At 39.9% G+C, this 144179-nt stretch overlaps 1 protein-coding gene and 1 long non-coding RNA gene across 8 annotated transcripts; both read right to left on the bottom strand.

The window, feature by feature from the left end:
• Positions 1-7969: 7969 nt before the first annotated feature.
• Positions 7970-24616, bottom strand: LOC113993566. Its single transcript, XR_005563181.1, has 4 exons — positions 24363-24616; positions 23901-24001; positions 23132-23273; positions 7970-9321 (listed from the first exon to the last, which is right to left on the bottom strand). It is a non-coding gene; the product is annotated as an uncharacterized LOC113993566 (long non-coding RNA).
• Positions 24617-75125: 50509 nt separating this feature from the next.
• On the bottom strand, positions 75126-134893 carry AGTPBP1 (ATP/GTP binding carboxypeptidase 1). Of its 7 annotated transcripts, none has more exons than XM_027731823.2 (27): positions 134808-134893; positions 127435-127558; positions 126355-126424; positions 120048-120178; positions 119465-119532; positions 119032-119095; positions 118507-118653; positions 118113-118244; positions 116180-116273; positions 114751-114788; positions 113024-113232; positions 112397-112574; positions 110849-110946; positions 109826-109942; positions 108501-109213; positions 104951-105034; positions 104268-104354; positions 104029-104177; positions 102521-102608; positions 101682-101826; positions 99528-99681; positions 98589-98769; positions 97042-97171; positions 96543-96674; positions 94791-94967; positions 89398-89558; positions 78399-78576 (listed from the first exon to the last, which is right to left on the bottom strand). In XM_027731823.2, exons 3-27 carry the CDS (start codon positions 126384-126386, stop codon positions 78399-78401), a joined length of 3687 nt encoding a protein of 1228 aa, XP_027587624.1. In that variant the 5' UTR covers positions 126387-126424; positions 127435-127558; positions 134808-134893. The 7 variants fall into 7 exon arrangements, 6 of the variants coding, with proteins under 6 accessions (XP_039236215.1, XP_039236218.1, XP_027587624.1 ...); XM_027731825.2 differs by lacking the exon at positions 134808-134893 and adding an exon at positions 134570-134651; XM_039380281.1 differs by lacking the exon at positions 134808-134893 and having other exon boundaries at positions 75126-78576; positions 127435-131056.
• Positions 134894-144179: the final 9286 nt, after the last annotated feature.

Below are 144179 nucleotides of genomic sequence, written 5' to 3'. Positions count from 1 at the left end.
TTATTTTATCTTTTTTTTTTATTCCTTATTTTCCTCTTTTTCTTTCCTCTACATGCATACCAACTTTCCAGTTGGATTTTTCAGTTGACTATGTTCAATATTATCTCATGCCTCTACACTAGAATGAAAATATATTTTCTGGCATCTGAAAAGTGCAGTGATCTAAAGATAGTTGAGTATATTTTTCCCATCTCAGAGTTATCATGAATGAGATGCATGTAGTTCAATACTGGTGTTCCAGTTCAGCTCACTCCTCAGGTTATACTCAGAGATACCAGTCAAACTTTCCTGATTCCCACTTGTGCTACAGACACTCTGGCTGTCCCAAGTAGACTTTGGACTCTTCTCTCCCCTCTGGCTCCTTGGTGGCTGTGGACAAACATTTGCTTCCCAATCATCATGTGTCCCCTCAAGGCTACAGCTAGGAGACAGGTGCCTCTCCAGTGCCTGGAAAAGAGGACACATTAGTCTTTTGGTTTGCCTCAACCAAGGGAACAACAGACATAAATATATCGGCAGCCTTTATCTTGTTTCCCTCTAGGCATGGAAAACACTACCACATAGCTAACCTGTTGTGGTACTAGTTTAAGTCCTCTGACACTGTAGGTACAGAAGCGTGTGCAGCCTGACTGTCAATGAAACACACTACTGAGTATTGGGCACCTAACCTGAAAGTGTGCCCAAAGAGGCCTTAGGAGGTTTTTCCAAAACTAAGCTTACTAATTCAATGTTTCTAATATCATATACATAGAAAAAATACATTGTGAGGGGTTTTTGTATTCTGGGGACTTAATATTAAAAATCTGCTTTAATTGTTTGGATAACTGACCAATGAAGAAATTATGCAACAGTCATACAATGGAATCAAAATTTGAAGGATTTTCAGCCATGAGTGTATTACAAAGTAAATACGCAATGGTTCAAGATTTTATTTGCCACAGTTGACAAAAAAAAAAAGTGAGCTACAGGTTCAAAGAGCACAATATTTTTTTCCTGCCAACAAAGACTGGGAGAGAGATGTTCTGTTCTTACCACATGATCTGCATTAGCAATGCATCAGAGGTGCTTACTAGAGACACAGAAAATAGCATGTGTGAGATATTTCACTAGGTGGATTTTCTTCCTCAAATAGCTGTTCACATTTCCTTTGAAATCCTATTTGTTTGAAAACCACAAGCTAAACAGCTGCCACATTTCCCATCAAACACAAAGTTGGTTCTTTGTGGTTTTCTCCTTTCTGTCTGACTACACATCAACTGATGAAGGTTCATCTTGTAACCAAAATAAATACAACCAACACAAACACATTTTCCATGATATACTAAGATCATCTGTTATTACCAAGCCCTGTGCTAACAAACCTTTTTATGACGCATTTATTCAAGGTTTATCTTTCAGAAACTGTGAGGAATACTTAATTTGTTTTCTCTGCCATACTTTGTGTAACTGAATAATTAATCGCATTGATATTCTATCAATACATCTTTCTTTAATGGTTAAACCTCTGTTAATAATTCAAATATCTATGGGTGACCTTCTTGCACTCCTGTGATTTTCAAAAACCCCAGTGCTCTGTGAAGACACTATCATTATCATGTGCAGAGCAAGTTAAAAGCCTTTTGTTACTTTCTTTTTTTTTCCTCTTCCACTGGTATGTACCTTGCCAGGAGAGGTCCTGTGGATCATCAACAACCTGGGGTTAATTTTAAGTGGAACAGAAGAGTTTAAGTGTTTTGAACTGCTGATTCAGGTGCAATACTTTAACACAGAGTAACTATACTGAGCAGGCAGAAGTGTTACACTGCACAATCCTTTTTATACTCATCTGGCAAAGATTTTGAATTGTGATTAAATTCATTGGCAGAGTATGAAAACCTCAAGTGTGGATGTTTTCCCAATTCACAGGTTAAGCAATTATGTGTTATTAGAGTCCAGCAGTCTAATGATACTGGCAAATCCCAAAGGAACCTGACTGCTCTAAAATACAGCCTCTTCTATAAGACTTTTGCACACGATGCCTACAGCACCTGACAGCAGTGATATTTCCAGGCAAATTGGAAACCTCTGTAATGGAGCTCAAAAACAGCAAACACAGAAGTCTTCTCTTACATCCTGCGAGGCGTTAATGGGCAAAACTTTCCCTGTATTCACTGAGGAGCTGGTGTTTTACTCTCAAGTTTTCCACATTTTACAGGTGAAGAATAGGGTTAACATTCCAAAACTTAGCAGTGGAAGCTTATAGCAGAGACCATAAAATGCAAGGAATAGTCTTTAATTTCTGCCTACTGTTTAAACATGAAAATGCACCGTCCTTGTTAAAGCTAAAATACAATGAGAATTGTTTATCACCCAGTGAATCCTCACATGTACTTTTACAGTGGTTTTTGAAAATAAAGCAGGTTTCTTAGGTATACAAAGTTTGGAGGCTAATTCAGGGAATTCTGGGAGTGTGTTCTTGGCCAGCAAAGGTTGTGAGCAGCATTCCCACCGTTTTCTCCCTTGTTAACTTCCGTGTAAAACAAAAGCAGAGTGCTTATGGATACAGCATGTGGAATGGCAGCTGGAACTGACTTAGTTCTGCTGTGCGTAAGAAATTATAGTAAAGAAATAAAGGTATACAGAGGTGAGTGGAAAGTATATTTTTAAACAACACCCTTGCATTATCTCCAAATTGGTTCTATTGGACATACCACAAGCACACAGATTTTTTTTCCTCTGGAGTCACCTCTTACTAAAAAGTAAGAGAGGTGGAATCAATGAGGTGGCATAAGAACCTTTCATTAATTCCTTATGTCTTTAGATCTCTTTGGAAAAAGAATATAACTTTTGTTTACACAGGGCTTATACCAACTTATATCATCTACTGTATTGCACAGCATCTCTATATTGGTACACACTGCCATACCTTCTATTTCATAAAAGCACTCAGAAATGTAGGTAGTTATTCCGAGTCCAAATCAGAAAAACATGCATGTTCAGGAAAGCTAAAAAGCCAACATTTTACCCTTGTGCTAAAGTGACCTGGTCTAACAACCAAGTACTTTGCCCCAGAGTGGCTGGGCCTTAAGCCATGACTGAACACCAAGGGTCCTGTGTCACCCCAAAGCAAAAAAGGATATCCCATAGGTGTTCCCTCTGAAGGGTCTCCAGCGAGTAGCAGCACGTTTTACTTGTTGGAACTTCCTCTGTGCAAACTCAGAAAAGGCTTCAAAACAGCAGCTCAGTGTCAGGATGAGAAGGCTTGCTTGACAGAGAGCCAGACCCATCACAACAGAAATTCAGGATGAACAAATGCATACACATAATTCCCATGTGCTTTCCTGCCTTTTCCTCAAAGTGGGACACACCTACAAGTGTATCAAGACCATGACCACGCACTTGGTTGTCAGTCAGATCGTCACTTCTTTGCAACAGAAACCATCCCAGGAATTACAGGGTTTTGTTTTCCTAAAAGAACCAGAGTCTGTGCTAGAGAGAGGAGACCTTTTCCAACAGCTTAGTGTGGGCAAGGTTTGAATAACATACACCCTGCCGTGTGGTCAGATGACTTGTAGAAACCCTCCTGGTTTTCAGTACCAAGGGAAAGTCATATATCTCTGAATCTGCACACAATGGAAGAGTGTATTCCAGAATGAATCATAATTCAAAGTTCAGGTTTGAATGTTTATTATTTTATCTGTGCCTCCTTTAAATATTTATGCCTATCTCCATGGCAAAACAAAATCATTTTCCTTTTTTAAACAAGTTTTAACATTGTGGGAAATGTTCTGCAAGGCAACAAATCCATATACAACATTGTCATGGTTTGAGATAGCCCCAAAATCTAATTCCCTAGCTCCATTCCCCCTCCCACATCTCAACCTAATGTGAGATGGGTTTTTTCCAGACAAAACACACCAGACTCCAAATGGGGGAAAGGGAATATATTACAATGACTGTACAAATAAATACTATAACACATTATACACACGATCACAACTATCTCTACCATGACATATAGTATTTACAATGGATCAGATCTCTTCTCCCCTCCAAATAAAAGTCCAGGAGGGAAAGAAGGACAGATCCCTTCCAGTCTCAAAGCAGGAGTCTCTTCTAAGGCAGCAGGTTCTCCTCATCTCATGCATGCAGCAGTAACTGGATTGTTGTAGCTGGACCTCTGTTCAATACACACAAGGGGGTCTCCAAGCCCCTTGGCCCGTCGTGTCCAAAACGAGGGTCTTTCTCTTCCGTGGACTGCGTAGCAGGGACAAGCTTGCATCACCACGTCATACCACGAAGCTCAGGGGTCTTCGTGGCAGTCCCTTTCCTCAGGGGATTCAAATTCCCCTTTGCAGAGCTCCGTGGTCTATCTCAACTGCCAATGTGGCAGCAGCAAGGGGGAGGCGGAAGCAAGGTCACCCCCCTCTGCATTCCACCTGTCCGTCCCGGTCCAGCTCTGGGACATCTTTGAGCTTCTTAGCTCCTCTCTCTCTCTCTGGTGCTGCATGTCTAAAACTCTTCTCCAAAATAGGAGTCCATGTCCCTCTTTTTCTCAGAGGGGTCTCAATGGAGTTTGGGGGGGGTCTGGTTCAGTTCCAGTTCTTACCCCAAAAACTCTGTAGCTCTGCTGCCAGCTCTCTCTCTCCGGTGCATGCCATTTGCTGTTTGGTTCAGTTCTTATCTGTCCTGGCTCTTTGCCACAGTCTCTGGACGCTGCTTCTGCCGCTGCTGTCTCTGCTCACTCACAGTGGCTCAGCTCTCACCTACATGCACTTAGCTCAGCTTTATGCTGTTCCAGGTCCCCGCAGGCCCCCACTGGGGGCTGAGGGCCAAAGCCCCCCAGGGGCTCCAAGCCCCTTCCTCGTGGTTCTACAACATGGCCACCTCTCCTATCACAACCCAAACTACAACTCATCTCTTCCGGTGAGCTTGTGGAATGTTTACATTTTGCAGGAGCGCCCATTGGGCAAAACTTCAAAACTTCCAGGGGTTTCCACCCCTTGGGGTCTACCACTTTTCTTAGCCTCTGGGGGAAAACAAGATTCAAACCACTACAAACATCCTTGGAGGTCAATGCAAAAACAACAACAGACCACTTCCATACAAAAGTCTGGCCCAATGGTACAAGCTGTCCCAAAGTGTAGTTCACGTTAAAGAAGATTTATGTCTAGGAGGACAGCAGGGACCTTTCTTAAGGGGTAAGGAATAGTGCTCACAACCCTGCGCTGAACTTCACATAGCACTGATCAAGAGTGACATCTCTTCAACTGCATTTTTCATTTCTTTTTGGCTTTGCAAAGCCCCTCAGAATAGCTGGCCACAGATTTGGAGTTATATCCCTGTATTAGGGAGGGGTTTGGACATACTGAAACCTGAAATCATGACATCACTGAAAGCTCAACAAAACTGATATTTATTACCAAGAGGTGGCTCACCAAATGAACAAACCGAAAAAAGAGGAAGGAGAAAAGAAACAAGCCCCCAGCACGACCTACCCAGTCACCGAGCTGTTGCCCATAAAGTTATCTTACCGACCTAGAATTCCTATAATTACCCATAGCAGAAGCTGCATCCTTGGAAAATCAGTAAGTTCACAAACCAGCAGGCATTCCCACCAAAAGGCAACATTGTCCTTGATGTGAAGCTAGCTCTCCTCCAAAAAAGCGCTATCTGCTTTTATACAATTAACTGAGTGACCTCAACTTAGGCAGGTGTGGTCATCACCGCCCAGCCCGAGGCCCTCAGTCCCACCTCCCGGTTATGTACGTGCATCTCTTCTGCACATGTGTGGCTTTCCCTGCACCTGCGTAGTGCACTCAGGGGGGGTCTTTTCCAAATGAGTCTGGGGGTGTTACTTCAGCATCTCTTCTTCAGTCTCTCCTTCAAATGTCCTTGGAGAATGATTAGCCAATCACAGAACACCAATTAAATATAGTTTATACAAAAACTCCCTTCAAGGACAAAGTTCCCGTTTTATCAGTGCTTGTTTTCTCATAACTTGGCAGGGAAAGAACAAAACTTTTACAGGTGGCTGGGCCAAACACAGACCAAAAGTATCAGCGTAATTAACCCCCGATACAATCCCCATGGACAGAACAACTCTATCCCTTTGTGTTCCACGTTACAGTCAACCCACCCCTTAAGTAGCCTTCAAACACAGGCATCAAACCCAAGTAATTTACCATAATCTTCAAATATACAAATACATATGCAGATGACTATCACCTACAGCTGCCATCTTGCAACTAATTTAAAACCTTACCTCAAAAAGTCATTAAGAGCTGTATTTCTTAGCTAGCAGAGAACCTAGCCCTTTACATAGCCACTACACCATAAAAATAAGCATATTTTTCTCCTTTGTATTTACTCTTTTCAGTTGTTAATATTCTACATATTTAGGAACATGTTTCTATTCACCTGATTACTATTTCTACATGGGCACTGCTGTTGCTCTGCCTCACTGATGAACCATCTGAGGCACTGCAACATGAATCAGCCAGCAGGAAAATGCACAGGGTGGTGAAAGAGCCAAAGTTTTAACTAACCATTTCCAGGCCCCAACCCCTTATTTCTTTAGATGCCCGAAGCTCTTTGTGCAGCAAAAATCTTGTTGGAAGGACCTGCTGGATCAATCAACCACGTTAAAATACGAACAAACTGAACCTTATTTTAATGTGGTTTGGTTTGGTTTAGCTTGTGGAGTTTTTATTGGGGTTTTTCTGTTTATTTTCTGTGTGACCTCTGACTTGTCCTGGATCAAAAGTACCATCACACCATGACAATCACAGAAAACACTCTTTTCTTCCCAGCCCTCAGCCAGAGCTGCTGTTAGCATCCTTTTTCCAGAGACTGTGGTGGCTTTCTATCTTAGCTCAAAACATTTTGGGTCCTAACACTGTTCCTTCCCCTTCTGTTGTGGCTTCAGAGGACGACTCTGAAGGTCAGTCACTGGCCAGTGAGGGTGGCTCTCCTGCATGGTGTGCCTCTCTTTCCAGTCTGTAGGCAAGTATCTTCTCATGGCATGACAACCTTGTGTAGATGAATGGGGCTTTTGATAAATAAGAAGACACTGGGGTGAGAAGCTCCATTCCTTGAAGTGTTGAGGAAACTCTCTCACTGTTTATCAAAGAGCCTACACTGTTGGGCTCTGCTAGAGAAAATATCAATTAGCCCTTGCTTTGTCTTCTGACAACAGGATAAATATTTGATAGTCATAAGCTGCCTAATGCCAAGCAAGTTTCTAGGGAGAAGGCATGATGAAATTGGCAGTGTGTACACCTCACATCCTTGCAGTTGCATGGAGTCAGGGACAGTCACTTGGGCCTGTTTGGGAAATGAATTTGGTAGGTTTAGTGTAGCTTATGGCCAATCAGCAGCTGAACCGAAAAAAATCAGTGCTGAAGTTGGTGCCGATCTGAAATTTCTGTGTGATACATGCATCCCACATGCAAAAGGTCAGCTTTCCCCAGTAAACTCCAGAACCTCAGCAGACTTTTGATGTTTTTACATTTAAAATTTTCTCTGCACATAACTGGAGCAAGAACTGTGATACAAGATTTTGTGATAAAAAAAAAAAAAAAAAAAGTAAAATTTCCTCTCCTGGCAAGTAATAAAGAGTTAAAGTCAATGGGAAAAATTTTTTAAGAACTCTGACTATGACTAATACTTTTCACTAGAACATTTTCCCAGTGATAATGGGATCACACAGACATTTTGTATTTTGGGGGACAGTGCTGGTATTTTCTGATGTTACTGATGTTCTGATTTTTGTGATGGTAGAAGAAATGTTTGAGAAGCAAATTGTGTTGAATCAACATATGGAAGTGAAACCTTGTGTTTCAATTCATTACTTCAGTACGATAAAATATAAGAATGCCATTACTTCAAAGCAAGTCCTTTTAGTGCAATTTCCACATAGGCTTTTCAAAAACCATATATTCTCAAACTTCCTGCTCCATAAAAGAGGAGAGAAAACTGGCGAAACAGATACATTTGGATGTGCTTTTATTAAAATAGCTGTTTAAATAGTACAATCTCTGTGGCATGAAAATCCTTCCTCCAAAGAACTACAAAGAATTATATTTCATAACAATGTCCTTAATAATACTCATCAGGGATTTTAGCTCTTGCCCTGCCCATGTTCTAGGAAATTCTGTCTCCACACTGCAAAGAAAAAGTAATTTCTTCCACAAAGACTCAGTTTCATGGCCAAAATTCAAATAATTCAAGTGATTTATCAAAGAAAGATCTGCTTATTTTAGAGTTGTGCGTGATACAACTGGTGCTGTGGTGTCTATTTACTTCTTTGCTCTGTCTGAAAAGTATTAAGCTGAAACAGTTGTGAGACACTGGATCCAAATCTCACTGAATTACTGATATGGGTCAGAACCAACTTACTGTGAGTGTGGAGGCGAGTGGGGGGGGAGGACAGGGCCTAGTCCTGCAGGTCCATGGTAACGCCTGCCTTATCACATAAGGCATATATCTCCCTTAGTAAGGTCTGATCCATGCTCATTGTACAGAGATCCTTCTGAAGAACAACTAAGGGGCACATAAAATTTCTACCAGTAGTTTGGGATTTTTTCATTTATGTTGCACTTCTGCTCAAAAGGCCTTTGAGTACGAAATCCATAGTCAAAAGTCAGCATGTGAGGAAAGAACAGTTTTCCCCGCTTATGCTTCCCATCTTTATGCCCTGGCAAGGGCTCTTCCTCACAGCCCTCCTTACCTACTCAGTAAATTTCAGGCTTGCTGAGGCTTTTCTGATAGAATGCTTGTCATCCAGGACTTGCTGAATGTCACCAAATGGATTTTGAGGACTGTTTTGAAAAAGAAACAGGTGAGAATGAGAAATCTCTGTCTGGGAGTCCTTGCGCAGGAATGCTGAGCTCTTCCTTTGTCCTTGCTGAAATTCATATGTGTTTCATGCCAGCTAATGCCTATATAAACCATTTAAATCATGGAGATACACTGACTTCCACCAGCTCAAGATCCAAGTCTATATCCTGTTGATACATTTTGGCATGGCTATAGCCTCAGTCCATTTTTTGTGCAAATGGAGGCACTTCAAAGAGAATCTCTGAAACATCAATAAAAGAGAAAGACTGAGTTATATAGAGATAAAATCTAACGTGTATCATGTAAGGATCTGACCCAAAGACATTAACAAGGAATTCTTGTGCCATTTGTGAGAAGTTCTTGCAAACAAATGCTTTTGTCACTAGAGATGGATCTTTTTCCGGTTTGTGTTTCATCTTTCAGCAAATTCTTTGGAAAATGCAGGTATTGAGTGGCCAGACTTCTCAGCAGATTCAGATGGGATGTGCAGAGGACTTTCAACTGAAACAAAAATGACACAATAGTTCATGAGTACTTAAAGTACCTCTTTGAGAAAAAAAAATTGATAGATGCAAATGTGTTTTTAGGGTCACGTAACAGAACACAAAGGAACTCTTCCACTTTCACCTGTCAGTATAGTCACCAGAGCCCTGAAACAGCCAAAACTACCAGGTAAGCTTAGGCTTGCACTCATCGCCCACCTGCGCTCTCTTGTGTCCAATACAACTCTGCTCACTCTTGACTCCTGATGCTTTTCCATTCTGTATAGACAAAATCTTTCAACCAAGGAGGAAGCAAACATACTTAGGATTTATACAAAGACTCTCTACACCCTGTAAGCTGGGCACTGACAATCACAGCACCATTCTAACTTAGATGTTACATTAATTCAGACAAGTACTGCTAGGGCAATCCCACAACTTGACTACTTTCGTGAACTCTCAAGCAGTAGGGTCATTTCATTAGCTCACTGAACCAGTGGTCTGAAAGGGAACTGCAAGCACCCTCCTTCATCTTCTGCCCACATGCCTGTTAATGTCATGATCCTGAAGAACTGTTTGTGCCAAAGTCATGTTGGACAGAAATTGCCCTCTGACTTCTTCTACCATCTCAGTGATGGACACTTGATAATCAGGACATCTACTCTCTTGTTATCTTTACCCTTAGCAAGTTTTGTCTCTGACTTTCTTCTTGTTATGGAGCTTTTTTTTCTTTCTCTCTTTATTATAACCTTTCACCTACCCAGAGAATTTCACTTCCTTTGGAACCAACCATTTTCAGTACAGCCTTTCCATGATCCATAACTATAACATCTTGATGGATAAGACAGTCTTTGGAGATGCGATTTTGATAGATAGGTCACATACATGCAGGGGTGCTCTAGCCCCGTGGCTTTAGGCAATTGTTGAAGAGAAAGTACAAGAGTCTTGTTACAATATGTAGAAGTCCTGTTCTGAAATTTATGCTTCCATTTCACTTTGCTGGAAAAATTAATTTAGAAAAATCCACTTTTTCAATTCAAGTACATAATCCCATTCCACTTCAAGCACTGCTGAAAAGTGTGTTGTTTCCTGGGATGAAAATCATATGTGCTACTTCGGGCAATCGCATTCTATGGCCAAGCTCAGACAAAAATATTGGCACTATTGTTCTAGGAAAAAAAACATCCTCTAATCAGTCTGATTGATTGCAGGCTTGGGACATTATTGTTCAGCAGCTCAATTGAAAAAAAAATGTACAGTTTTACAGCCCTACTCATCATATTCAGACACATAAACACTTCTGTAGATCTTGTAAATTTTAAAAAGTCCAGGAAGAAGTAATTTCAGCTATGAAAGCTAAAATCATTTTAGTCCTTACTTTACAAATTTCTAAAATGTTTTTCAGGAAAAAAATTCACTAAACTTAACCTACTTTTCCAGAGAAAGATTCAAGATGATGAACCCATCATTATTTTAATCCGATTCATGGCATATTATTCTTATATTTAGAAGAAAGCCACCTTGAATGAGTCCTGAAAGAGGGATTCAGATATTTTAAACAAGGACTTTCTGTACACAAGCAGCACTGAAACACTATCTTTCCCCCCATGAAGATTTGACTTCATTATACCAAATGCTAAAGACTGTCTCACTAGGCAATCTTACACTTTGAGCTCATTTCCTAAAAAGTATTTTGATTTCCTAGTAGTGTAGCTGGCAGCAGAGAAAGACATGCCCTGTATTTTTCCAGTGTTTGTTATTTTCTCTTCCTACAGGAGCTTTCTTTTTACCTCATTACATTTTTCCCATTGCAAGTTTTGGTTGGGATCCAGGAGATTGTGGTTGAGTTCTGCGGGGATTTTTTTTCCCGGTTCTCTCTCTCTCTCCATGCATATTTCATGTGCCCATTACTTTAGGTGCCATAAACACAAATTAAAACCAGCATCATTTCTGTCAGAAAGGACCATATTTCTCTGCTCATTCATTATTTATATTGCTTCCTTAAGTGGTGGTGTTCTTGCTTGTTTGTCTCTAATAGAGGACACGAGTTATTTCACAGCCTTTGCTCGTTACTGAGATTGGGCTGATCAGGAGCTCCACTGAACTGTAAAAGCAATGAAGCTCATTTCTGTCGATAGATATATCCCTGAACAATGTTTGCTGCTGCATGAACTGTACCAGGCAGCCACAGAAACCACATCAGCCTCATCTTTCACTGTGTGTCATGGTAAGGAGATGATTTGTGTGCTTTTGGACCATTTGAGCATTGAATATTTAACCTCTGCACCTAGAATGGAGTATGAACTTGCATGGTGCATAATCAATCTCCAATTATGAGTAGATATAGATCTGCCTCGTATCGCTGTGTCTGGTCTGGTGAACCTCACCTTCTTCTGGGGAACAAGTGCATTTAAAAACCATTTAACTTCCCTCTCTTGCTGCTTTTACAAGGAACTTCCAGATTCTCTCCACTCTCATTTTTACCAAGCTTCCTATTTCCATCTTGTACTTACACATGGTCAGATTTGACCCACCTTTTCTTTTTTAGTGCCAATATTATTATTCTCTGATTACACAGTTCTTTCCACCAGAGCACATTACAACCAATGCACCTTGAGGGAGCAGCTCCAGAGTCTCGCACATCTTACTCCATTATGCTAAAAATGTGTCTGTGCAGCTGAAACAGAGACAACTCCACTAATCTTGACCAGTGGTCTCTGAGGCCTGCAAAAATCACAAGACTAAAGTGCCTTGCATTTTCCTAGACAAACAGAAGAAGTTTGTTTCCTGCAATCAAAACCTCTGTTTTTCACATTTTCAATCTGTTCCACACAAAGTGGAAAAGCCACACATTCCCTTTGAAAGAACAGAGATGAGCTTCTCTACATGTCATGTGAATGAAGACTGAAGCACTGAGAAAAACATATGATGCTATGAAATTCATAATATAATTGCGAGACTTGACCACACCACATTCATTCTCATTTATTCCAGTAGATAAGAAGGACGAGTAGGTCTGTGTCACCATATGCTGCAAGGCCATCAGTGAGTTCATCCTGGAGAGGTGCTAGAGGACTCTCAGCTGTTACTAGCACAGTCAGTAAGGACACTATCTAAATGCAAGATTCCCATTGCACAGGTCATTTGAAGGACACTTTATTTCCCCTTCAACGCCTACAGTGCTATGCATGTTTTGTTGAAGGAGAGGCAACAGCTCAGGTCTGGTATACTCACCTTTATAATTTTGGTGAGTCTTATAAGGACCAGAGCTTCATTTTGAGAGCAACCTGTGGTTTCTGATGCTGTCATTGACAGCTAACCTTGCAATGAACCTGACCTTCAGCAGCAGTTGTCCTGTTCTTTTGGAGAGCTGAAGGGAGAATCAATAAATGTCTTGGCAATGGGTGTTTGCTGTTAGGCTGAGGTGTTTCCTTGCTTTCAATATATCAAAGATAAGAGTGGGAACGTCACGGCATTTCCCCTGCAGGAGTACAGCCTACTTGGGAAGAAGGGAAGGGGAAAGAAAGGGGAGGACAAAGAAAAGGAAGGAGAAAGGAAGGAGAAGAAGGGCGGGAAAAAATAGGGTCATGAGGGGCAGTGTTGTGCCAGGTAGAAATTAAATACCAAGTATGGACCTAAGATATCCCATCCATTTCCCTTCTACCATCTATCCTTACTCTCAAGGGACTCTGAATAACAGAGATGACTTACTATAATAACTACAAACATTTTCACCCATTTCCACTAGCTCCTTTCATCTTTTTCTTTTTAAAGAGTCCTTTAGACAGAAATCAAAGCTCTAAAACATCAGAGCTCTATCAGAACAGAGGAACAATATTTAAAATTAATTAGTAAAACAATATTAGGCAGGTTATTAGCCCCTGGTGGGGGCAGAGCCATCAATCTCTCTCCATGTCTCTCCATGTCTTCTGCAGGCAGCAGTGTAGCCCAGGCCACCGGGGCTGCTGGCAGGGCAGGACAGCACTGCCACCAAGTGCAAACCCACATCCTCCACACCCTGTGCCAAGAAAACAATTTTTAAAAGCCCATATTCACACCCTCTTTTCAGTCCCTCACCTTAAGGAAATTGCCACAAGTCCCACAGGTTGGTTTTTTGGGTTTTGCAGGCTATAATTACTCCACAATTTCATAATTGTTACTCTGTGAATTATTATCTCTGCCTGTTCCTTCACACATTGTTTTTAATCACCATGTTTTTAAGTAACTCTGTATAGGCAAAAGCTCCTAATATCATAGACCTTTTTAACAGCTGGTTATATTAACTGTGTGATGGCAGGGCATGTAGCAATCTGCAAAGCACAGAAATCTCCCACTGGCGCTGAGAAGAGAGGGTAGAATACGGCTTCGAGACTTAAAAGACAAAATAAGGACCTGCCTATGTGGGGAATACAGATTCAAGACTTAGAAGACAAAATTAGGTCCTGCCTACGAGGGGATGCTGAGGAAAGGTAAACTGAGCTAATTCAAGGTGTGGATTTAAATTGGATCAGGTAAACCATATTACATTGCAAAGTGGATTAAAAGAAACAGAATTAAAGCCTATTTTAAATGAAATAAAAAAAAAAGTCACCTGAGTGAGGTAATGCAATTTAACCAACACATTTAAAGGAGAAATTTATTAACTTTCCTGCAGGTCCTGTCCCTGCATAGACTAGGTCCAGATCACAATGCAAGTGTAACCAGAAGTGGCTGGAAAATGGTGATATTCCCACCTGTGGTGCTCTTTGGCACTGGCTTGCTGAAATTAATTTTGTTCTGCTCTACACCTGTGTCAGAGAAAGCAGCCTGGCTCCTGCTTCAGTTATCTGAATGCTAGACAAATAGGCACTGCCTCTGTTTTTGGTTTACGCACATGCAGAATGGGGAGGCTACTGTGCTCTAAAAAAGTAAATAATGAAGCAAATGCTTATGAATTACTCTTGTCTGCTCAGCACTAAAAGATGTAAGATAACAAACGGAAAAAAACATGCTCAGTTGTCTAAGTAAGGACAGATAGATCAGTTCTTTTATTCTCCTTTTGTCATTATATTATTATTAGCAATGTAAGTGTTTGTGTTTAGCATTTAAATATTTGTACTATCAGTAAAATCAAGATATCCAAGCAAAATTCTCTATAAATATGAAATAATTGAGAATCTGAGCTTCAGATACTTGTTTTCAGACTCAAGCGATATTAAAGAACTGCAGCTTGATTCTGCTTCATCACAGTCTCCAAAATCAGCCTCTGCCTGGTTCAGTCCTCTGGATGACAGCAAAGCTGTTCAGAATTGCCATGAACAATACCCTTAGCAAGGCTAATAAGCAGTTCCTTCCCAGCTCAGTTTCACATCACAGTTAAAGGTTAGGGAAATAAAATAATGTTAAAGGCTGTTCCTAAATATTACATTTTATTCCCAGCTTCATAACAACAGAGTGGACTCTACAGTGGTATGCCATCATCTGTTTCTTGATGGTTGGCTGTACCAAGTCATACTGCTACCTACTTTTAATAAATATATTTCCACTAGTGTTCTTCATAATTTACATATTAGACATCAATGAAAATAAAAGTTCTGAAAATACCTTCACTGCTTCTTCCTTCTATTCTCCCACCCCAACTTAGGAAAAATTAAATTCAGGAGGGAAAAATCACTGAGAACACAGAGAGCAAGGTGAAAATTCGCTTGCTTAATTGAGAAAGAAGTGGCCTGGACACGTGGTTACATGCCAAAACGGGCAAGGCAGGAAATTTCTCTTAGGCTTGGTCTGACATGGCCGCATGTGATTCTGCCATACACGATCTTTTCTGAGCATCTGTGCCTCTCTCAGAACCTGTAAACCATTGCAGCAGCCAGTTGTGAAGACGCTACCAGCACCAATCACAACCAAGTTATGTCATGTGTGCTTCCCAGGGAAGAACCCGGGTCAGGAAGGGACAAGGCTGCTGGGGCTGGTGAGGCAAAAGTTGTTTGGGGTCTTCAGATGCCCTGCTGTGGGAAAAGATTCCAAATGCAAAATAGCCTGAATGTTTTTTCAGAGAAAAAATGTACCCTAGGCACGTGCCTTCAGTTCAAGTCATCACAAGGGTTTTCAAATTCAGTCAGGATCTTTAAGGTAGCAGCTGTAAACAAAGGCAGAAAGAGATGGACAGTATCGGACCTCAAACCACTTTCAGAATAAACCTTGGCTGGATTTTAACACTAAGCCTGTTGGCGCTGGGAACTGAAGGAGCCCAGCCAGGTAGATAAACTAAGGACATCATACTCACAAGCAAGTGGCAAAACACAACAGCCCTGCAAGGGGAAAGTGGAGGTAAAGGACTCATCCCAAAACTGAGGTCAAAGGCTGGGCAGTACTTCTTGCCCTGCTCCAGAGAGTCAGAGAAGAGATGTTTCCAGATGCTAGCTTTTGGGACAGAAAGGTAAATACAGCAAAGGACATCATGCAGCTGCAGGGAAATACCAAACACCCTTTTTAGTATAAAATTAATGAAATCGGGGGAAAGATCCTGATCAAATCTATCTTTTTAACATATTCCTAGGGAGAAAAATAATGCAATAATAAAGCAAAGATAAAGAGAAAGCCAGCTTACAGAGGGCATTTACACAGGTGGGATAAGCCCTTGCAAATGTCCAGTAGGGATTAATTGCACTTTGGCAGAGATGGACTAGATGACTTATCGTAACAGTTCTGGAGGCAGCTAACAGCCAGAATAAGTCATATTGAAAATGCAGCTGGGAAGCTTAGTGTCACAAAGATTCACAGCAAAAATGGCTGTGTTCTTCTGCATGATATCAAGGAAAAGCACAAAGGGGTGAATTAAGGATACAGAGTTGATTTTGCATTTTATTTCATTATTTTTGTCAGGTTATATTATAACAAACACTCTTAAGAGGTATGATTGTTTTGTTGACTGTAAAGTTTGTTTCTTTTCTTTTTTTCTTAAGTAGGTGGGGAAAATACCTTATGATAGATTATTAAAGCTTAAATGGCTGATGCAGCTTGGCAATAAGCATCTTTACTGAACTGAAGAATGTTGGAAATAAGTATGTTTAGTGTGTTCACCACGTGGTTATATCACAATTATTTATTCAGGTGTTTATACCTTTTAAACAAAATAGCAATCTTCATATAAGAATGATTTATTTACTTGTCCTAGTTAGAGCAGCCGGAACCAGTTCATCACTGTGTGGATGTAACCCAAACTGTGTATTCTACACCCTCTGTGTCATTTCCCAGGAACTGTTAACAATAGACCATTTGCAGCAGCTGCTCAGAGCACACCTGACCCCTCAGGCTATAAGCTGGATGTTAGGAAGCCTATGAGATAGGAGGATGTTCCTATTCTCACACCAGTGACTCAGGTGCGATGACTCCCCTCCAGGGAGTCATTAGCACCTCCACGCCCAGCCTAGGGGTCATGTCTGCTAATGGGCCACCAAGGATTCCAAAAATATCTCACGACTCATAATTGCCCATTGTGGAACTCCCCGCCCTGGGGGAGGTACTGGGCATTTCCACTCGAACTTGAGTGTATATAACCTTGGGGTCTTGGGACTTCTGGGCCTACTCGTCAGATCCAGAGGAGGACCAGAACCTCGACCGGACTGCAACCACCACTCTTGATCAGACTGCGATCACCGCCCTTGACCAGACTGCAACCAGCACTCTCACCAACGTCCTCCTTTTCTCTTACCTTGGACTCATGGGGACCATGTGGGGCTCAGCACGGGGGCCAACGAACACCACTGTTCACGCCCCAGGGTGCTGGGTTATACATCTGGGTTTTGTGGGTTAAAACCAATTGTTTGTCTGTATAATTGTATTTATTGTATTATTTTTACTAAATTGTAACTCCGATTTATAATCTCTTTTGAGTTATTCATTTCTCCTGCTGGTTTACCTCTAAACCAGCACATTACCCTCTCAGGGAAATGTATATTTAGACATCTCCAAAAAGTTACTTATTTACCCAGTTCAATACATTAAATCTGGAGATTAGATGATTCACCTGACAGACATCAAGGCCTCCCCTGGAACTGTTCCATTCTGATAAGCAAATGTGCATTTCATGCCTGCTTACCAGGGAAAAATAACTGTATTTGCACAATATCTTGTAATGACTCTAAAGAGGTGTTTAAACCTCACTAGCATTTTCAACCCCCTACGCAAAAACCAAACAAACACAAAGACAGTCAATATTGTCTCTATACAGCAGGGTATTCAACTATGATGGGACTTTGATTCAGGGTTGGCGAGCATTTATATCTCTGAGACATCTGCTGTCTTCAGTCATTTTGTCTTCAGTTTGGAGCAGACAGTCTACAAAGAAAATGTGCTTCTTAAGAATGTAATTGAGTCCTTTCTCATTTAGGGTATTCTGACTGAGAGCACATGGCTGCTACTCACGTAAAGGAAAGCCATATTTCTACTAAAGATAGAGTTGTTTGTATAGGAAGAATGCTATTCCAGGCTGTTTTTTCAAGGTGGCTTGAAAAAATTATGTTAAGTGCAATAACTAGGAGAAAGAGAAAATCAGTGTCTTTGTTTAGCATGGGAAGCTAGATCACCCCTACAGCCAGAGCTTATACTTTTCCCAGATGGCTATATTTCCCCAATGACAAACTCAGTACTGATTTTTTTCCCAGCTCTCTAGAATTTAGACAGGAAAAGAAAGGACACCAAAAATAGAAGACAGAAAAGAAAAAAAAATGTGACAAGAATTCAGACAAACTATACTGGTTCTCTTTTTTTCTCTTAATGTGCAAAGGGGAGGACAGCAAGAGCAGTTCCCCAGTGGATGACTGTTCATACCACTCATATAAACTTATATGATTAAGATCCACTCTGGACAGCACCAAGGTGAATGCCAATGGTTTGCACACCTTCAGTAGGAAGGTCAGGAGTTCCAGAGCATCTGAGTGGAAGAATGTGGAGCCTGATTTCAGAGAAATATGAGATGATTTTGTAAGTAGCAACAGGGTGGCAATTTGCATAAGAGACTGAACATAATATTGATACTGTCACTTTCTGGAAATGGCAAGCCATTTTTAGAATTCTAAGTGGAAACTATTCAATTTTATTGAGCACATTATAGGATATTCAATGTAGAGGCTGGAAACTGAAAGCAGCAGGAGAATCAAAGAAGTACAAAGAGACAGGACCAAAACCAAAAAGCTAAGTTGCAAAGGATATATTGCTATCAAATTTTCCACTCACCAAGGTTTCTCCTTCGGGACCCCTAAAGAGACAATTTCACACATTGGGGAAACAGAGGCACGGGTATGGGAAAAGCCAGATTTTCAGAATGAGTTGAAACACAATGAAAATGGGACAAAGTAAAATGCTATAGGTTCCCTTGGCTTTATGACTACATTAGATGCAAGCTTTACTCCACAAGAGGCACTCTGAATTACTCTCCTCACACAGACTTACATGTCCTTCTGTTCCAGTGCACCACCTCTCCAAACAAGCTCTTCCTTTTCTTCTTCTGCCTCCATCTCAGTACACACTACCAATTTGCAACACTGGATGTCCTCTTTCAAACTTCTCACTGTTGGGGGTTTCAGTTTTGCCACTATGGTTATCTAGTTATCATAGTCATCATGGATGTCCAAACATCCATGGAGGAGAAAAAAAGTCCCTGTACTAAATTATGGTTTTCAGACATGTAATCATAGTATTTTGCTCCTATAAGACATAACACTTTTCATTCAAAGACCTCTAAGCTTCTAACTGACTAATTAAGTCACAAAATGTTCCTGTGATCTAGGAAAGTATTGAAATGGGTGAGTAAACTAGTACAGATGAGTAAAGTCATTAGTCAAGATGACTAACAGATGAGAAATGTACTAATAGCAAGTAATTGCAGTAAAAGAAAATGAACTTCAAATAGGTTAGCATAGTGATTTTTAGAGAATATTTCTGAACACCTGCACTCTTTCATATCCAGTGGAAGCTGTGATAGCTCAGGAGTGTCTAAAAACGAGACTAGGTCTGACTTACCTAGGTACATTAAGAGGGACAGAAAAGACACTTTTGAAACAAAAGTGTGTATGTCGCATAGGTACACAGGGCTGAATGGACCACCTGAACAACAGGGTGAACTGAGTACACACACCCACCTACATGGACAACCACAGAAATTAGGTTAGCCTAGGAGTCCCTACAGACCATACACTACTCACCACCTGTCTCCAATGTCAGCTGTCATTTTAGATGCTACTGGCACAGAAGCCTCTACTGAGTGGATTTCAGTGGCGTTTGGCTCCAATGAACGATTGCCTTCCCGTATAGACATCTTTACTGAAACCACACAGGGAGGGTGCGTTGTTCTGACCAAGACAACCATGGTTCTATTCAGTCACCCCATGCTAAGTTTTCCTGCACTCTATGGCTCACCAGCACCTTCTCAAGAAGTAAAAGGAGAGAGGAGCACCAAGAGATAGTACCATTTACTTCCCCCGTTGAGTAGTGAGGGTACCAAAGGGCTGATGGACGGAGAGTAATGCTTAGGTAAGACTGACAACTATTTCCTCTTGCTTCATACACAAAACCAGCACCCACCTGTTTTCCTCCCACCCAGAGATATTTTTGAAAGCTTCTTCTAGCAAATTTCTGCACCAAAATTAAACCCATATAGCAGTCAGCCTTACTGCCGTGTTCCCACGTCAGCTGTGTGTCATGACAACAGATGACAGAAATGCTGCTTATTCAGGCTTAGGGTGCATGTTTTTTTTTCTTCTTTTTTTCTGTTTTTTTTTTCTTTTTTTTTTTTTTAATTTTAATAGCTTTAAAAAGAACTCTGAACAAAAGTGCTTGCTCCATGATGCAGTGCTGAGCTAAGGCACACAGGTATACCTGCCCACATGCCAACAGGCAAAAATAAGTAGAGTGGGTGAGGTTTCCTGTGACTCTGCGGGGGCTGAGGGAGAAACACTTTGAGGAGGAGATGACAAGGCAAGGGAAAATGGAGAGGCAGAAGCAGAAGTGCTCCCACTTCACTGCACTCCTTGGCCCTGCATCCCTCCCCTGCAGGCCTTCAGCAATGGGGCAGCTTCATGCCCCACATCTGGGTGTCCCTGTATTTCCCCATGTTCTAAAGCAGGCCAAACCCCCCTTCCTTGGGGTGCTCCTACGCAGACTGCAGCCTGAACCACCAGGGAGACCCTCCCTGCCTCACCCTGGCCTGCGGTGAAAAAAGGGAATTTTGGATTTCCAGGATGGTAAATCTTGCTCTGCAGACATCACCTGAGTTATTCCATGGGAGTAAAGCGCTGCTGAATGAAAGTCTCCTCACATGAAACAGTGTTATTCCCACAAGATATAATTTCTCCCAAGACAGACCTGGAGATACTCCTTTCTACTCAACAGCTGAACTCAAAATTTGTGTGTCTGCCCTTAGTTTTGGTATGAGTTATTTGTTTGGTTTTGGTTGGATTTGGGGTTTTTATGCACTGTTAGGTTCTCAAGGAAGAAAAAGAAACAAACCTAGTAAAAGCAGGGTCACAGATACTTAAGTATTATTATAATATTAAGTATTATTAAGTCAGAAGCTCAGAGAGCAGGGCTTCTCCAACTGGAACTGCTACAGTTCACAGCTCATACCTCAGTAATCATCACTTTTGTTTCTGTTTCACAGCATCACAAAAGACAGCAAGCAACCCCTGAGCCAAGCAAGAATTTAAATATGTCTTTGAGGCCTTTCCCATTTAGAAAATCACTTGTGTCTGTGTAAGGGCTGCTTCTGAATATAAATGCTTCCCTGAATCAGGGCTACACAAGTATCAGAAGCTTAGATTAAGGAGCTGATCTGTCCAAATCAGACATTAGAGGCATGATGAAATGCTGCAGATCTTCTCTTTAATGAAACTTAGTTTATGAAAACCCTTTAATAAAGCTGCAGCAAGTATATTTACATTCCCAAAAGAGAAGAGCTCTCTTGAAACAGGGAAAAAATTACCACAATTAATAATATTCTGATATTCTTCATAATGCCAGTAGATTGTAAGTTTTTGTTGAGCTGTTCATCATTTTGAATTTCCATGGCTCTCTTTATTCCACAATCACATCTTCACCCGCTGAGGCACTTTAGGGACTAAAATTCATTGCTGCATATTAAAAATAGCAAATGAATCTCATTATTTCTTTTGTACCTCCCCAGTTTATTCAGCACACAAAAGACAAAATCAATACCATCTTGCCTGAGGAATAGGGTTATTTTGGGTTGTTTTTTTTTAATCCTGCAGATTTTTGGCTTTACTCCTGAAACTGTGATACGCTGCACCAATATATTTTCACTCTATTCGTTTTCAGATCATCTGCATTTTGCTGTGCTAATCCCGGATGTTTAATATCAAGCAAAATAGTATTTATATCCCATTCATCTCTTTCTCTAGCATCTCCTGTGTATCTGCATTTTCATTTTCCATTGCCAAAAATCTGAGAATTCAGAAATATTCAGAAATTATTGTCTTTTCAGGGGTGTAGATCCAAATAAGCATTTATACTTAATCTTATGGATAATTTAAGGTAAACTTGGTCTTGAGGAGCTGAGGTGCTTCCTTGAGCTGGGACAGACAGAGGATAAAGAAGGGAAGGGGATGCTCCTACAGGCTCTACCTTTTGGGGAGAGCTGGGTCCCATATACCCAGATAGAATTGCTAGAATTTGTTTGACTTCTGTTTTAGAAATGGAGTGTGGTATTTCCTTTCCTTCCATCTTTCAGCACTTCCACAGTTGCCCACTGTTTTCTAATAGTTGTAAGTGACAGAAAATTATTCAGGAAACAGCATCTTTAACACCTCAGGATGTGTGTCATCCAGGTGACCCATATGCGTCTAGATTTTCAATATTTTTGCTGCCATTCCTTTTTTTTTCCTAGGTTATTTCTTTTGCATTTACAGCTTCTTTTTGTCCCCATCCACTTTGTGTATTATTTTTGTTCAGATGAACGCAAAGCAAGTTCAGTGTTTCAACCATACTAAGTCTCTGTTAAAATTCCATCCCAATTTATTAAGAGATGGACTTTCTACCAAGCACTAAGTACTACCATTTCCTCAGCTTACTGTTACAATCCTTTCTATTTGTCCTGATGGAGGCAATCCACTTTGCTTTTCTCTTTTCTTTGAAATCATCAGTTGCCTAATTACTCTATATACATGGATTCCTGTATTACTCAACTACTATTCACTGGTTTGGGTTATTTGATTTTATTATTCTTGATCCTGAACCATCAGACTTTCCATTTTATGACAGAATTCTTTCTAGTGAAACTTTTTTCATATGTTTTACTCTTTGCTTTAATTTTAAGGCAGAACAGAAAATACAAAAAATACAGTTTTTCCTTCTTTCACCATTTCTTCTGGGACTTTTCCCTGAAATGTGAACAGACTTTTCCAGTAAAGCAAAGCAGATGTTTTGCAACACCTTTCACAGTTATAAGTCCCCGAAAAGCTATATATTGTACATGTGTCCTGTACTGCAAGCATACTATGAGTGTGTTTACTTAACCGGTCTCAATTAAGTTAATAGGAATATGTATCGCAGTAAACTAATATTCTTCCTGCTTGGGAGAATACAAGCTTCTCTTTGTACTTCCATATATATTTATCCTTTTAGTAAACTGATTACAAGGAAACCATATGCATACTTTCACTTGTGATGGAATTTGCAAGGACGTGGGATTTATTTCTTTGATTTCTACTAACTTATGACTCAGGTAGCTAAGTGATGTGTCTAAACTCTAAATGTTTACGAATCTGAAAAGAAGTGGAAGCCTAATATGAACTGATATTAAATTTATCTTGAGTGCACTTCAGACACAGTACCTGATTGCATCCCAACCAATGTACCCGAAGAACAGTCATCCTTGAAAGACAACATCTTGACTTTTTCTTCCTTTAGAAAGTACAAACATTTTCAGTTTGCTTCTGTTCCCTTTTTCTTCCACTGAGGCAATGTTTGTTCTTTCTATAAAATGGAACCAAACAAGGCTATTATATGAGTCATCAGAAAAGAGCAGCAGCAGTAGATGGCCGCTGATGGTGATCAGTCTGAATTGGTTACTGCCCCCCTGCTGATCCCTTGGAGACTTTCGCATCTAGAGGACAACTGGGACTTGTCTGGGCAACAGCTTTGGTGGCCATGAGAAAATAGGCAAAACCAGTTTTACCTGACAACTGTTTGCATTCCCAAAATACTGCAAGTCTAACATTCTAGACTATTTCCTTAGCTGATTGCAAAACATCATGCACTAGTAACGGAAAGTGGAGGTGCTCCCTACTAAGTGTAATACAGGATACATCCCTAGCTAGTCCACAATACACATGTATTGCTAGATGTTACAGAGATGTCACACTGCTGCATCAAAATGCTTCCTATTGTCCTTAAGTTGACAGTTCAATCAACTTATCATCAAGCAGCATAAGCATCCTTCCTGCTTTCATCTCACTATGAAAGAAAAAAAAAGAGCAGATACATGTGGCTGTAATTTTCATAACCCATGACTTTTTTTTTGTATGAAGAAATAGCATAATATCAGAACAGTCATAGGCAAAGAGAATGAGAAAAGAAAATTCAGTCTCTTTGAGATTTTACCCTGCAGAAAGTCTCTTCTTGTTTCTCCGCAACAATTCCAGTACTGCCATCTGAATTAGTTAGAACCTCACATCCTTGTACAGTTGGGCATCTGACAATAGCTGGAGTAAAAAGATTTTGAGGCATACGTCATCAACACGTACATAAAAAATTAAGAAGTCTAAACAATTCCAAACAATGCAAGGAAATTACTGAAATTAAAAAGGATTGAGAAATGCCTTCCTCCTCTTGAATCAAATGGCAGTATGAAAGACATTCAGCAGACCTCAGCAGCTTACACTACAGAAAGCTTGTCGTTCACAGATGTGTTCTGCAGATTCTACTAATCAGCAAGAAAGATTTGTTCGTTCTGTATTTTAAAACAGAGGGAAGGGGTAATCACAATACTGAAGCACTAACTTTCAGGTTCCTAAACAGAAATTAAACACAGCAGCAGAAGCAAATTAACAACATTTAACGCACCTAACAAGTCGTAACAGAGAACTTCGCTGACCTCGTTAAGCGAAGCGGCACAGGCCGCGGGTGGCAGTGCTACTGCGGCCAGGGCGTTCGCACGGCAGCAAGAGCTGGGATCGGCGGCTGCCCGGGACGCCCTGGAGCCACCGCCCCAAACAAAGGCGGCGGCGGAGCGCCCTCTAATGGGGAGCGGGGAGAGCACCGCGGGGCCTCGGGCTGCGGGGCGGGGGGATTGCGGGACTGCAGGGGCTGCGGAGCCGCGGGGTACGCGGAAGCCGCAGGCTGCTGCTGCGGGCTTGTGGGGACTGCGGGGACTGCGGCGACTGCCGGTGAGGGACACTGCCCCCCCCCCGCTCTGCCCCCCGCCCCGCCGGCAGGAGACCCTCGAGGCCTCACCGCTCCCCCAGCCTGTGCCGAGCAGTGCTTGTTTATCCTCCCGTACAGGGAGGGTGGGAAAGTGCTATTGAACGGGAAGATTTTGCAGCACTCTGTGATCTCCAAGGGATTTTTGGCAGGTTCTCATCAACTTGGGGAGCCAAGAACATTTTGTCTCTGCATGTCACATGCTTCCCTCTTGTTTTCGATGCCGTGTGGTCTCAGGGGGCAGTGCTGTCTTGAGGCATCACAGGCTGGTGGCTTCTACAACAGTCGGGTCCCAGTTCATGGAGAGTGTAAAGACAAAAGTCCAGGGCACAGGGATGCTTGGCAGGAGGGAGGCAGTAGGGATGGGGGTGACTCCAGGTGACAGAAATGTTGACCCAGCTCAGCCTCTGGGTCTTTGGGAAAGCAAGAGACATACTTGGAAATTCTTCCATTAGGAGAGGCAAAAATTCAGTGCAAAGTTATCAAGCATAGGGTAAAGGGCCTGGCCAGACATTTTAGCAGAAATTTGTAGCTGTGGCAGTCAAAACAATACATTCTGGGTCAATAAAGAGGGGCTCAGCAAGAGTCACCTGCTGGTGCAGGCCCTCACCCCTCATCAGTGCAGGCACCTACAGAGGCCAGGGCTTGACTCCATGCCCAGGGCTCAGGAATGCCTCACACCACTTGACAGCTTCTCTTAGCCAGCAGGGATGAGCCTATCATCCATGCTGGTGATACACCATCATCTTTTGCTGAAAGTCCTCAAGCCTACTGTGGCACTTTTGCCATGCACCAAGCTGTACCCTCAGTCCCAAATGCACATCTTCTGGAGATATAGCAGACACCAAAAGCATCCTCAATGCACCTAAAGGAGAGATGAGAGGGAGGTAAGGGGTGAAAGCGGGTCCACATCTCACTGTATCAGCTGGACTCCACACTGTTGTCTGCAGGGGCCAGCAAGGGGGAGGGGAAAGACAGAGGCTGGTGCCACGTACACCCTCCTCTGCTCATCCTCAACCCACAGCTCACACTACAGGAGGGGTCATGCTCCTGTCGGCACCAGTGGTATAGGAAAAGCAGCTTTCACCCATTTTATGGGTAAAAATGGAAGAACCTGGAGAACAAAGGCTATTATTAATTCCCATCTGTTGAAAGGAGGCTGCAGCTGTTTTGAGAGGTTTTCCTGCAAGCTATGCAGATCTGCTCAGAATTTTAATGGTTGTTTACCAACCAAAGCATGCCATTGAAAGAGCAAGATGTTTCCAAGCAAACACGGTGTGAACGTCATTTCAGCCTGGAAATAAACCTCTTCTTTCTTGCAAACATTTTTCTAGATGAGAAAAGATGGGTTTGTATTTCATTCTTTCACTTTTCAGCTGTTCTTGTTAACTCATCCTTTCCCATCTAAGAAGCATGCAGAAGAAGAGCTATCTTGAAATATGCAATGCATTTTTACACACACAAAAAGCCTTGTTAACCCCGAACATTCTGTGTGGTCTCTGTGGGTAGCCCCATCAGCAGTTGTAGTAGTATGTGCCAGTAAAACTGGTATTTGACCAAAGAGTCTAGCAAGCTCTGAGGAAAACACCAGCATACAAAAGATTAAAAGAAGGGGAAAATGAAAAGGCTTTGTTATATTCTGGGCAATGACAAGACATATGGCAGGCTTTTTATCTTACATTTTCTGCAGTGGTCATAACTTCAAGAGCATTGTTATTGCCTAGAAATTAACATGTCTTTAGTAAAACTCTCTAGTGCATGTTATTTATATCAGGAATTAAGTCTCTGCAGTCATGCCTGTGCTTTATGACTATAACTATAAGCCATGCTTTTGTGATATTAATACATGCAGTTTGTCTGTGACATATATATTGTACACAGCTGAAAGAAGCACTAGAGAAATGCCTGAGATAGATACAAAAAAATGATTTTTCACTACAACACATTAGCAATCCAAGCTCTTTTCCTTTATCCCAGTGGACTTTGAACTGTCTGACCTCCAGAAGGTATTTACAGCTGAAATGACAGTCCCTGAACATATCCTAGCATTCCTGGTATCACTGCTGTAATGGGGGGATGGGAAAGATCCCCTATCACCCTCCATTTAGCAAAGAAGTTATGAGCATCCAGCATTTAGAAACAACTATGCCTGAGAAACTGAAAAGACAAGAGAGTTAAGTGACATAGTAAGTGGTCACCAGGAAATGACCAGGAAATTAATATGACATTGAGGTAGTGCTAAGGAGAGGGTTGGACAGCCTGCTGCTGTTCCACCGGGTTATGCAACTGAAAATATTAGTGAGAAAATTAAACTATTCATCTTTCACTAAGACAGGAGCGAAAAGCAATCTTCTAATCTCAGTTAAGTCAACACATAAATAATAAAAATGGACTAATATTTCAAGGAATTTTGTTTTAATGACTGTAGCAGTTCAAGTTACCATGGGGTGTTTTCCTGTAATATGATAGAATCCCTCTAAATGGTCATTATTTGACCTCTGGTAATGGAGACACTAAAGCTCTCTGTGTATCTTGTATTACAGGAGTCCAAAAGGTAGATGAGGCTACTGAGATAGGTTTCACCCACATAGACTTGAATTTAATCTCCTGTAATAAAAGGTAACCTACAGTTTTGTATAATGGCAAAGTGAACTTCTACTTAGTGCTAGCTAATTCATGGCAGCTACCTTCTAAAACAGCATGTGAACATGAACAGCTGTGAACTTGTAGATATTGGGAATTATTAAATACACTTTTTTAGAAATATAATACTGCCCATTCCTTACAAATAATTTTTTATGTTCTGAAGTTCAGTCTGCAGCATAATCCAAACAATGATTGAAATAAGTGTTAAAAAAGAAACAAACAGATGGGAAATCAAGGGAGTGATAAACACAGTAAAGTAAATGGCATAGCCTAAATTCACCAGAGATAGCAACTGAGTAAGCCAAGAGAAGTCATCCCTCACTGCCCAGTGTTTTCCTTATTAAGAGTGTTGATGCTCTCCCGTCTTTTAGAAGTGTTAAGTAGGATTCAGTAATATAGTCCAGCCGCCCTCAATCTTCTTTATGCATTCTGGCATCCATAGATATGATCTCAATGCATCTAGGCTCTTTGATTTACTATGAAATTTTATCAAGAAAACACATTAACTGAACATAACCTGATTTAATACGCCCTTGATTTTACCAATGCACTGTCTGCATGTACGTACAGGTAGATAAATAAATCATAGAATCATAGAATACTTTGTGTTGGAATGGACCTTCAGGGATCATCTAGTCTAACCCCCCTGCAATGAACAGGGACATCTTTAACTAGATCAGGTTGCTCAGAGCCACAACCAACCTGACCTTGAATGTTTCCACAGATGGGGCACCCACCACCTCTCTGAGCAACCTGTGCCAATGTTTTGCTACCCTTATCATAAAAAAAAATTATATCTGATCTAAATTGACCCTCTTTCAGTTTAAAACCATTACCCCTTGTCCTATCACAAGTCCTGCTAAAAGGTTTGTCCCCATCTTTCTTGTAGGCCGTTTTCAAGTACTGACAGGCTGCAATGATGTCTTCCTGAAGCCTTCTCTTCCCTGGGCTGAACAACCCCAGCTCTCTCAGTCTGTCTTCATAGGAGAGATGCTCCATCCCTCTAATCATCTTGGTGGCTCTGCTCTAGACCAGCTCCAACAGGTACATGTCTTTCCTGTGCTGAGGATCCCAGAGCTGGACACAGGAATCCAGGTCGATCTCATCAGAGTGGATTAGAGGGGCGGAATCACTCTACCTGCTGGCCATTCCTCTTTTGACACAGCTCAGGACACGATTGGCTTTCTGGGCTGCAAGTGCACATTGTCAGGTCATGTCTGACTTTTCGTTCACCCTCAAGTCCTTCTCTTCAGGACTTCTCTCAGTAAGTTCTTCTCCCAGTCTGTATTTATTTCTGGGATTGCCCCAACCCAGGTGTAGCACTTGGCTGTGATAAATCTCAAGAGATTCCCATGAGCCCACTTTTTGAGCTTGTCCAGGTCCCTCTGGAGGGCATGCCATCTCTCAGGAGAGTCAGCTGTGCCACTCAGATTGGTGTCATCTCCAAGTTTGCTGAGGGTGCACTCGATCTCGCTGTGTCACTGATTAAGATATTAAATAGCACTGGTCCCAACATGGGCCCCTAAGGGACCCCATTTGTCACTGATTTCCACCCCTTAAGCCATTGACCACTACCCTCTGGATGCGACCACAGACACAGGACTGGAAAGGATACTAAGCAGGTTTGCAGATGACACAAAACTCGGAAGAGCTGCTGACTCTGTCGAAGGCAGGGAGGTCCTACAGAGAGACCTCAACAAATGAGAGGACTGGGCAATCACCAACCAGATGAATTTCAACAAGAAATGCTGGTCTGCACCTGGGATGGGGCAACCCAGGATGTATCTACAGACTGGAGAATGAGATGCTGGAAAGCAGTGCCATGGAAAGGGACCTGGGAGTCCTGGTCGATGACAAGTTGAATAGGAGTCAGCAGTGCCCTGGCAGCCAGGAGGGCCAGCCGTGTCCTGGGGGCATCAGGCACAGCATCACCAGCTGGTCAAGGGAGGGGATTGTCCTGCTCTGCTCTGCACTGGTGCAGCCTCACCTTGAATATTGTGTGCAGTTTTGGGCACCACAATAGAAGAAAGATATCAAGCTCTTAGAGCATGTCCAAAGGAGGGCAACAAAGATGGTGAAGGGCCTCAAGGGGAAGCCGTATGAGGACCAGCTGAGGTTGCTTGGTCTGTTCAGCCTGGAGAAGAGGAGACTGAGGGGAGACCTCATTGCAGTCTACAACTTCCTTGTGAGGGGAAGAGGAGAGGCAGGCGCTGATCTCTTCCTGTGGTGACCAGTGACAGGACCTGGGGGAATGGCCTGAAATTGTGTCAGAGGAGGTTTGGGTTAGATATTAGGAAAAGCTTCTTCACCCAGAGGGTGGTTGGGCACTGGAACAGGCTCCCCAGGGAAGTGGTCACAGCGCTAAGAGTGTCTGAGTTCAAGATGTGTTTGGACGATACTCTTGGGCACATGGTGTGACTCTCGAATGGTCCTGTGCAGGGCCAAGTGTTGGGCTTGATGATCCTTGTAGATGATCTATTCTTACTCAGCATATTCTGTGATTCTGTGATCCTGTGATCTGATCAACTCCTCATCCATTGAATGGATGATTTGATGGATACCCATCAAATCCATAACTCCTCAATTTACGGAGAAGTATGTTATGGAAAACCATGTCAAAGGCCTAACAGCTGTCCAGATGGATGACATTCATAGCTTTTCCCTGTCCATTGATGTAGGCACTCCATAGTAGGTTTACTCTTATAAGGAAGTGTCCCTTTCAGTCACCCACAGTCAGTGCTCTGCAGCCCCGTGCAGTGCCTTTAGACTTCAAGTGATGTGAGAACAGGCATATAGCAGTGAGCTAGTTATCCATATCATCCCATTGAACAAGCTCCTCACTTCCTTGCACAAAACTTGCCCAGGATCAGTGCTGGATAGTTTTCTAAACAAGTGTGACCCACAGGAGCAGTGGGTCCTTATTTCCCATTTTGGATCAACATCTGTGAGGGATCCGATTTTTTAATTGCCTTAAAACATTGCTACTGTAGCAGCCTCCTGCCAGGAGATTGAAGATCAAAGCTGAGGGGAGGAGGCCATAGCCCACAAACTGTTAGCTCTGTGGAGGCCCAGGAGCAAGTCTCTAAGTGTGTGATGCTTATCTAAAGGAGGGCAGGGGTGACTCTTGGTGTGTGATGCTTATCTCCCAAGAGCCAGGCCATGTCAAAGGCCTGAGCCACACCCTCTGTGCACACACCCACCACTCACCTGGAGAAGGCTTCACTCTTAGCAGCGATGCCTCTGAAGCACCTCCATGCCCAAGCCTAAATGACTGAGCAAAAACCAGTACCCCATGTGAGTGACCCACACTGGAGCAGTTCTTGAAAAACCACAGTCCACAGAAAAGACCCATGTTGGAGAAATTAATGGAGGACTGTACCCTATGCTGGAGAAGGGCAACAGTGCAAGAAGGAAGAATCATCAGAACCACAAAACCATATTCCTTATCTTTCTGCACTGAGGGGAGGACATAGAAGAGTCAGGAGGGAAGAAGTGAAGCTGAGCATGTGGGGGTGGAGGGGAAACTGGTTTAGTTTTTATCTTTGTTTCTCACCATTATGCTCTACTTTCAATTGGAAATAAATTAATTTTCCCAAAGTCGTCTGATTTGCATGTGGTTGTAGTTGGTAAGTGATCTCCCTGTCCTTATCTGAACCCACAGAGTTTTCCATCTTATTCTTTCTTATGATGTCAGCCCATCACAGCAGATGCCTGGGCATCCTTGCCTGAACCACCAAAAAATACTGTTGGTGTTTAGATACAGGGATGGCAACTCACCTCTTTTGTGCTGTTCAGAGAAATCCATGGACATCTTCCAACTGTCTTTTAGAAATCCCATGCAAAAGTAGCAGCAAGGAAAGATTCTAACTTGACTAAGCCTCCAATGTCCTGTACTACCCTGTATATTTGTGTTACTATACAGAGAGCCATCTAGAGTAATTTCCCATTTTTTCTTATGTAATTTCTCACCTACAATAATTTTCTACTTCTTTTGCTACAACAGGAATTCAGGACTGTATTACATTGAAAGAGTGTGGATTTTATATCATACAGTGATGAAAGTCAAATGTTTATCTCTTTCTGCTGCTTGTCTGATCAACATGAAAATTGACACTTAAGGTAAAACTAGTCAGCATAAATTTGATTTTACAGAAAATAATACCTTTTTTTTAAAGGCTAGAAAACGTCCTTAGTGGAAGCAACTTACGTTCAACATTTCTTGAAGAAAGCTGCACTGAAATTACTACAGCAATTATCTCAGTAAGAGTACAGCACTACCTAATCAGCAACAGGCAGTGTGACACAATTAGTTCATACACTACCCCTCTGTTTCCAGTGTCTTCTGCAAGCCCGTGTCAATGTATAGGTTGCTGTAGAAATGGATAAGTCTTACAAAAGTCAAAAATACGGATTATCTGATGTTGTTCTTATTTGGACACTTCCTCACACACTCACAAATTCATTTAGATGCTCACAGAGATAGACCTGTTGTATAATTGACCAAATAAATTGTTTTTTCCCAAAGGCCCTTGTGAGCCATCTTACATGTCCCATGCAGTCTGCAGTCAGACAGCAGTGGGCTGTTAGCCAGGGGAAGCACAACACTGCATCACAGGAGCTGAAAAGAGTGGTATTCCCAAGCAGCAGCTTGACACAGTGGGAAATACATCCTAATTTAATTAATAAGAGAGAAATATTTGGGGGTTGTTTGAACAAAACAGAATATTTCAAAGCCACTTGGGCTGACCCTATGTGAAACATCAACATGTAATATCTCAGACAAGCACACAGCTTGCTGATGCAATGTTGTTTCACAGAAACTGCATTTCATATTGTAAAACCATTTTAAAAATCCAGACTAACTTCTTTGACCATCGTTTTCTTGCTTGTGACTACATTTTGAATGCTATAAACATCAACTTTGTCTTGGAGGATAATATCACTTTAAAATTCTAATTAAAGCCAACACGAGCTGAGAGAGCTCAGCATAGTCCTTTTAATTCTAGATTAACCAAGTCACCAATTTAAAAAAGGAACAGGCCAAATAAATATGACAAAATAGAAATGAAAAAATGTGTTTTAGATGCATTCTGCCATTTATTCAAAACAGACCAAGCAGAAGACCTGGTTCCTTAATACAGAACAGTAGTTGGGTCAGCTCCATTAAGGGAAATTTAAGAGATGATCTTGAAAAAAAAAGTAATTTCCAAAAAAAAGTCATATGAAATCACTTGTCATTCCCTCCTCTTCTTTTTCAAATCTGCCTCAGGGAAAAATCTTTCAGGAGCATTCAAACATAGTTTTAAACATAACTGCCTTGTGTCTGCTTCCAACAGAATTCTTCATGCTCTTTTTCTGATTAAAGGATCTGTTCTCATCAGGTTTACACAAAACACCACATTCCACGGTTTCCAGATTCCAGTTCTAATTCCTTTGGCCATTAATGGTCTCCTTGTTATTCTTCATCCTCTTTAAGAGAAATTACTACCACACATGAATCACTTATTTAAGGTCCAAATTCAGTTAAAACAATTGCACTAGGAGGAATGAGAAATTAAGATCTCAAAATCACTGGAAACAGAATTATTACTAAGGAACAGAGCTCCATTTTTTCTATGAAAAGGTGTTACAGTTGGGTTTTTTAATCGTTGAGTCTGATTCTATAAAGAGACAGCAAAGAGCCTTACCCCATTCATTAACATTCACAGCACTACTCAATTCAGTTTCAATTTCAGTGGCTGGTAAAGGAGTCCAGCATCTTGTAAGGTCAAATATTTTCTTGGTCACATAGGCAGAGATGAATTTGGCTAGGAAATCAAAAGTGCAAGTAGGATGGTGAAACTTCTGCTTTGACAGAAAACAAAATCTCCAGCTCAGAAAAACAGTTAGGCTGGTCGCTGTCATGGCATTTCAAGAAATCCAAGTTTACATGTTAGAAGTGCTTGTGTGTTGTGTAGCAATACTAAGTTAATCATTACATCATTTACAATCTGTAAATACAAGGGAAATGGAACCACTTCATTCACCCTTTTTCTGCCTTGCCTCCATGTCTATCCTGCCTCTGTGTATCGTATGCTTCTTAGGAAGGGCAAATCTAATTTGTTTTTGTTTTTGTTTTTTTTTTTTAATTTTCACAGAATTACAGAATGGTTAAGGTTGGAAGTGACCTCTGGAGGCCAACCACTCTACTCAAACAGCAGGTTTCCAGGTCCATATCCAGTTAGCTTTTGATGATTTCCAAGGATGGAGCTTCCACCACCTTTATGGGAAACCTGTGCCAGTGTGCAGTCAGAGTATATAGAAACTTCAAAAATTATTTATAAACTTCTTATGTAAGCTTATAAAAAATTTATACATTGCCTAGCGCAAAGAGCCTTCTCCTTGTCTGGTGGACAACTGGCAGCTACCTAAAATAAAAAATAAGAAGACCATGAGGGTTTGTAAACGTGGGAGGGTTTGGAACACAGGAACAACTTCATTACAATTTTAAACAGGTAATCATATTGTCACACATGAGGAGTTATAGAGTGTTTATCTGCTTAATGCTGTTTAAAGCACTTTCGTTCCTCCTCAAACAGCTGGTCAGCAGTGGCTTCAGTGCTTGCCTAATGAAGAAGGGTTGCAGAATCACTATTCCTACACTGTGCAAGGAAACATATACGTTGCTAATATGAGATGGTATATACCGTGTTCTATATGTTACTATTCAGATGGTAGCTTTTAGCAATAGTTTCGGCTTCAATCTCACTTTTCTGATTGAAATAGAGCTTTTTCTTAAAGCACAAAGCTTTTTCAATCTGAGACTGAGACTTTGGTTTTCACAGAATTACAGAATGAGTAGGGTTGGAAGGGACTACAGTGGGTCCTGTGGTCCAACCTCTCCTCAATCAGGGCCATCCTAGGGCACATTGCACAGAATTGTGTCCAGACAATTTTTGAATTTCCTCAGTGAGGAACACTCCACAACCTCTCTGGGCATTTTGTTGTAGTGCTCAGTTACCCAAACAGTAATGAAGTTCTTCCTCGTGTTCAGGTGGAACTTCCTGTGCATCAGTTTCTGCCCGTTGCCTCTTGTCCTGTTGGTCGGCACCACTGAGAAAAGCCAGGCTGCATCCTCTTACACCCACCCTTCATATACTTACGGACACTGATGAGGTCCCCTCTCTGTCATGTCTTCTTGAGGCTGAACAGGCCCAGCTCCCTCAGCCTTTCCTCGTAAGAAAGTTGCTCCAGTCCCTTAAACATCTTTGTCCACTGGACTCTCACAGGAGCTCCGTGTCTCTCTTGTCCAGAGGAGCCCAGAACTGGACACAGCACTCCAGATGTGGCCTCACCAGGGCTGAGTAGAGGGGCGGGATCACCTCCCTCGACCTGCTGGCAATGCTCTTCCTAATGCACCCCACAATACCATTGACCTTCTTGGCCACACAGACACACTGCGGGCTCATGGACAGCTTATTGTCCAGCAGGTCCTTCCCCAAAGAGCTGCTTTCCAGCAGGTCAGTCCCCAGCCTGTGCTGGTGCCTGAGATTATTATTCCTCCCCCGGTCAGGACCCTTCAATTGCTTTTGTTGAATTTCAGGCAGTTCCTCCCTGCCCATCTCTCCAACTTGTTGAGGTCCTTCTGAAGGGCTGCACAGCCCTCTGGGGTATCGGTCACTCCTCCCAACTTTATGTCATCAGTGACCTTGCTGAGGAGGCATCTGTCCCTTCATCCAAGTCACTGATGAAAAAGTTAAATAACAGTGGACCCAGTATTGAACCTTGGAGGACATGACTAGAGACAGGCCTCCAACTAGACCTTGTGACACAGATTACAACTCTCTGGGATCTGCCATTAAGCCGGTTCTCAATCCACCTCACTGTCCACTTACTTAACACACACTTCCTGAATTTGCCTGTATGAGACTGAGAGACTGTCAAAAGCATTGCTGAAGTCAAGGTAAACCATATCCACTGCTCTCTCTTCATCCATACAGGTAGTTATTTCATTAGAGAAGGCAATCAGGTTGGTAAAGCATAATTTACCTTTAGTGAATTGATGCTGACTACTCCTGATCACCTTCCTGTCTTCCATGTTTTGCCTCAGCTAAAACAATCAGCAGGCACATAAGCATCGTTCAATGGCTGTTTCGGTGTAGAGGGAAGAAAAAGTGGTATAAGCTTAAATATTGCATTAATTTAGCTAGTCTGGGATTAACTCGTCATGGACATCCCCCAGTGCAGCTGTCAGTAATGTATATGTGTCAGTGTCTGTGTGTGTGTGTGTGTGTGTGTATCACTAAACAGCTGCAAAGAACACAAGAGTGTCATGTTAAATGCTGATAATTTAATCAGTTTACATTTTGCTACCATGCCAATTATTTGGCCCTAATACCCATTAAAAGTATGATTAGCAGCATTTTTGTGAATAGCAGAAACTTTTGCTGGGCAGTGGCTTTTTGCTAAAATCCTGGAAACCAGCTTTAAAATAACATTTGGGGGGGGGGGGGTTAATTTCTGTTTATCAGCTTGATGATAATCTGCTGAATATGGAACAAATTCAATAGATATATAAAATTACACCCTGTAAGTATTTGGAAGGTAGGAAATCAGCTGGAGAAGCACTTGGGCCACAGTGAAGTTCTCAGTTCCAGAATTCTCCCCACAGAAGAAGCATTCTGATCCAAAATGTGGCCTTCTGCCACCATTAAGTAAGAAACCCTCAAATCCTGCCCAAATTCTTTCTGAGAAATGGACATTGCAGTACTTACTGCTCCGTATTGGCCTCAACTAAACATACAATACTTATGAAGTTTCTGCCTTTTGTTAGACCAATAGAAATCCACAGGGGAGTTAAATCAGTGAAGTCCCTTACTTACTCTTACATCAGATTATCCATACACTACCCTTTGTTAGGATATAGTTTGTTAGCATCCAGTTGGCAGCCAGTCACTAGTGGTGTACCCCAAGAATCAGTGTTGGACCCAGTTCTGTTTAATATCTTTATTGATGATCCGGATGAGGGGATAGAGTGTGCCATTAGCAAATTTGCTGATGACACCAAGCTGGGGGGGAGTGTTGATCTGCTGAAAGGCAGGAGGGTTCTGCAGAGGGACCTGGACAGACTGGAGAGATGATCTGATTCCAACAGGATGAGGTCCAACAAGGCCAAGTGCCGGGTCCTGCAACAACCATGGCCACAAGATGGAGCGCTACAGGCTGGGCACAGAGTGGCTGGAGAGCAGCCAGGCAGAAAGGGACCTGGGAGTTTGGATTGACAGGAAGCTGAACGTGAGCCAGCAGTGTGCCCAGGTGGCCAAGAACGCCAATGGCATCCTGGCCCGGATCAGGAACAGTGTGGCCAGCAGGACCAGGGAAGTGATTCTTCCCCTGTACTCAGCGCTGGTGAGGCCACACCTGGAGTGCTGTGTCCAGTTCTGGGCCCCTCAGTTCAGGAAGGACATTGAGGTGCTGGAGCAGGTCCAGAGCAGAGCAACAAGGCTGGTGAAGGGACTCGAGCACAAGTCCTCTGAGAAGAGGCTGAGGGAGGGGTTGTTCAGCCTGGAGAAGAGGAGGCTCAGGGGAGACCTCATCACTCTCTACAACTCCCTGAAAGGAGGTTGTAGCCAGGTGTGCATCGGTCTCTTCTCCAAGGCAACCAGCAGTAGGACAAGAGGGCACAGTCTTAAGCTGTGCCAGGGGAGGTTTAGATTGAATACTGGGAAGAAATTTTTTACAGAGAAAGTAATCAGACATTGGAATGGGCTGCCCAGGGAGGTGGCGGATTCACCATCCCTGGGGGTTTTTAAGATGAGACTGGATGTGGTACTTAGTGCCATGGTCTAGTTACCATGGCGGTATTGGATCAAGGGTTGGACTTCATGATATCGGAGGTCTTTTCCAACCCAGTCGAATCTGTGATTCTATTATATATTCCATGAGTGTTTTTAACAGCACTGTTACAAAGCTAAAAGAAAAATTTCAGAGAATGAGCCTTTCTCCTACCACTATACCTTTTACATATATTGTCTTTCAACTAAATTGCTGGTATACGCAAACAAAGAAAAACAAAGCTGACAGAACTCTGATCAGTGAATGTTTAATATTCTTGGAGCTGTATTTACAGTTATAGAAAAGCCTCAAAAGGAAGAAAATGTTCTAAGAAGAAAACAACACGAGTCTTTTTTACTTCAGAAAAATGTTGGCAACATACTCAGCACAGTTTTCTGGAAATATTTAACTGTTGTCCATCTCTTTTCAGCGCAAGCACTACAAAGAAAATTACCTTTTGTATTTTATTTTGGTTTATTTGTTCCTTATTTGGAAAATGCCTTGACACAGGATGGATGGTCATCGAAAAAGCTTGATGACAGGTATCAATCAAGATATATTGCTTCAAATTAAGGTTGAGTAATTACATTGATACTTTTCAGGAAGAGTTACATGGACAAGGCAAAACCTTGTTTTTAGGCAAGCTGTTTGTATTAGTATTAATGTAATAACTTTATATAACCAGGGAAGTATTTCCTATGAAATGTTGTAAGTAACATAAGGAACACCTTCCTTCAAGTTTGATTTACTATGTCCAAGTCTATTGTACTGCTCAGAACACAGTTTTCCATATAAATTTGGGGGGGGAGGGGGTTTCAGCCTTTAAATCAATGCTGGGGAAGGAGATCATCACTGATTTTATCTATGATAACCACTTCATTTGTAGCATAGCAACACTGAATTTTAAGCGAAACTGGTGGCTATATTCTATTTTTAGATACAGACATTGGTTTCCAAATGCTTTCAAGGGGTGTGTGCTTGCATACAAGGGCAGATTTTGGCTTTTAGACAATTTTTTTTCCTCATTTTAAGTCCAAATCAGATAAAACTATTTTTATGTGACTTCACTTCAGTAGTTTAAAGGGAGATAGAATTGCATCACCTTCAGGCTGAAATGAGACATTTCCTTTGTATATCATAGGTAGGGAGTGCACTCTCTATCATTAAGCAATCAATAACTAACAAGTAACTGAATAACAAATATTCAGCCCTTCTTCTTGCAAACCTACAAACATCTCCTTACCTTTATTTGGGTAATTGTAATTAAACTGACCTTATGCTTATGGCTTTAGTAAAAGCTCAGGGCCAAAGTTAAAATAGCAGCAAGAAACTTTTTGACACCATTGGCAAGAGTTTTAACTTCATGTATTTTTTAAAAGGAGACTAATCAGCCATCCCGACATGAACAAAGCATATGAACTTCTGTTGGACGGTTGGCAAATCATGATTAAAAATGTTGCTATGATTGAAACTACTGAAAGGTTGGCTACAACTACGATGGCTTTCAAATATTCATTTTTGCTAAATCACAGACATCTTTCACTGAGACTATCAGTAGTGCTTACTGTACTCATTAAGTTCTTTCTTGGAATCAGAAATTCAGACTTTGACCTCATGTGGCTTTGGTACTACCAGATGTTCACATAAAAATTCCAGGACTCATTTGCTCATTTTTGTTTGTTTAGGGGTCTCCTCTTTCCTCTTATCTCACATTTCAACATTGTGTAGATATACCTTTTTCTTCTCAAGCTTTCACAAACAATTCACCCTCAGGCAAAGCCCACGAACACAGCTTAAGGCTCTAGGAGAAAGACAAAGTTAGAAGTGAGTCATGCCAGAAACATATGGATAACTGACCAGAGGGCTCTGGCTAGGGTTATGGATCAAGCTTCCCAAGTGCTTTTCCTCTGTAGGTCTCAGAAGTTCACAGATGTTAAAAACAATAATTCATGCTGAGGAACTTGACACAGATTAAATGTACATTAGATGTCTTTCCCAAGACCTCATAGTAAGCTATATCTTTACAAAGAGTTGAAGCCAGGCCATATGATTTCCAGTGCCAGACATTTTTCTCTAGCATGTCATAACCCTTCAAAACACTGCTGACTATTGTTTTCAAGCAGGATAAATGTTTTGTGGCAAGGACTGTGACATCCAAGACTCTTGAAGTTGGGCTTTGAAATCCATTTAATGCTATGCTTATAAAATAGCAACACCTGTGAATACCCTACAGGAGGCAAATTTTGCCATAGACATCAGTGGAACCCCTCTCTTCTGGGCGAAATAAAATTCACCAAAAAAGCCTGTTTCTCTAACTAGAATTGTTCTCCTTTCTCCACTCCCCTTTCCTTAATTTTACCAGTTTCATGCTTGTTATGCTTTCTCTCTAATTCCCCCGTGCTCCGAATATCCACTTTAAACTGTGCTCCTCTTGGGCTAAACAAGAAGTGTGTGACCAACATGCTCCTATAACCCCTTTTCTAGACTTAGACTTGTCTTGGAGAAAGAAATAAAGTGGTTGTCAACAGTGGGGTAGAGACTGCAGTCTGGATGACTACTCTCCTCTTCAAATCTAAACTTATTCCTCTTTTCTTAATTTACTTTCTGATGGTTTTCCTTAAGTCAGATTAATGACATTAAGACGAATGAAGGATGGATTCATACTGCCTATGAGCAGTATCTAAAAGGTCTCGTTTTCTACCTTTCGGTGAGTAACTCTGCTAAACTCCAAAAACACAACTTCTCGTAGAGCTGTGGACACAAAGAAAGGTGAGAAAAGAACAACTCTGAGTTACTTCTGCAGGTACTTACTGGCTGGGTAAGATATCCTCTGACTGGATCTGTTACACTGCCCCTAAGGATTACATGCAGTAAAGGTCTGTGACAGCACTCTACAAAAAGTACTCTTTGTGTATAACAAGAGAGACATAGTGTGAATCAGATAGTACAGAGCCCCTTACAGGTATTCTTCCTATTGGCAGCTCCTTCCACACCAGCAGTTTACCCAGGCATTGCATCCTGCAGATTTTCATTTTCATGACCCTATTCCTCTGGGGAAAAAAAAGCAAAAGCATCTTCTGATGTTTTTTTCTTACTCAGTACTAGATCCAGGCGTCTCTCCTCTGTGCTAAAGGAAAAGTTATAATAATAATGTCTCCCAGTGCTTTTAGCCTTCATTAAAAGATATAAGGGGATGTATCAGCTGCAGGACAGACATGGAAGATGCAAACACATCATGGGATAGTTTTGTGTTTATATATACTTAAACAGGCTTTCCTGAAGGGCTTGGAAGTCCCTGTCATATAGAAACAGTTTATTGGTTACCAATATTAACATTAAAAAATATTAGTTTCCTGTACAGCTTTTCACTGTACAGGAAATACAATTTAAAAAAGCAGATATTGCTTCCCATAGCAACATATTCTGAAATGAAACTGAGAAGAACTCACTCCTTCCTATTTTCAGCAACATTTGTAGTATCTTGGCTGCTCTGTAAACATCATTTATTGATGTTAGGAAAAGAAAAAGAGCAAAAGACATCCTTTTGTTAAAATGGGATTAGATCAGCTCCCAGCCACTAAGGTATCAAACTCTTGGATCTGTTCTACGAAGTATCACATTTATGTATATGTCACTCAAAAAATCAGACTAATATTTGGCCAAATATTTTATCTAAGGTTCTGGATAAAGAAAGGAGATGCAGATAACACCATTCTACTACTCTGATAATTTTTACAAGTAGAAAATCTGAAATGCAAAGATACGGATATCCGTTTCACTCTTGCTTGCGGAAGTCAGAGGAAGTGCCTTTATATACTGGAAGTCTCATATTTTTCATCCTCGTGAGACTTGACAAGCTCTATTTTACCTCTTTCTCAGACGTTTTTGTCTACTCTTTCCTGCTGATCCTTGAGAAAAAAGACAAAGACAAACAGGTAAGGTAAGTGGTAAGGCCTGCCTAAATTAATCCTCAGTGTAAAAATATGTCTCAGTACTAGAAGAAACTTCAAACAGAGGAGGAACAGGGGGAAATGGAAGTATTAGCTTGGAAATTAGAGATCTAGTGGATCTTTATCCAATGCAACAAAATTTTTAAAATACTTTAATATAACAGTAACTATTCTGTGCTGCACAAGTATTATTTTACCTTCTGAAGTGCTGAGCAGAGGGCTTTTGTTCCCCTTGGTCAACTGAAGACACTCATGTTATTAAGAAAGAGTGTCAGGAAACAAATATAAATGTTATTGTGAGAGGAAACCTATTTCAACTCCCATGACTACAGTTTAACACAGCTGCACCCCAAGAGAACAATAGCAAGATTTATTTCTTTTATAAGTCTCAATTTTGTGAAGAATGAAACAGTCCTGTTAAAGAAAGCTATGAGCACAAGAATTGTCTGGGAGGATGTAAACACAAAAGAGAGAGAGGAAAAGAGAGCACAAGAGAGCAGAGACGCACATGTACTGATGAAAGGGGAAATAAACATATTTCCATCTAATATTTAATTTCTTGGGGTAAAGAAGACAGAGCAAATTATAAAAACTCCAATATTCTAAGTAAAAAACTGAGTAAGAAGGCTTATTTTACATGCTCTTTATAAGCACCTACTAGGTGCAAAGCACAAAAACTAGGCACCCAAGCAGATAATCCATCTGTGTTTGGGCATCTCACTGTGCCTTTGCAAAACCAGTTCCCAAGCAGTGATTTTCTAGTCTTCCAAAGGCCTGTCATGTCTGCCTTACATCTTATTTTTAATCTGTGTTTTGCTCTTGCCGTGGTACAAGCAACTCTGGATTACCATCTGCTCATGTTGCGCTGGCTGCATGCACTTGAGGCAGATGCAGATGACTTGGAGCCTCATCCCACCCCAAAGGCATAGTCATATGCTCAGATCAGCAGTCAAGGGTGCAGAAATGGGGATCAAGAGTGCTGGGATGCATTTTGTGTCTTGCCAGTCAGTACCTGGGAAAGGTTCAGCAATTGTCTTTTCTGCCTTTTGTGGAAAACCTTCTGTATAAAGCCTCTCTGAATAGATGGACTTTGTATTATGCCCACTGTCTCCCCAGAATGGGCCTCCTTCCAATTTGCAATTGCTGGTGCTACCAGGGTGGTTGTGAAGGGCTATTGTTCCCTACCAGTGACCCAGCGCTCAGAACCCTGCCACTCATCATCCTGCTGCCTTTGCAGCCAACCCAGAGAGATTCCCATGCCTCTGGAGAGGAGATTAGCTGACGGGAAATCACATTCAAAGCAGTGACCATGTTAACTCTGCAAGAAACATCCTACCCTCAGTTTGCTGTTTGGCAGCTGAGACAAGCAGGTCTGCTTCTCAGCTGAGAAAACAGAGCAGTCACTCTTGTGATTATGAAAAATAAAAATTGAGGAAACACAAACAATTAAAAAAAAGCCCAGCCATCAGAAAAACCACTAAGCAGACAGCACATCCTACCAAGAGAGATCCTCCCTGCATTTATTTTGCTAATGCATAACTAAATATGGTATATTTAAGCTGCTTCCATTGTTCTGCAAAGTTATTGTTTGGGGATGGGAGAGGAGGGAGAGAAATTACTTTATTTTGTGAGAAATACTAAAATTAACTGCTCTGGTACATTATCAAATACTGCATTAGAAGTCAAAATTAAGTCCAATTCCTTTCATTTGGTAAATCTGTTTTTCCAGAGTGTATGGCCTTCACCACCTCCCCTGAACTACCAGTATTACACTTTTCTCTGACGATGGTTTTAGCATGTCAGTTCAGAAACATCAGCATTCAAAAGTGGGAAAAGTTACACATTTTGGTTATAACAGTGCTCAGTCAGGAAATTTTTTATTTCCAGATCTGCTGTGAAAGGATCAGATCCTTCAGTCCTTCCATGTTTCAGTTTCCCTGTCTGTAGACAGAGAATCAGCTACTTTTAAATTGCTGTGAGAAGCCAAGGTGTACTTTTCTGTGTACAAAACCATAATGTTGTTTTTTGAAATGTGATTAGATATCCCTCTCTGTTATTAGAGATTATATATTATAATCTGAAAGATATAAATATCTGTGTGCTACTGTTTAGACATAAAGTTAGTAGTATCATAACCCAATGTTATTTTTATATGAGGCAAATGAAAAGAAATTCTTATTTCAGAAGGTATACAACTAAAATCAAGAAAGCTTCCCACTAATTTCAACATATTCTGCTTATGACTTTTTTGATTTAAGGAGAATCATTTTGTTCTACAAGCCAAAAGATAAAATCACAGCTAAACATTTCAGAACAGTTTTATTTTCTTAAACAAAAGAGTAAATGATCACAGATTTATTACAAAGACGTAATATTATTGTTAAAGCATTTTTGAAAAGAGAATAATTTTACTTATTCTATGCATTATTTTCATTGCGATCTTTTCCTTTTAAATAGGTAGGTTGTATTCCAATTTATCTCACTACTCACAGCAATGTGTTGAAGTCAATATTTCCATATGCAGAAAAACATATCTCATAATTTAACTTTTTTATCTCTATTTGTCTGCCACCAATTTTCAATGAATGAAAAGAAGAGATGACCACAGTGTTGGTGCTTTGTTTCTGTTAAAGATCCGTTCTCAGATGTTTGGCCCTCTGATGTTTTAATGTATGCGGTAATAAGGCACTTGTCCAAAAAAGCAGGAAATTGTTGAAAATCTTTGGGAAAATGTTTAGTCTCTAAACTTGCCACTAGCAATAGTACAATAAAAAGACTATAGAATAAACTTGTGTCTGCCCTCATTCACAGGGATAGCAATGAAATTAATTCAGGAAAGGGTTTGCCTCCAGAACTTAGATCACTCTGGTGCTAACAGATCCTGTAACAAACACAGTATCCAGATTTTCTTGTTTTCTATTTATTTGCATATAAGGGCAACAATAAATATGATGAAATTTTTAGACCATCTACATTAACAACACTTACATGAGCTAAGTATGCATTGTTAGCCCTGGCTACTAAATGCTCACATCCATTTTAAAAGGTCATTGCGAGGATCACACACCTAGTGAAAAGGATGGGGTCTTCTATTTCCATGAGGACATGCTTCTCATTTTCCTGGACCACAACTGTCCCTCAGACTTTAAGAGGAAGAGAGGAGGGAGACAGAATTTACTCCACCATAGTCAAGCCACATGTATCCAAGCAGAGTCCCCTTTGTTGTAGCTCTCATGAAGCCTTTATCGAGGAAACGCATCATCTGCTTCTCCCCAAGAACATGGCAGAGAGGATGCCAGGAAGAATACCTCTATCTGCTTCTCAGTGACCAAGAAGGCAGCTCTAGGTGGAAAAATTTTTCCCTTATTTAGCTGCCAGGCTTTCATAGCTTTTACTGAGTGAGAAACCTCCCATCATTTATTCAGCGGGATTTGCAAAACCAAAATGACACTCAGAGTTTGAACAACTAAAAGGGTCAAAAGCTTCTTTAAAATAGTAAAGGAAGTCTGAGCAGAAAGCCAGAAATCGATACAGAATTATCTGTTACAAGCAGAAGATGTGAGACCTCTGCTAATTCCAGAACACCTGGAGGAGCACCTGTGTTCCCTCGTCTCCAGTATATCCAGTCTATTCAGATATCTACATCTTTATGGCAAAAATCACTTCCAAAAGAAGAAGAAAGAAGCAGAGAAGAAAATTTCTCACACTCTACACATGCTGCAGTCAGAAACCAACTTTCCCTTTCCAATAATTCCCACTTTGCTTCATTCCCCATAGTTTTCAACTGCCACCACAGTTTTAAAATATTTTTGCTGATTTACAAATTTAAAACCTGAAATTACTGTATTGTCTTCTTCTGTGATTGCTGGTACCAGCTCCAAGGGCAGGACTGCTGGTAGTAACAACCCCTACTTAACTGCCAGCAGCCAGCCTTTGGAGGGGTCCATAAACACAGATAGGAAAGATTACTTCAGTCCTCTGCAGCCAGAGGGAAGATGCACTTGCTACCATATGAGCCATCATCCCCCTACATGCTGGAGGAATTAGTCTGACTGTTGCCAGCTATAAATTTTTTTTCCAACAGAAAAGTTATCTGATATCATACTATTTGGTGTCCTTGCTATATCTAGCATACATAATCAGTTGCTTTATTAACTAGTTATTAACAAGTTCAGTGATAGACACCCCTTACCCAGAATACAGAGTATCAAAGAAATTAGGACAAAGATGTTCAATTTGCCATGGTGTGATTTTTGAAGTGAGGCATGCAGAGGACAGGTATCCTGCTGGCACAGAGAGACCAATACTGTACTGGGAGGGGCTGTAGTAGGAAAAAGAGCAAGGAAGTGGAAGATGGATGATGATACAGCTTATGAGGGAGGACCGAAATCATGACCCTTGCTAAGCAAAAAGTACCACAGGGCCAAACCAATAGATTCTCTGTAATATTCCCCAAGGAGTAATCTGATCTGTCTATTCAGCTGGCTCACTATGGAGATAGACGTGGCAAAAGAAACACAGCCCCTAAAAATGCAGGTTTTCTGCTGATCCCACACCAGGAACATTGTGGTCAGGAGAGGTATATTCTAATTTCATCTCAGAGGGAATCGCTTAATGAATTATTCCCAATCAGCTCAGCTGTGCTGCTCCACACATCACAAATGACTGAGTCATGATAGCTTGAACAAATAAACAAATAACAGTTGAGGAGAGAAATCAAAGGCACAATGCACTAATGAAAGTCAAGTTTCTAATTGTTTTTCATAGAAATCATCAGATGCTAAAAAAAGCCTAAAAAAAGGATTAAACTTTTTTTTTCCAGGTCTTGGATTAACTTTTGTGTGATATGCTAATTATGCTTCTTTTTGGTTTTTTTTTTTATAACAAATTTCAAATAATTTGCTATAAGCAGAGAGCAAGGAAAACATTTTGATTTTGCAGGTTATTTTATTTTGAAGGCAAATGAGCTAGTGGCATTTTATAAGAAGTGTTTTGTCTTTTTTTTTTTAGGACCTTTTTCTCTAACTTGGCACTGCTGCCCTGCTTTCTTTCACAAGGGTTTTACTTCTCTCCATGGATGGCTTTGAGACTGCAACAGCCTAAGAAACCCTTTCTTTAAGAAATTATTTTGACAAGAAACATGTAAGTGTATTCTTTCTGCATACTAATTTGGAAACTGTTCTTTTGACTTTGAGGTACAAGAAAACAAAGAAAATGTCAATTAAAAAAAAAAAATTGTCCTAAAGCCAGTCCAGCCTGTTCAAGTAACCTTCTAGAATCATCAAGTCATTAAAGAGATGGTGTCAACAGATGAAAAAGCAAGCACAGCTTCCCTGCATGTCTTCCAACATGTACACAGGGATTTTTACTGCAATACCACTAGCAGGAAAACAAAAATCTAGCATGTACTACAGTTACTGCTATATTTCTTATAGAAAATTAGCTGCACAATTAACATAGAAAAGTAGATAGAAAGTTCCCATGTGTGTAGCACTGTAGAAATATAGCTTGAAGTATTACTTTGCAAATAACAACTTTTTCAAACTTTTTCAAAAAGCCTAATGGTTGCATTAGGGAATTCAGGTCCAATTATGCTCCCATTAGTCAATACAAACTATAGGGTGAATGGAAAAGGATCCAGGATTTGCTTTGATGGACAGTTTTCAGTTAAAAGGATTTTACTGTCAACATTTGTGGCTGGAACAATTTAAATGAAGTTTTCATGACAGAAAAAAAGAGTCAAACATTTGGGAAAGAAAATTAATTTTATTCTGCATTTTGGCAAAAAGCAGCCGCAGAACCCACTGAAAACTCCTCACTCACCTCTAGGTTAATAAAGGGTAGAATAAACGTTGCAGCAATAAGTTCACCAGAAATATATTACTGTTAAGCAGGCCAAAAAGTTCATTCCCTTTTTGTGAAGGTTAGTTCATTGAGTATCCTGTTCCAAACTGCATTAGAGCTCCAATTTCTAAACCAAATAGTTTTGCCTGGCAACAAGATCCTTAAAATGCATTTTTCCCAAATGTCTGCTTTAGATTCACATCCCATCCTTTTCCCTTAAGGCATCTGAAACCAGATTTCAACTTCTCTTGTATACACCTAGCCCATAAACAAAAGGGGTCGTGCACAGGATTCTGCGGCAAACACAAGGATCCCTTCCTCCTTCTGCCATGTGAAGATAACATCCACACAGCACCCAGAGTATAATAGCATCACCTGGGATCAGCAACAAGAGGATAAAACTAAGTGTTTAAGAACATGCAACTTCCAGCAGAGATGGAGATGAGAACTAATTATCTCATTTAATTCCCATCATATTCCTAGGATTCATTTGTAGTTGTTCTGTATGCAGACATCTGTAATCTTATATCTATAGTTTGTCTCCAAGTTGCCCAGGAATGCAATGTAGTGTTATATGAGGACTTCATTGTTGCTGAACCTTCGATGACCACAACAAAAAAAAAGATTTAAGTTTATTGAACTGTTTTTGTTATAAACCTTTGCTTTCATCTCTATTGAGCATTCTATAGCTTTTACCTTTCAGTCAGAAATTTTCCAGGCTTGTCTTTTGGCATAGTACTACGTACTTAGAAAATTTGTTGGAGGAAGTAAATAGAAAAAAGTCTTCCCACATGCTTTAGAACAAAAAGGAAGTAGAAAACTATGCATTTGCCTCAATCACATGCAACAGTCATGGATTCATTTTTCACAATTTCTGACTGGGAAGGTTAAAAATAAAAAAAAAAAGAAAAAGAAAACCGAAATAGTATAAAAGGCCAAAAGTCAACATTTATCAGGGAGGAACTTAAATAAATGTTATCATGCCTGGGTGAACATTAGTTTAGTTCTATGGAAAAAACAAACACTCAAACTTCCCCTAGAGCACTCATATTTCAGGCATGGGATGTTACTCTTCTTGCTCTATCAGTGTCTCAGTCTGAAAAGACTGGACTGCTTGCTAAAGAGGATGAGTTGTGAGGTAGACCAAACTCCTCTCTCTCTGCAATTGTAATGTCAATTTAAGGGGCTTTACTCGAGGAAAATGTGGAAAAAAAAACAGGAGAAATAACAACCCTTTATTAAGAAATATATAAATGTTGGTACAAAAGAGAAAGAAAAAAAGAAAAAAAAAAGAAGAAAAAAAAAAAGTAACACAAAACACAACAACACCAGCAACAACAACCACAACAACAAGTCTAAAAGAATACTCCTCTGTCCTTTAACACGGTCCTAATTGCGGTCGGCAGGGGGTGCTGTTGGGCCGCTGAAGCTGTAGGACCTGCAGTACCCGGTCGTGGTCGGCAGGGGGCGCTGTTGGGCCGCTGGAAGGTGCAGGACCTGCAGTACCCGGTCGTGGTCGGCAGGGGGCGCTGTTGGGCCGCTGGAAGGTGTAGGACCTGCAGTACCCAGTTGTGGTCGGCAGGGGGCGCTGTGGGCTCCGGCAGTCACCCGCGGGAGAAAGGGGACCGGAGGGGTGGTCCCGGGCCGCGTGGGGGAAGCCGAGGAGATGGGGGGTCCTCGTCTCCGTGGGGACAAAAAGGAAGGCAGGCCGCCCACTCCCACGGGAACTCACCGCTGTCTCGAGTGGCAAGAACTCACTGCAGTCTCAAGTGGTGGTGTCTCCAAAACTCCTCTCCCGCAGGCAAGCAAAACTCTCCGATGAAACACAGCAACTCCGGCGGGCGGGACAGTCAGGCAGGTCAAAGCCGACAGGACAAGAGGTCGAACTCCCCAGGATCAACAGCCAAAAAGGAAGCTAAACCTCCAATCCCCCTCCCCAACAAACTGCCTGTCTGCACCCAGAGAGCCAGCCACCCATCCACTGCCTCTCACCTTCCCGGCCAGGGCTCCACCTGCTCAGCCTCCCCGCCCACCCTTTTCTTTCTCCAAAGTGGGCAATTAACCCAGGCTAGCTACATCTTTAGTAATGCTAATAACCTCCCTTCCCCCCGCTCACTGTTTCTTTACCTTGGAGTGGGGCAGGGGGAAGGAAAATTCCCCTGATTTCCTAATCTACAACATTATCCACCCCTAATTTTTCTTCCCCATGCTGCCACACTTCACCAGGTTAAATCTTCGATCCTTATACGTACATGCAGTATTCCAACTGTATACATGTCCACTAATAGGTAGATACACATACAGATACAGGTGCAGGGTTACATACAGATACAAGTATACAGTTACAGCCAACTCACCCCAGAGTAAGGTTTCCCTGAGGTATGCACCGAGTTTCTCCATCTTCCTGCATCACCCACCAGGTGCAGCCGGGCCCTTGGGCAAAAACAATCCCACGAATGGGTTTGTCTTTGCTCGAGGTAGGGTCAACCCAAACCTTTTTCCCTAACACACCCCTCGCGTGAATCACAGGGACCTTATCTCCATCCACGGTGTGGAGGGACTCTGACTGGGCAGGACCGGCTCGGTTGATGGAACCTCTGGTGTTAACTAGCCATGTAGCCTTTGCTAGATGCTGGTCCCAGTTCTTGTCTGTCCCTCCACCCAACGCCTTCAGGGTGGTTTTCAACAGTCCATTATGTCGTTCAACTTTCCCTGCGGCTGCTGCGTGGTATGGGATGTGGTACACCCACTTGATGCCATGTTCCCCTGCCCAGGTGGCAACTAAGCTGTTTTTGAAATGAGTTCCATTATCTGATTCAATGCGCTCTGGGGTACCATGTCGCCACAGGACTTGCTTTTCAAGGCCCAGGATGGTATTCCGGGCAGTAGGGTGAGGCACCGGATACGTCTCCAGCCATCCAGTGGTGGCTTCCACCATAGTAAGCACATAGCGCTTACCTTGGCGGGTTCGTGGCAGTGTGATGTAATCGACTTGCCAGGCCTCCCCATACCTGTACTTACTCCAACGTCCACCATACCATAGGGGCTTGAGTCTCTTAGCCTGTTTAATGGCAGTGCAGGTCTCACAGTCATGAATAACCTGGGAAATAATGTCCTTGGTTAAGTCCACCCCTCGGTCTCGTGCCCATCTATGGGTGGCATCTCTACCCTGATGGCCTGAGGCATCATGGGCCCACCGTGCTAGGAACAACTCTCCTTTGTGCTGCCAGTCTAAGTCCACCTGTGACACCTTGACTCGTGCAGCTCGGTCTGCTTGTTCATTGTTGCGATGCTCCTCATTGGCTCGGCCTTTGCGCACATGGGCGTCTACGTGGCGGACCCTCACAGTGAGCTTCTCTGTTCGGGTAGCGATGTCTTGCCACATATCAGCAGCCCAGATGTGTTTTCCCCCGCGTTTCCAATTGGCCTTCTTCCATCTGTCCAACCATCCCCACAGAGCATTGGCTACCATCCACGAGTCAGTGTAGATGTAAAGCTTTGGCCACTTCTCCCATTCAGCAATGTCCAATGCCAGCTGGACAACTTTGAGCTCTGCGAATTGACTCGATTCTCCTTCCCCTTCAGTAGCTTCTGAAACTTGTCGGGTGGGACTCCATACAGCTGCTTTCCATTTGCGCTTCGTTCCTACAAGGCGACAGGAACCGTCAGTGAAGAGGGCGTAGCGTGTTTCTTCTTTCGGTAGTTTATCGAATTCTGGAGTTTCTTCAGCCCGTACCGCCTGCTCTTCTGCTTCCTCATCTGCTAGACCAAAACTCTCGCCTTCCGGCCAATTTGTGATGACTTCTAGGATCCCAGGGCGATTCAGATTTCCAATACGGGCACGCTGTGTGAGCAGAGCGATCCACTTCCTCCATGTGGCATCAGTGGCATGATGCGTGGTGGGTGCCTTTCCCTTAAACATCCAGTTCAGCACTGGTAGTCGAGGTGCCAAGAGCAGCTGTTCTTCTGTGCCAATCACCTCAGAGGCAGCTTGTACTCCTTCATAAGCCGCTAGGATCTCCTTCTCTGTTGGGGTGTAATTGGCTTCAGACCCTCTGTAGCTTCGGCTCCAGAACCCAAGTGGGCGACCTCGAGTCTCACCAGGCACCTTTTGCCAGAGGCTCCAGGAGAGACCTCTATTCCCAGCTGCAGAATAGAGTACATTTTTCACATCTGTCCCTGTCCTGACTGGCCCAAGGGCTACAGCATGTGCAATCTCTCGTTTAATCTGTTCGAATGCCTGTTGCTGTTTAGGGCCCCACTGGAAATCATTCTTTTTTCGGGTAACTAGATAGAGAGGGCTTACGATTTGACTGTACTCCGGGATATGCATCCTCCAGAAACCTATGGCACCCAGAAAAGCTTGCGTTTCCTTCTTGCTGGTTGGTGGGGCCATGGCTGTGATCTTATCGATGACTTCTGTCGGGATCTGACAACGCCCATCTTGCCATTTCACCCCCAGGAACTGGATTTCTTGGGTAGGTCCCTTAACTTTACTCTTCTTTATGGCGAAACCAGCTCCCAGGAGGATCTGGATGATTTTCTTCCCTTTCTTGGAAACCTCCTCTGCTGTGTCCCCCCATATGATGATGTCATCAATGTATTGCAGGTGTTCTGGAGCCTCACCCTTCTCTAATGTGGCCTGGATCAGTCCATGGCAGATGGTGGGGCTGTGTTTCCACCCCTGGGGCAGTCGGTTCCAAGTGTACTGCACGCCCCTCCAGGTGAAAGCGAACTGCGGCCTACACTCTGCTGCTAAGGGAATGGAGAAGAATGCGTTTGCGATGTCAATAGTGGCATACCACTTCGCTGTCTTGGACTCCAGCTCATACTGGAGTTCCAACATGTCTGGAACAGCAGCGCTCAGCGGTGGGGTGACTTCATTCAGGCCACGGTAGTCCACAGTCAATCTCCATTCTCCGTTAGACTTACGCACAGGCCAGATGGGACTGTTGAAAGGTGAATGGGTCTTGCTGACCACCCCTTGGCTCTCCAGCTCACGGATCATCTTATGGATGGGGATCACAGAGTCTCGGTTCGTCCGGTACTGCCGGCGATGCACTATTGTAGTGGCGGTTGGCACTTGCTGTTCCTCGACTTTCAGCAACCCGACAGCCGAAGGGCTCTCCGAGAGGCCGGGCAGCGAGTTCAACTGTTTAGCCGCCTCGGTCTCCACAGCAGCTATTCCAAAAGCCCATCTATGTCCCTTGGGGTCCTTGAAGTACCCGTTCTTGAGATAGTCAATGCCCAGGATACATGGGGCATCTGGACCAGTCACAATGGGGTGTTTCTGCCAGTCTTTCCCGGTCAAGCTCACTTCAGCTTCCACTATGGTCAACTCTTGAGATCCTCCAGTCACCCCAGAAATGGAAATAGTCTCTGGTCCCACATGTCCCGAGGGCATTAACGTACACTGAGCGCCAGTATCAACCAAAGCCTGATATTTCTGTGGGTCTGACGTGCCAGGCCATCTGATCCACACAGTCCAATAGACACGGTTGTCCCGTGCCTCTACCTGGCTAGAGGCAGGGCCCCCCTAACATTCGTCTCCATCCTGCCAGTCATTGTTTCCCTCTTGCGAATGTCGACGGGAGGTGCCCTCTAGCGAGTCAGATCCCTGCCCGCAGGATACTGGTACGGCACTCACTTTCGCAGACTTCCCCTTTTCTTTCTCTTTCAACTCTTGTACTCGGGCTGCTAGGGCCCGAGTAGGTTTCCTGTCCCACCGGCTCATGTCTTCTCCATGGTCACTTAGGAAGTACCACAACTCAGTTCGTGAAGTCTGTCTGCTCTCTCTAGCTGGGGGGCGTCTGGTTCTCACTGGGGCCATATGGAGATTGTTTCTCTCAATCCTCTCTTTCAACCCTGTAGTTAATTCCTTGAGTTCATTAACTATTGTCTCTACAGAGGAGATGCGGGCCTGTATCGGTCCTTCGATCATACTGTCGTACAACCGAAGTTTATTTATTACAGACATCACTGGTTCCCGCTTCTCCCCAGCCTCTAATGATGTCAGGTAACCTTTATGTATAGACGGCCCCATACGTGTAAAGCTCCACCACATCTGTGGTGTACACTTAACCTTGTCAGGATCGTTGGTAGGTTGCCCATCCCCCCCAAACAGTACTTCTAGCAATGCCATTTCTCTCAGCCGTAGGATTCTTCTTCGATGGTCTTCCAACTCTTGGTGTAATGATCTGCCTGCAAGGAATCTCTGTAAATGAACCTCTCTCTCACACCATCCACGAGCCGTGCCCAGAGAGACAGGGGTTTCGATTCCCTCACAAACACCTCCTCAATACCCACATCTTGGGCAATGGATCTCAGGAACCTCGCTTCACCGCCATCAAGGTTTACTGCATCACCTGTAGAGTCCCAAACTCGGATCATCCAGGCCAGAACGGGCTCACTAGGACGACGAGCAACGTCTGCCCGTAAATTCCGGAGGTTATTATACGATAAAGACTCAGTGATGATTTCTGGCTCTGGAGCAGCCGCTTGTGAGGACCCTGCCTCTCCATCATCGTCAACTGGGCGAGCTGATTTGGCTTTACATTTCTTCCTGTGGATAGTGGCAACCTCCGTTGGTTTAGTCTGCCCCTTAGTTTCTGCCTTATCCTGAGTCGCCTTGGTATTAGGCGTCTTGTCCTTATCTTTTCCTTTCCCCTGGGAATGCTGCACCATACCAAGCAACTTCCTGTAGGCAATGGCTAAGGCCCCACAAGCTACCACCTGCTTCTCCATGGATCCATCACAACACCTCTCCCTCACAGCTTTCATTATTTTTATAGGGTTCAGGAGTTGTTCAAGGGTAAGCTTCCATGTCATGGGAGCTGAGCAACTTTCTAGGAATTTACCCATGTCCTCCCATAACCCACGCCATTCGAGGTTTTCCACCCCTGGGTCAGGCTCCTGAACGCCTTCTCGGTAACTCTTGGCCTTGGCTTGGTATATCAGGTATGCTATAGTGGCACAATTTAGGATGAAAAGCCCAACCATTGAAATGTCTCGGATATCTAAAAATGATTTAAACTTCCCAGAGACCATTGTATTGTATCCAAAAGGGAACTGAATAAAGGGTTGGGCGCGTGCATTCCCCTGTGTGTCCCCATAAGAATGGGTACTATTATCCTCAAAACCCCAGAGAAAACAGCTTAGGCTAGAGCAGTAGCGCATCCTTGAGGATATGTTCCGGATGAAAACCACAGGTGCTGAGTTTGCCGTGTCATATATCAAATGCACAATCTCGAAGGTACTTATTGCAATGTAAGTACTAGTATCCGAACTGAAACACGTTGACAGGTGGGACAGGTATCTTGGCATGGTTATATGCCAGAGGAAAGCAACAACCCCTAACATCATGGTGCCTACAAGTTCAAAAAACGCGTGTCAATCACACGAGCGCGTAACTCACACAAAGGGTAGTTATTCTTTTTCCACCTTTCCTCTTTCCAGGCCCCACGTTGGGCGCCAAAAATGTCTCAGTCTGAAAAGACTGGACTGCTTGCTAAAGAGGATGAGTTGTGAGGTAGACCAAACTCCTCTCTCTCTGCAATTGTAATGTCAATTTAAGGGGCTTTACTCGAGGAAAATGTGGAAAAAAAACCAGGAGAAATAACAACCCTTTATTAAGAAATATATAAATGTTGGTACAAAAGAGAAAGAAAAAAAAAAGAAGAAAAAAAAAGTAACACAAAACACAACAACACCAGCAACAACAACCACAACAACAAGTCTAAAAGAATACTCCTCTGTCCTTTAACACGGTCCTAATTGCGGTCTGCAGGGGGCGCTGTCGGGCCGCTGAAGCTGTAGGACCTGCAGTACCCGGTTGTGGTCGGCAGGGGGCGCTGTTGGGCCGCTGGAAGGTGCAGGACCTGCAGTACCCGGTCGTGGTCGGCAGGGGCGCTGTGGGCTCCGGCAGTCACCCGCGGGAGAAAGGGGAACCGGAGGGGTGGTCCCGGGCCGCGTGGGGGAAGCCGAGGAGATGGGGGGTCCTCGTCTCCGTGGGGACAAAAAGGAAGGCAGGCCGCCCACTCCCACGGGAACTCACCGCTGTCTCGAGTGGCAAGAACTCACTGCAGTCTCAAGCGGTGGTGTCTCCAAAACTCCTCTCCCGCAGGCAAGCAAAACTCTCCGATGAAACACAGCAGCTCCGGCGGGCGGGACAGTCAGGCAGGTCAAAGCCGACAGGACAAGAGGTCGAACTCCCCAGGATCAACAGCCAAAAAGGGAACTAAACCTCCAGTCCCCCTCCCCAACAAACTGCCTGTCTGCACCCAGCGAGACAGCCACACACCACCCCTCTCCCCTTCCCGGCCAGGGCTCCCCCTGCTCCGCTTCCCCGCCCAGCCTTTTCTTTCTCCTAAGTGGGCAATCGACCCAGGCTAGCTACATCTTTAGTAATGCTAATAACCTCCCTTCCCCCCGCTCACTGTTTCTTTACCTTGGAGTGGGGCAGGGGGAAGGAAAATTCCCCTGATTTCCTAATCTACAACAATCAGGTTTCAGGAGAGCAAAACAGAGCAAATCCCAGCTCTTTCAGCTCCCCACCCTGGCCCCAGGGGCACTTCATTGTGGCTCAATCTCCCAGAGGATTGTCCCTCAATCTCCCAGGGGACAGCCACCACATCACCTTCCCAGTGGACTCTTGGACTTTGCTTTCCTTTCCTACAGACAGCCCTGTTTTGGTAGTGATTCCATGCAGTAAATTCACTTCCAAGGACAATCCCATTGATAGCAGCTCCCCAGGAAAGAGGGGTCCTGTCATCCAAGAGGGGGGTCTCCTGGCCCACTTGCAGCTCTGCTGGCTAAAGGTGCCAGGGTACTGCAGTTTGTCTGTTGGATTTCATTACTGCAGCCCTTTTAACTGGTGTTTGACTTGAAACTACCAATTTGCTTCCCAGCAAGGGATCACGAACAAGCCAATGGGTTATAACAACTCTTCATAATTGCTGAAAATGGCCAGCTGTCCAAACCAAGGAACTACATAAAAAGTGTTTTAGTCCAAAACAAATCCTTGACCTACCCAGACAACTTCTTTTGCTATGCCTGAACTAATGAAAAGATGGCACAGCTCACAAAACAGTGGGATATTTGATTTTTAATGAAGGATGTTGTAATTCTTCCCTGCAGAGATGCAGCTCATTTGCATAGGAAAAACACTGCCTGGTTTACAGCATTGGCAAAACTTTTCTTGGCCTGAAAAGTTACTCAGTATTACACTGGAGAAGACTGAGCAGACAATCAACATGAATTAACTAGCAATTAAGTAAAATAATTAGTAAAATAAAAACTGGACCAAATATTGTCTCCAAATCACACCTGAATAAAAATTCTTCCTTCAGCTGATAAATACTTACATGGCATCCCACAAGCTGCCACTTCTCATGTGCAGATCCTACTGTTTAGAGATGATCAAAAATTTACCAACAGTGTTTTCCCTCCCACTCCACTGAAGTTATCAATTGCTTAAAACAGCAACATTTTGCGGAAATATTCAGTACTAACATCAGCTCTCATGAAAAAAGGAAAGGGAAAGGATTTCCATTAACATTTCGTTGGACAAGTCCAGAATGGAGTAATTTAGTTTTCCATTTTGAAAATAAGTTTATATTAGGCTCACTTCAAAAATTTATTTGCATAGTGTTGACATATCATTTTGATTACCACAAAGAATTTTTTCATTATATTTATTTTCAAAACTTTCTGTTAAACTTGTAAAATTTGCTGCCAAATAGAAAATCTGGTTCCTGTACAGTCACTGTCACCAAGTCTATTTTCTGCTCCACAAGGAATCTGTCCCATGAAGGAGTGAACTGGATCTCAATCCATGGCTGGAAACATAGATAAAGTAACATAAATATTCTACAAACACTGTATTATTGTGATAATGTGATTATTTTCATGTTAGACGCAAACTCCTGTGATTTTAATTTTTTCTGCTTTATTAATAAAGTTCTGCAAGGATGTTATTTGTGGCTATATTTCATTGAATCAAATTAGTATGTTAGTTTGTGCCTGTAAGACATCCTAGCAAGTTAAAACACTGCTTCTATGAATTTTCTTGAAGAACAGAGTAATAGGAGCCTGCAGGGAAACTTCATGTCCATAAAAATTGTAAAGTCTAAGAAACATACTGCTGGGCATATCTCAGCAACATTTTAAAACACAGTACTTGCACAGAAGGATGTTTTTTATTCACTGATTTGGTAAAACATCCTAAATAATCTCTGAAGAACATGGTGAAGTCACAGATCTGCAGTACAAGGGGTATCTGTTGGTCTCTGCAGAGGTGGCTTATATGCAATTCTGACATTTTTTCTCAAGTATTTGAGGGAATTTTTTGGTTTCCGTTTACCATAAAATTAACAAAAATAATTCTAGGCCTATAGCCTGATGCCCCCCAGGACACGGTTGGCCCTCCTGGCTGCCACAGCACTGCTGACTCATATTCAACTTGTCATTGACCAGGACTCCCAGGTACCTTTCCGTGGCACTGCTTTCCAGCATCTCAATCCCCAGTCTGTAGGTACATCCCAGGTGCAGAACCTGGCACTTCCCCTTGTTGAAGCTCATCTGGTTGGTGATTGCCCTGTCCTGTAATTTGTCGAGGTCTCTCTGCAGGGCCTCCTGCCTTCGAGGGAGTCAGCAGCTCCTCCCAGTTTTGTGTCATCTGCAAACTTGCTTAGTGTCCCTTCCAGTCCTGTGTCCAAGTCATTTATGCAGATGTTGAAGAGCAGAGGGCCCAAGGTAGAGCCCTGTGGAACCCCAGTACTGACAGGTCACCAGCCTGATGTTACCCCATTCACTGTTACCCTCTGTGCTCGACCCGTGAGCCAATTGCTCACCCAGTACATGATGTGTTTATCCAGCTGTGTGCTGGACGTTTTGTCCAGAAGGATCCTGTGAGAGACAGTATTGAAAGCTTTACTAAAGTCAAAAATTATTACATCAACTGGCTTCCCTTGATCAACCCGGTGGATGACCTTGTCTTAAAAGGAAGTCAGGTTTGACAAGCAGGACTTTCCTCTCATGAAGCCGTGCTGGCTGTGACCAATGACTGCATTGTCATTCAGGTGTTTTTCAATACCTCCCAGAAAAACCTTCTCCATAACTTTAGCAGACACTGAAGTGAGACTGACAGGCCTGTAGTTTCCAGGGTCCTCCTTCTTGCCCTTCTTAAAAATCGGGACAATGTTCACCAGCTTCCAGTGAGCTGGGACCTCTCCAGATTCCCAAGTCTGCTCAGAAATCATCAATAGAGGTTTTGTGATGACATCAGCTGGCTCTTTGAGGATTCTGGAATAAATCCCATCAGGGCTCATAGATTTGTAGGGATCCAACTGGAGCAGCAGATTCTGCACAGGTTCAGGATCAATTGGGAGTTGATCATTCTCACAGTCATGGTCCTTCAGTTCAGGGCACTGAGACCCCCTTGGTCCATCATCTGTGTTGAAGACAGAGGCAAAGAAAGATTTGAACACTTCTATCTTGTCTCCATCCCTGTTTGGGAGGTGACCATCCCCATCCTGTAATGACATGATATTTCTATGATATTTCTATGCTCCCTATTGCCATTAATATATTTTAAAAACCTCTTTATTGTCCCCCACATTTCTGCCCAGCTTTAACTCCGGCTGAGCTTTGGCTTCATGAATTTTCTCCCTACAGTGTTAAGCAGCATCTCTGAATTCTTCCCATGTCACTTGACATTGTTTCCACCAGGCATACACCTTCTTTTTTAGCCTTATTTTGAAGAGAGGATTCCTGTTCAGCCAAGCTGGCCTTCTGCCTCACCTGCTTGATTTCCAGCATTTGGGAATTGCCTGCTCCTGTGCCCTTAGAAGATGATGTTCGAAAAGTGATCAGCCCTGATTGACCCCAACATCTGCAAAAACGTTTTCCATGGGGACCTTATTTACTAGTTCCCTGAGCAGCCTGAGCTGAGGTTTTGTTGGCACTTTTCCTCCTATCAGTAGAGGTTTTAAACTCAATCACTTTGTGGACACTGTGGCCAAGAAGGCCACCAATCTTCACTCATGAGATTCACTCCGTTGACAAGAAACAGACCAAGGGAAGCATCTTACCCAGAGGCTCTCAACTGTGCAATTGTTCACTGTGAGCTCCATACATTCTAACCCCTCTATTACATACAGTGCCACCTCTCCACCTCTTCTGCCTTGCCTATCCCTCCTGAAGAGCCTGTAACCATCCAACAGAGCACTCCAGTCACAGGTCTCATCCCACCAGGTTTCACTTATGCTAATGATGTCAAATCTCTGGGGCTGGGCCAAAGCTTTGAGCTCCCTTTATTTGTTCTTCGTGCTTTGTGCACTGGTGTAGAAACATTTCAGGTGTGGTACATTGGTACAGCCAATACGCTGTGAAGCAGATTGACGGATCCCATTAGCGCTGCTTTTCTCAAGTTTTGGCACACCATCCCACTGCTTATCACTGGCAAGCCTGGTTTTGTACCTTTTCTCCTCCCAAGGTAGTTTAAAGCACCGTCAATGAGCCCCAACAGCTCCTACACTAGAACTCTTTATCCCCTCTGAAAAAGGAGCATCCTGTCAGGAGTCATTAGACCAAGTGTTGAGTAGATCATCCTATGCTCAAAAAACACAAAATTTTTCCTCTTACACCAGCCTTGGAGCCAGTCATTGACCTGATGGATCTGCCAATTAATATCAACATTATTCCTTATTACCAGAAGAATTGAGGAAATCACGACCTGTGCTCCTGATCCTTCTACAATCATCCCAGGGCCCTGAAATCTCTTTTGATTGACTCAGACCTCTCTTTGTTGTTTCATTGCTGCCAGTTTGAACAACTAATAGTGGATAGTAATCAGAGGGTTTTATTAGATTGGAGAGTTTTCCAGCAATGTCCCTTACCTGAGCCCCTGGGAGTTAGCAGATGTCCCTTTGGGTCCAGTCTGCATACTGGGCTCTTCGTTCCCCTGAAAAGGGATCTGCTAAATGAGGGACAGAGCCTTACCACCCCCCACATTATCCATCACAGATAATTACATTGTTGCCTGTAAATGAATAAGGTTTTTCTCTTTTTCATTGCTTTTTCAAAAGCTTACAGCTGCGATGTCATAATCTTAATCTGCGACTTTCCTCTATTTACTACTAGATTAGAACAGCAATCCTGCACCAGTTAGTCAGAAGAAACATTATTAAAGAGAATATTAAACACATACAGCCAGAATAATATGAAAGTGAAGACAGAGAATAATGAGAATGTACATGTCCTAAGTGTTACACACTCTATGTTATGCATGGTTTATGAAACCCCGTGAAATAGAAAAAATAGGATTCCATAGACCTACAAAAGCTGTGGTAACCTTGATAAACCTTTTTAAAATACAAATACTTTCAGCAAGCCCTGAAATATATTTTCTTAGTGAGTCTGGAGCAAACTGAAGCAGCTCTCAATTTGCAGTACATTGCAAATAACTGGTGCTGTTTTCCTCGCTGTATGGAGTTGTTTCATGAATTATGACTGAGATGGTACAGTGCCTGTTAACTCATAGTAAAATAAGTTCTACTCTCATGAGAAAGCTTAGTGTAGCACAGTAGGGTTACAATATATTTGTCAGGCCCAGGGCATGTTCCATTATGCAATATAATTGACCTCAAACTTCTGAATTTTCTTCATATGCATTATTATCCAGCATTTATAATAACGTTCATTTCTCAGGTAGCATATCTAGCAGTTTACTACATTAACCAGTCTTTCAGCAGTGTCCTTTCTAGTCAATCAGTGACACTGAAATTCTTATCAGCTACCTATGTCTCTGGTCATGGTATTGTTCATGCCTTAGCTGTACACAGGTTTCACTGTGATGTTCTCCCCACTACAATGCTAAGTCCAGCAGGTGCTGGACATTGTTGTCCTGAATAAAGTACTAAAGGAACCTGTCAATTACAAAATAAAAGATTTGTTAGTATTTAATGCACAGATGTTTAGATGTTACGCTTCCTTATATTTCATCTGTAATATGGTATGACAGAATTTATCACTGCTACTATACTCCCTATACTCCTGCAATTGTAATAAAAACTGCAATTAAAAAATTGGAAGCCATAATATAAAATCAGATTATAAAACTTCAAAATTAAAGACTGCAGCAATGATAAAGAGTAGCAACAATGATTAATACCAATGGCTTCTTTAAGTGTTTATGCCATGATTTTTATAAATTTTCAAGAAAATAACATATCTAATAGGACAGAATGGGTTATAAAGTTTATTTTTTAGCAAAGCCTAGGCTGTACTGTTAACTCTCATAACATGCAATCATCTGGTGATACTGTTTCTTACAAAGTTGTTATAGTAGAAATAATTTGTAAGAACAGTTCAAAGCAAAGAGGAAATATTTTTCATATGATAATCCTCATCATCATCATCATCATCATGGCTGGGCTTCGCGAACGAAGATTTGGGAAGGCTCTATCCACATTTGCTACAGGCACGCTGGTGGCTTATGAGGCCAATACGAGACAGACATATCCAATTGCAAAAGGCACAGCAGAAAGACTCCTTAGATGGTGTATTCTGCAATACACGGTTCTTTCTGTCTTGCCTTTTTTCCTCAAGGGTGATCCTGCATGTGTTCTCAAAGGAGACAGCTGCGTTATAGATGGTGTGTCTCCAGGTCTCCTGATTGGAGGCCAGAGTAGACCAGTGATGGTGATCAATATGGCCCAGGCTGAGATGTTGTTTCAGGGAGTCCTTGTATCTTTTCTTCGGGGTTCCTCTCATGTGGCAGCCAGTGGCAAGAATGTTAAATGGTATTTTTAGCAATTTTGTACAAAGGTACTAGCAGGCTAATGGTACTAGCAAGCAGTACTAAAATCTATATAATATAGATTTTAAGGCATCAATCCACATGCCCAGTTTGCTGTGCATGGCCCTGACTATAGGCAGGCAGCATTTGCCTGCTGTGCTGTTTACAGCACATTACAGACCCCCAACTCCTGCGTCCTCTCCTGAGAGGGGATAGATAGCATAGTTGTGACTGTCATCCCTCAGCCAGGGGAATCTGCTTTCTTCCTCTCTCTCTCTCTCTCTTTTTTTTTTTTTTTTTTTTTTTTTAATAAAGGAAGAACCAAATCAAGTATTTTAAAGGAGCGAACTTGGTCAAGGGAACATCTACCCTCTGGAAAGCAGGTTTCACAAATTCCATTTCAATTCTCACCTTCTGTACTAGGTTGTTTGTATTACCATAGCATGGTTTGGGTTGGAAAAGACCTTAAAGATCATGTAGTTCCAACTGCCCTGCCATGGGCAGGACACCTTCCACTGGACCATGTTGCTCAAAGCCCCATCCAACCTGGCCTTGAACAATTCAAGGAATAGGGAGTCCAAAAAATCTCTGGGTGACCTGTTCCAGTGTCTCACCATCCTCACAGTAAAGAATTTTCTCCTCACAGTAAAGAATCTAAACTTCCCTTCTTTTATTTTAAAAACATTCCCCCTGTGAAAATCCTTTAAGTCTCAGAAGATACAGTAAATAAAGCAAGAGCTATTTTTAAAAACTGAATTTTTAAAGTTCTGGCCAGGACCTAAATTCAGGACTAACAGCTTATTCTGCTTCCACTCAGAACACCTTTAACAGGACGTTGTATCCTCTGTAAAACTGAGAAAAGATGAGGACAACAATTTCTTTGACTTTTTGTTATAAAGCTACCAATGATCCCAGTCTTTGTTTTCAGCCATGATGAATGATCAAAAAGCACTGTTTCATATTTGTATATCTTCTGTACTTCTCTGGTATTTTTAGCAATTACTGTAGGGAAAAAATAAATGACAGACAGGAATTTCATTTTGCATGTTTGCATTACAGACATCCCAAGATTAATTCTTTCTGTGGTCCATTTCTAGGCTAATGAGGACCTAAATTCCTTTTTTTTTAAACTATTTGTGACAGTCAAGAGAGCTTCTTGATGCTTCATAACTTCAATTATGATATCAAACAACAAAGACAGACTTCAAGTTTGCAATCCTCCTTCTGTTTTTTTGAACTTTGTATCTCCCACAGTCTGGAGAACAAAAGAGCAATTATCCCTTTTTGCTTTAATATAAAAAGCAAACAAGAGTTTGACTAACAGCTTATTTAAAAACCTTTAAAATAAAAGCAATTTATATTCAGAACAAATGAGGGATTTAACACTGGAGGTAAGTTTGCTTTTTGCAATTTTTTATTCTGCTTTAAACATGATTATTTTGCATTCTTGCCTTTGAAAATAAACACAAGATAAAAAGAATTGTTTGAATTCTTGCATGCAGATATTTTAGGAAACCTTGAGCTTTTTATTACACAAATAAACTAATTATATTTTACCATTATCCTGTCCAATTTTCTACATTCTCTGCATATGTTAGTGTGGAGATGAAAAAGTTCCTGTGAGATTTTTTTATTCTTTCTTCAACACATATAAATTGATGAAATCATTTGAAGACAGTGAGACTGAAAGAGCATTTACTGGTTGCTAGAATGCAGTGAAAGACCTGACTCTATGCTGCACATAAAATTACATGATTGTAATAATAAAACTGCATTCAAGAACTCCAAAAGTCCCTATACTGACTCTGTTCAGCACCCATATACTTGTAAATTATGATGCAGTTTTAGCTATGAAGTTTTTTTGCCTTGTATCTGTGCCTTGTTCACTGCATGAAAGAGCCTCTGTACACTTAATGATTGACTATTCAATATATTGTTTTATACCTATTGTTCAGTGCAAAAGTTAATAGTTATTAACTTCACACTATTCACGGTATTCTGAAACCAAAATCCTTAAGTTCCTCACAGGACTCTTAGAAACATTTTTTTTTAAAATGGTGATGCTCATCATTGTTATTTTTATATAGCCAACTCAAAATGTTTAAGTAACAGAGTGCTTCTTTCCTGCTCTTCCATTGTTTAGATTCCTACCTGTTAATTCTGAATTCCCAGTAATAGTTTAATGGCATCGTTAGCACACCAATTAAGTGGATTTTCACTGGCTTGAGGCTTGTAACCATTTCCACCTAGAAATACAAGAGGATTGTGGCCACCTACAGTCTCAGATAGAGCAAACAGATATTATTTAATAGGACAGAAAAAACTGTAGCACAAGAGTTTCATAGGGATAAAATTGTCACAGCACTTCATTGAAGTGAAGATATTAAACAATATTGAAAATAATGACATTGGCATACACTGGATAAGTACAGTCAATTAATGAAGGAAAACAAAACAAAGGTCTTTTGCTGCAGGGTCTTAAATAACCTCTGTCTGCTAGATGCAATTATATTGTGGCTATATTAGCCAATAAGTGGCTCCTCATATCTTTCCTAGAGCTGTCGACACTTGCTGATGACAGAGGTGAGGTTACAAACCCTTTCCCTGTTTCAGTATCACAGGTCCTGTATCTTTTCCAGACTGTGAGAAAAGAAAAATATTAACTGGAAATTGTGCCAGTATATAGAAACATACTGGATATTTTTGCCATAATATAGATACCTCTTGTATCACCTCATTCATAGGTTAATCACAGATTATTAAATACAACAGCATTAATTGAAACAAACCAGAGGAAGAAGGTACAGGAAAAAATATTGTAATGATTTCTGGTAGCATTTTGTGGTCAAAAGCTATTGAAGGATACCTCCTTTACCACTCCATTAGGCTAAGGCTTACCTCATCATTAAAGACACCCACTCAAAAAGAAGGTCACCAGGGAAACACAACATAAATATGACGTTTAGTTGCCGTTCATAGGGCTGCCTGGAAAGTCCCCTGTCCATAAATGTGGTTTTCTCCTCCAACACTTCCACAGTTCTTGTGTGAGGTTTTCTGCTGTTTATTTTGTTCTAAGATATTTAACTGGCAGCCAGGTGTATATGGTGAAAATAATGAAATTTAAGAAGTATAGACAGGAACTCTGTATAAAAATAAGATACAGATTCTCCTCAGAACAGTCTTGCAGCTTTGAAACATTCTACACTCTGCAGAATGCTGTGTGGGCAGCTTTTTCACTTTTTTACAAGTTTTCTCAAGAGATTATTTTAATAACTGGCATCATGTGGGGATGAGAATCTTTTACATATGTAATACTATCAGGGTTCTCCCTCAAGAAGAACAAAGACTGGTTCGATGAAAACAATCAAGAAATCCAGGACTTGTTGAGGAAGAAGAGAACCGCCCACCAAACACACCTTGCACTGCCATCCTGTCACGCAAGAAAAACAACCTTTCGTCTTGCATGCAGCAAACTCCAACAGAAACTCCGTGACATCCAGAACAAGTGGTGGATCGATCTAGCTGTAAAAACTCAACTATGCGCAGATACAGGTGATCACAAAGGATTCTATGAGGCCCTGAAAACAGCATATAGGCCTACATACTAGGTACAAAGCCCTCTACTCAGCGCAGAGGGTCAAACGCTTCTAACAGATAAAACCTCCATTCTGAATCGATGGTTTTATCTGAACATTTTCAAACTCTTTTCAGTACCAACCGTGTAGTCCAAGACTCAGCAATTCAGTCCGTCACACAACAACCAGTAAAGTATGATTTAGATACTGCCCCCACTTTAGGAGAAACCCTCAAGGCCATACAGCAGATGACAATCAGCAAGGCAGCTGGGGTTGATGGATTTCCACCTGAAGTCTGGAAACATGGGGGCCTTGTACTCCATACCAAATTTCATGAGTTTTTGGTGTGCTGTTGGGAACTAGGCAAACTACCATCAGACCTTCGTGATGCAGTCATCATCACTTTGTATAAGAAGAAAGGAATTAAATCAGATTGCTCAAATTACCATGGTATTGCTCTGCTCTCCATTGCTGGCAAAATCCTGGCAAGAATACTCTTGAACAGACTAATACCCGCTATAGCAGAAGAAATTCTACCTGAAAGTCAGTGTGGTTTCAGAGCCAACAGGAGTACCATAGGCATGGTATTTGTTCTCAGACAACTGCAAGAGAAGTGTAGGGAACAGAACAAAGGTCTCTATGTAACCTTTGTCGACCTCACCAAGGCTTTTGATACTGTGAGCAGAAAAGGTTTGTGGCAGATTTTGGAACGTTTAGGTTGTCCCTCCAAGTTCCTCAAAATGATCATCTCACTCCACGAGGATCAGCACGGCCAAGTCAGATATGGCAACACACTTTCTGAACCTTTTCTAATTAAGAATGGTGTGAAACAAGGCTGCGTTCTCGCTCCACCCTATTCACAGTCTTTTTTAGCATGATGCTCCAAAGGGCCACTGCAGACCTCGATGATCAGGACGGTATCTACATTCGATATCGTACTGATGGAAGCCTATTCAACCTGAGGCGACTGAAGGCCCAAACCAAGACCTTAAACCATCTTGTCCGGGAGCTGCTCTATGCTGATGACGCCGCCCTTGTCGCCCACACAGAAGCAGCTCTGCAGTGTTTAACATCCTGCTTTGCAGATGCTGCTGAGCTCTTTGGGCTGGAAGTCAGTTTAAAGAAGGCAGAAGTTCTCCATCAACCTGCACCTCAGGAAGTCCCCCATCATCCCCACATCACCATTGGCGAATCAGAGCTCAAATCAGTCCAGCAGTTTAATTACTTAGGCAGCCTCATCTCCTCGGATGGTAAGATTGACGGAGAGATAGACAACAGGTTGGCAAAGGCATATAGTGCTTTTGGAAAGCTTCACAAGAGTTTGGCGAAATAAACACTTGAAGAAAAGTACAAAGATCAGTGTTTACAGAGTCATAGTGTTGTCTACTGTCTTATACGGTTCCAAATCATGGATCATCTACCGCCACCACCTGCGTCTTCTAGAACGCTTCCATCAACGCTGTCTCCGTACAATCCTAAACATCCACTGGTCAGATTATGTGACCAATACATCTGTTCTTGAACAAGCAGCAGTCACAAGTATTGAGGCCATGTTGCTGAGAACACAGCTGCGTTGGGCAGGGCACGTCTCCAGGCTGAAGGACCACTACCTCTCTAAGATCTTGCTTTATGGTGAACTTGCCACTGGCTGCCGCAAGAGAGGAGCCCTGAAGAAAAGATACAAGGACTCCCTGAAGCAACATCTCAGCCTGGGCCATATTGATCACCATAACTGGTCTACTCTGGCCTCCAGTCGGGAGGTCTGGAGACACACCATCTATAACACTGTTGATGCTTTTGAGAAAGCACGCAGGATCACTCTCGAGGAGAAAAGACAATGCAGAAAGAATCGTGTCTTGCAGAATATACCACCTAAGGAGTCTTTCTGCTGTGCCTTTTGCAACCGGACGTGCCTATCTCGTATTGACCTTATTAGCCACCAACGCACTTGCAACAAGCGTGGGTAGAGCCCTTTCCAAATCTTCGTTCGCGAAGCCCAGCCATGATGACTATCAGGCAATGCATTCTAAGTGTACTACCAGTCATCATAGCTTTTATTAGAGCAATCAATATTTTATATCCTTACATGATGTAATATAAATGCCCTTCCTAATTTACGAACCTTGGGCTTGAAAATGGTATGTTTCTTTCATAGTATTGGCCTATATTATGAATGTATTATGAAGTTTTAAAGGATGTCACTAAAAAGAAACATTAAAAGTGGGCTAGAGTTCATACTATACATGGCTGTAGCCTTGAACTGGTAGGTGATCTTTTGTAGGAAACAGAACTTCTGCTTCTCTCAGCATACCAGGAAAAAAGTTTTTTCCTATCAAGACAATACTGAAATTTATTTAGCTTAAAAAATCATTGAGAAACTGAATTTTGGAAATTCAGAATTTTAGTGATTGCATAAATTGTACTGAATTTGCTGTACTTAAACTGTGGCATGTCCCACTCTCCGTCTTGATTTTGGGCACTGAAAATAAGTACATTTAAGCTATTTGAAAACCCTTTACCATCTTCTTGCTTTGCCATACCATAACCTTTTCTCTTCCTCTTTTAGCATAGTTTAAATCCTTAGCACTTAGAGGCATATAAAGACTTTCAGCTGGAAATGAGAAAATGTCTTTCCAAATTTCCTGAGGGTTAATCAGTCTCCAGCAGACACATTTGGCTTAAATGTCTCTCCCTGCAAACCCCATAGCTCAATAAATGCATAAGGCCTCCCACACATAAAGCTGGGATCTCAGACATATTCTTTCCACCCACAAATTTGAAAATGCTTCTAAAGTTTTGTTGACAGACTCCAGTTGCATTATTCCATTCATGTGTGCACCTTCTAAGGGTGAACATAAATCCTTGTGATGTAAATCATTAAATTTAACAGGATGACTTTGTAGATAGATCCTGGTTTCAAGGTGATGATTTTAAGTTACAAGGGAAGGCTTATGTCCAATTTTCTTAGAAAATAATTGTTTTCTCAGATAGCTATTAATACAGCTGCCAGTAGTTAAAAAATCTGCATGAATATAGAGGGACTATGGTAGAAATAGAATATGTGAGTCATAACCTAGATATATGCAATTACTTGGGATCCCTGGCCCTCCTGCTTACAGAAACATAGGCCCAAGCATCTTGCATATGCAGACTGGTGGTTCTGTTCCTGAAGGAAAGATTCACCTAAGTGGGTTGTTCAGGTGTTGTAAGACATATTATGACCCTTCTTTTGGGTCCATTTGTTCACACATCTTATTCTGTGTGCAAGAGACACTGCAAGCAGGATACACAGCTTAAAAGCCTAAAGCAATTACTCCCAGTCCTGTTTAATATGTTGTCTCAGTTTAATGAGACTTAAGTCTTTTGCTATGGAGGATGAGTTATGAGGAATATCAAACTCCTCTTTCTGAGCAATTGTAAATCCAAAATTAAGAGGCTCCAATTGAGGAAGTATGGAGAAAGGAAAAATAAAAGCCCTTTATTAAAGGATATATGTGTATTGGCAGAACAACAAAAGAACACCAAAAACAGCCAAACAATAATCCTGTACCCAAAAATCCCCTTCAAAAAGGGAAACAGTTCAGTTCTTTTTGCTTTTTGGCGCGATTCTAACCACGGTCAGCAGGGGCGCTGTTGGATGACTGGAGGAGCAGAGCCCGCAGTTGCTCGGCGTTGGTCGGCAGGGGGCGCTGTCGGGCTCTGGCGGTCTCTGTGTGAGGCCCCGGCGCGGGAGAAGCCGAAAATGGAGATGTCCCACACACACCGAGAAGGGGAAGGGGAAAAGGGAAAAAAACCTCTCCCCACAAAGCTCACGCTGTCTGCAGCTGGCTGTGGCCGGGAATTCCCCCTTTGCGTCGATGAACACACACTGCTGCCACCACGGGAGCGGAGGAGGGAGAGGACGACCTCCTCCCCAAGGAGTTCCTGTGCAGGAGGGTCAAACCTTTTGATGAAGTTTGAGTAGATCTGGGCTGGGGGCAGAACACGGCGCAGGCAAGCTGGGGCCAGAAAACAGCCAGATGACTAGGCTGAGAACAAAACAACCTCAGACCTTTCCCAACACATAGCTTGCCTGAGTTAAGGCAAAAAGGGAGAGTCTCCTGTTTCCAAGGAACGAAGAAAAAAAACTCATCACCCCTCCCCAGCAGTCTTAGGAAGGGCCATCAGCTCGGAATGCAGGCCTGCTAGTTAGTTCTTTTGTAGGCAAACCCCCTTCCCCTCCCTCGTTCTGCATCTTTCTTTTAGAGCGAGGTAGGGGAAAGAAAAAATTCCCTGCTTGGTTTTTTAGAACAAGTAAACCTATGATATATGTTTATCAGTGATCTGGACAAGAGGATCAAGTTTGCCCTCAGTCAGTTTGCAGATGACCCCAGGCTGGGTGGGAGTGTTGAGCTACTGGAGGGTAGAAATTCTCCACAGATGGATCTGAACAATGGGCTGAGACCAATTGCATGGGGTTCAACAAGTGAAGTGCTGGATCCTGCCCTTGGGTCACAACAACCTCATGCACACTACAGGCTTGGGGAAGAACAGCTGGAAAGCTGCCTGGCAGAAAAGTACCTGGGGATGCTGTTCGACAGCAGCTGAACATGAGCCAGCAGTGCCCAGGTAGCCAAGAAGGCCAATGGCATCCTGGCTTGTATCAGCAATAGTGTGGCCAGCAGGACCAGGACAGGGAACCTGTACTTGGGACTAGTGAGGCCACACCTCAAATCCTCTGTCCAGTTCTGGGCCCCTCACTACAAGAAGGGGTGCTGGAGTGTGTCCAAAGAAGGGCAACGGAGCTGGGGAAGGGTCTGGAGCACAGGTCCTATGAGGAGTGGCTGAGGGAGTTGGGGATGTTTAGTCTGGAGAAAAGGATGCTCAGGGGGTACCACCTTGCTCTCTATAACTATCTGAAAGGAGAGTGTAGCCAGTTGAGGGTATGAGAAATAAATAACCTGGTTTTATTATAAGTAAATGAATTTAGTAGGAGGATGGAAGGGGGTGGGGTTTTTCTTTTTTTTTTTTGGTTCCAAGGGCCTTTTTAGGCGTACTGTGGAAGTTGTAAGGTGGACGGTCCTATCTGGACCTGACGCCAGGGAACCTTTTGTGGCCGGGAATAGGGGAAAATACAAAAATAAAGATGTATCCTCTCTGCCATGTGACAGCCTTTGTGTACAGGGGAATACCCTGTACAAAGTCCAGGGGGGTACATCACAAATCAATCAAGAGAAGAGGTAACACCCCCTCCTGGGTCAGAGAAATTACCTTTTAAGGTAAAAAAACAGTGGTCACTGAATATGTAACAGTTTATGTAACCTAAAGGATACAAAAGGCACAATTTTCAAATGGTTGGTGTGCTTCCAGACCCATGTGGGCTTGGAACACCCAGCGCGCTGAAATAAAAAACTTCTCACTACACTTTCTTTGTCCTACAGGTATTTTTTTACCATTTTTAAATCTAAAGGAAGAATTTTTCCAACAAGGGTTGGTCTCTTCTCCCAAGTATCAAATGACAGGACAAGTGGAAGTAGCCTCAAGTTGCATCAGGGGAAGTTTAGATTGCAAATAAGGAAAAATTTCTTAACTGAAAGTGTTATCAAGTATTGGAATGGGCTGCCCACGGAAGTGGTTGAATCATCATCCCTACGGCTATTTAAAAGGTGTTTCGATGTGGTGCTTAGGGACATGGTTTAGTGGTGGACATGGCACTGTTAGGCTAATGGCTGGACTCAAAGATCTTAGATGTCTTTTACTGCCAAAATAATTCTATGGTTCTGTGGTTTTCCTCAATGCCTCTCATGGACAAAAGGCAGCTGGGATTTAGTGATCTGCTAGCCAAAGTCCTACTGTGATGACCACCCCAAGAAAGATCTCTCAGCCAAATAGGCACTGGTTCTACAGGCAGGGTGGACTCCTATGCAATGTTCAGCCCCACAGAGACACCTGCCACCTACACACTGGCTCCAGTTGCTCAGTCAGTGATTCCCATAAAGCTTCTCTCTGGTTTTCCCCTAAGATTGCTAGGATGGTATTTTCTTTCTTGAATCTTTGACCCATCAGTGATCCAACTTCAAGAACCTGGCTACTGCCTCTAGCATTACTTTTCACACCATTGTGGGAATGCTCTCACAGTTGTGCCGGTAGCCTGGCCCCAGGTCAGGCAGCAGTGTCCCATGAGGGCCCCCAGCACCTGGCAGCCCTTGCCATGGCATAGTGGGAAGCTCACAGAGGGATTGTGGAAAGGAGTTTCACAGGTGGTCAAGTCATTCCTCAGGACCCATTTGCTGCTTCTGTCCACAGACTACAAACAGAGGAGCTATTTCTTGTGCCTATCATCTTCCATTTTCTTTCATTGTCAATGGGCACTTTGCCCATAGGCACCTCACCCTGTGGACAAATTATGGAGGAGGGTGGATGCTGTTAAACAGTAGTTTATGTGACCCTTAAGAATGACTAGTTGTAATTTATCCTTCTGTCCCTCTCACCGTACCACAGAGCACAACTGAGAGGCAGAGGAAAATCTGTGCACAAATCTCTAGAGTCTGTGAGGCAGGCGCAGCCAGGTGAACAATGTGAAGGTGAAGATTTCTGCTGCTGTGATTGACAGCATTTTCTCCTCAACACGGGAAGCTGTGTGAGGGGGAACACCAGGTAACTTGGCTTCCTTACAGAATTAGCTGACCAGGAGACACTTGTTTGGGAGTACATCAGATTTTATCTATTTCCCTATTAAAATTTGGGTACAGATGCTTAGCATAGAGGGATTTATAGAGTTAATATGTCTTTGAATTCACTGATAGATCTGAAAAATTATTCTTCTAAAATATTGTCTACTTATGTTGTAGACATTTAGTTTTTGGACAAAAGGAACAAGTACCTGACATACTGAAGAATGAGCTACTGTATTAAAACAGATGATTTGGGGTGCCTTCTTTCATCCTGGAACACACTCAAGGTGCACATTTGATAACAGCAGAGTTTTCAAGCAACGCTGACTTTTGTGATTCATAACAGAGCTTTTGTCAACAGTGAGGTCAGACCCAAAGAGGGAAATGTCACTGGCTAATCGCTTAAGCTAAAGGACTGACTTGACTGGATACTTTAGAAGAACAAAGTAAGCTAGAGCAGATGTGGATAAACTGAACTGGTGTACAAGTGCACACAAGCACAAAATCTGTATAAATTGAACTTGTGCCTTTGGTGATTATACATAAGCTAGAACAGGAGGATGACTTTTGCAGAGAATCTGCCTGTTACCTGTTGAATATTCAACAACTTAGGTGGCCAAGGGTACAAAGAGGGCGCGTTTTTCAAACCGCGTGTGCTTTTTCCAGGCGTGTGGCTTGGGACTGCACCCAGTGCTGCAATAAAGGATTTCTTGCTGCAAGTTTCCTTGTCCTGCAAGTATTTTTTGCCATTTCATAAATTGAAAGGAGAGATTTTTCTCACAATGGTGGAGCAGCTGTGCCCCTGCAGCCCATGGAGGACCATCGGGGTGCAGAGACCCACCTGCAGCCCACGGAGGAGCCCGTGCTGGAGCAGGTGGATGCAGGAAGGAGGCTGTGACCCTGTGGGAGGCCCAAGATGCAGCAGCGTCTGCTGGAGACCTGCAGCCAGTGGAGAGGGAAGCCCACGCTGGAGCAAGTTTTTCCTGGGTAGGACTTGTGGCCCCTGTGGGGGACCCACGGTGGAGCAGCTCATTCATGAAGGACTGCACCCCATGGAGGAGTGACCCATGGGACAGCAGTTTGGGAAGAACTGTTGCCCATGGGATGGACTCACGTTCAAGAGGTCCATTAAAGACTGTCTCCCGTGGGAGGGACCCCACGGGAGCAGGGGAAGGACTCCTCTCCCTGAGCAGTGGCATAAACAACAACTGACTGTAACCCCCATTCCCTGTCTCCCTGCACTGCTGGAGGGGGAGGAGGTAGAGTATGGAAGGAAGGAGGGGTGGGGGAAAGGTATTTTTAAGATTATTTTACTTCTCACTCTTTTGCTCTGATCCTGTTTGTAATAAATTCAATTAATATCCTCACTTCAATTCTTTTGCCTGTGATGGAGACCTCTCCCAGCTCTTAACTCATGAATCCTTCATTGTTTTTTTTCTCTCCTCTGTCCAGTTGCAGATGGGAGTGAGCAGCTGTAGTGAGTACCTAGCATCCAGCCAGGATCAAACAACTACACCTGTATAAAATTGTGCAGATCCTTTTGTACATTTATTATCTTACCTTTGTAAATCTGGAGGGACAGTGTATACAAGAGTCCTATTTCAGGTTGTTATAAGTCAATCTCCCCTCTCCGTGTTAACAGCAGCATTTCATGTATGGAAGTACTATTGTGGAATTTTATTAGAATTAGTCAGGTTCTTTTATTAGTTAGCATTTAGTCCAGTGAAAATTTACAGTAGTGCTATGTGGTGCTGCTAGTATATATCCTTCCAATCTACCATGAAAAATGATGCATGCTGAATAACCCCTTGCCAGAAAGAAAGGCAAACACTAAGCACAAACATCTTGTGGCAAGAATGTCGCAGAGGCAACAAAACAGAGCAGCTGGTTGGCATTTGGTAACCACATAATTTGGATCAACAAATCCTAGGGTGTGCTGTTTTCTTTGTTGATAAACCCATATTTTTCAGCAATGACTCCCTCTGAATTGCTTCAAAAGTTGTATTAAGAGTATTGTGCTTTTTTTTAAAGAAGTCATAAGGGAAGGCTTTTGTCCAGTTTTCTTAGAAAATAATTGTTTTCTTAGACTGAGACATTAGCACAGTTGTCAGCAGTTAAAGACCTGTTAAAAAAATATAAAAGGTAAAAAAATATAGCAGCTAACTTTTTCTAATAACAGAAGGGTGTGTTTCACAGTTATGAAGTATATTACAGGGACTAAATAAATTCTTTATATGATACTGTTAAAAAGCCAAGACCTCCATAATTTAGGATAATGTATTCTTTACTAGGTGTCAAAGCTGTTTGGCATTTTGTATTTAAACCCCATCTTTCAAAGCAATCTAGAGTTAGTTTACTTAAGCAAACAAGATGCAGGGTCACATCTCAAGTGCTTTGTATCCTGATGACCTTAGAAACTGTTGAGATCTAAGAAAGACATCCTTAGACTAATTTAGGAATGACTGTAACTCTTCTACAGCCTAAAAGAGTTTGGATAACAGAGCTTGTGAAGGAATTTGTTCATCTTGAAGTAACATGACAGGTATAGTTAAATAAACTGCAAATGTATTTGCAAATGTTACATTGATGATTCCTAGTAATCACTCGTTCTTTTCAAACAGCTGCACAGAACTAGATCTACCATAAGTTTTCCCTCCAAAAATTGCTGAATTTTAAAATTGCTACTGCAAAAATATAAATAGTAAAAATAACTTAGTTCTCTACTGCAGTCTGAGTTGAATTGTAAAGTGGTGAGTTATTGAGAATAAACTTATGCCTTTCATAGATCAGATTAATATTCTATTAGCTGTGTAGGAGGGAAAAACTCTCACCACCAGGCTCTTCTGTGTGCTCTGCAATGACCTTCATTGTGTTTCATCCAAAGCCTTCATAAGTTTTACAAACATTGATAAATATTAAACTTTTTAAGATAGTTATAATTCAGTCAATTAATATGCAAATGCTACTCTAAGCCTGCAGCACACTGACTTTGTTTTGACAGAGAACAAAAATATTCTCCTTTTAAAAATGCTAGGCACACTCCCATCCTTATGGGTAGATACACTACTGCATATGCAATGATGAGAAATCCTTTAATCATTACTAACCAATAATAGGGAAGCAAAAGATTGTATTTAATTCTTTATTAAGCATTTTTATTAATAAGTATTGTTATTTGGGGCATGCATAATAACACTGCAAGAATTATATCTATCATAGCATTACAATAAGAAACTATCTGAAACCTTGCATTTTTGCATTTTGTGAGCAGTGTTTACTGCTTCTGCAGTCTTACTTGGGATTCAAACCAATTCTCCCTGGTAAGTCAGGCTGATAAAACAATCCACCTTGAAAAATGACCAGGCAAGATTTTGGCACAAACTGCTGTTAGCTACATTACACCAGGGGATGTCACCAGTGAAGACACAATACCAAAATTTGTGCTGCAATTGGAATTATACCTGGAAAAGAAATAGCAATTATTTGGAAACAAGACAGTAAATAACACCGATGTAATTATTGTTTATAATCTTATTTGTTGTTATTACTGGAGGAAGATATACAGATATGTTCTTTGCCTATACAGAACCAGTCATACTTATAGTAAACAGCATCATTTAAAAACAGAAACCTATTGAAATGCCAGTGCATAGAATAAAGACAGTCAATTGTCTGGGACAAACCATGCTAGATGACTGATTTGTGACAGTCCAAGACGCTGCCATTCTTTGCTGTAATTCTGCCCATTTATTTGGGGTAAATGCCACAGCAGCAGAATGGAGTGTGTGCTTAAGTGTTAGCTATTCCATTTTCAGCTAAACACCAGACTTCCCACCAAAACACATATATGCGGGCACCAGCATGTGTCTGCCAACACTGCTGCAACAATAGCAACATGTAGCAGAGAAGGGATAAACAGTGTGAAGCAGTTATCACTGCAGCAGTTCTTCCCGCGGACTGGCATCCCTGCAAGTACGAGTGGAGACTATATCTTTGGAAAGGCAAGTGCCGCAAAACATGTAAGAGGTAACAACCTTTGCATTTTCAGCAATGTGTAAGATAAGGACAAAGTTTCACCTCTTTTATTGGAACTGCACTGGTAGAAGGTCAGACCAGCAGCTGCCAGACTGACATCTAATGCATAAGTGAATTCTAATGCATAACTGCATCAGAATCTAATGTATAAACACATTATCCTGAGACGTTATATAAGCCATTCATAACTCTTTCTTTGCACAGACTAAAAGCTGTAGAAAACATGAGAAGAACATATATGCGTATTTACTGAGGAGGAAAAGATGATTTTGTACCACCAAGCCACAAGTCTCTCTAAATGGATGAAGTATATTTCTAGTCTTGCTTGTAGTATAAAAATGGTGTTTGGTAACACAAATTCAAACGAAAACTAAGAAGAAATGCACAATGGAGTTAACTAACATGGGCATCCTGCACTCCCTGAAATTTAAGTCAAATTATTTCTGAATAATTTTATTTTTGAATACTACTCCTACTGAAGTAGGACCCCTTAAGGATGAAAACCTATTTATATAGATAACTAGTGTAAGACTGACAGGGCAATATGACCAATCTGAACTGCTGTCATTGGACTGACTTACAGATAATTCAAATTCCTCTACTTTCAATGCAGAGAGCTCCTCTTCAATGGGGTATTAAATGAATTTTCTTACAGTATGTAGTTCACAGAACACAAGGAAAGATAATTTTTACTAGAGAGAAAAACTTATAAAAGGACAAGAATGTAAATATTTCCATCTTTTCCACCTGTACATCTCAATATTGCATGTGTATTAATATAAATTTAAGCCTTTAAACAGAAACACAGTAGTGTATCACAAGGGATCTAAAACCCTTCCCCAGTTTCAGAATCAGGGTGGTATGGACAGGCATTACCAAACAATGCTGCATTTGAAACAGCAGATCCTGGTGAAAATCTGTCTCCTGGCTCAAAATCATTGATACAGTTAATTCTCTTAAATTTTATCCTTTTTAAATCCTTCTATCAAAAGCAACCTTCCCCTCCAAAATACTTATTTGCAAGAGTAAACATACACAAAGTTCTCATCAGTTAAAAACCTGCTATAACTTAGAAATGTTATTCTTCATGCTTTTAAAGCCCTTGCACATGCAGCAGAAAATGAATGCTACAACTGGGTCACATCACTCAAAAATAATTTTGGAAAAGTATTTTTCATTGCAAAACATGTCAATTCTGTAAACAACAGAGTACAACTTCATTTCTCTGTTAGGTCTGATCTTAAGCAGAAGCAAGAAGCAGTAAGAATTAGCAGATGATAGGAGAGAATGAAGTATAAACTCCATATTTGACAGTTTGACTTTAAACATGAAGAATACAGAATCACAGAATAATTTTTCTGGCTGGAAGAGACCTCAGGAAGTTACAGTCCAATCTCCTTCTCAGAGCAGAGTCAACACTAGACTGCGATCAGGCAACAAAGGTTTAAACCAAAATGCACCTTCCCTATTAAAGCAATTGAACTGGGTATATAGTTATGTGACGCCAGTAAAATGAATACTTTTTAACTACGTGCATATTCAACAAGAAAAATTGAGCATCTGGGTAGCTGAACATACATAGTGTACATACCTAACCTCTTCTTGCAGTCATGTACACTTAATGAGAAAACTTCTTCAAATTAAACATGCCTATTCTATGGGAAAGTTTTATACAAGAGTCTATAGCTCTTCTAAGCACAGGCTGCATTGGTCACTGTGCAAAATTCCAGAACTCTGAAAAGATATTACATATTTTCACCTAATACTGTGGCAAAACCATATAATCATCAGAAGCAAGAAACAAGTGTGAAAATTCATACATCAAGTTCTCATTTTTAATTTAGTAATTATTGAATGTTTTCAGAGCAGGCACTACATTGCTTCAAACACAATCAAGTATCTTTGAAATAATGTTGAAAAATAACCTCTTCACCTCAGTATACACACGCGCATATACATATACACACACGTACACAAATTAATTTATAAAATCTGTACATACGTATTTTTTAGGAAGCAACTCAAAGAACCATACCACAAAAAATTACCTTCTGTACTCTGACACACCATAAATTATAATCCATTTTTCTTAAGATAGGGTTTAAGGACACAAAATGCCATGCAGTACTATTTAGTAAAAAATGAACTAATAAATAAATTTATCTATTCAGTGCTAAAAGAAAACACAGAATTCCTTAAATAAAACAAATGGAAATTTGTCAGAAATAGTTATTATCCTTGAGCTAGGCAGGCCTCAGTTATTTGCATAAACTGAAGCTTTATCCCCTTTGTAGAAAACAGCAAGGAAGTGTATGACTATGGAAATCCAGGATACTTTATTTCCTATTACTGGAGGCAAAGTTGGTTCAAGAAAGGAGTATCCTTGTTGAATCTGAGTCTGAAAGTCCGTCATCTTGATTAGTTGCTTCATAATCACCCACATTATCAGCTAATTCAACATCTTGATCGTCATTGCTCTCTGCGCTGTAATCAACTTCTTCAAGGAAGCGAGGCTCATCTTCATCCAGAATGTACGTAGTGGGGCTATAATGAACAAGAAGTTCAACATGAATCATGTTGAAAGTTTTACCTGGAGTAATGCATTCAGACTATGCCCTGTCCCTTTCCTGACATACAATAATACAAAAATTATCTCAGGAAAGCAGCAGTTTACCTGAAATAGTATTGATTTTTTAATTGTGTGCAAAACAACTGGGAGCCAAAGCCATGTTTGTAAGACCTTGAATTAATTAATCAGTCATATACAACTTGTTATTCAAATGTGCCATGACAAATTAGCTACACTAATGGCTGGTAAGAACTTGATGTAAATACAGCACTATCAGAAGTTGCTGCAGAAGAATATAACTACATAAAGACACAGCCATTGGTACAGAATATATAGCAAACTTAACAGTCTAAAAATTCAATTGTGAAACCTCTGTATTAAAACACACATTTTACTGAAAAGCATTGTGAGCAATTACCTTATAAATATCAGAGATGACAAAACAAGGAGCCGTGGTTATAACTAATGTTAAGTTCCCACGTGAATCCCTTAACTCATATCAGGTTCTCACACATTTGCATGCAGGTAAAACTTAAAATTTGTTAAGCCTTGTAACTCTGAGGCAATGAACTAAGGAACTGAGCTACCACCTACAGAATGGTCTACGGCCTTAACTAATGGCCTACAAGAATAAGAGGATTAACACCTTTAGTGTTAACTGGAAAAAGGTTAAAATACAACTTTCTGATGCTCTCACCTGCCTAGAACAGAAGTGGGGAAAAAGAAAAAGAGAAAAAAGTGTTTTCCAGACCCAGTTTTACTAACCTCACTTAGGACATAAAAAGCTATCTGCTTAAAAGCACTATAGTGCCTTTGGAAAGCTTCATAAAAGAGTTTGGCGAAATAAACACTTGAAGAAAAGCACCAAGATCAGCGTTTACAGAGCCATAGTGCTGTCTACTCTCTTATACGGATCTGAATCATGGGTCATCTACCACCACCACCTGCGACTTCTAGAACGCTTCCATCAACGCTGCCTCCGTACAATCCTAAACATCCACTGGTCAGATTATGTGACCAATACCTCTGTTCTAGAACAAGCAGCAGTCACAAGTATTGAGGCCATGTTGATGAGAACACAGCTGTGCTGGGCAGGGCACGTCTTCAGGATGAAGGACCACCGCCTCCCTAAGATCTTGCTTTATGGTGAACTTGCCACTGGCTGCTGCATGAGAGGAGCCCCAAAGAGGAGATACAAGGACTCCCTGAAACAACATCTCAGCTTGGGCCATATTGATCTTCATCACTGGTCTACTCTGGCCTCCAGTCGAGAGCTCTGGAGACACACCATCTATAACGCTGCTGATGCCTTTGAGAGCACACGCAGGATCACCCTTGAGGAGAAAAGGCAACGCAGAAAGAATCGTGTCTTGCAGAATATACCACCTAAGGAGTCTTTCTGCTGTGCCTTTTGCAACGGACGTGCCTATCTCGTATTGGTCTTTTTAGCCACCAACGCGCTTGCAACAAACGTGGGTAGAGCCCTTCCCAAATTTTCATTCACAAAGCCTAGCCGTGATTCCTAAATACTTCGTAAGTATTTTTGTATTCAGATTAAGCCCTAAGAAAGTTTTGTAGTGCATTTTACCTAATAAACAAATCATACAGAACTCATACAAACAGTGAGGATGTTCTTATTGAAGAACATCACGCAGAACTTGTAGAAATGTTTGCATATTAATTTTGATGAATTTTCTCTTAAGGTATACAAAAACCTAGCTTGGCTGTGGCTTTATAATTAAAAGGACTAATCAATGCTTCTTTCTAAACCTTAAGGAGCTTAAATGCACCACTTGAAATCTGCAATGCAATCTCTGTTGAATATAAACATATTTCACAGTATTCTTCCTCTACCTGTAGCCTCAATGACATGCACACTGTAATGTTCTGTGCTGTCAAGAGTTAATTCAAATATCAGGACAAGAATTGTTTCCTATCTTAGAGGAAAAAAAAATTATGTTCAAAACAATCTGTATCATGGTTCACTAAATAAGCTTGTACTCAATAAGCTATGCAAAAAGGAAAGCTCCACAAAACTAAATACTTTACAGATTATTTAAGCTGTACTAGGGCAACAACCCATTATGCTGGTTAACGAACTGGCTGTTTAAAATAAAATTATTTCCATTTAGAAGAGACAAAGAATGAAGAAAATAATCAGAATCTTTGCTGAGTCTCTTTAATTTCACAAATGGGGAACCCAACACACACTAAGGGTACATGCTTTGCATGAGGAATGTGTGGTAGAATCAGCAAAGGAATACAATTTTTCTGTGCTTTCGTCCTGTGACACTTTCTGCCCTACGAAGTCACTACCTACCAACACTTTCTCTAAGGAAAAAAGAAGCTGGGAAAATAAAAAGTTTAAATGTTTCATTTGTTAAAAGAAACAAATGATAGGGACTTCACCAGATGTATCACAGTCTGACACATCCACAGGTTTTTTGCAATTTCTGCTTCTAATCCCTTAACACAGGTATTGATTCATTAGCTTTTGTATGCAAGGAATTCACACTGCAGTTGGAGAACAGATTGTGTAATTCAATTGACAGGAAATAGAGCATTTAAATCTGAATGTTGGCCCAATATTAGTAATAATTCTGAACACTGAAACAGAAAACTACAATGAGCTATGAGAAGGACAAACATTTTACTAACCACTGACAATGGGATGTTTAATGCATTACTGTCATCACTTCTAAAAATTCATGTTAGTGAGGTATAATATAGGATATAAAGTTCTTAAAAATTCTATCCACTCTTTTTAATAAATGTCATTATTTGGATATTGAACTAACATAGCTGATTCAGTTAAAAGAGAGCAACCAACAAAGCCTACCTTAAGGAAAAAAACCTGGATGCAGAAGCAAACCACATAGTTTATCTCTTCAGTGTCCTGTCAGTTCATATAATATATCCTATGTTATACTGTCTTGAAAAACACACAGGTATATTTATTCAATGCAACTTTTTTTATACTTGTATAAATTGATTTTACATACTTATGCATGTGTAGGCATGCCCCTAACTTCTAGAAATTCAGGCACTGAGAACAGTTATAAAGTCAGAATGTCTGCTGTAACACATTTTAGACATTCACTCTGGCACATGTACATCCAAAACCGAGGGATGCTTTTGTTGTCATTTTACATTTAATAAAATAAAAATCATTATTATAGTTTATTTTCCTTCTTCAAGAAAAGTAGCATTAGAACAGATCAAAGATTAGAACAGATACTATTTAGAAAGCTAAATAAATCTTTAAAATAAAAACTGGCTCTGAAGTCTGCTTCATAATAATCCTACCTTTCTACTACCATATAAAGCAATACACCATGACTTCTCAATCATTTATTACAGAAAATAAATGTTACCATAGTATTTCTTACGATTATTTTTCCACTGTCCCTTTCTTGAATTTTCATTCCTCACAAAATTGTATCCAAGTACTTTCTATATAAAGGAAAAACCTGTGTCACATACCACTCGTGTATGTTTGCTTTCCTATGACGCATTTTCTTCTGATGTAGCAAATGTTAACCTTACATATTTAACTTTTCAGCAATCTCTACTCTAAAGGTTAGTATAAATCTGCAAAGTGTAACTATTACTCCGCTATTTTACTGAGGCTGGGTCACAAGAAATGCAGCAATCAAAACACCTGAAAAAATTTCTTGCTGTTTAATCAAATTCTTTATCTGTTTCCCTGCTGCTCCCCATCCTCACCATATCTTGTTACAATATATTTTTAGCTGCTATCATGCTGATTCTATGGGTTTTAATTTCCTAACCCTTCCCTTGGGGTCCTTCTAATTAACTTGCTCTATAATCCTTCTTCCTCTACCACTACACCTCCCACTTTTCCTTTTAAAATGAAACTATTATTTTTCTCGGGTTAGCAGAGGTTGTTTATCCCATAACTACAGTACTGTAATGTAAGGGATGCCACAATCTCTGTATTTTCTTTGAAGTCATGGCTGTTAAGAGAATACTATATGAAATTCTGAAGTTCTGCATATCTTAACTAAACAATATTTTATGGGTAAAAAGATGAACTCCTAATACCTAACATATCAGATATAATACTACAGTCATCATGCTTATGAAGAACGTTAAGAATACCCCTTTCAAAAAAGAGTATTTTCTCTATCACCTGCCATTGAATACACCAAGAATTAATATAACTGTTTTCTAAAATGTATTTTAATTATTAATTAAAACATACTTTAGTTATTAAGGTCAGTGAGGGACACAGAAACAGCAGTGACAGCGGTAACAGCAGCAGCAGCTGTAGTACATTCTGGAGGCTGAGTGCTAGAACAAGCTGGGCAGGGCATTCCTGCAGTCAGGGAAATGTGATTAAGAGCTGAGAGACCCAAGAGGAACTGTCAGCTCTCAAGAGGCTGATGTGGCACGAGTGTTGCCAGCAGATTTAAATGGCCTCAGAGAGTGGCAGAAGTCAGTGCTGCAGCAGTCAGAGCATGGCACAGCAGTTCTCAAGGAAGGGCACGTTGGAAGTGCCACTTAATCCTATTCAGGAAGGAAGAGGAAGGAGCCTTCTTCTGTAACAGAAATGGCACCTACATGTCACAGCTGCCAGGCTGGAGATGAAACCCAGAGAAACCTTGGTACAAGTCTAGACCCAAACAGACTTGAAGACCAAAAGACTCAGCTGCAGGGAACTCCAGAATCTGAAAGTCCCCTGGCACCTGAAGGCAGAGGTGGGTATCATGGGTGCAAGTGTGCCCAGACAGATCACATGCTTTTGAGCAGGTTGACGTGTCGTGTGAGGAGCTCGCCAGGCAGCATACTATCTGGGAATCCAATGACACCGACAGTGAGACCAAGTCCACGCTCAGCAAGTTTGCAGATGACACAAATCTGAGCAGTGCAGTTGACACAACAGAAGGATGAGATGCCATCTAGAGGGACTCAGAAAGTTTGAGAATTGGGCCCATGAGAACCTCATGAAGTCTAACAAGTCCAAGTGCAAGATGCTGCACTGGGGACAGGTGAGGCACTGGAACAGGTTGACCAGAGAAGCTGTAAATGCCTCATCCCTGGAAGTGTTCAAGGCCAGGCTGGATGAGGCTTTGAGCAACCTGATCTAGTGGGTTGCATCCCTGTCCATGGCAGGGGGGTTGGAACTAGATGATTTTTAATGTCCCTTCCAATTCAAACCATCCTATGACTCTATGATTTTTTTATATTACAATACCTTCCTATGTGTTTTCTTATTTACATTAATGCTCCAAACATACTAAAATTTAATAAACCTGTTCACTAACATAAGTATGATCTTTCAAAGTAAAATTTTAATTGTCCCTTAAAAGATATAGTTGGATTTTTTCATTATCCATATGACTCAATTACAGAGAAATTAATCCACAAGGAAGACACAACCATTACCAACTTCAATCCCCATGCAGTCCAGAAGTTTTCTGAAACTACAGGGGATGTGTCTGCATTTTAAAACTTTGGAACAAAAGATTAAGAAATATTCCCTATCAAAGTACGGAGAGTTGCAGCTACCTGGGGAGTTGGGAAAGGAAGGAGAGAAAAATCTGAAGAACAAATGACTCCTTTTGAAACTATATTGTCGGGGAGAAAAAAATCTTAGATGAGAAAGAAAGTTAGGACGTATCACAAAGGAATTGTTTCTCCATACTCTCCCTTTTAATTTCTTTTTAGGGTCTATATTCTCCTTTAGGGATCAGCAATGCTGCTACAGTAGGCAACATCACACATGCAATTGCATGTGCTGTCCCCTTCAGCAGCTCTCCTCCATGTGTTTTTCATAAGTAGTAAGGATATATTCTCAAGGGAATTTCCAAGGCTAAAGAGGAGAACATATGCAACTCTTTTCTAAGCCCTAAGAAACTAGATATCCAAATCCCATTTACGTTGTATTTTTAAGTATCTTCACTTTTAGTTACAAAATTTTACTCCACACTTTCTTTGTGCTGTCACTCTGAAATACATTTTGTGATACTCAATACTGAATCAAATTAGTTGGGATTCATCAATCACTGAACGTAGCCTACAGTAATATCTGGATCATACCACCAGGAGTAAAAGAAAAGCTTAAAGAATGGTATGAAGAATATACAACCTGTTCATCATACTTACTTTTTTTTATTTGTTTGTTTGGTTTTTTCCTAGGTTACTAGTTTCTTTATTTTGCCCTATAGAAGACAAACAGTACTCTGACGCCACAGTCTACACAGAACTAAAAGCAATCACATTCATTTAGGCCAGAGAAGGGGCCTGGTGCATGGGCACTGCTACCAGACCCACCAGTGGAATGAATTCTGGGTCTAATTTTTAATAGCTTTTTTTCCTAGCATTTTGAAAGGGATACACAGCACAAAAGCTGCAGCATAAGATGCCATGTTTTTTACATCGTGGTACTCCTACGGTACTGGAAGAAAGGCCAAGAAAAGCTCAAACCTTGCAGCAGAGTAAGAAGGAAAAAACTTTTACTCCTAGATGAAGGAGATTAGATGTATGCAAATGTCTGGGCAAAGTTTAGGAGTTATTAAGGGGGAGCAAAATAAAATCGGACAAATCCAGTTTCCTTCTGACAGCCTAGAGAGAAACGCTTTGCAAGACCTTGGACGCACTCTCACTCCTTGCCTCACCAGTCTGTTGTGCTTTCTTAAGTGTACGACTACGGGCAGGAAATGGATTTTTCATCAAGTTTTTCCTTTCCCACAGCTCCTTTTGGCTGTCTGCTTTTTCTACCATTTTCTAGACATGCTGAGTCCCAAAGCTCAGACTGCTTCGCTGCTATAATTAAATCAAATTAACAAACAAAACCACACCATGTTCTAGAACACATCAATGAGCCTCAAAAGAATCACTGAAACGGCCAGCATTTCCAAAAAAGGTCAACTTTTTGAGCAAAGGATAAGTCTAGTAAGTCCTAACAGTTATGACTGCAGTCACGTGTTTTTGTTTCATTGCATACAGACCCTAACAAACCTGTCAGCACAACAACTATAATTCTTAATACAATATTAGTATTACGTTTACTTTAATCTTTTCCATTTGGAACTGGGGGGAAAACATGCAAAGGGAACAGGAGCTTGACTGCATAAGTTCTGAGGGAGACAAGTGCAAGTAGACTGTGATTTTTAGAACCTTGTATTCCAATTACTTAAATTAGCACTCAAATTTGAAGTGCTCACAATACCAGCATTAAGTGCCTTTTGAGAATAGACTTAAAACTGGTTCCCCCTTTTCACAGAATGGCTGAAGTTGGATGAGACCTCTGGAGATCATCTAGTCCAACACCCCTGCACAAGGAGGGCCACCTATAGCAGGTTGCCAAGGATGACATCCAGACAGCTTTTGAGCATCCCTAGTGATAAGGACTCTATATTCTCAATGGGAAGCTTGTTCCACTATTTCAGCATCCTCACAATAAAAGTATAGATAACCATTTTTCATGGTTTAGGAACACTACTCCCCAGTTCAGTGCCCCCCAGCAAGACTCTCCCAAACCAGATGCCACTTGCTTGCTCCCCACTCCCTCCTGCTCAGGTTGAGATAAGAACAATTTACTGGAAACAGCAATGTGATATGAAAGGAACAATAGCAGCAATAACGTTATTAACAAAAGGTACAAGACAAAGAAACAATTTACATGGAAAGTGAAACACCACCAAACCCCCTGTCATGCCTTCTCTCCTCCCAGCTGGAAAAGAGAGTCCCGTACTCCTGACTCTGGCAAATCACAAGAGATAGTACTGAATAACAGTGGGATCTGGCCATGCCCCCTTCCAGCTATTGTAAAAAATTAACCCTGTCCTGGTCAAAACTAGGACACACCATTATATGTACATAATGGTTAAATGGAATTTCCTCTGTAGTTTGTGCTCATTGCCTCTTAGCCTGTCATCAGACATCACTGGAAAGCACCTGGCTCTACCTTCTTTACAACCTCCCTTTAAGTAACTGTACACATAGATAATATGCCTCCTGAGCCTTCTCTACTCCAGACTAACAGTCCCTGCTCTCCCAGCCTTTCCTCCTATGGAAGGTACATCAGTCCCTTCACCAACTTAGGGGGCCCTCACTGGACTCTCTCCAAGACACTCCTGTACTGAGGAATCCAGAGCTGGACACCGTAGTCCAGCTGTGCAGGCCTTGTCAGTGCTGAGGAGAGGGGAAGGATCACATTCCTTGAATCACCATGTTAAACTCCTCCTAATGCAGCCCAGGATATCATTAGCCTTCTTTGAAGCCAGGGCATATTGCTGCCTCATGTTCAACTATGGTCGTGGTCTCCACTGTGATCCCCACTGCCTTTTCTGCAAAGCTGCTTTCCAGCTGGTCAGCCCCCATAATGTACTACTGCCTGGGTTTGTTCCTCCTTATGTGCAGGACTTCACACTCAGTGTTGAACTTCATGAAATTTCTGTCAGCCCACTTTTACAGCCTGTGAAGATTCCACTGGATTAGCCACTTCTACTTTGGTGTCATCTGGATACTTCGGATGGAATATTCCACCCCAGTGTCCAGGTCATTAATGCAGATGTTGAACAGGGCAGTAGCCAGTATAGTGCCCCTGGGTACAAAGCTAGTTACTGGCCTCCAGCTAGACTTTGTGCTACTGATCACTGTCCTCTGGGCTCAGTCATTAAGTCAGTTTTTCAATGCATCTCACTGTTTGCCCATCCAGCCCATACTTCATCAACTTCTCTATAAGGATTCCATGGCAGAGAGTGTCAAAAAACTTACTGTAATCAGGGCTGACAATATCCACTTTATCCCCTGTGTCTAACAAGCCAGTCATTTTATTGTAGAAGGTTATTAGGTTGGTCAAGTATGACTTCCTTTAGTGAATCCATGTTGATTATTCATGATCACCTCCTCTTCATGTGGTTGGAAATACTTTCCAGAATTAGTTCTTTCATTACCTTACCAGGGATCAAGGTGAGACTGACCAGCTTGTAGTTTCCTGCATCCTCCTCCTTGTTCATAGGTATGACATTTTCTTTCCTCCAGTCTTTAGGCACCTGGCCCAGTCATCACAATCATTTAAAAATGGCTTCACATCAACATCACCCAACATCAGTGAGCTCCCTTAGTACTTACGGGTGCAGCAGGACCTCTGGACTTACATAAGACTAGTTTGCCTAAGTATTCTCCAACCTGCTTCTCCCACCATGGGTATGCCTTTCTTGCTCCAGACTTCCCCAGTCTCCGGGTCCTTAAGGGTACTGAAAGCTGAACTTTCTAGTCTTTCTAGTAAAGACTGTGATGAAGTACTTGGCCTTTTTCGTGTCCTGTGTCATCAGGGCTCCCGCCCCATTCATCTGTGATCTCATATTTTCTTTAGTGTTCCTTTCACTACTTACATACTTATAAAAGCCCCTCTTTGGTTAGTCCCAAACTGCCTTCTGATCCTGTCTCTTTCAGGAATCACTAACTCACCTTAATCCATGCACAAACTTTTTCTGACAGTAAAAATCCAGCCATTACAAGCATCCCGATGTTGTACAAATGAGCAAATGACATTGGGGGATCCAACCACCACTGGAGTGAGAGATACCTACACATCACAGCTAATCTTCATACACTTTTATTCACCTCCTTAAGACACTCTTCTACTGTTACTCCTATTGTTCTTATCACCTTCACTTTTCATTATTAACTGTAAATGCTAAGCATGAACACAAGGTCCAGTTATTGTTAGTACTCAACATTCCAGTATAACACTTCAGTGTTTAAATACTGGAAATAAACACAATCTCCCCCTTCGATAGGGTGCCACAGATGGCCTCCCATAGCTCTGCTAATTTTTCACCATCTACAGACAAATTGCTCATTAATCTTACTTCCAAAGCAAGTCTTAGTTTCAAGCACTTGCTTGTGTCAGCCGCACAAAAACAGTAATAAATTTCATTTTTTTCCCAAATTTCCACTCTATTTTCTTAATTAAGTTGGAGCTGCAGCCAATTCAATTATTTCATCTCTTAGTATGCCAAGTGGAAGCATTATAGTGTGTAAACCTTACTCTTTCCCAACGTAATGCTTTTTTGAAGTCTGGAACTTTGCTTTATTGGTTCTTTAACCTTATTTTCATAAAGAGATGCTTGCACATTTGAACTCACACTTCATTGTGCTTCCCTAGTTACTACATACATGTGTATACTTGAGTGATGAATTACATGAATGGAAACATGCAATAATATGCATACATTTGCAAGCCCATCAACAGCTTTAAGAACTGGCAACTTAATAACCTAGTTACTGAGCATATAAATTTCTTTTGTGACCCAGACTTTATTTCTCATGTTTTAAATTCTCTAAGTCTTGTTATATATCTCCACCAGAGGAGATACATAAAAAAAAAGTTTGGAATAAAAACTTACAGTTCTTAGTGCTCTAACTCACATACTTAAAGTCCATTTAAACACATTTTTAATACTAACCCAAACCAAACCAAACAAACAAAAAAACCCCAAACTTTCAAAGAGACAATTGAGACTTAAGACCTACTACTGAGTTTTATGGCCTATAATAACCCCGCAATGACATTAAAATTGGCAGTGTTTATCCTAGCAACAAATGTGACCCAGCCTGTACTGTTTTCTTTCAAAGTTTGAAGCAATTGACACAATAGGTCTCCAATATATTCAGATTATTGTTACAGTAAGAGGTTACAACACATCAACATTATTTTTGATGAGTGGAAGAACATTTTTGAAAGAATCTTTACGTCACTTGAGAAACTGCAATTTTCCCCCCTCCCCTCAAAGAAAGAAAATATAATAAATGTGTACTACCTTGTCACTTTACAGCTTGACTCAATCAGCTCATTTTCAATATCCAACAGACTAGAAGGCAAATTGTATTCCAAGGATGAGGCCATTCTTTTTAAACGCAGTAAGCCAACACAGAACTTTGCTCCCATCTCTTCCAGTTCTCTTGTCCCTATCTGCAATCCCTAATTTGAAAATGAGATTTAAAAAATACAAAATAGTACACGCAGATGGAACCACACATGCTGCAGAATTATTCTACATCAACATTTTGTTATTTTATTCAATACAGTCTCCTGGTTTAAAGACAGAACAAATAAGAACTGTAGAGTAAAGTCTTAACAAGAATAACAGAAGAGATTCAGAAATAACTAGATAATTCCTCTAAGTCTGAACAGAGACACCCATGTTTTTTGGAGCTTTCTAGTCTACTTCTAGCACATCAGTATTAACAGTTCTTTACCCAGTAGCATTTGAAGAGAGACAGAGATCATGTCCAAATTTACAAGCATAAATAATTTTTAAAAATAGAGACAAAATTTATAAAAATTAATTTCAAATACAAGATTCTTCAATGTAAGTTCCATTAATAAGAAGGAAGAAAGACAAAATTCATATTGTAGCTGTGATTAAGTTCATTGTTATGTTCTGACACATAGATATGACCATTTAAGACATCAAAGTTACTCCTTGACACAGATATCTCTTCTCCCCTATAAGTTAGAGGCTATGTGTTAATTCTGAAAGCATTTATTCACACATTTAGTAATTAAAACTAACAAACAAATTAGCAAAGGCCATAGCTGTTTTCTAACTTGAATGATATACCCAGGCATTTTCCTCTGCAAAGACTATTTAGGAGGTAGAATTTTTGTAATGCTCTCCAAGTTCACATATGTGATAAAGCCTCCCATCAGATAATACTACACTTTTAATTTAGTCAGGAGTGCAGTATACAGAGACATAACATCTGACCTCAACTACTTTATGAAAAGAGCATAGTCTAGAGTGACCCTCAACTGTTATGGAATTGGCTAGTTGTAACCGTATATACACTAGCAAATTCAATGGCACAACCCAGCTCCATCTCCCCCTTTGCAACTTCTGTATCTCTGAAGAATTTAAAAGGGTTTTAGTTTGGATCTTCTAAACCTCTTAATGTAGAGATTAGTTAAGAAGAAGCTTTGACAAAACAAACAGGGAAGCAGAGGAGCCAGGAATTGGTAGTAAGCTAAGTCATCAAGTAGGAAAAATACATGAAGCAAAAAGAATGGAGTAGAAAACTTTTTACCAAAAGCTAAAAAAAAAAAACCACACATAAGCTTTGTATGTGTTGCCACACTGACAACGTGTTTTAAAATGCGAGGTTTAAAAGAAAGTATGTTGCTCCAGAAATGGTTCATCCCACACATTGTTCATGTACTGTTTTGAACATACACACAATTAATAGATGGAAAGTTTGATTTTCTTGTGAGTTCTTTTCTTCCCTTAGTAGTCTTCATAAACAAGGTGCTTTACAGCAACAAGAAAGATAAAGCTATATCCACCATTCTAAACAGTGCCATCCTCCACCCAAATGGTACTGAAACCTGTTAGCAGTGAAGAAGAGTTGGATATTTGAGTATTATTCTTAATAGTAATGCTACTTACCTCTTTTATAATGCTTTTGTGCTGTAGGTTTCAAAGCACTTATTAATAAAGGAAGAATTATCCTCACTTTACTGATGGAGAAATGGAGGCAGAGAGGGTTGAAGCGATTTGCACAGTGTCTCACAGCATGTCACTGACCCCGCTGGGAACAGAAATCAGTTCTCCTCACTCAGTGTAGTACCTTATCCACAGAGGCCAATTTTTTGTTTTTGTTTTATATTTGTTTGCACATCATTAACTTTCAAAGGCCCCAAACATAGCTGGGGCTCCACTATGCTAATCACAGGAAGACACAGTCCCTGCCCTAAAGAGATTAAAATAACATTAAGGACAAGAGGCAACAAGTATGCAGAAGAGGAAGGAGAAGTGTAACAGTAATCTATCTCACTGTTACAAAGATTACTAATGTGCACAACTTGATGGTTCAGAAACTTTTCCAATCAGTGTCTACATTTGTTGCTGAAGAACTTATCATTAGTTGGTAGGTTCCTTATAGATAGGATATGTATAACAGGAGGCTCTCTAAGTTGAAAACGGAGTAAGAGTAAAGTATGACGGAAAGTGCAAAGACAATTGTTAGAAAGATAAATAGCGTGCACATGTTCCATGGCTGCTATTTTCAGCAGAGCAGAAATAGGATACAACTAAGAGAAAACTAAATGGATCAGGTTGGAGGTGGATAACTGTGGAACACTGGGAGAATAAACTTCGAACTTACTACCCTGAAGGGTCTACATAATTGTGGTAAAAGCCCGTGGTAAAGTCTAGATTTACTTCTCTCATTTCTTTAAATGATAAGGGGAATGCAATACCACACAACTGCCAAATACTGAATTTCTTAATCCACTGTTATTTTTCCAGCAGCCAAACCTCATAATTTCCATGAAACAAGACACTCAAAGTGTGTTTCAGGAAATAACAATAATAATCATCATCATCAGTTGCCATCACTAAGGGACCTGAGGTGAAGTTCAGTTTCACTGAAGCCATAATTACACTCCTTTTCTTGATCTTGTAATTATCCTCAACTGTTGCTCTAGCACTTTTAACTGTAGCCTATTAAAGATGTTGCTTTTAAGCACAAGCCACCTGGAAGTAGCTGCTTTTTTTTTTTAAACGTGCTAAATGTCATTCCTTTTCCTTTACGTTTTATACTGTCTTTCTTCTAGACAGTAACATTTTAGATGGAAGGTTGAAGTCTTTCTTACTAACCGTGTAATGAAGATACCTTCATATGAATAGAGCGTTTCAGTGATTAACTTTGCTACCTGAAAGCAAAGAGACAAAGCAAAGGCACAAGAGACTGTGACCTCAAGTTGAGAAAAATGTTCCTGTAATATGTACTTAACCAAATTAAGATTTGGAGAAGTCAGTTGGACAGCAAAACATCATGCTGATCTTCTGTGTTCAGCAGAGGCTACAAAGACATAATCATTCTTGAGAACTCAAAATCTAAAGACAGAAGAATCATCGTAACTGAGAAGTTTGTTGACTGAATCCTTACTTCCTGAAGTCTTCTCTTCATGTACATCATAAAATTTCCACATAACAAAATCTTTTCCATTAACTTCAAAACGGATCAATACTCCTAAACTTAGTAATTTCTAATCAGGAAAGGGACTGATTTCAGTTTTCAGGTGGCTTAAATTATCAAAAACATTGTTCTTTTGTCTGCCATATTAATTATGCTCCATAGTAGATCCTGGAGAATCTTTTCCCCTCAAAGTTTGTTTTTCAACATCTTGAATTGCAGACAACTGAGCAATATTTGCAGCACTAATTCTCAACACACTACAAAGACTCCATGTAATCAGTTGAAAAAAGATTGCTTCCAGAGATACTCTGTTATTAGAGATCCTAAATTCAGGTAAGAATTGCTAACTTCAATTCCACAGCTTCCTGGCTGGAAATAGTCTAGCATCACCATTGTCCAAGTAAAACGAATAAAAAGAAAAACTGACGTTCAGATATTACCCAGCTTTGGCAAAGACTCAGTATTTTTTCCACAGAGAACTAAATTGTTCAGTAATCCTCTTTGTATTTTGAACGAAAATCAGCAATGACGCCAAACCAGAATAAGACTGGAAAAGTGCTTCAGACCTTTACACAGTCCAGTCTGTGTATCTGAGAGTCTGAACTCTCATGCTCTTTGGGATGGGAAGTAGGAGGGAAGGGAATTTCTACAGTTCAATTTCTATTTTGAAATAACATATTATGACATATATAATTTAATTTATACCCCCAGGTTTATTGACAGAGTTGCTGGCCCCATTCCCTCCACAAAAAAACCCAAACAACAAAACCCAAAAAAAAAACCCCAAGCCTGAGCCTTTTTATCTCTTTCAGCTTCTCATTGGGGAAATGCTGTTCTTTTCCTGTTCAGTCCAGTCACCTTGGCTTTTTAGATATATTTTCTTAGTAAGTCTGAGCATTATCCTAGTGAAGAAATAATTAAGAATCTTCCTGTACGTTCAGAGGATGACTAAGACCTCACAAATTGTTTTATGCCAAATAAAATGAATGGCAGAACAGCAATTTTATCTCATCAGCTACTTTATATTACACAGAGGAATGCTCTTTCCTTTTCAGTAAATGATTCTTCCACAGAATCCAGCCATTTTTTTCCTTCATTGCAGAAGAAGGGCTTTGGAGGTTTAAGCATCTTGAAAGTTTGTCCACAAAGCTCCTCACTTTTCTTAAGTACTTTCTGTAGCAACACTGCATGAAGATTCATGTTTAAAAATATTCTGGAAATTTCAAAATAAGCAAGTTGGAACAGTTATCTTTCTTTAAAGCTCCATAATGATGTCATCTGAGGAATAATGGAATATTCTGACAATAGCAGGAATGTTTCTGTATTAATTGACAAAATTTAGTACTTACAGACCTACCAAAATTCCTGCCAAAATGTCTGTCTTCCTGCTGTCTAGGGAGACAAGCATGGATGTTGGAACGTACATTAATATACTAAATATACCTTGTTCCAACTTTTTTTTGTCCCACCCTATCCTTGATCCCAGCCTTCCGATCCTCTTTCTGTCAAGCACCTTATTTGAGGCTTGTGATCATTTTCTTGATTAGCATTCCTAAGCTCTATTTTCAGGCAGAGGAAACCAACTTCTTCCATGAATGTTGTCTACTATTGACACACTAAAAACAAGGTCACATTTTGTTTTCAAATACCCAGCCCTGTTAATACTTTTCAAGAAGAGAAAATGAAAACAAATTTTAAGTCAAGAAGTCAAACAACTATAATTAGTTCAGAGATGATGTGTAATTTATAATGCTGGTAACCTGATATGAAAGTGTTTTGATTTATAAGCCTGTTTCTTCAGCTACACAGGAAATTCTGTGAGGGACACTACTAAATACCTGCTGAAGAATCATGAACTGCCATGGTGAAGTCTGAAATTGCCATGTATTAAGGAAATTTTTATTATAGTATTGGCATTGATTATTACCCAATTTTAATAATCTATTGGACAGAACAGTTCTGGGGTTTTTTAACTACATGCATACATATGTGTTACAAGCAATGATTAATATTAATCTTGTTAAAACAGCCCATAAGCATAACTGTTATGCAACTTACAATATTGCAAGCTATGTAATTTCATCCTGCCATTAGTGTAACCAGACCTCAGAAGGTTTTAGAAGGTTTTAGAAGTTAAAGCAAGCAAGCAAGCAAATGGGGTTATAGAATAAGATACTGATGCAAATGGGAGAAATTAAAAAGAAAGAAAAGTTTAACTGAGATATCTTCTTACCTTATATTTGCCCTGGTCACATCCACATAACGTGCTTTCCATTGTGTAGCTCCTTTGTACTCCTATCTCTCTCCAGACAACAACCCGTGCTGTAGATTCCTTGGACTTTTCCACTACAAAGCTGCAGCTGCCCATGCAGAATGCTGGGGCAATCTGACTCAGGATCTTGGGGAGTGCCTGCAGGACAGCAATTTGAAATTATTTCCTTTACAGAAGGAGATGATAAGGAGCCACGTAATCACAAACCGTTACGAGAACATTTTACTGCAGTTTGAATTAAAGTAACAAGAAAACAAATCTCCATCTTAAGTTTTAAAAACAGTGTCTTCAGGTTTGCCTTTTCCTACTTAATAAAATCCTTTTTTTCAGATTCAGTCACTCAAATTGTTGGTTATGTGGGTAAGAATCAGGATACAAGAGAATTCTTCAGCTGATCATCATCTTCTCCCTAATTCACCAAGCTAAGCTTGCTTCAATTAAGTGTACCACTCTTTGCATAAAGTTATTTAATTTAGTTTCAGACTGTTTCAACAATCCCATTTACAGACCTGACAAAACCAGTACTTTATTAATACATAAAATTAATTTGTATACAGCAAAGCACTAAGTGCATATTTAACTTCAAAAATGTGAATCAAAATTTAGTATAACTGTTTACATGACAGCTTCAAGGAATAGTTACACAAATATGTGTGTCTGACTAATGCTAAATGAGTATTCTTTCCAGCTTTTACTTGTGTCAGTTAAAACAAAACATGACTGCTTCAAATTTATTATTTTAGTAGTACATACACCATTAGTAGTATAACCTTGGCCAAACATTTCAGTCCACCTTTTTGAAATCAAAAGGTTTTTTCCCCACAACTCTTATTGACTGTTGTCTTCTGTACAGTATAGTAGTGCAGGCTGAAGTGACAAAACCTCATATAAATGTGTTACAGCAGCAGGACGTGAATGGCATCCGATTCAGCATCCAGGAAATCACACAAGAAAATCAAGAAGTGATAGATTTTGGTTTTTGTAAATGAGGGATTACAGAAAGCACCTCTACTGGTTTACACTCATGGATGTATAACAAGCATTTTATCATGCATTCACATGTTTGTCGAGCTTAACTCTGCATTTCCTCAAAAAAAACAGGGGGGGCCTGGATGCATTTAGGTTGCACGGGTTTGCAGTTGCCACGAGGTGGCAGTGGAGATTCACAGAAGAAACAGGTAACATGCAATCCTCTAAATTTTTGACATTTTTGAAAGTTTATACAATGCAGTGGCTGTTTTTGTGGAAGTTGATTATGTATATGTAATTAGGGGCACATGTCTTACTTACAAATCTGTATAAGAGGAATCTTCCCTATTTCCACACACAAAAATGAGTATTTCTCAGAACAATCCTGTATCTTTTCTTGTTCTAGAATATTGTTTGCCATGCTTAAATGACTATACGCTCATCTAGTAATTAGGAATGCACAGAAGTATATTTTCCACCTACTGTCTCTAACAGTAATATTAAACACACACAAAAAAAGCACTTATTGGTAAAACGAAACAACAAAAAAAATTAAGCACTCTATGTAAATATTTAAAGCTCTCAAAATACTTAAAAGTACGCTCATGAACTAAAAAGAGATCATTTTAAATAAGTCTGCTTATGTTATAGAGTCATTACTTGCACAGAATATTGTCAGGAAGTTATTTTAAAAGTATATTCCAAATCCATGCCCAATGAAAGAGGTAGAAATGTCAAACTTACCCTGTAACCAGGGTCTTCCATCAGGTCACAAGAGGCAGCATTAACACTCGTATGCCACATTGTCTCTTTGATGCTGCAGCCATACATAAATACATTCTTTTTACGAGAATGACCATGATAATCACAGTAGACCTACAATAAATCATTTGGCAAAATAAAACCAAGGCATACGGAGTTAACATTTTATGGAAGTAACATAAGGCAAATTTTTTTTATTATTTGTATTATTGTTGAAAGTTCAAAAGAATTAAGCAACACAATTCCTTATATAATTAACTTGTGTATTATGACAAAAACATGGGATTCGTCTAAGGAAGGTTTAACCTTCTATCCTAGCCAATGTAACAGATTTACATCTACAGGTTTGCAGAAGACCAGTTCTCCAAGTTAAATTTAAGTGTGACACTGTTTACAAGACCACATTAAAATGTTTCATTCATAGACTAGCTACATAGATAAAGTTAAAAAAATTCAGAATTGCTTACACACACATACTTACCAAAGGTAAACGTTTTATAGCAGCCAGATATTGCAGTAACCCTTTAGCATGGTAAATAGTGGGATGCAGATCTGGATTTGGATTTTGCCACTGTCTGTTTAAATCTTCTCCACTTAAAGAGCAACGGTGGCTATTGCGGGGGGGGTGGAAAAACGCATGATGTAGTCTGTATTATCATACTTTTAAATAAGCCTCCCCCCCACCTCAAGATTTCCTCATCACCACTGCTTCTTTGGAAGGAGTCTGGCAAGAAACAAACTTCAATTTTCTAACATGCCATGTAATAGAATTGTTTGGGGTATTTTAAGTTATGTTACAGAGAAACTAAAAATAAATTAGAAGTAGCTTCATATGTGAAGTCACTTGTAATATTGTTTATTTGCTGTTGAAACTGACGGCTTGAAATTCTATTCAAATGTTAGTTTAAAATTAGTAATTAAAAATTTAAGGTATCTTTACATTTTTGGTGTCTTGACTTCTGTAATTTAAAGACTAATGTCAACTAGAAATCTAATACTTGAAACAGGAAACTGTTAGGAGACAAGGAGCTGTGAGAAAAAGAAGAAAGAAAAAAAACAAACAAAAACCCAGCAAACAAATAAAGATCATCTCTGCATTCAGTCAGCTATCAGCAAGAACTTTTAAACTTGCAGAAATTCAAGACCGTGTAGTCATCTTCATTACATTTGCCTTTAGATTGTGTCTGCTTGGACATATTTCTTAATTGTCCCTGTATCCCGAATTATTTCATTAGAAGTGTTTCAGTATATACATGCTCTTACATTTAAAGACAGAGTTCTACTGAAATCCATAATTGGTTTTATTTTTATTATTTTGTTCACAAAACTTTTTAAAATATTACCCATAACTAGATGAGAAGAAAATGTAGATTCATCATAGCAAAATTTCCATTTCATTTGAATTCTAGTAACCAAGTAAATGGAGACTGCTGAATGCTTACTCACAGCAGTTTCAAAAGGTTCTGAAATATCCCTTAAATCTATTAAGAAAAGTAGCAGTAAGTGAAATAATTACTATGAATAACTTTAATCAAACCAGGATACTCTCTTACCCTTTCTCTTGCACACCTATTAACTTTCCACTTTTAACAACATATGACAACAGCCAAAAGACATATTTACATAAAAAACTTTCTCAAATATGAGGCTTTTTTTTTCATTAGGACTAGGAAGTTGTTTACTTTTCCTAAATGTCAGGTGTAGTCTCATATAACACTGTTACACATATCCAAGACTGCTGTTCAGAGAGACAATTAAAATGTCATGTCAAATCACATAGCAATGATTATTATCCATGGAAAACTAAAAATATTTTTTATAAAACTGAAAATTGTGACACAATGCAACCACATTTTAAAAAGAAAAAAATGAAAAAGTCCTAGCAATATTGCAACTGTTGGTTGGATTTTATCTCATTAAGTATTGCATTTGTATCTTTCCAGGATTACTTTAGATTATTCTTTTTAAAATAATGATGTAAAGAATTAGTAGTGCAGGCTACATATTTGTAAGTAAATGTATGCTTACTTTCCATTGATGACACCATCTGGATTGAGCATGGGAATAATTTTGAAAATGTAAGATTCCCGTAAACATTGGGCATTTGGACTATTACTCATAAGGTATTCCAGTGTTCCCTTCATAACCCAGCTTGCATTAGTCTCTCCAGGATGTACACGCGCAGACAGGAAAACATAAGGACGATTCCCTAAAAGAAGTAAGCGTAGAAATTGCAAAATACGATTTAAGCTAAGTAAACAGTTTGTTAAATTGAAAAAAGAGCCAATAGACAGCTACATTCATTACAATGCAAAAAACTCAGTATTTGTGATTTGAGTATTACTGAGTATGAGTATTATTGATCGAGCTTGCCATAATATTTTTTAAAGGACTGCTAATTACAGAACTATCACAGTGGAGCTTTAAATTAAATCAGACAATTATACAGTCACAACTAGTTTGAGCTGGCAGTTATGATAGGACTTTCACAACTTTTTTCCCCAACAGCCAAGAAAAACACTGGGGTGGACAAACAAATCAGGAATGCTATTACAGCCAAAGCTCACTTCGCATCACAGTAGCTTACATATTGGCTTTATGAAAGATTTTTTGACAAGCAAAAAACCTCAGAATTTGGAGAAAAACGTTACTCATCAGGCACTCTTTTCCAAGAAGTGTTGTCTGTAAAATGTAACATACAAAACCATCTAGCAACAAAAATTTTAAATATATTAATATATACTCTTATATTTCCAAATATAAATAACTTTATTTGACTACTACAAATAAATATTACTAAATAGATAGCAAATCCTAACTACTGGTGCCTCTTAATTTCAAGAAAGTTATTAACCTTATTTTACATTGCTGTTTTTACAATGCATAGCAGCTAATACTAATTTTTGTTTCTATAAATACCTAGTTTTGCATTATTTTCAGATGATGATAAAGAGAAGTCATACTTACTGAACTGACAGACATGTTCATAGTAACTGGATTCTGGCATGGCTGTAATAGTGATTAATGGACAACTGTTGCCAGCCAGGGTCTTGCAGAGAACATCTTGTCTAAAATATATCTGTTGAGGGTTGTGCATAGATTCCAGCTTCTGAAGATGCATCTTCATCCAAAAAATAATGAAAAAATACTTCAAATCCTTCAAATCACATGACAGCATACTTCAAAGGTACTATTTAACAGATCTTTCTTATTATTCTAAATAATGCACAAGTTTCCATCATAATTCTGACCATGAAATATCATTCTCTACATCTCTGACTGATTGAATACTTCTCTTTACAGATTCTGTTTTTCAAACTGCTTCAAGAAGGATGAAGGCAGAGAGGGTACATTATTGTACACAGATGTTACTGTAAGGGTATATGGAAGGTTAAGAACCTCTACTGCATTAAGGTTATCTGATAAATGACCTTTCCACTGCAAAAAGTGATAACAAGTAAAGGAAGAATCAACAAACAGCAACAGAGAGCTGAGACACAGCCGAAACAATAGCAAAGACCAAAGTTACCAGTCTCTCACTGACAGGCCATTAGGAATCTACAAAGATTTGGAGTCACCTGAGTAATAAGGAGGAAACAAGAGGAACCTGAGGATTCAGGAAATTCAAGAGGGGGGCTGCGGTACCATACAAAAATCAAGCACCTGATCCCTGCAGTATGCCTTAGCTATCTCTCTCTCATTAGCAGCCTCACTCTATTCTGTGCATGCAAGTGCTATGTAGACTAATGCAACTAACAAGACAGGTGTAGGTGGATTTGGGAATGATCAAGTGTCTCAGCATCATTAGTTGGAGACGACACACCTCTTGGGAGCATCTTTGTGGATACCAGAGACTCTGTGTCCCATGTCCCAGCTGCTGTTGGAATCAAAGCAGATTCCAGCAGATGGAGCTGTAGGCACTGCAGGCACCCTTCAGTCAGTGGTATCAGCAATGAAAGTGTCTCAGTGCCAGCTACTGCACTAGGTAAAGGCTGCTGGTGTTCAACCACTGAAACAGGAACAGTGTGTTCCCAAACTGGTGGTGCAATAAAGGCTGATTTCTCCGTGCCAGCACCTAGAACAGTAACATGGATTACAAGCCCATGTGCCTGGTACCAGCTGCTAGGGGTGGCGGGCAAGCATAAGCATTTTCCCCCACAGCAGGTGTGCAAGGGGGGGGGTGCATGTGCAATTTGCTAGCAAACTCCAAGGTGGACTACCAAGCCAGTATGGGGTCCCAGGTCAAGGAATGGGTATCAGGTGGGCAGAGAGTCCATGCCGGTATCTGGGCAGAACCACAAGTACAGAGTGCCTGTGAGATGAGTGAGATTATCTTAATTATAATAACTTCAGTTATCAAGAAGTATATGTAGAACAGCAGGATACAAGTCATTTGACCCAAATTTGACTCAAATACTTCATCCAATTAGCACTGTTTCCAATCAATTATCACAGAATGGGTAAGGTTGGAAGGAACGACAGTGGGTCTCCTGCTCCAATCTCCCTCCTCAAAGAGGGTCATCCTAGAGCAAATAGCACAGGATTGTGTCCAGACGGTTCTTGAATATCCCCAGTGAGGGAGATTCTACAACTGCTCTGGGCAACCTGTTCCAATGCACAGTCACCTGCACAGTAGGGAAGTTCTTCCTCATGTTAAGGAGGAACTTCCTGGGCGTCAGTTTCTGCCTGTTGTCTTTGTCCTGTTGCTTGGCACCATCGAGCAGAGCCTGGCTCCATCCTCTTGGTACCCTCCCTTCAGATACTTACAGATATAATATATATTGATGAGGTGTCTTCTCTGTCATCTCTTCTTGAGGCTGAAAAGACCCAGTTCCCTCAGCCTTTCCTCATAAAAGAGATGCTCCAGTTCCATAATCATTTTTATGACTCCTAGAAAACCCATTTAGCCTGCAAGCATCAAATTCTTTTTTTCCAGGACTGTTTTTTAGAACAACCTATACACTTTGCAGTCTAAACACTAACATTATGAACATTTTCAGATTTTAAGGAGCATTTTAAATTATATTAAAAGAAACAAAAAAATGCACTCATGAATGCTTATATTTCACACTTTCTAAAACTATAAATATTTATCTATGTAACATACCATAATCTTCTTACCTTTAAAGTTGAGTATGTATATGGATAATGGTAAGCAAAGTAGCACACATCATCTTTATGTTGGAAAGTCACTGTGAACGTAATTGTGTAATAGGATTTTCCTTTCTGACCTCCAGCAGCAATTGAACTTCTTGAAAAGTGATTCCTAAAGCAAAAATAAAGGTAGCATACATATTAATTTTTTTCATACCATTGATTATTTCTGAGCACACATTTTAAATGTCAGAAGGATTTTTAGAAATTCTGCATACATTTAGGTTAAATACACAGATTCCCACCAGCTGTAAAGATCCTGTCTTACAGCAGTGATACACACATTCATCCACATTGGAAAAAGGTGAGCAAACAAAAACAAGCAACGCAATAAAACAAACAAAACCAAACAAAAAAAAGTAAGCAAACAGCTATCAACCTAGAAGGATTGCATATGGATATGCTGTACCATGTCATCCTGTGTTCCAGGATTGCTCTACACTGATTGCACCATAGATTACAGGAGGCTCATCAAAAGGACCATGTGGGCAGTATTAGCCAAAGTCAGTAAGAAGATTTCAAGTAAGCATGCATATATACAGTCCCTTAAAAGCTTCTCTGAAACAGTGTGCAGTTTCTGAGAAAAGTATAAAATATGAAGAGTTTAAATATTAGCAGTGTGCTTGCAAAATAAGACCCTGTGTATTTCTATCACTTCTATTATTCTCCTTAGTAACTTGGGAAGAAAACTGTTCACAACAGAATAACGCAATTATCAAATGCAGAAACAAATGTTTCTCCTCATAAATTGTACCTCCTGCTAAACTTCAGTTAAGATCTGCTATATGTTTGATTCACATACTTACTTATAGTAACAAATATCTGTCCCAACACGAGTCCAACATGGTTGAGAATTTAGTGCTTCTTGAACAGAATACATGAGGGGCTGCATACCTGAAAGAAAACGTGCATCTCACTTTAATGCTTAACATTAAACAGAAAGATCTTAGCACTAATGGACCACATCAACACATACATACAAGTCTACAAATTACCTATACCTATTCACTCACTATCATAGAGTATATTTTCATGAATGCCTGGGTATTGTATGCTCTTTCAACCAGGTGACAAAAGATTCCTGATTTTCAGAAAATAACAATTAAAGAAAAGAACCAGATCCATGGAAGACCAAAATGAAATGTTTAAATGAAAGACGAGGTTAGCATAAACAGTAATCTACAAAAAATCCTGGGTCCCACTCCATCCAACTCATGCAATAAAAAGGCTTCAAAGAGAATATAAAAAATTATACTACTATCCATTCACATAAATAACTGAAAAATAACTAAATTTCAGGACAACTTTTTTAACAGTTAACTCTTTAAATTATGTATTTTTGGATAATATACTTAATTTGAATACTTAATATGAAGTTAAAGCAGAAAATAACACATAGTAATGAACATCATTTACTGGTTGAGTAATTAGCCAACCACATAGACTGATTTAGTCAATGTACTTAAAAAAACCAAAAGTAACTATCAAGTAAGTATATGTAACATGAAAGAAGATTTAAGACAACTGATGAGGATTAGTAAATAATTTAGAAGCATCTTATTACTGGTTAAACTACTTGGTATTCTGTGACTTGATCAATGTGAACGTTATGTGTATGACAAAGAAGAATATAATATTACTCTGTACAAAAAGTTGAATTTGGGGGGGAGAAGGAATTTCTCTTCTTCCTTCTTTAAGGACAGATTTCAGAATATATAGCAAGAAAAAAAAGAAACTTCACGAAACAAACGGTTTTAAGCTGAACAACACACACCACATACACACTCCCAGAGAAGAGGAAGAAAGGCATATTCACTAAGCCAGCACTTTTGAATGAGGTACATGCTTCAGACTTGCTAAAGACTTCAAGGATCATTTAGGAAGGCCAGCAATTCAAAGGCAAAACTGTTTTAGAATGTCTCTGCTTATTTTCACATCTGAAAATATACCTCTATGCAGAAATAGACTTATGATGTCATTCTTCCTGACCTCTGTCAATCAACAGGCTTTGGTGCTGTCCACCCCACCCAATGGTCTTAGATCACTTTTAATTGCACCAGTAAATTTCTTCCACTTTGGCCTCACTTACAACAAAACTTCACTTTAAAAACTGATAGCTCGTGGTTTAAGATACATTTTTAGTTTTTAACTGAAGCTGTCAAAACATCTTCTATTAAAATAGTATTAAAATAAAGCATGTAAACTGACAACATGAATACTACTGATCCTGTGGAGAAGGGAAGGAAACAGCTGAAATGTCTAGTATAGATATTTTTTAAGTATTTCTTCTCAAAGTATGGGAAATGTATCTTACCGTAGTTAAACTGACTGTTTGACTTTTCACAGTTGATGATGTTAAATCGGTAACCAATGCCAGTTTTCATTCCACTGACTTCAAAGTAAAACCACTGATGATAATGATTGCTATTTATATCCGAGTTCAGAATTAGATCATATTCATTTCTGAAGATCAACAAAAACAAATCAATCTTTTTTTTTAAGAAGCAGAAATAAAAGGCCTAAAGTATGAAAAGAAGAGCTGAAATATCTTACTTTCTGATCTGAATAACTTTGCGCAGGTTTCCAGATTCAAATTTGGAATTAAACTTCAAAACATCTGCCTCCTCTGGTATGGAACAACTATGAGTAGAAAATGAGTCCAAAATGAATAAAACAAACTTAACTAAAACAAATTGATTTCTTTCAGTCCTCACTTGGCAGTTCAGAAACTACTTTGAATCTTCCTCTAAATACAGCCTGGATAGCAGAAACACTGTTACATCAGATAAAACTTTCAATGAAATCTGCTTTAAATATTGCAAATCATATTACAGAGTAAGTAGAATAGACTTGGGGCCCCCTGGTGGTCTAGTGGTTAGGATGCGGTGCTCTCACCGCTGCAGCCCAGGTTCGATTCCCAGTCAGGGAACTCCCCCGGGCAGATGGAGCTTGTCAGCCCTGTGAGGCCATCCATCTAAGAGAAGGTCACTCTAAACAAACCTACGTCCTGAGGACCTCGCTGCCACCATCCAAGCTCGCTCGGCCCCGGCAGATGAACCTTAGGATTAAAGGGTGGGCTCAGTTCAGCGCACACCGTGTCTCACCTAAAAAATCCATTGCGCAGGCTCGAAGGGTAATGACCTTTCCCAAATCTTTGTTCACAAAGACTGGCCATACACACAGAATAGACTTAAGAGTATGAGTCAAATATTCTTTCCAGAAAGGTAAACACTTACCTCAAATTATCAAGGTCATACACAACTCTGTCTATAATGTCATTTTGATAAATCAGCCTTTCAATATCTTGAGAGATTTTTGTCCTAAAATAAAAGATAAAGTTCTCATTTAAACTTTCACATAGTGTTCTCAATTACAAAAGAGGAATTAACTCATAAAGGAATGAAAACTAACAAAGTTGACATGAAGATAGTGGTATAGTTCAGAGAGATCTCAGCCTCACCCTCACTTATGTGTACTTAAGTTTAAACACCTGCATTCACAGCTGACTGAATCCAATATTTATATGTGAGGGAACTGAGTTTTCATGCAGACAACCCACTGGGTTTTATCTTATGGAAAAAAATGCAGTTTCATACTTTATAATAGAAGCAGGAATAACTCAAACGTTACTTATGTTAATGCTTTAATCCAGGACAACACTTGATAACATTAGTAACTTATATGAGTCCTACCATAAGCAAAATTAAGGAGTTTTAGAGAGTAGGTCGTACAGTGAGCGTGTTAGTGAACTAGCTTTTCACCTCTGGAGATCTAGGTTCATTTAGCGACTAGGTAACAAATAAAAATTAATTTGGTGATGTCAGCCAAATGTCAGGTGTATGCTTATCCAGATCATAAAACCATTGCACAACTGGCAGTATCTAGGTCCTGGTTTGGAAAAGTAAGAATGTGTTGCAGTTCAAGAATGAAATATAGTGGCAGAGCTGTGTGGAAAAGCTTGCACAGCACCTGCAATAAGAAGAAAAGGAGGCAGATTAACAACGAAGAATACAAAAACAGAGCAGTAAAGTATTCATGCTGGAAATTCGCAATTTAATTAAAATAAATACTGTTAACAAATGAGAAAGAGAAGGTAAGTGCACAACTCTAGCACCCCTTTTTAAATTTAAACTAACTGGAAAAGAAAACAATTCACAAGTCCAATGTACTGACAAAATTGTGATGAGGTTGACTCATCACAATCTATCTGAATAGGTTCAGCTCAGGACAGAACTACAAATTTATCATCTTGCACTTGATCTTACAGAACTCTTCAGACCTCAGCATGCCTCAGCTCTAAAAGGTCATAACACTTCCTATCATCACAGGAGTTTTGCCAAGGTAAACCTCCATCAATGAAAATACTTAATAAATACTATATAAATAATAATGGCATTCAAATACCATTACAATGACCAATGCATAAGAAAGGAAGAAGAAACAGTATTCAAGATGCACACTAAAAGGAAAAGGAGTAGTAGACATTTTCAGGTTCCAAGAAAATCAAGATAAGCTATATCAAGATAATTAAAGAAAAAAAATCTGGAACCAACACTGTTGATGTGAGCTGTGTTCTTATAGACTAGTTCTTTGTGGATCCTGATGATTAGAAAATACAAAAGTTGTACAGAAAAAAAAACAACTAAATTTTTAAGGAATAGAAGAAAAAAAGTAGGAATTTAAACCCAAGTTTATACGGTATTGAACTATATCATAATTTTCTTCTCTAAAACAGAGTAACATAAAACACTTCAGTTATTCTCAATTTCATTTTTCCAAACAATAATAACCTGGTGAGACATTTGGTGATAATTACATGCTACTGAACTTAAAAGAAAAAGTACTCCAAAACACTAATTCAAAAACATTTCATCTCTTGGCAAACTGCAAGACTAAAGAAAAAACCCCAGACCCTGCACCACATTGCTCTAACAAAAGTATGAAGAAAACCTACTCAATCACATCTTAGACCCAGCAATGTTTTCTTAAATTACATGGATGGATTAAAGCAACCATTGGTTTTCTAAAGAAGACTTAGCAGATTAGCAGTAACTAACTGCTTGCATTAAGGAGAACATAAATCCCACTGAATGTCAAAAGAGCTTGGACACACCTTTGTAGAAGGCTTTAAAGTTTTTACATTCTCCTATCAAACTCACTTTTACCACTTTCCTAAAAAATATGAATTCCTAAAAAGATTAAGCCCTTTTTAAACAGGTTCCCTTCTCAGAAGTTTGTTATGTTGAAGTAACAAGACTTGACTCATTTGTAGAAAACTGAATTCTTAAAACAGTGTATCTTAAAAATGTGATGTAGGATTTTTGATTCAAGGTTAGCAGTACTATCTGATATTTCATTCTTGTTTCACACAAGACTGAAAGAAGTTACTTTCAACATACGAAATATAACAAACCCAAAATATTTTAAAGTTAAAATATACCCTGAAATTATGTTCTACAAATCAGCTTTATGTATAACCACACAAGGTTCGTTATTACAGTTCTTTATATCTAAGAACAAGCACTGGAATGACAAATTGCATCTGACTTCACTCAGTTTTATTCAGGAAATTTCAGAATAATTAGTTAGTACAAACACATACTTGAGGATTTGCAAGATTTTCTTACAATGCAGTTCTTAGGTGATTCCTGACTAAATACTATCTCTCTTCTAAACTGACTATCTAATGAAGAACTTACAGGGAAGATTCTCTTCCTTCAACACTGAACGGTATATTCATTATGTCATTAGTTTTCAGCACTTGTTCATTTCGCTGGCAAGATCACTGTTTTACAACAGGTATGAAACAGCTAAAGGATTTTAATTATACCACCTAAACACACGTAATCTCTTAATCATTTTAAAATCTAAATGTAAATATGAAGAATCTCATTAAGTTGGTTATAGTTACAAATAAAAAGCCAAAGGCATTCAACCTCATAATTAGGCAGGTGGCAAGGTCTCACAGCTACTATTGTATGTTCTGCTAACATGCGCATTTGTCTACAGTAACCTACTATGTATGAACCAACCCTTCATACCAACTCTGCAAATCATCTTAAGAGTCTCATCAGTCTTCACCACTCATCATCTCAGAGAAGAAATAAATGGGTGTGTTGATGTATTGTTTTCTGTTGGTTTGCTCTATTTTTCCTTCTGTGTTTGTTGTGTGCCATTCTGCAGGACCTAACACAAACTGCATTCTCAGCACTTGTTACCTCTAAATTCTGTTATACTACAAACACCAAAACCAAATACTTCAGAGTATTAATTTTTTAACTTTTTCCACTACATTTTCCTGAAAGATAGCTTTTTAGCACAGCAGAGAGAAAAGCTGAAGCATCTTCGAACTGTCCTAGCCTTGCTAAGACCTCAAGAGCATTCAGTTGGGGATTTTTTTGTTTATTTGGTGGTGGTTTTCTGTGGATTGGTATGTTATTTTGCAAACCACAAAATTTAGATGGGAGATGGTGGGAAGGTAGAAAGAGAAGGTATAAATTAAACTTAGTATTTAGAAACTGAATTACAGAATTAGCAATTACAGATCAGATTGTGTTCTTCTCTATGGCTCTGCACTGATCAATACCTATTCACCTACCTTCAAACTGCTTTTCACTGAAAACAGTTTTACATGCCAAAGTAAACTGTGTAACATGGCCTGGTAACCACAGAATCACAAATAGTCAGGGTTGGAAAGGATCTCTGGAGATTATCTAGTTAATCTCATCCTAAAAACTGTTCCTCAAGGGAACAATAACAACAACAAAAATGAGTATGGTAACTCACCTCTGCACCCCATATGGCCTTTCCAGAATAGGTTCCTTAAATGGGGGTGGAATATGGCCAAAATAATCTGGATAGGCCACTTCTGAATATTCCGGAATAGATTTTGTGCTTTTTACCATTTCAATATAAAGATCACAGTCATGAACTGATGATACATCGGAAACCTCAAGCATGACTTGTTCCCCTGATGAACTAGATCTGGAATCCTCCTCTTCCTCTGAATCCACTCCAGTGCAGCAGAGTTTTCCCAGCTGGACAGATGATCCTTCAAATAGGCTACTTCCACAGGGTGAAACATGTTCACAAGGCTTACCACAAGCAAGTGTGGTAAGGCTAGCTATGCTTTCCTTCTTTACTACACACCCCGGACCATAATACTGATCATTTTTTGCACTGTTCTGCAGACTGATTCTGTCTAAGCCTTTTACAATTTCTTGGCTTAGACACTGGCATGATGGAAGCATGTTTCTTTGATCATTTTGGTGAGGTGAACTACTGTCTTTCATACCATCTTTCTTTGGTAGTTCCAGAAAGACTGGCCTTCTATTATATTCCTCTCTCAAAAAAGGATTGCTTTCCTTCAAAGCAACCCCTTTCGTTGACTGGCTTGCTTCAGCAGAGTGCTCCTCGCTGGCTGTAGGAACAACAATAGGTCCACTCAGATTTGCATCAGGTACAAAAGGCTTTGGTTCCTTGGAAACTAAGTCCCATTCCTTAAAAAAAAAAGGTGAAAAAATAATTTAAAAAAATTTCAACAGTTCCTAAGTTCCATTTACATTAGAAACATTTCTCTTTCCCTGTTCCTGAGGTAAGTTTTTGAATAATCCAAAAGAAATGTAATTGAAAAGATAACAGTTATTATGTTATAAGCTATCATAGCAATTAAGGTTCATCTTTTACAAGATGAAAGCTTTAAAGCCATAAACAAGTAGTTCATCAATAACAAAGTATCAAGTCAATGCAATTGACCCAGATATTTTAACCACTGATTTTAAGTAGATGCACAGCATAAAGGAAATACCTAATACAATGAAGCTCTCAGAAATCTCATGTCCTTTCTTACTATTTTATTTCTGCAATGTCCAATAATTAGACATCAGAAAACAGTTTTGTTTACATCTGCCCACAGTTCCCTTCTCAGTCAGACTGAAGTAACCATAACACTTAACTAAGTTACTTAGTATATATCACTCTCATATGTAGAACTAGAACTGCAGACCCATGTTTCTTGGCTAGAGGAACTATCCATCAAAAAAAGAACTTCAAAATGTATTCCAGAGTCAACCTGACATAACAAGAAATGTCCTGAGAATCATATACTTTACCTGAAAGTTTTCTGAAAGTTCTGGGAAAAACTGCTCATACATTTTCAATTCTTCTATGGGTCTTCCCAATTCCTGTCTAGGTTTCAGTTTATTAATATCAGTCTCAATATCATCATTCTGAAAGATCATCAGAACAAATTAATCTTGCATCCAGAATAAATACACTTCTAAAACATTAATCTGAAACATACGCTTCTTATGCCTGACACAGCCACGCTTTAAAAGCCGAATACCCCTATTTGAAAATTAGCTGAACTGCAGCTTTCATCATGAAGATTTAAGCAGCTCGGTTTTATTAGTATGCCTAAGTTTCTATTTCAACAGAAATACTAAAACATCTCAGTTTTCTTCCTTTTACACAAATTTATTATATACAGATATCAGACTACACTTTACATGAGATCTGTGCATATTTTGACTATTGCAACTTGGAATGTGGAGACTTCAACTGATTGCAGTGACAAAGCAATGCTGCTTCCATAGAAGACACTCCTTTCATCAGGGCTCATCAGATCCTTGAATAAAAGTTGTCTTTCCAGTCTATGGACAGACAATTCAATTAACTCCTAAATACCTGTAATATAAAAATACTGAATAAGGCAGTTCTGACCAAATATCCATCCGTGTTCCAAGTGGCAGGTGGAGAGCAGGATAATAACTTCCCAAAGTGGTACAACAGTGAAAGATCTATCTGTGCCTCTACAGTTGCCTGAACTTACTACCTTGCTGAAACACTGATCTACTCAATCCCAGTCCAGAATGATCAAAAAAGTCAGAGCAGCTCCTACATACTGAGCAGCTTATGTAGGAAAAGTGGGCTGAGAGAAATACAAGTGGGGAACAGAACACTGCCAAAAGAGTTTGCAGTTCTGTTCCACTGTACTCCAGGCACATTAAGTGTGAAGTAAACAGATTTTGATAAAAATCTTGAAGCCATCTGAACAAGAAAGGCTGATATTTCCAAGCAGCACCTGCTTCCTTGAAGTTTCAGGAGCTTTTTTGATTAATTTTGTCTCTACCAACCTTAAAATGTTGGTCTTTATCATCATCATTTTCAGTTTCAATTTCAGATTCTGTTTCAGCATCATCGTTATCATCACTTTCATCCACTACATCATCCACTACAATACAAAAAAGTTTGGTAAGGCAGATTATACATTTAATCCAATATACAAGTTCAAAGAAGAACTTCTCTGTTCTGGGTTTATTTTCTTTTTCACTTACCACATGAAAAAAAATTTGAAAACCAACTCGTTAACTAGTCCTGTTTGTTATGTTTTCATTTTGTTTTCTCATAAAGGGTTTCCCATGCAGGAAATCTGCTGATTGTCAATAAAAGGCTCACTCAGAAGTTTACAAATTATACTGACTTTCTAGTGTATTCAGAATAACTACATGTATTGCTTTTACAATACTGACCACAGAAGATTGCACTTTTAAAAAACACAGACCTCTACCCACTCCACATTCTACATGTCTTTTAACACAGAAGTTTTTCCTTTTAAAGTAAATCCTATGTATTCTATTTCCTTAGGTTTTTCTCTTCTTTTTATAGAAGATAACAAAACCATTTGAAAAAACATATCAGTAGTTCACTTCACCAGACTAGGAAGTTTCTAAATAGGTATTATAGAGTACCAAACATACTGTATTAAGTGGAGATTTATTTTCTGAGAATTTTGAAACACACTTCTAGATCTATTTTATATGTGAAGACAAAACATATACTCCTTACTCCTGGAGTTTGAGTCTGACCCACTTAAACTCCAATAGGATAGCTTACTTCTTTCAGACCATGATGACATTTTGTTTTAGGAGATACTGTGAATAAGAAGATATTAATAAATCTGACTTTGCCTCTTCATTTTAGAGTAACTTTTTGACAGCAACTTTATTAGTTGCCTACCCAGGTCCAAAGCTGTTTCACCATATCCGAATATGCATTAAACATTAATTCTCTGAAAATAATGAAAGATGCTCACAATGGGCTGAATCCATTTCCTACAAAGCAGCATACAAATGCTTTGCAGACAAGTGTTTCCTAAGAGACTGCAACAGTCCAAGAAAGCAGCTTTACTTTTTCATCATGCAAATGAAGGAAAAACCACAATAATTTAAAAACGCCAGTGCTTCAAGTGGCACATGCTAATCTAAATTCACCACACCCTGAGTTATCAGGATAACAGAAAGAAAGGAATACATGCTCCTGTAAAGCAGGATGTACACTACATCACATTTTACACAGCAGAATGTATATAAGTGAGTTAAAAGGAGAGACCATTTAAGTTTGTATACAGCCTATTCTTTACACTTCAGACTTTGATGAACATCACCTTTTAGTTCCTGTTTTCTTTTTTATTTTATAACCACAGGTGTGGACAAAGTTTTCATCACTTAAAACCTACAATTAGAAACTAGTGCTCCACACTAACAGTCACAGACCCTTTCCTAGTTAAGAAGAGCATCAGAGTCCAAGTTTTAGGTGAAAACACAAATAACGGCAATTGATTCCACTTCACACAAAGCAGCAATAGACATACTCAAAGACAAAGTATTACAAAACTACCATACCACCAGGAGGCAAACTGTACAGCTGAGCCACAGGACCGCTGGCAGGAATAATTGGGAGTTGGAAATGGAAAGCACTTTTAATAGTTGGTAAAGGAAGACGATTTTTAGGAAAACATTTTCTCATTATTAGGCTGGATGTGTTGACGAGAGGATCAAGAGTTCTTACTGCAAGGCACTCCTATTAACAGAGAATAACAAAAGTATTTATCAAACTAACAGTCAAACTACATTTGTTACACTATTAATAAATTCTAGAAATCTGTATTTTGTTTACAAAAAATTTGCTAATGTCTCCTTTGAAGGCCAGAAAAACTTCTACCAACTCATATTCACATCTTTTTAAAAATCTAAACTTCAAAATTAAAAGGTATTTTTACCTCATCTTTTTTTAAATTAAGTTCAACCACGCCTTCCAGAGATAGTCACAGCAAAATAATAGCAAATATTAATTTAATTGTGTACTCTTTCACTCTATTTCAGGCTGGTACAGAAAATAATGCTTACTTCCATAATCAGGACTGACCACGAATCTCATAAAAGAAATATGACGAACTTGAGGTCAGGATCTTTTTAAAGCTAAAGAGGCAAAAACACCAACATAAGAAAAACCAAACACGATAAACTTACTTGTGAAGTGTTGTAAAGAATTTTCATCCCATTGGCATCAATGAATGCTTTTCTTCCCAGTTTGATGTTTGTAACACTTTTAATGCACTGCAAAACTCCTTTACGTATCAGCATGTATCTGTGACGACTATCATGACGGTGCCAATCAACATAAATAGTTAAAAGCACTTGCACATATCCTCTGTCTACTGCTCTCCTGGCATTTGTTTCTTTGCAAAAAAAGTTAGGAAAGAAAATTAAAAATTGACCAAATGACTTCAGTATTACTTTCAAATCAATGTTTAAGTTACTCTTTTTACGCAAGAGAGTTGTTTCATTTTTAGTAGTGTTTTAGCCACACTTAGCAGAGCTTTACATCAACCTAAACAGAAATGACTGAACAATTGAGACCAGTAGTCTAAACGTCATTCTTAGAATAATACCACATGTAATTTTCGTGGTTTACCAGAAGAACAGTGTGCATTACACTTAAAGGTAATGGTAAGACGATGTCATCCGCAAATTTAAAAAAATAAAAATTCTACAAAGCATATCTATGTCTATCCACACACACTTTGTAGACAAAATATTTGAAACAAACTTCTTTTCACTTGCAATCCATACAGTTTTGCAGCAACTATCACTCAAATTTGATAAACTTATAATACCTCAACCCCAAATACTGGATAATCAGTATGACAATTGCACTATACACATCATAGATTAGTGTTTTTATGAAGAGATTTACTTACATAAAGTGTAAGAAGTTACAATGTCAAAACCCCTAAGGAGAAGACATCCCTAAATAAATGCACAAGATCTCCCGCTTTAAAGACCTTTTCAACACTTCATTTCTCTCCCCAATATTAAAATTTAACTGCCAATTTACAGAATAGAACACTGACAATGATATAGAATCATTTCCTTCCCTAAATTTCCCTAGGGGAATTTGCAAAATTTTTAAATACACAAATCAGAAGACCAAGGTATCACACTGAACAAACATGAGTAAACTGTGACAATCAGTACCAAAATTTCCTGTCATTTGTCTGAAATGGTTTTCTGCAAATCTAGTCACACCTCAGTTCTTATCCAACTCCACTGGAAGTACTAGGAATGCTGCAGCTTTAACACAACTGTTTGGAGAAAATGAGTTTTTAATTCCCTTCTAGCTACAATCCTGGTTCAACATCTGCAGAGACAACATTTGTTGCTTGCTGCTGGATGAGACAGCCCATGCCTGGAAACAGACTATTGTTTTGTTACCCTTAATTCCACTTTGTGAGCATCACTGACAGACTTGTCATTAGGACCCAAGTCCTAATTACTCAGAAGAATTACTGAAGAATACCTACATTTTCCCCCGTCATCCACAGATATTTTCATATATATATATATATATATATAAAAGATGCACAGGAGTTAAGTTATAGACATCTATTACTGAAGGGCTGAGATGTGTGAATGTAAAAGGCTATTCCTCTACTTCAGATCCAGATCAGTTCTGCAGAAGCAGTGAAGCCCTTCTGCTGCATAACTGAAGAAACACTAACCAATTATTAAACATATAGCTATATACAACATAAATAAAGCACCACAGACTGCAGATAAAACTGTACCTTATTTCTAGCTTTCCTCACCTTGATTTTGTTTAGGCCACAGACTTAATGTTACTTTTACTCTGTCTGTACACACACACATATATATAGCTCAAGTAGACAAACAGTTTCTTGTAGTCAAACACTTACTTGATTTTAGCAATGCAGCAAGTGTGTCTAAAGCAACCCTGTCAATATAACAAGAAAAGTCAAAACAGCAACCAACCAGTAAGCTTAATCTACAATACTATAAAACTAGACAAGATATCTACTGCTAACAGACATATAAAGTCTAGCCTCATCTTTTCCTGGTTGCATTGTATCACAGACTTCACTTTTAAGATTTGATTTTACTAAGAGATCACATAAATCTGCTGTATCTGAAGTCTGATGGTAAAACTTAAAAAATATCAATGCAATGGTTATCCAAACTTCCAGTTTTTGCAAAAACACCGTGACTATGTAATGTTTATGACCAACACTCAGTGGTTGTGACAGTTCTGAAATTCATGTTTTTGTTAGCAACAGAACAAGTATTTCCACAAAGGACATTTTCAAGAACTGTAGGTCAGTACTGGTGGTGTATTAATATATTGAGAAGCAACACCCGTCAATCTGTACTACCATACATGATGGTCGGTGTGAGAGTTTTCTTGTACACAAAGAAATTTTTTCAATTAACTCAAATGTACAACTAGAAAACATATAGACTTATTTTTCTCCTCTTTGTGAAGACAGACTTCATGTATATGATCTTACATCATAAACACAGATATCATGATTACTCACATCATAGAATAGTAAGTTCCTATGTCTAATTTTAGGCTGGGGCTTAAAGGAGCAGGGCTTTTTTTTCCTAGTCTGCCACAGGTAGGTACTTCAAAAAGGTGGAGTGTATAAAGAAAGGCTATCTTCAGTTAGATCCACTTAGCTAATTTTTACCGTAAATTCACCGAAAAAAACCAAAACAAACCCCGAAAAAAACCCCAAACAATCAAAAATACCCATAAAACCTATCTACCACCATGGGGCTGGGAATCTAAAGTCATCACTTTCAGTTACACAGTGAATTTTATGTTTTTTTAAACACAACAGCACAATGGCCCACTAGACAAATATTGCTGGGACTTCCTACTCTATATTTTATGTTCTTGCTCTGCGAGTCTATAACTGATTTGAAATAAAACAGAAAGAAAATTTTATTACCAAATAAAAGGGATAGTGTCACACCAAAAGCACAAAGCTGATGCAGAAGCCAATTAAACAAATTGAAAAACGATGGGACTGTCTTGATCTGTTTGTCGTGATTTGGGGATAATTATTGTACAGTTTCCATTCAGGAATATTAGAGACAGAAACATAATACTTATATTATTTTACCAGTACTTCAAACAGACATTCCAATATTTTGTGTTACTCTACTGGGTAAAATTAAACTTCCCATCTCCTTTCACTTTATTAATATTTATTATTCAAATATTAATTGTTTGATTTCTCTATTATTATTTTTAATTTACAAGTAATTTTTGAAACATATACAAGGTTTTACCATACACTATATTAAAGAGACCTTACTTACTTCATAAGGCTAGTGTTCTTTTTACTAAAAGGGCCAATGATCTTAAACATCAGTTCTACTACTCCATTCTTTCCCAAAGATACTGCATTTACAGCTGGAAGAGTTAAAAGCAATCCATTTTAAGATAATGTAATAAGAACGGCAAAAGAAAAAAAATCAGTATACTCAAACTAAAATTGACACAAGTTAATTTTGAAGTACAAAAAATGCTTGTGCTTTAAGACATACAACGACAGGCAGACACACTACACATAATCAGCATGACAATCCAATCTTGATAGAACTTGGAAAAGAAAAAAAACGTAATTACTACTATACAAATAAAATCATGTACTACTTCCAACACAGGCTTCTGCTTTCTTTGTTATTAAAATGCATTAAAAAAAGAATTTTCTTAATTCAGTTTATCAAAACAACAGGCTTTCTAAAATTTCAAGTCTAATAAGTTCTATGACTTGCTACTATAATTTAGTATTAGGATAGACAGGTACATTCACCAGGGTTTGAAAGCCAAGAGTCTGCTATAAAATTTAAAAATGCCAATTGGTATAAGCTTTCCTGAACTACATGTTATGAACATATGTTCTCAGAAAAAAAAGGTATAAAATTAACCCATCTGAAAGGGAGAAAATGAAAAGAAATTATGCTAAGACTTATTAAGTTCAAGAAATATGCACTGAAAGTATACCTGGCCAAAGTCCAACAGCCACTGAAAATAGAAACTGCTGAAACAGGCACAGAAATTCAGTTCCTGACTGAGTTTAGCAATATGTCCTGCTCATGACAAAGCAGGAAAACAGCAGCCAGGACTTCAACATAACAAATGCTGTTATTAGTGTTATTAGTGTAGACTTTAGTATGTGAACCTCAGTTGCAATTTCATCATCATTAGCAGAAACATTACACCAGAACCTAAGAAAAGTTAGGACTTATTCTAACAGTAACTGTACTCAAACTTTAAACAGTTCTACGCACCAGAATGTTATGAACTACTACTTTTTCTGTTTCTAAGGAGTGGGAAATACAGAAAGACAGAACTGATCTTAGCAGAAGCCAAATTGGAGACTCAGTTCAATATGCCATTTTCAGGATGAAGCAAGTTTTCAGCTAAGCAATGTTAACTAATGTAACCATCTGTATTAGGCTCCTCAATTTGGAAGCACTTTACCTCATTATCAGTCAGCTCAACAGAAATAAAGCTTCCACATTTTGAAAGTATTAAGGCTTTATGAATTATATCTGCTCATGACAATGTCCTGAAAACATAATCTCACAGATCATCAAATCAGTACTCTGGGGCAAACATGGCTATGTTTTCAATTTCTTGCACTTATTTAAGATGTTTAATGACCATTTTGAGCTCAAATGAAAAACTTAAGAGCATCTAACCAACAGCAGAAATACAGCAAGAACCACACTATTTTGATCAACTTCCTACTGCCTGTCTGAACAATTAGGCTCTTGTGGAAGAATATTACCCCAACAGTAGAGCACTTGTACACAAGGATTAAGGAAAAGGTTAAATTAAGAAATATAATATTTCCTGTGTGAACCAAGTGTTAAATTAGCAATAAAGAGATAAAATAATGAAACAAAAATAAAAAAAAATGAGCATGAATAATAAAGAGAATAATTATTTAATTCTAAGTGCTTTCGCAATCACAATGTTAGCATTTCCGGTTTACATCTTCACACATCAGCATTTATGCAAATTAGATAGCTCAAAATTCCACACATTCCATAAGATTGGTTAAAAAAAACCCAGCTTCTTCCAGAGTTTAAGCAATTTTAGGATATAAAAAGCAAGTTCTCAGAAAGAAAGTATTTTAAACACTTTAATATTAAACAAGCATCCAAATCTGGTATTTAAAGCTTATCTAGGTAAAAAACTTTATATTACACAGAGAATAAAATAATTATTTGCAATACTTACAGTTGGTTGAGTAAACTCTTAATACTTGAAGACATGGCAATATTAGCCTGTGGTTCTGCAAATTCTGCTTCACTAAATTCAACGGTATGTTTAGGACACCATTTATTCTTGCTTTCATGCCAATCTTTTTGTCTGATGTCAAAGAAATACAAGATCAATCACACTAATTTTGAAATTATTATTAAAAAATAGAAGTTAAATGGCTGAATTTCCTCTAGCCATAGAAGTAGATGTCAGTTCTGCGTATCTACTTTGCACCACTCTTCCCCCCCCATCTCACTCGTCCTTTTGCTCTCCTCTATCAATTCTGAATACATAGATGCTTACACAATAGGAAGAAATTTTTTTTTAAGTTTCAATTACAAAACTTCAATGTATTATGCCATAATATCACCTTTTGGACCAATTTTTGCAAGAAGAGTATGAAGAAGCACCATTAATTCTTCATTTGGTGGAGAGTCTTTGCTGGCAGTCAAAAGCAGCTGTAGTAAGATCTGTGTCCCTCCTTTGGTAACTAAGACACTTGCTCTCCGACCGCCACCTAGAAATTAAAATTGAGTTGATATCTCTAAAGCCAAAGAACAATGAAATATCTAAGCTACAGTTATCATAAGTCTTTAGAACAGCAATATTTTAATATTTTATTCATATGTGACTGCACTATGCAAGAACATGCTGGACTTAAACTTATTATTTGTGTAGGATTATTTGCAAGGTGACTTCAGTCTTTACGTTCTTTTAATTCTGCATATCAGTCTGCCTTAGCAAATGCCAACAAACAGAAAACCAAAACAATAATAATAAAAAGTCTCACAAAAAACCCAAACCCAATAAAAAATAACCAACCAAAACAAACAAAAAAATGCCTGAAGAATAATGTACAAATATAATCATATATGACTCCTTAAGGAAAACTTACCAACTGAGATTACCTCAATGAGAATATTCAATATATTTAGAATAGTTTGAGGATCTTTTGTATTCTGCAACAAAAAAGACAGCGATGTTTGCCTAACGTAGCAGTCTATTACAATGGTTTAGATACTTAAAGCTAGGAGAAATTGCCACCACCAAATCAAGTAGAACTTAGGACGTATAACCACCCAGCTAAACATCCCACTACGCACTTGAATTAACCACAGAAGCAAATAAAATCTACTTTGTAGTATGACACAACAATTAGAACCGATAGGTGACAAGAAATTCATAAGTAGGTTACTTAAAGACAGTATCTAATCATTACAGACCAACACCACAAGTTTTGGAGACTCCAAAGGATAACACAACATATTTCGTAATATGATAAAATGCAAAACTCACTGTGCATAACCACAGAGATTAAAAGATTTTACCTCTAGGGTTGCCAGGATAACTTCTATTCCAGTGGAGCCCTTAGAAGTCATCTCCTTCCTGGTTTTTTCTGTCAGTGAGAAAAAGACTAATACTAGCTTGCAGAAATAAAATATGTGATCAGAATGATCAGAATATCTACACTGTAAATGATAAAACCTATTAAAAACTATATAAAACTAAATAAAAACCTTAAGCAATTCTAAAACTCATTTTTGTTTTCACTTGTTGAACAATCTTGTCATGTCCTAGAAAAAAAAGACTGTAAAGGAAAAAAATCAGTAAGAAAGCTCTCTTCCAGAAACTTCTACTTCTCATAGATATACATATATACGCACATACATATATCAAGTGAATTATTACTTAAATTACAGCTGTTTGACAATAAAAAATTAACTTAGAGTAACCAACACTATACCAGATAGCATTAAACGTGGACTTAAACAGATGCTGTCAACGGCGAAAAAACCAGATGGACAGTCAAGTTCACTAAACAAAAACAAAAATTCAAGTCCAGCAAGGAAGATACACAATAAGGAAGGCTCAAAAGGGAAACTACTAAAACTATAAAACTTAGATAATTACCTTGACTCTGAACCAGATGAAGGATCTTAGAGGTAACATATCTGGCATTGTCTGATTCTCCTAATACAGAGTCCAAATTGATCTTCTCCAACTGTGACAGCAGGGACATAGTCCGAGAATTGGCAGAAACGCTACAAGAAGGATTTTTTACATTTTTTTTTGTCTAGATCAGAGAAAGAAAACCACTAACAACAGAAACTCCATCTCAGAGTAATGGCAGTGGCTAATTCACCTTCATATTTTATCTTGACTGTAAAACAGTCTTAATCCTCCTCAATTCTGGCAAATTTACAGATTTTGCAAAGCCTGAATTGCGACAGACTAATTATATGTAACAGCATCTCCAAGAGCAACTGTGAACAGAGAAATCAGTTGCACCAAATAAAATGCAGATAAAGTACAGATGTTGTTTATCTATGTCACTTAGAGTAACTTATATTTAATAATTCGCATTAAGTGACAGGATACTGTATCAAACCTGCCACTCAAGGAAAAACTGGCTACAAACAATCCCAAAGACTGTCTCACAGGCTGGCATTTTGAAGTGGGAGAAAAGACTGTCATTCATTAAATGAGCAAACTAGCACCCACCAGCTGAAGAAAAAGAACACCATTTTGAACGAGAAAGCTTTGGAACATTTCCAAAGTTATCATCAGGGTTTGGATTCATTTTGAACACAAGGGTATTGTGGCCTGCCAACAAAAAAATTGCCTTGAAAATGTATTTTAATAGAAGACACAATTTCAAACCAGTCATTCATATAGGCAGGTAATTACAAAGAAAGAATTACTGTAAATATTTATAGTATTCTAAACAGAGTCAGCCTAGAAACTGTTTATTTGCTCTCTAGTTTAACATCATAACAATTATTCAGAATAGTTTAGAGATTCACATTCCTACATGAAAGTAATCTTTAGACAAATGTTTGACATTTTAATTACAGTCATGCAGTTAACTACAGGAAATTATGACTTCCAAGAATTAACTAAATTGACTTTTCACTTCTGTAACATTAGGGTCCCACAATAACCAAAAATAATTCATTTTACACTGACATCGTTCTGACTCCCTACAATAAAACTGAAGTCTACAACATTGCTTTATAAATTCTGTCAGTTTTGTTTAAAACAATGAGGAATTATTACTCCTTGATTTGTATTTTACATCGGTGTAAAGGTTTCACACTTACAGTTAACTCTACTAAAATGTTAAAATCAAGGGAGTAAGGTAGCCAAGGCCAAGGATTATACTGCCGAGAAAGCAAATTGATATTAAGAGCTGCTGAGGAAACTCCTTTTACCACTTTCACTTTTCCATATTGACATCTAAATGAGAAACATAGCCAAAATCTATTTCAGACTACAGATGATACTTACAAGCTGCTAACAACAGGAATAAGAAATGGTTATATTAACTATAGACTTAAATCAAAGCCATTTTATATTGTGAAGTAAGCATATCACCTTCTCAGTTATTTGCTAGACTTTGATTTCAGAATATTTCTTTAATCTAAAATAAATCTGTCTCGGGTGCTGAAACACTAATTTCCTTGTTTAAGTAAAGCATAATCACTCCAATACTTTCTCATCGTCCAAAAGCAGGCTTAGTATAAAGGTATTTTTATTTGCGTAACCGTTTTTTGTGTATTTCTCCTCCTCCGTTTATCCATTTGAAATGCTCCAAAATTAACCCAAGATTTTAATGAAATCCTTAAGCTCTGTTGATCTAGTATACAAACTGACAAACTTACACAAGGTGTTATCTTCACCAGCTCCACAGTCAAAACAAGCAAGAGTCCCGCCAAACAACACATAAGCCAGTGTGTATGAGAACTGCTGTTTCAACTTCCATATGTGTGTGTATATGTATAATTTCCATTGTGGTATATCCCTAGTCTTACCATGAAATAAACGTAGTTTGAAAGCTGAAAAAAGCCAAGAAAGCAAAGTTGATCCTTAGAAGTAATAAAGATTTTTTTAAAAATGGGGAAAAAAAGCTTTTGCAAAGATAAAACTCACATGTAGGCATTAGAATGTCAAAGCAAACCTCATTTTTGACCGCTACAGCCTGCAAAATTCAAGCAACACTGGTGCCTGTAAGCAATTTACCATGTACAGGAAGTTGGCATCTAACATAGTTTCTCCATACTTACTAAAAGCTTTAAGAGGTTTAGGTAGGGTAAGTCATTCTCATTACTGGATGGTATAACAATTTAAGTTTTAAGATTTAGAATTACAATCTCTGCCTAGGGACAGAGCTTCTATCAAGAGCAATAAGCACTTATTGCTGCAGAGATATCTTCAGAAGGGTTTTCGGCTATTTGTCCTGCACGAAGTCTTCCAATATAAATATAGCCAAATAAACTTCATGTCTTCACCATACCCAATCAAGCATACTTGAAACTGGCATCAGCTAACACTGAAATATACATTAAAGTCTTGATATCCTCTTAGTTATGACTGAGTTTTCATCTTAAACTAAGATTTGTACTCTTATTTATTAATATTCTACACTAATATACACAGTGGTTGTAAAACTGTGACAGTTTTCAATGTCTGCACAGTAAATTAAAAAGACTGTAGGACAGGAATTATGGCAGCCAGCCAGACATACAGGAGTAGAATCAGTAGTACTGCTGTGACAACCCATTTGACCTAAGAACAAAATGAAAGCCTAATTTGTAATGAGACTCTTTCTCATATCTGTAATGCAAATACATATGTTTGAATCAACAAACCATTCAGGATCCAAATCTAGAAGACAGTTCTCCAAAACAGAGAGGCATCATGGAATCCAATATTTTTAACAGCAAAAAACCAGAATGGCACAATAAAAACTGTCTTATCAGAGCTGTGTTTTTTCTCAAGCTGCTGACATTGCAGAACCTCACACAAATACTCTGAAAACTGTGTCCTGACTTTCATGGTGACCTGACAATGACAGACGCAGCAGGAGCCAAAGACTCAGGAGGAAGAGCCAAGACCTTCCTGTGCTTAGATTGTGAGGGTATAAAAGCCCAGGGGTTCCTTTGCTCAAGGTCCCTCCTTGGAGGCACCTGCTTGAGCTGTTTCTGTGCTGCTACAGCATGAATAAATTGCTTTGGGGAACGAGATATCTGAGACTCTGCCATGGGAAACCTGGGGTCAAATTAGTATGCAGGCAGTGTAGACCAGTCACAAGAATTCTGATTGGAGTATCCAATATACACTGGAGTCATCAACCATCAAACTAGAAGAGCACTAACTAGGATTCCAGCTCAGTCAAAAGCCACTGTCAGAAGGAATGTGATGACCCAAACAGATCTCACACACCAACATGCAGGCTATCCAGGTCTCCAGCTGCCATGAGTGCCTGAGTTTGTCACTGATGAGGAGGGCAGGGAGACAAGATGAAACCAGTTTTCCCACAATATGAATAACCCTTTTTGTTATTAGAAGTCGCATTTTTCACCTCACTCATTCTAAATCCTTCTCACAAGAGCACTCTGTAATCACCGAGTTACATACAGTCTCTATAATCTTTAGTTATTAAAAAATTCTGACTAAGAAGCACCAGAAGAAACTTTATAACACCATAAAAACTATTCTCTTCAGAGTTTGATAAAGACCACAGCTGCTCTTCATGGCATACATATGCCAAACCAGTCCTTAACGACCTACAAAAATGATGATTGAATAACCAAAGGCAATTTCATTCTAACGCTTTGTATCCCTTCATTTGAAAGTTTTTCTCCCTGAAGTTTAATCTTAATATTTCTGGCACTTCTTACTACCAATGTGACTGTCCTTTACCTGTTCCAGTCATATACCTCTCTAAGCACAGTATCTTGCACATATTTCCATCAAATATTCTTAACCATTTTCTGCATTTCACGAGAGTATTTTGAAATTATTTGGTCCTGCAGTAGTTTTACAGATCTTTCCAGCTTCAAGGTGTCTGCAATTTTAACAAGAATTTCCTTCTGTTACGGATCATTAGTCAAAACCCAGAATATTTCCAATCATTAGCTGTAAGCAGAAAGAGAAAGAAAGAACACATGCAGAAATAAACTGTGCACCGTTTCCTTCTGACAGCCATCAACCACCACTAGTCTAGTAGCCAGTCAGTGCTTTATTCTGTCCAGAAACAACCAATAATTATTCTTCTGGGATGGATTTAGACTTTCTTTAAGTGTCTTGAGGTAAAAGTTTACCAGTTTTATTTGATCCTGTACAGTTCGTGGCTCCATAGGCAGGAAACTCTTTCTTCATCCCACATTCAAATGCTGCAGCTCAAAATGCCCCTCACACCACCACTTAGCTTGCAGAAGTGAAGCACTGAACACCCTTGCCATCATTTCAACTGCTGCCAAAGCTTACAGCATTACTCGAGGTAGCCAGACAGCTTTGTGGATTTCCTCCTTCTCTGGTTAGGAAAGCTACAAGTAGATACAGAGGATGCATGCCCAAACAGTGAGAACAGAGGACTTCAGGGGCTCACATTTGAAAAGGAATTCCCTCAACAAGAAAACATTTTCTCAGAGAAAGATCCCTCACTGCAGGGACATTTCTTCCATTCCCAAAAGGTTTAAGCATTCTAACTCTGATTATGAAGAAGTGCTAGACTCACAACTCTCCATTACTCACTGTATGCCACTTTCATTATGCAAATGCTAGAACACATCATCATAGTTTTCTGTTGTCTACTCACAATGAGAAAGATAACTCTAATGGCTGCCAAGGCAGCTTATAAAAATTCCCTTATCTTAGCATGGTTTTCAGCTATTCATCTTGCAAGAAGCCTTACAAAATATAATAGTCAAATGAAGGATGTAACCACTTTCCCAACTGTACCTACTTCCTCTGAAACTGCTGTATGCAGTCAGCCAGCACAATGATGCATAAGGGAGTTTCTTCTTCCCCCACAGTAAACAGGTCTTCTGTATTTTGGTATGTTCCAGTGAGCCTTTAAAAACCTATTTTAAAATAGGCAGGCTTTTCATGAGTTTTTTCTGATTTTATTCCAATGCAAATAAATTCAAACTATTTTTTTTCCTCAACCATTTCCACAGTTACCAAATAATCTTTAGAGAGCTAATACTTCTTATTAGTTCAGAGCTATCTCTGTAAACAGAGTCACCATATCTTATTGAAGATTTAGGGAACAACTGTTTTGAATTGCAGAGATAAAACGTTTATTTTATCTCTATAACTAAAGAAGAATAAATGGCACTTAAGTGGCCACTCTGCAAAAACCTAATATTCTTCGTGATAGTATATTTCATGTATTATAATTTGTAGTGTTTTCATGAATACTCATTGCTAACAGAGAGTTTGCTTTCCTTATCATAATGCCTAAGGAGCTAATATACTATAAGGAGAAAACATAATTGTTTCCTTACTATTTCTTTTGACCCACCCCTCACACAAATAGGAACAACCAGTCTCTGATATTGAGCCATTCTACTTCTAGTCAGCAACAGCAAAGATGATACTACACACAAGAATTTAAATTCAAATTTTAAATAGATTCCAAGACACAAAACTAATGCACAGTAGAGCAGATTCTTCATGCAAATTCACCCACTCACTTAGAAAATAATGAGTACTTCAGAGAACTAAGACTGAAGCCAAAATTCCGTATTTTGCTGCCTGTACATATTTCTTTAATCTGATTAGATCGTTTGACTTAACAAGATGGTATAACCTATGCTACCTTAAGAAAAAGACTGAAAGCCTTTCAATAGTTTCCTGATGTTTCTGGAAGGCTGCTAAGCAATCTCATAAACTTTTCAAATGCTTGCTAAAACAAGTTAACATGTAATAAACACAACTTTTCAACTCAACATCTTCTACAATCCCACTCTTGTTTGTTCTAGCTATGTGTTGGATTGCAGGATTGTTGCAGAATGACACACATCTTATGACAAAATCATGGCTTCTTACACAGTATTATAAACTTGTTCTTTAATTCCTTCCGCAGAGATCATTTTATGCTTTGCCAATATGTGCAGTGAAATTATTAATATATTTTTCAATTAAATTTAATGTATACTTTATATTTGAACATATCTAACAGTAACTGAAAATTTAAATTTTGCAAGTTATTTATTAATTAAGCTACTTCATGCTACCAATATTGATTTCTTCAGTGTTTCAGGACATCAACCTAAACAGTCTTACCATGGACCCATAATAATGGAAGTTTCTCCAACGCTAGTCTCAGCTTCATATATTTTATTTATCTTATTATTAAGATAAAGACTGTTTTTTCACAGATCTCAAATAGCTTCATGTTGAGAGGTCACTATAGTTTTTGCAAATTTACCTTTTTTCAGATGATGTTTTTACTTTGTTCATATCGAAAGATGATTCTTCAAATTGCCATTTCTGATAACCTGGAAGATATTAAACAACTACATATTGTCAACATCTTTTGATCTTCAATGATGAAATGCTACCACCATACTGAATGTCTCTACACTAGAAATGCTAAAGAAGTTAATTCACATTAATTGCATTTCTCCACACTGTCACAAGCTCTTCTCTCTTCAAACTATTTGATCCAGCTTTTAAAATAAATTATTGCATTGTAAGTATGGAGTATGATTCTGCATTATAATTCAGTCTTACCAAAGCTCAGAAAATCTGATTATAATAGAACAGAAATTTGTGTAAGTCATTTAATAGACATTATTTTCCTGTCCATGATGGAATTTTATCAAGTAAAGTTTTTGCTGAAGCCAGTAAATACACTTTTTTAAACCTACTTGACAATGTTATAAGATGCCACAACTTATTTCTACCATTTCATGTATCTATAGAGTAATTAAGTCTAGAGGTACAGTGAGAAACATGGACTATTTGGTGTTCTTATTTAAGCAAGACCTGAATATATTTCCTGGACAGAAACCATATCATGCTAAGAACTCAATTTTCCTATCCATTTAAGGACGTAGTGTCCTCAGGGCACAACACTTCCTCAAATGGTGCCTCCAAGGTTGCAGTCTACAAGACCATTAACTGAACCTCAGTACCCATTTGAGATCTACTATGAATGACAAATACTCCCACTGTGATAAAAAATAGTATCCTCCAAGAGCACAGTTGTTAGTTTAAAGACAGAAGACAGAGCAAAGGGGAAAATGGATGTTCAAAGATATGGGTGCTGAGAATGAATATGACAGAGCACTTTTCTTTTGGGAAATGCAGGCAATAAATTCAGCCAACTACACACACAGAGCTGCCCCCCATCCCCTTCTCCCCAAAGAAATGTGTAATACCTCTCAAAAATCTTTGTTGTTCAGCACCTAAAGTAATCAGATTTTTATTACTGGTAAGTTCCATGCCGCAATTGCTAAAAGCCTAAAGAAGATGAAGTATGAAGCAAGCTTATTTCCAGACTTACCTGAAAGCAGAATCTTTTCCCAGCAGCCAGGAAGCAAATGCTTAGCTTTTCACCAGAATTCCAGCTTGACTCAAGTTAACTAGGTTTCTCCAAGTACCCTTCAAGTGTAAAGTGTCTCGAAATCCTTTAAAGAAAATAAATAGTTACAAGACAATAGCTGTGCCCACCACAATACACAAAATTTCATTAATTATAAAGTCTGGACTATCTGAACCAGGTTGTAGGTTGCAAGTCTTACTGGGGGGAAAATATTAGAGTCTTGAATGCAAGTAGCCAGGTCTGTTTTGCTTGCAGCGTTGACCCACTGTCATACAGATGATAAACGGTCTGCCAGTGCCAAGACTGTCTATATATTATAGTGTACTGAACTGCTGTACAAGTCGAGCCAGCTACTGAGCTGAACTATCTTGAACTGCAAGATCTTAATTTGTTTGTCTAAATTCACCACAAAGTATTTAATAAGTGCTAAAGTGCTTATTAATACTCCAGGTCAAAGGGAAAAGTCAAGCAGATAAGAAAAAGTACAAGAACCTCTGAAAAAAACCAAACCAAAACAAAAACCCCAAAAAACAACCACCAGGGAGGAGCATGGAAAAAATGAAAAGAGATAGAAATGCACACAGTAGCAATCCAGAGAGTTGTGGTGAAACATTTATGCATACTAAAGCAAAAAAGTTTCTCTAACATTTTACCAAGTAATGCAAAATTACTAATTTAAAATTATTAATTTAAAACTTTTAATATTATCGTTATTTTGAATAAAGGATTGATAGAAAGGTAAAGGCACAAGGTGAACGAGTCTCAATTTAAACATACATTTTAAATTTAATACCACTTGCCTGAGAGTGATAGTCGAGCAGAGGAAAAACTAGTATCAGTTCTGTTTTTAAAGGAACAGCAACAATAACTGAATAAAAGCACCTCAAGTTGAAGGGGAGCAGAAGAAAGAAAGAAGTGTTGACTAGTTAAAATTCCAAGCTAGTATATGCTCGATTCTCTGCAATCTCCCTCTGCCTTTTCACATTGCCTGTGAATCCTCTCACCTACACAGTGGAAACAGGCAGCGTCTTCACGGGAAATTTCTCCAGATGCATGAAGTTCCAAATCAGAAAGCTGCATTCACTGTAATAGTGCTACCAACAGTACAACAAATTAAATGGACTGCAAGAAATTATATATAATTTTCACCTCTTCCTTTCTCTTCAGAAAAGCACATAATTGCCTCACTCCAAGGTCAATTCGGTGTCACTGAGCCACTGACTCACCTTCTCACTGATCCACCTTTTCAATGCTATGAAATTTTGATATTGGCAAGGTTCATGCAAAAGGGAAGAGTATAACCCCTCCAACAGTTACCTTTCATATAAAGTTTTCACATTTGCCAAAACGTAACAGAATAGCATGGAACAGAGTCTCCTACTTCTTGGATAAATATTCTAACCACAAAACTACTGCACAAAATGGCAAGCACTATCACAAAGCAATTTTCTTTTGCTCAAAATAATGGCTAAAGAAACGAACTTGTACCATTTCATTCAGACCTCATATTTGGACATGACTATTAGGCATTGCTGTGAGTGCCTGTTAGACTACAGAGGACTTGTAAGGACACCATTTTCCTGAACACTATATTGACATACCTGTATTTGATGGACACCCAGACACTCAGCCTCTTCAAGGCAGTAATAATTCTGGTCAGACATTGTAACAGGATTCAGAGGAAATTTTACTGATGTAAGTTCTGGGGCTCTCAACATAACTGGGATGTGGACTTCCTGAAGTAAGTCCAGAGCAGGGCAATAAAAATGACTGGGGTAATGGAACAACTCTCCTATGAAGACAAGCTACACGAATTGGGACTGTTCAGCCTGAAGATGAAAAGGCTCTGGAGAGACCTTATAGTAGCTTTCCAGTACCTAGAGGGGGCCTCCAAAAGAGCTGGAAAGGGACTTTTTACAAGGGCATGTAGTGATAGGACAAGAAGCAATAACTTTAAACTGTTTAGGTTAGATGTGAGGAAGAAATTCTTTACTGTGAGGGGGTTCCCCCAGTCCAGTGCAGATTAAACCAGAAGCAAACTGACCTTTCATTTCACATACCCTAGTCTCAGAAGCTGTTCATAGGTCAAAAACATTCTTTTTCAAGGTACTTGTGAGTCTGTTTAAACAAAACCATCTAAAAAGACTTCTGTACTCTTCATTCTGTAGGCTATCTTAATTCCAAAATACTACTTATGATTTACATGTTTAAACATAGCAGTAAATTATTTGCAGGAACTATTTACCTAAGTACATTTACACTTGCAGGAATAAGGTCTGTGTTCAAAATTTAGAATAAGCAGCAACATGTAACAGCAACAGCCACTGTCTCAGTACCAAAAGCAACCTATCCAAAAAGCTTGTGGAGAGCAAAACACCGTGACAAACAGCATTCTAAATGTGGCAAAACCACATGAATACCCCACACAATATGGAAAACAGCAGTATATTACTTGACATTATACAAAAAAACATTCACCAGGACAGCAGAATGCTCATCCTTTGACAGCAGTAAGAACTGGCCACTGCTACTGATACAGTAGTGCTGCCTCTACCATCTCATCCTCCTGTACCTTAAGGAGGACTGGCCCTTTGCAAAAGGCTTAGCAATTATACCTTAAGTAGTGCCTCTGGCTATTTAATCTTTTACTCTTTCACGCATGACATATTGTTTTCCAGTTCAGCATCCCAAGCGACAACTTCCACAAGTATCTTTTTAAAAAACTGGTTGTTTGTGCTTTTTTTCAGGGAAAGCAGTTCTATTTTAAAGTCATACAAACCAGCAAGGTTATCAGATGCGAAAAATTTCCCTAATAAAAACATAAGATCTAACGTTGGATAAAAAAATCTCACAGGCTAATAGGGGATGCCAGAGTTATTTATACAAACTGCTTTGAATCCTGAAAGCTTAATCCACAGCACAATACATACATGTTTTGGTTACCTATAAACCAACTTAAAACTCTAGTGATTGAAAACCTGGGGAAATCCTTCAAGCTTTACAACTACGTTTCAAGTTGGTAAACACTACATCATACTCAACCACAATCTAGTAAACAGAACCATATACATAAATAATTATAACTGATGTGGTAGTGAAAATTTGTTTTCTGAAGTTGACTATTCCTAGCCCAGTTCCTGAACCTTCTTCTACAAGAACTGGAAAACAAAAACATAGACTTCCTACTCCAGGACAAATCTTACTTTTCATAGGAAGTTTCATAGGAATTAAAGTCCTAGTCAATAGTCCAGAGGGAGACAATTTTCAGAACCAGCTATTTCTTTAATTAAATTCTAAAGTAGGATGGAATGGCTTTGAATACACACTAAACAGTTATTGCTTCCTAATACCTTAACATGCAGCCATACAAAAAACTTTTACTGCCATCAAAATATTATAATATCCCTAAAGGTACATTAGAAGTATTTCTTCTATGAAAAGAATTTTGTTCAAGATAGTAGAAAAACTAGAGATACTTTTCCTCCAGATATAATTGCAAGACTTTATGTGGAAAGGGTAGAAAGTAGTCCTTCATCTAATGACTAAATCTACCCAACACTTCTAAGTAGAAAAAAAAAATCTGAAGTTTTTGGTCGAAGAGAGTCTAATTTTTAAATCCAAAACAAAATGAAAAGACTAACAACCTTTACCAGTCAAAGAAAAAATACTTCTGAAAATCAGCTATGCCTTTCCCTTGTACCGTTTGCTATAAATATTTATAGTAGGGAACAAAAAAGTCAGCTGATTAGCTCACCCATTGCTGCATTATAGCAAACTGCTGACTTTTTGACGTGACTAGGTAAACTGCAACATACAATCAGACATTCAAAACGACATACATAAAGCTTCACAGAAGACTGAAGCAGCTTGCCAACTATGTCACGCAGCCATTACCACCAGTCCACTTAACTGCAAAAAGAAGGCCTGACACATGTAGCCAAAAAAGCTGTAAATACCCAGTAATGATTATGAAAGAAAGAAAGAAAAGCATTGGCCAAGAAAAGGCAAAATAAAAAACAGTACTTCATTTCTTGCCCGGAAAGAAGCTCCTAGAAAGTTACTGGCATTGCAAGCATAAGATTACTTCAAGATATGACAAACTTGCTATCACCAGGGTCACATGGGATCACGTTCAAAGCTGACATGATTTAAGCTGACAGAAATACTGCAGAAGTCAGCTACTTCTTACCCCACTAGCATAACCCTTTCATCAGGTAGAAAGTGAATGGCACAGGGAGGGAGAAGGGAGCAACAAAAATAGCCAGAAGGAAAAGGACAACCATAGCAGAAATTAAGCATTTCCCCACACCAGAAACTGAACAAGAACTGGAAATCTTGTAACTTTAGCCAGCTCTTGGAAATGCTCCATTAATACAGCGGGAAATGTCAGAGGTGCTTTCCAGCACCTAACCCAGTGACTGCTCCTTTGGTTTACACTGTCTCGATGGTTAAGGTCAGCCTGTAAAAAAATCAACCCAAACATCTAAACTTGCTAGTTCTAGATGAGTTAAAGCAAACCCTCAATCCTGGTTTTAATCTAGATGAAAAAAAAAAAGAAAAGAAAACAAATCCATGGTTCTATGTTGCAGATTTATCTATTCAAATACCTTCAAGCCCTTCAACCTCATTAGTGCACAGAAACACAATCACCACAACCCATAATACTCTCAGCAACTGTTCTCACTTTTAAAATCTTAATTTTGATCGTTTTGCTTATGAATTATACTTGGAGCAATTAAAACAGTATTGCCTACCTCCAGTATGCAAAAGCCTGGACATTCTGTTTCTCATAAATTTTAAGTTGTACAGAAGTTGTAGTGAAAACGTATATGTGCCTTGTAATGCATTGAATGTTTTAGGACTGTCACCTTTGCGGTTGTTGCAAAAAAGAGGAAGGATGTTTGGGTGCTCCCCTCCTCCCCACTACTTCCAGTCTTTCTATGCTTAACTGTTACAAAACTGTATTTTCAAATGTAAACAATGCTGAATCATCCATGTATCCAGGCCACACACTGGACAGTTCATAATCTTCTTGATGCATAGCACAGGATATTGGACAGTTAAGCTGTGGAGAGTGGCAGGACCTGAAAACATACCCAGAGACACACTGCCATTAAAAATCCCTCCTACGCACTCACACAAGCAGCTGCCCTGTTCAGCACTCTCACACTCACTCCAAGAAAATTGACTTCCCGCCTATGTTGTTTAAGGAGTTTCAACATATCAATTACTGCAGTTATATTCCAGAGTCAGGGTGACTCAAGCAGCATTCAGTTCTTTCAGACATTAGCAATTTGTATCATAGGAGCAATATCCTAAGAGCACACAGCTCACAGATAACAGGAATTAAAGGAGATGTTTCAAATAACACACTGAGAGCCAAAAAACAGGTGATCCCCAGCTATGTCTAGCAGAGTATCATCATAAATTTTAAAGACTGTGAAGTCTCTAATCATAAGACACACTGCTGACAAGCTGTTGAGTGACAAGCTGAACACCTTTCCTAAACTAAAACCTAAAAATGAGGTGAAATAGCAATCTCCTTCTGTAAGCCAAGAGGACTTCAGAGAGCCCTTCTCCTGATTTTTTCCCTTTTAATTGTAGCTTCTAACACATAATTTCAGTAAATTTGCTCCCAGCAGCAGTAAACTAACCAATATAAATCTTCTACCAAGAAACCTGAATATTTTTCAAGTTCAAAAGCTTGTAGTTGGAAGACGATCTGTGAACTTCTTGAACACGAAACCTAAAATATGAGCACTGTCACCTCCAACACCTAAACTGAAAGTTAAGCCTGAGATCAGGTATCATTTCACACATAGATCAGGTGTCACTTCACACACCAAGACTACTCCTTGGTTTAGTATCATTTCCTTGCTTTCTGAAAAAAATAAAAATACTTTTTTTGAAGCTTAAAATAAAAAAAGTACTTCCCTTAATTTATGATGGCATAAAAAAAAATTCCCAGTAGTGAACTGAAACATCAGAAACTATGTGTTAAAATTATTTTAATGGTAAATAAGAACATCTCCATAAAAAGAGATTGTCTTGCCCCTCTTCCACCCAAGAAATAAAAAAATATTCCAACACAGACTTGCACTTACAACACATAGCATGAGATATAATTTCCAGAAAAACTCTTCCGTCTCAAGTATGATTTCACTGAAGGATTAACCAGAAGGTGGGGCTATCCCACTAGCAACATCCAGTCACCCAGCATAATACAAAATACACACTGAAAGCTACAAGCAAAACAAGGAAGATTTTCAAGAAATATAACCTACAAAGGTAGTGCACACATGTATTTCTCTAAAGGAACAACATTTGTGTGAATATTCGTTGGAAAGCTAATTCCCTCATGACAGAAAAATAAATACACAAAAATCAACATTCATATCACAAGACTATACAGAAGTTTCATAGTGTTTTTACACTATACAGTTACACAGATGAATTCAATCTCTGCCGGTAGATACTAAGGAAAGCCTACTGCTCTAAGTATCTGTAATAATAGTTCATCCAGCTCAGGACTCCTAAACATCTGACAAAGCTCAGTGCCTGAAAACAGTTTACACTGAAGAAATACACCACACCACCCCCTGATATGCAACCTATTTCTCAAACCTTCTCTGTCGAGTATTTGAACTGACACCTAGAGAAAAATACGTGATATGACAGATTTCCATCACTGCAAGAGGAGGCAGGAAAAGGAGGGGGTAGAGGGGGAAGAAAAACCAAACCCAAAATATAACAAACCCCTACACACGGAGCGTTAAGTTAGGCAGACGTTGGGTAGGCCAAGTCGCACGGTACATGAGGCAAGTGTTATTCCAACCGCCGTGTTTTCCATGCAATGCCCGCGCTGGGTCACCCCTCCAGCGGGACAGGGGGCACGGAGCCGCAGCGTTCGGAGGCCGGAAAGGCCGGGGGTCACCTGCAGCCTTTGCAGCAGCAGGACTGCCCGGCAGTGCCCCCCGTAGGCGCGGCGCGGAGGAAGCAGCTCGCCCCGCGGCCAGCGCCGGCCTCCGTGCGGCTCCACCCCGCGCTGCGGGCAGACCCGACCCCGCCGGGCCCGGACACCAGGCACCGCTCCTACCGTAGGGCCCGCATCCACCTCCGCGGGTGGGAGCGCGCGGCCCAGGCTGACCCGCCGCTCCCCGGCAGGTACGCGCCCCGCAGCCGCGGGGAGCCGGCACGAAGGAGCCCCGCCCCGCCCCGCCCCAGTCCCGGCTCCGGCGCCGGCCCCGCCCCGTTGCGGCCCGCTCCGCGCTGCCGGGGACGATGCCCGGCCGCGGGGCTTCACCTTCGCGGTAGGCGGGGAACCCCTCACTCACCCCGCGGCGCTCAAGCGGGGGCGCCGTGCGGCGGCGGCTCCGCGCTGCGCCCCCGCCGTCCTCACGCGCGGCGGCAGGACCTGCCCGCACCGCAGCGCGTCACCGGCCCCGCCGCGCCCCGCCCGCGCGCAAGCGCCGCCACCGCCGCCGCGGGGGGGGAGCGGTACCCGGGCCGGCCCGGCCAGGGGAAGCCCACGGCTGTAGGATCAGCCGGACGAGTAGCGTGAATCCGCCGGGCCGGCCGCGCCCGCCGCCCCACCCGCTCACGTCCGAGCTGTCCATACCCATGTAAGATATACAGGTACCTAAGGGCGGGTGCCAAGGGGACGGAGCCAGGCTCTGCTCGGTGGTGCCAAAAAATTGGACAGGAGGCCACGGGCAGAAACTGATGCACAGGAAGTTCCACCTGAACATGAGGAAGAACTTCCTTACTGTGCAGCTGACCGAGAACTGGGAGGATTGCCCAGAGAGGTTGTAGGGTCTCCCTCACTGGAGCCCGAGATTAGCTCAGTTGGTTAGAGCATAGTGCTAATAAGGCCAAGGTCAAAAGTTTGATCTCGGTACAGGCTGTCCACTTAAGAGTTTAACTTGATGACCCTTGAGGGTCTCTTTTAACTCAAAATATTCTGTGATCCTGTGAGATACTCAAGAACTACCTCGATGCAATCCTGTGCCACATGCTCTGTGATAACCCTGCTCTGAGCAGGGAGATTGGACCTGATGACCTACTGTGGTCCCTTCCAACCGGATGGATTCTGTGACTTTGAATTCCACAACTCCATTGGGTGCTTCTCCACAGCCCAACCTTCACCTGCTTTTTATGGCAATCACAGTGAAACCAAGGAATCCCACTGCCCAGGACATTGAGGAATCATGGAAGCAAGGAAGAAAACTCAGTGATTTGTAACTGTCAAAGGCTTCAATTCCCCACACACACACCTTTTCTGCTCCAAATCTTTGCAAAAGAGAAATAATACCTCATACACACCAGAACATTTTACGGCAAATTAACCTTCACATGCCTGGCTCCTGGTTTTCAACTGCTCAGTATCACTGAAATGGGCAATTTAATCTCCCTCTCCGACACTTGTTAAGGTGGAACAACCAAGAACAGTATTTCTTTTTTCATTAAGTTCCTCAAATGAAGAAACTGCTAAGAATACCAAGGGCAAATCCATATACTGATAGTTGTTTACAAAACTTATATGGGAGAAGCAGCCTTTAGTGAAGGCTGCTAAACTGAAATCCAGTTCAAATCTCACACTAATAATAGCCAAAAATAAAGGCACAATCCCTAATAGAAATATGCAAAGTTAATTTCCCAATAACATTGTGTATCCATGGAGTCGGCCATTCTTAGTCTTGTTCAGTACAAAGCAGATTTCAGATCCTTAAAACTACACACTTTTATTCATCTTCCCTTTCAAAGTACATATACTTGGCTACCGCATTTGCAATTCCTGTCCTACACACATCATTCATTCCACTCACAAAGACAAGAGCAAAGACAGCCAAGACTTTGCTACTGCCTAGGAAGTAGCTATGTGTTTTGTGTGATAATTTGCTACTCTTCCATGGGGCTGATTCACCTGAAGAATTGTTTATAGTTACTGTTTGTTAGTCCTTTAATTTGGGTGGTGTTGCAGTGTTAGAAAGGTAAGTTCTGCTTATCGTCCATGCAACAGTCCACAGATGATCCCTGCAGAAAACATACACATCTAAACCTTATGGACACAGAACAAAGCTGCTTTACTGGCAAGTCAGAAGAAACCATGCAAGTGAGGAGCAGCGGACTACTTTTGTGTAGATATGACAGATGGGAGATCCTGGTCCTCCTATCTCCTGTTTATGCATAAATGCTTTAATAAATTTTCTTAAGTCCCCATCCCACCGTACTAACAAAAATGGATAGTCAGTTGTCCATTTATTCTGTTATTCACTTGGTCTTTCTTTGGCAAATAATTCAACATTAATTATGCTTCCTAGAACTTGTAAACCTATGGATTATGATCATAAAACATACATGTATTGGGAAGGAGATTCCTCCCTCTCTTACAAGGTTCTCCAGTTATCTAGCATGAATGAGAAGAATGCAGGTTATCAGAATGCAGGACTTTACCGGTACATTGGCAACAGATAGGAACAGAAAACAGTACAGCTACAAGGTGTCTGTGAATTCTATTAATAGAATTATTTTAAATGCATAGTTCTGTCTGAAGCAAGGCAGAAGACATGGAATAAATTCAAATATGACTCAGGCAAAGACAAAAATAGTGTCAGCCAGACTCGGGTAAGTAAAGAGCAAATAAGGGGGGTGTAGATAAAAATCTCTTGAATTTTTTTAAAGCTGAAGTCAGAGTAAGTGTACTTAAGTTAGTTATGAAAACAATGTTTTAAACAGCTCTGTGTGTGTCCTGACACATGACAAAAATAAATCGGTTCAAAATATGAGAATTCTTTACTGAAGAAAGAGGACATAGCAGAAGCTCCAATTAATTTAACACTGCCAAAAAGTGCGATTTCATTTAAGAAAAAATGAATTAAAATACTTGTATCAGTTACTGAAACCCATTTACTTTTCTCACTGTTAATGTAAACAAAGAATGCAGAACATAATTGGATGGGGAGGTTGCATTTATCTTGATTATTCCACCCAAAAGATTGCTCTATGGAGAACCATTTTTACTAGCTAAACATTTGTTTATGGAAAGTTAAAGGTCACTGAATGATTGAACCTAGATTTTCTTTTTTTGGTAGATAAATTGATTCCAAGTTTAGGATTTATTTGTACAGAGAACAAGTTTACCTTTAAAAAACCGGACTCTGATGTACAAAGGCAGTAGCAGGCCACTGCTGTTCTTATAACAATTCTCACAAATTCAGATGCATTTTACTTACATGAGACTGAAGGAATCTGCCCTAGCTTTGTTTGTTTTCAAACATAATACCGTGTGCAAAAGTGAGTTGCTTATCCATTGAATCTCTTATAAAGACATAGTTTAAAATCATGTTAAATCAAATACAATTCTAAACAGTTATCTGATGCTATGTAGTTAATATAATGGTTCATTATTCTTTTGATTTCACAAAATTTTGCAACATTTCAACTAAAATCTTTAATAGGCATTGTGCTGGTTTAAAGGTAAACCAGCAGGGGAAATGGACTCAACTCAAAAGAGAGATTATAAATCAGAATAACAATTTAATAAAATAATACAATAAGTACGATTATGCAGACAAACAATTGCTTTTAACCCACAAAACCCAAATATATAACCCAGCACCCTGGGGCATGAACAGAGTGATGTTCTTTGGGCCCCCTGAGTCCAAAGTAAAAGGAGAGGGGAAAACCTGTTGGTGAGAGTGCTGTTGCAGTCCGGTCGAGAGTGATGGTTGCAGTCTGGTTGAAAAGTGGTGGTTGCAGTCCAGTCGAGAGTGGTGGTCTGCAGTCTGGTTGAGAGCGGTGAGCTGCAGTCTTCCTCTGGATCCCAAGAGTGGTAAAAAAGTTCCAAGACTCCAAGATTATATATTCTTGGCAGTTCAGGCAGGAATGCTCAGTACTTTCCTCAGGGCGGGGAGTTTTACAAGGGGTGTGAGGAACAGGGAGGCACCCTTCTATATCGAAGGCCTCTTAACACCTACTCTGTAACCTGAGGAGTCAGGCTGCTCTGGGCAGAGGGTGTAAATAATCTATTGAAAACAGTTTCTAGGAAATGACATGGAATGCTATAGAATACACAGTTTTGGGTTACACCCATCCAGTGATGAACTGGTCTCAGCTGTCCTAACTAGGACAGGCATACAAAACTACTGCAAACAATTTACATTTTTACTTAGAGCAAAACATAAATCTGTGGTGTTTTGAAAAAAGTGATTGCAAATTATACTGCCATTAAGTAAATGTTTGATGGGGAGCCAGGCATGCATCTCTGAAAACAGCAGCAACAGTAATACTGTCTTGTGGAGCAGAATTTCACACAAAATTAAGTCTCTAGGTTTGACCAAGTGACCCATCTAGGGGATGAGGGAAAGGCTGTAGATGTAGTCTACCTGGGCCTTTGATACTCTCTCCCACAGCATTCTCCTGGAGAAACTGCCTGCTCATGGAGTGCACAGGTGCAGTTTGCTGGGTTAAAAAATGGCTGGATGGCTGGGCTGAGAGTGGTGGTGAATGGAGTAACTTCCAGCTGGTGGCTGGTCACTAGGGGTGTTCCCCAGGGCTCAGTGCTGGGCCAGTCCTATTTAATATCTTTACCAATTATTTAGATGAGGGGATCAAGTCCCCCCTCAGTTTGTGGATGACACCAAGTTGGGTGGGAGTGTTCATCTGCTGGAGGGCAAGAAGGCTCTGCAGAGGGATCTGGATAGGCTGGATCCATGGGCTGAGAACTAGAGTTTGAGGTTCAAAAAAGCAAAGTGCTGCGTCCTGCCTTTGCATCACAACAGCCCCAGGCAGCACTACAGGCTTGGGGAAGAGTGGCTGGAAAGCTGCCCAGCAGAAAAGAACCTTCCAGTTGCCAGCCGGCTGAATGAGGCAGCAGTGTGCCCAGCTGGCCAAGGAGGCCAATGGCGTACTGGCTTTTATCAGAAATAGTGTGGCCAGCAGGACAGGACTAGGGAAGAGATGGTCCCTCTGTGCTCGGTGTATACTGTGAGGCTGCACCTCGAATCCTGTGTTTGGTACTGGGCCCCTCACTTCAGGAAGGACAGTGGGGTGCTGGAGCTTGTACAGAGAAAGGCAAGGGAGCTGGGAAAGGATCTGGAGCGCATGTCCTATGAGCAGTGGCTGAGGAAGCTGGAGTTTTTTAGCCTGGAGAAAACAAGGCTCAGTGGTGACCTAATCACTCTCTACAACTACCTAAAATAGGGTGTAACTTGCTCTACTCCCAGGCAAGTAGCAACAGGACAAAAGGACACAGCCTCAAGCTGTGTCAGAGGAAGTTCAGGCTGGAACATCAGGAAGGATTTTTTCACTGAAAGGGTAGTTAAGTATTGGAACCAGCTTCCCAGGGAGGTGGTGGACTCACTATCCCAGGAAGCGTTCAAAAAATGACTGGACATGGAACTTAGTGCTAGGGTTTAGTTGGCATGGTAGTGTTTGGTCAAAGGTTGGACCTGGAGGTCTTTTCCAACGTCAATGATTCTGTGATTTGTAGAGCATTTGGTCAAAGGAATATACCTTTTAATGGAACAACCTAAGCACTTAGGAAAGAATTAAAAAATATATGCCAATCTACACTCTATGTGGAAAGACAAGGACATTAGAGCTTTCATAAGATAAAAAGGCAGCTTACATTTTTACATAAATCACATTGCATTCATTTAGTATTACTGACAAGGCAATACAAGCAATGAATTAAGTGACATTTTGCAGAGACACAAGTTTTCAGACAAGAACCGGCATCTCACTCCCAACTGCATGTTTATAATCTGTTAAAAAACATTTACTACTAAGTAAGCAATACAGTATGACTTCCAGGATCAGACATACAGCTAAATAATCACAAGTAATTTCAAAAGTTAATAGTTATCCCCCTGGGAGCAGGAAAGGGATGTAAAGCATTAGAACGGACTGACCGCGGAAGACGTGGAGCCACCATCTCTAGAAGTGTTCAAAAACATGTAGATATGGCACTTGAGGACATGGTGTAATGATGAGCACGGCAGTGGTGCTAAATTAGTTAATAGCTGGACTTGAAGTACTTTTCCAGCTTTAATAATTCTCTGATTCTAGGATAAAAGCAAGGAGTACAAGAAAAAGCTCTGCAAAATAATTTGATGGGTTGCAGCATATAAGCATTTTTAGATCCTATCCTGTTCCTTTCAAATTATCAACTGGCTAATCACTGTTTCCTATTAAAACTTAACCTCTGTTAGTTAAATCTACCTTGCCTGTTGCTATACTTCCATGTACTCAACATATCCGGTCAGTTCCAGATAATGAATACTGCTAACAGCTCTCCTTAACTCTGAAAACCAATCACGCCTTCATGTGAGAGCCAGCACTTGTCTACATACACATTGGAGAATTTGGTTTTGGCTCTTTATCTCTAGATTTCTCATTCCCTGATAACCATTAGAACTTGGCACTTCTCCAGCATTGGCTCTGTTCTTTTTCACCTTTGAGATCTTTTGTGCTCTATTACAGGTGTATTTCAATGCATACAAAAGCATTTCAGTTCAACTTTATATCTGTGGTTCATTCAGCTACTTTTCTTTTGTAATGCTGAAAATGAGATAACCTACCAATATTCTTCATACAGAATTCAGAATGTATAGGTTTGTATCCTGATGGATAATGTTCATCTAACTGTTGTGGAGAGTGGAGGTCAGAAAGAGTGGGTTTTTCAGGGCAGGAAGGGGACAGCGTTTCACAGGTTCATACCAAGTCAGCCACTTTTTTTTCCAAATGCCCAGTGACAATCACATTTAATGTATATGTGTAGGATGTTAACAAACCCACTATGACCCAGCCAAACTCAAAAGTGAATCTCATCTGTTTCAGTTAAACAAGAATGTCAGTACTCACAGCATAAAAAAAAAAATAATAAAAAAAATTATGTGTATAATTTTTAGCCTATCTGAAGGTTACCTTCTTTCTATTTAGGAAAGTATTTGCTTACTGTGAGGCAGCTCCCTTTTCCTTATCTCTCTGCACCAATTGCTTCCATTAACAAGGAGATCCAAAGCAATGATAAGTTCCTGAAAAATCAGTTGTACTTTCAGCAAGGCAAAAGATAAAGAATAATTTTCAGAAATGATTATGAAATACCTTCTCCTTGGGGGAAAGCTATAAAGGTATCTTACAGCAGATGACCATTTTCACAATTGACTTCTTGAGGGAGAGGAGGGTTCTCTGTGTTATTCATAAAATGATAAACAAATGATTTAATTTTGTACAAACAGGTCAATAAGTAATTCTACATGCTTTAGATTTCTTGATCTTTAGAGTAAACTAGGGAAACTTATATCTTAAATCTGCTTCCATTTAGCATGCTTTAAGAACAGCATCCAGAGCACGAGGAGACTACATTATTAATAGAACTTACTCATAAATCACGTTTTTCATTTGATTTAATTGACCTTTGTGCAAACAGTACTTCAAAGGCTGCAGATGCCTTTTTGCTTATGCCAGTCAAAATTCCTTTTACAGGATTTTTTTGTTTTTAAGACACAGTAGAGGACAAGTTTGCTCATTTCTTCTCTTAAGTATTCTTTAAAAATTCATAATGCTTTAGTATGAGTTTCTGCAGTGTAAAAATAGGCATCCTGTATTACAAACTCATACAAAATACATCACTAGCTTCAACATTAATGTAATATCATTCTGGAAAGACAAAAATAGCAGGCAGTCAACTGACTATACCCTAAACTGGTACGTGGTTAGCTGAAGTATTCTTAAACAAAGCAGCCTATTTAAGTCAAATACATGATGGCATGTTCTTACTGTATTACAGGAACAAAGGTACTCCATAAGTAATACTGAAGCAAGTTCCTTATAATTCTTAACCTACTCCCACTTCAACAAGAAGGAAGCAAAAAACATGTTTTGGTCGCACTGCAAAGAATTATCTGGAGGTTGCTCTGTTTTGCTTAATGTTGAGAACTACTTTGTGGAGCTTACACATATGTGCTTGACTAAGAAAGCAAGAGATACTTTTGTAATAAACTCCAAGGCATTTTAAATACTAGTGACTTTTGTAAACCATCCCCACAAAAAAAAAATTGTGTGTGTAATCTAAAAATAACTAAAAAACGATTTTATTTTTCTGGATGTTCCCATGCACCTATCACATGTGCCAGAAGTTAGATCAGTCCTTCACAGAATTCTGTCAGTGTGCTTCATTGTATCATTTCAGGTTGAAGTGCTTTGATATTCTCAAAGCAAAGCATCTCAACTTAGGGGTTACTGCAGTGAGCATGTGTTAACTTTTTTAACCGCTATAGTCCTTTCACACAGATATAAACAAGCTGCTGTTCATGTTTGATGCCTGGTATTTTTGCCAAGAGAAGTGGTAATTCCTTACATTTATTTACAATGGATCCATCGCCATGATGACTTCATAAAAATCAGCTTATAATTGCAACCACTTAGTCTGCACAGAACCACAATTAGATAATTTTTAATGGAAGCATCCGTGACAAACTTCAAACAAACTACTTTTTCAGAAAGTAATTTTTGTAAAATATTGGTTGTTTTTTTTTTAAATTTCATCGTTAAATGATTATTAGAGATTATATGGACTACAGCCCTTCTCTCTTGAAATTAAAAATGGAATTCACCAAAAAAATCAACTGTCTTTCTACAGAACAGAGTGCCGGTCAAGGTATCACTGTCTGCTCTATTAAAGACAGCTAGCTTTCATTCACAAATGTTTTAACCCCTATCAGGTTTAATAATAATGATCTGTTCTTTGCTACCATAACATTAGGATCATTACAAGATGTCTGTTATATAGTGTTGCATATCACCCCTTAAATTACTTATGAGTGCAGCGGTGAACCACCAGACATTTCAACAGCCATCGAGCTGAGGACATTTCTTTCAGATAAAAGTAGGTGCTGTCATTGGTTTAACAGAAGCTCTCACTAAGATTTCTGCTCATGCTTTCCACCAAGGACAAATGTTCTGTACTTCATGCATGTTGAATAGAAAGGGTGATGGATAAAGTCAGTGTTTTTATTTTAAAATCTAACTCCTTTTGCAAAACCTTGGAAATAAAATCTACTTAAGGCAGCCCGTACTTGGTGAGTAAAGCTGCTTTTACATTGGTGATCTTGGCCAGAAACTCTGTAAGCACTCAGTCTATGTTCTAAAACCGCAGTTCCCTAAAACATCATCTCACGTCATCTGGCTTCCCTCCCAACAAGAGATAACCAGCACATCTCCTCGGTAAACCGTACAGAAAACACACAGGTAACCTCTAGCAGAGAACGTAAGGGAGATGGTAAAAGGAAAGAGAGAGAACGTCTGACATAGGAAAAAACCAACCAACCAACCAAAAAAAAACCCCAAAACGCTTCGAGTCTGCTTCCAGTTCAGCAAACTGCCGGAACGAGACCCGCGCCGGCCGCTCCGCGCCGACCTCGCCCCGACCCCGTGCCCTGACCCGCACTGGGCGGGCATCGGCCGGCACCGGAGCCCGGCCTGGACTGGGCACCGCAGGGGCGGCGCCGCGCCCCCGCCGGCAGCGGCTCACAGAAACACAGAACGGGTCAAGCTGGAAGGAACCACTGCGGGTCATCTGGTCCAACCTCCCTGCTCAAGCAGGGTCATTCCAGAGCACATGGCACAGGATTGCGTCCAGACGGTTCTTGGACATCTCCAGCGAGGGAGACTCCACAACCTCTCTGGGTGATCTGTTCAGTGCT

The sequence above is a fragment of the Pipra filicauda genome, unplaced genomic scaffold, assembly GCF_003945595.2.
Source record: "Pipra filicauda isolate LSUMZ 115617 unplaced genomic scaffold, ASM394559v2 scaffold191_size1418713_pilon, whole genome shotgun sequence".
Taxonomy (NCBI): domain Eukaryota; kingdom Metazoa; phylum Chordata; class Aves; order Passeriformes; family Pipridae; genus Pipra; species Pipra filicauda.
The sequence above is the reverse complement of the archived record's forward strand: the minus strand, read 5'-3'. Positions and strand labels throughout refer to the sequence as shown.

Coding starts and splice junctions, on each gene's coding strand:
- AGTPBP1 (XM_027731823.2), bottom strand. CDS start 126,386: ATGAACAAAGTAAAAACATCATCTGAAAAAAG. Junction 99,682..101,681: donor ATACATACTCAACTTTAAAG/GTAAGAAGATTA, acceptor TTTTGGATGAAG/ATGCATCTTCAGAAGCTGGA. Junction 78,577..89,397: donor TCAAGCTGTAAAGTGACAAG/GTAGTACACATT, acceptor TGTTCATTATAG/CCCCACTACGTACATTCTGG.